This window comes from Antechinus flavipes, chromosome 2, assembly GCF_016432865.1.
Source record: "Antechinus flavipes isolate AdamAnt ecotype Samford, QLD, Australia chromosome 2, AdamAnt_v2, whole genome shotgun sequence".
In the NCBI taxonomy this organism is placed as follows: domain Eukaryota; kingdom Metazoa; phylum Chordata; class Mammalia; order Dasyuromorphia; family Dasyuridae; genus Antechinus; species Antechinus flavipes.
Window position 1 is genome coordinate 437,075,871 of NC_067399.1, and position 134,585 is coordinate 437,210,455.

At 39.1% G+C, this 134,585-nt stretch overlaps 2 protein-coding genes across 6 annotated transcripts; one reads left to right on the forward strand and one right to left on the reverse strand.

Moving 5' to 3' along the window:
• The first annotated feature begins 485 nt into the window (after positions 1-485).
• On the forward strand, positions 486-43,163 carry TBC1D9B (TBC1 domain family member 9B). Of its 3 annotated transcripts, XM_051979095.1 has the most exons (22): positions 486-911; positions 4,859-4,969; positions 11,350-11,468; positions 13,782-14,010; positions 14,230-14,488; positions 15,579-15,786; positions 17,421-17,633; positions 20,247-20,387; positions 20,934-21,084; positions 21,456-21,670; positions 22,168-22,285; positions 24,491-24,776; positions 28,166-28,295; positions 28,427-28,525; positions 29,429-29,497; positions 30,117-30,357; positions 30,869-30,934; positions 36,298-36,369; positions 36,806-36,856; positions 38,494-38,547; positions 38,869-38,975; positions 40,991-43,163. In XM_051979095.1, exons 1-22 carry the CDS (start codon positions 515-517, stop codon positions 41,687-41,689), a joined length of 4,035 nt encoding a protein of 1,344 aa, XP_051835055.1. In that variant the 5' UTR covers positions 486-514; the 3' UTR covers positions 41,690-43,163. The 3 variants fall into 3 exon arrangements, with proteins under 3 accessions (XP_051835055.1, XP_051835056.1, XP_051835057.1); XM_051979096.1 differs by lacking the exon at positions 36,806-36,856 and having other exon boundaries at positions 487-911; XM_051979097.1 differs by lacking the exons at positions 486-911; positions 4,859-4,969 and adding an exon at positions 5,039-7,128.
• Positions 43,164-62,658: 19,495 nt separating this feature from the next.
• SQSTM1 (sequestosome 1) lies at positions 62,659-80,387 on the reverse strand. Of its 3 annotated transcripts, none has more exons than XM_051979117.1 (8): positions 79,974-80,387; positions 73,167-73,262; positions 71,610-71,839; positions 71,003-71,159; positions 70,697-70,780; positions 64,066-64,292; positions 63,673-63,754; positions 62,659-63,332 (listed from the first exon to the last, which is right to left on the reverse strand). In XM_051979117.1, the coding sequence occupies exons 1-8, from the start codon at positions 80,146-80,148 to the stop codon at positions 63,172-63,174; spliced, it is 1,212 nt and encodes a 403-aa protein (XP_051835077.1). In that variant the 5' UTR covers positions 80,149-80,387; the 3' UTR covers positions 62,659-63,171. The 3 variants fall into 3 exon arrangements, with proteins under 3 accessions (XP_051835077.1, XP_051835075.1, XP_051835076.1); XM_051979115.1 differs by having other exon boundaries at positions 63,559-63,754; positions 79,974-80,373; XM_051979116.1 differs by lacking the exon at positions 70,697-70,780 and having other exon boundaries at positions 63,559-63,754; positions 79,974-80,373.
• Positions 80,388-134,585: the final 54,198 nt, after the last annotated feature.

Sequence of the window (134,585 nt, forward strand, 5' to 3'; positions counted from 1 at the left end):
CTACGACATCTATCTGAGAATAGGAGATGTCTGCGCTACTCCCTGACCTGGCAGAGAAAGGTGAGAAAAGAGAAGGAGGGAAACAGGCGAGAGAGAGAAGCTGGAAAGGGAGGAGCTGGGGACAGGTGCAATGCGAAAAGAAGAAGAGGAAGGAGAAGGCTGAGGAAGGAAAAAGGAGAGAGAAGAGGCGATCAAAAGGAGGGGAAAGTGCGGGAAGGAACTGGCCAAAAAGGGAAAATAAGGGAAAAAGAGACGGGAAGGTAAGGAAGGAGCTAGAAAGGGAGAGGAAAGGGAAGGAGAAGAGAAGGGATTGGGAAGGGGAAAGAAAAGGAAAGAGGGGGTAAAGGAAGAAGAGGAAAAAGAGAATGAAGGGGAGGGGGAAGATAAAGGAAGGAGAAAAGAAGCGGACGGGATTAGATAAGGAGAAGAGGGAAAGGGGAGGAGAAGGAGAGAAGGAAGAAGAGAGGAAAGAAGAGGGAGGAGGAGGAGACGGGGAAAGAGAACCAAAGGGCGGATGGGAGGGGGCGAGGCCGAGGCTGCGGAGCTCCGTCCAGCTGGGTCGCCTTTGGAGGCCGCCAGAGAGCGCTGTGCGCGCGCCGGGACCCAGGCTCCGGTGGCTCTTCCCTCCGGCTCCGCTCGGCTGCGCTCGCCCTCGCTCCTCTGTCGCGCTCGCTCCCGCGCTCTTTCCTGTGCTCCCGCCCGCTGCGCTTCCGCTTTCTCCGGGAGCTGGGCCCGGCCCGATCCCGAGCGCCCCTGTTGTTTGGGGGAGCCCGGGGGGCTCCGGGCCGGCAGGATGTGGCTGAACCCGGAGGAGGTGCTGGTGGCGAATGCACTGTGGGTGACAGAGCGCGCCAACCCCTTTTTCCTGCTGCAGCGGCGCCGCGGCCACGGCAAGGGCGGCGGCCTCACGGGTGAGGGCCGGGGCAGCGGGGCAGCTGGGCAACTGGACAGCGAAAGGGAAGCCCCTAGGTCTGAGACGCGCACCGGCGGAGGAGGGGTCCAGGCGTCCTCGGGGATGGGGGGAGGGACGAGAACCTGCGGCTTAAAGGGGTGACGGGAGGGGGCGGGGCTGACAACATCTGGAGACTCTCTGGGGCTGCGGGAGGGCTGGAGGGTGGTGCAGACTCCCTGGATCCTCGGGAAGGGGAAGCTGCCCTCGCTGGGGCCTCATTGCCTACACCCCCCCTCCGGTTAGAATCGAGAGCCGCAAGATTATTTAGAGATGGTGCTCACTGATGGGGAAACTGAGCTCCGAGCAGGGGAAGTCCCTTGCCCTTGATCGAAAGCAGTCCCGACAGCAGAGAACCCCAAACCCAGACCTCCGGACTCCACACCAGAGTTCTGTCTTTGATAGCACTGAGCCCAGGAATTCCTCTCTCCTCCCGGTCCTGACATATCACTGGAGCCCCCTCAGTTAACAGGCCTGTTTTGTATCCAGTTTCGTGGCTAAAATCCCCCAAAAGAAAAGGCTGGGTGCCTCTCGGAGATGCTGAGGGGGAACCTTCCCTGGGCTCTCTGACACCCAAGGTACATTTCCTGTGGGAATTTTTTGTAGTTTTCTGTCTTTCTCCCAGTCTGCTGACGCTTCTGTCTGATGTCAAGGGTATAACATCTGCCCCCTTGTGAACATCTCAGCCTGGACGTGACAATCAGGAAGGAACTTGAACTTTCTTTGTGAAAATTCGATGCTAATGCCTGGAAATATTGAAGTGTTAGCTCTAGAATCTAGGAAAATTTCAAACCTGCTAATTGCATTCTACTCCCCAAAATTCTTTCTGCGGATTTGGTTGACTTTCTCTCCCACTGAATTTTTGGAACATCATTTGGTTAAGGTGTTAGGCTGTGGTTCAAATCCGGCCTCAGACATTTAATACTTACTAGCTTAATACTCCCTGGGCAAGTCATTTAACCCCAATTGCCTCAGACGGAAAAAAAAAAAAAAAAAAAAAAAGTTAGGTCGTGAATTTCCAGCTCTAGGCTAAAAGGATTGAGTTGGGGGGTTTGCGTTGTTTTTTTTTTTTTGGGGGGGGGGGTAAAATATATTTCCAATGCTGTGTACTTTGGGGTATGTTGAAGATGAAGAGAAAGTGGGAAATTGCTCTGCTCATCTCTACCCTTTCTATTGTTGGTAATGACCTCGGACCTCACATAGCTATTTGCTCTAATCTCTCAAAAGTTTTTTTTTTTTAGTTATTTGTCTTTCTTATACAACTATGTATTATCTAAATTTTTCCTAAACACAGGTGCCTAAAAGATTATATTTTAAAGAATTAAATAATGAAGTGAATGCTGATAGATATCTCTTCTTGGTTTCCTTTAGAAATTAAGGTAATATATAGCTAGGTCCCAGTCTCTATAAATAATATCCCAGGAAGTAGTCACATTCAGATTTTCATTGTTTATTGTTTATTTTTGTATATATTTGTATGTTTCCATTGGGCCATTCCAATTACCATATTTTACATATAGTTATAATTAAACATTCAAATTCTAATAATAGTCATTATTCAACCTGGTTGTTTAACTACTTACATGTCAGTATTACAGGAAAAGAAGACTAACCAATTATAGATATAACAAGTGAACCCGAAAGAGAAGAGATTCTGACTATAATGTAGTTGTATAGTGAGAAACACAGTGTTTTTAACACTCCTACTTTTCCAGATGTCAAGCATCTAGATTTCTCAAACATATGAATTATACCCCCAATCAGAAATAAGCAAAGACCTTCAGATCAGCATGTACTTTGTGCCTCAGACAACCATCTGGGCCTTCCTCCTCCAGCATTATCCTGGATGCTCTCTCTGTTATCTGTTGTCACATTCCTGCATAACCTTTATTAAAAGTGCAATTAAAATGACACTTCCTCTTAGATGTCCTCTTTCTTCATCATAATGACCTTTTAACACCTTATGTTATTTTGTTTTTCAACTCTTCAATGAAATTAGATAATATTACATAGTACAGTTCTCTGTGCCTTTTCCCCCAATAGACCATGAGCTCTATGAAGACAGAGATCATATTTTATCTAAATTGTATCCCCTATCCATAAATGGCTCTCTATGCAATAGGCTCTTAAAAAACTTGAATGAATAATTAGATGATGTGGGATAGTAGCTAATGGGAGCGCAAAGATTATGATGAACAGTGAGAAAAGATAACTGATATCCAGGAAGAAATAGAAACAGACAGCTCAACACAGTCCAGAGCTATTTGGCATAGCAAAGAGCTCCATATACTTTAGTAGTCCTTAGAGGAATGATTTCATTATCGTTAGAGCATAGTCATTGATATTCATAATGATAAACCTTAGTTATTGAGAACAGGCTAATTTTTATGCAAAGCTTATATATAAAATATAAAAATTATTACATACTCTTCAAAGGTTGTGCTCAAAATAATGCTTAAAAGGGCAAGGATGTATTTCTTATGTCTTAGAACATTTCCATTCATAATGCACATTTCAGCAGTTAAAGGGATGAGATTTGATGATCTAGAAAATAAATTTCTATGGAAACCCAGCCTTAGGTCCTAAGTAAGTGTAGAATAATAAATTATCACTAAACTAATTTGTGTTGGAAGCATGGTCAGAAAAAAACAACTCCTACTTGTCTTGATGAAGTCACCAAATTTTAGACAGATAAGTACAGAAGTATTACAAAAAGAAAAATTGAGTTTTTGACAAGAAAATATCCTTTCTTTTTCTTAGCAGAGTAATATACTATAATTGGGAAATGACACATTTATCATCAAATATCACCAATATGTTGGCTTGTTTTGTTTGACCTATACAATCTTCATTACAAGAGAAAGGTCTATAGTGATAAGAGGAAGAAAGAGGATATAGAAAACAGAATAATTGGAAAGTGATTTTGATTTCAGAAAGGGAGAAAAAGCATCAATAAAAAAAATTTGGTTGGTTTGGGGTTTTGGGTTTTTTTTTTTTTTTTTTTTTTTTTGCTTTTTTTAACAAAGATATGGGTTGTTAGAAAAAAGATTAAAGGAATAGAAATCATTTAAAAAGAACTAAAATAAATGGGCTCAAATCAATGAGAGTTGTACAGAATGAAAGACAATGGATACCAGTCATTTGAGCTAGACCCAAATCAAGCATTTATTAAGCACTTACAATGTGCCAGGCACTGTGCTAAACAGTGAGGAAACAAAAAAAAGGCAAAACAGTCCCTTTCCTCAGGTAGTTTACATTCTGTTAGGGAGACAACATGCAAATAACTAGATATATACCAAATAGAGATTGTAAATGGAAGGGAATCTCAGAGGGAAAGAACCAGTAGCAGGCACAAATAGAAAAGGCCTTCTGCAGAAAGTGGGATTTGAGCTGAGTCTCAAGGGAATACAGGACAGGTGAGGAGAAAGGACATATCAGGCCTGGGGGACAGCCAGAGGAAAGGTAGGGTTAGGACATGTGGGGAAGCAAGGAAGCCAATGGAGCTGGATCCTTGAGGGTGAGGAGGGGAATAAAGTATAAAAAGTGTAAAAAGACTGAAAGGAAGGATCCAGAAGAACCTTATCATTTTCTATAAAAGGAAGATTTTCCTAATTCAGTTACACTGAAGTGAAACCTGAAAGAGGCTAAGTCTCCTCCTTTGAGATTTTTAAACAGAAAATGACAGCTATTTGTCCTGGTTACCTGGGCCAAGGAACAGATAGTGATTAATGTATATTTATACAGCAATCTGTAGTTTACAAAGTGTCTTAGTACACATTATCTCATTTGATCCTTCCTGTTCTTTCAGCTCATGAAATCAGGCCATCTGTAATAGCATTTGGTGTAGCTGGAGCAGGGACATAGACCAGTTAAATCCCCAATCACATTCCTTTCCACCTTATTTCCCAGGTCTTCTTGTGGGAACACTGGATGTTGTCTTGGATTCCAGTGCCAGAGTCGCCCCTTATCGAATCCTTCATCAGACTCAGGACTCTCAAATCTATTGGGCTGTTGCCTGTGGTAGGTACTTGTGTTTCTCCTTTTCTTGCCTTATCAAAACTTGTATCAAGGATAGCTTAGAGAGAGACTTGAACGTTTACATACCAAGTCTCTCAAGTCCAGTAGCTAAAAAAAATGGAGAGAGGATGGCATGCATGAGAGCAGAGCTGCTCTCAGTAAGAATTTTAGACACTTGGAGCTTCTGCTAACATATATATACTTCAGAACATGTGACTGTCTTCTTGCTTCAGCAAATAGAGGCACCAGAGCCATCAGGATCGGTAACCTTCTTGAATCTGTAAATGCCATCTCAGTAGACTTTGGTCATTTTAGAGTTTTTGTTCTAATCAGTTCCTTAATATTTTACTTTTGCTCATCCCTAGAGAATAACTCCAAGCCTTTGATAGAAAATGAAGTAGAAATTCTATAGTTTAGATGTAGCATGTCTGGGCTTACTTCTCTTAGAAATCATGTATATGAAGGATACAAATCATCATAAGTCATCAGCATTCTTATACATCACTAACAAAACCCAACAGTTACGAGTTACAAAGAGAAATTCCATTTAAAGTAACTACTGATTGTATAAAATATTTAGGAATCTATCTGCCAAGGGAAAATCAGAAACTTTATGAGCAAAACTACAAAACACTTTCCACACAAATTAAGTCTGATCTAACCAGTGGAAAAATATTAAATGCTCTTGGGCGAGCAAATATAATAAAGATGACCATACTACCTAAACTAATCTATTTATTTAGCGCTATACCAATCAGACTCCCAAAAAACTATTTTGATGACCTTGAAAAAATAACAACAAAGTTCATATGGAAAAACAAAAGGTCAAGAATTTCAAGGGAATTAATGGAAAAAAAAAATCAAATGAAGGTGGCCTAGCTGTACCAGACCTAAAATTATATTATAAAGCAGCAGTTACTAAAACCATCTGGTATTGGCTAAGAAATAGACTAGTTGATCAATGGAATAGGTTAGGTTCAAAGGACAAAACAGCCAATAACTTTAATAATCTAGTGTTTGACAAACCCAAAGACCCCAGTTTTTGGGATAAGAACACATTATTTGACAAAAATTGATGGGAAAATTGGAAATTAGTATGGCAGAAACTAGGCATTGACCCACACTTAACACCATACACCAAAATAAAGTCAAAGTGGGTTCATGACCTAGGCATAAAGAATGAGATTATAAATAAATTGGAAGAGCATAGGATAGTTTACCTCTCAGATTTGTGGAAGAGGGAGGAATTTATGACCAAAGAAGAACTAGAGATCACTATTGACCACAAAATAGAAAATTTGGTTATATCAAATTGAAAAGGTTTTGTACAAACAAAACAAATGCAGACAAGATTAGAAGGGAAACAATAAACTGGGAAGACATTTTTACTGTCAAAGGTTCTGATAAAGGCCTCATTTCTAAAATATATAGAGACCTGACTCTAATTTATAAGAAATCAAGCCATTCTCCAATTGATAAATGGTCAAAGGATATGAACAGACAATTCTCAGACGAAGAAATTGAAACTATTTATAGCCGTATGAAAATATGCTCCAAATCATTATTAATCAGAGAAATGCAAATTAAGACAACTCTGAGATACCACTACACACCTGTCAGATTGGCTAGAGTGACAGGGAAAGATAATGGGGAATGTTGGAGGGGATGTGGGAAAACAGGGACACTGTTGAATACATCCAGCCATTCTGGAGAGCAATTTGGAACTATGCTCAAAAAGTTATCAAACTCTGCATACCCTTTGATCCAGCAGTGTTTCTACTGGGCTTATACCCCAAAGAGATACTAAAGAAGGGAAAGGGTCCTGTATGTGCCAAAATGTTTGTGGCAGCCCTGTTTGTAGTGGCTAGAAGCTGGAAAATGAATGGGTGCCCATCAATTGGAGAATGGTTGAGTAAATTGTGATATATGAATGTTATGGAATATTATTGTTCTGTAAGGAATGACCAGCAGGATGAATACAGAGAGGACTGGCGAGACTTACATGAACTGATGCTAAGTGAAATGAGCAGAACCAGGAGATCATTATATACCTCAACAACGATACTGTAAAAAATTACCCTGGCATGAGTTCTGTCAATAAGAAGTTTAAAAAAAAAAAAAAAAAAAAAGACTGATTGACAACCAGAATGGAGAAAAATGAGGTCAGCATGATTTTCATTATACAGATATAGAAGTATTATATGGGAACAGTGGTGTACTGACAGATGTTTAACAACCAACTTTAAAAAATAAAATGCCATCTTTCTTGCTCGCAAAAAAAAAAAAAAAAAAAGAAGTAGTCATGTATAAGTGTGAAATATCATGGTTTCTTTCTCCAAAGGGAATAGTGTATTAGCTGAGTAACACTTAATAAGCTTCAGGTTTCAGGCTGGGTTATTTGAGGTGCAGGATCATGGCTCTGGCCCTTTTGACAGGGAGGGGTCCAATAAAAAGACTAAGAAAGGAATTCTACCAAAGTACAGAAAGTGGATCTTGGAACAATGTTCTTTAGAGTTTAGGTTAAAAACTGAGGAGTCAATATAGGAACTAAGTATCCTGAAAGCAGGATCAGCCAAGCTCATCTATAGTCATTTGGATCAGAACCTTCCATAATATCTCAGAAAACATCTATCAGTTGAGTGTATCTAACTCAAGAAGTTTTTTTCACCTGTAGAAACAAATGTAATGCAGCGGTTAGGTTTCCAGTTCTGTCCACAAAAGCCTCTTTACCCAGAAGGTTCACTGTGTTAATTGTCCTCTGGAATTTAACTATAATGTGTACAAGTTCCTTTAGGAAAAGATTTTCTGGGTTCTGATTTGTTATGCCAGGATACAGTGACAGAACCCACCCCCAAAAAAAACATACATTCCATCTCTGACCTCCCACACTGGCCCAAGTCTCTCTGGGACTTGTTTGGTGTGGCAGAGGATCAGAGACGGGGCAGAACTCTTGAGGCAAGGCAAGAGGGGAGGTGTTAAAATAAGGCTTGGTTTGTTAGTGCTCACAGTGTTTCTTTGAGCCTAGGTGAAAAATAGGGAGTGGAAATAGAAACTCAAGTATCCTGGAATTAGTGTCAGCCAAATTCATCTGCATTAAGATAGTTGGATCAAAACTCTGATCCAAAAGAAAGGTCAGATGGTAGGGGCCGGGCCCAACCAGGCCCAACCTGGTATTGATATTTGTATAAAGTGATGTAGACCAAAGTAAGAAGAATTATGAAAATATCAACAATCACAATAATGGAAAAGAAAATAATACACAAAAAGATATCTGAACATAGACAAGTGCAAAGAATAGACAACTGATGAAACTAGTCTTCCTCTTCTTTGTAAATACATCTAATATACCTCAATGGGTGCTGAGCTGGAAGTTCCAGGTGAAATATCTCCAAACCAAAAATTCAAGATAGCAGTTCTAGGAGAGTGTAACTAAAAAATAATCTAGATCATATTTCTGCAGAAGATCACCTTATTGTTAATCAAATTAATTAAATCAAATTTATCAAATAGATATGTGATCTCCTCAATTTGTATTCCCTCTCAACTACACAGCTCACAATTTATATATACCTACCCATCCTGTACAATTGATCCTGTTCTCCCATATCTTCTCCACTTACCATACTGGAGGCTTTCCATATTGTTTCCTGAGTAATCTCAGGACTTTGTGTACCTGTCATTCCTTGTGCCAGCCCAGCTTCTCTTCCTATCATACATGTATCTGTTAACATCTTTTACTCTATTTGATTAGTTTCTCCGTGATTTCTAAACATTTTAGCTTCTGTTTTCCTAAATTATCACTGATACTTTGATCTCACTTTCTTCTCTTTAAAGTCTTGATCTTAAAGTTGATTATGAGCCATCTTCTGTCTTTGAATCTCTTGTATAGTTTTCTCACCATCATTCATACCAGCTAATTGTCAACCCTGACCCCCTACCTTCTCTACTTCCACTCCCAAGCTGCTAAAGACTACTGCAAAACAAGATCGAATAGCCATTTGAATCTACTATAAATTTATATTATCTGGTCTCAACTGATTTCTCACAGTTGCAAGGCAAATCTTTTATTCTTCCCTGATTGATTTTCACTGTCCTTATAGCAGTGCCAAATCTTTTCCTCTTTTTTCGTGTTTTCTATGACACCTCTTTCCTCCAACTTGGACCGAGAAAATATAGGCCATTCTTTTATAATCCCCTTTCTTTCCTTTATTCCAATATATTAAAAGCTCTCTATATCTTCATCCTCTTTTCCTTTTGTCCCAGTCTCAATTTTCCAGGTTGACCCCTCTGTGCTCTTGATCCCATTCTCTTTCATCTCTTTTGGGACTTCTCCTCATTATTTGTTTCCCATCTCTTTTCTTCAGTCTGTCCCTTTCCGTTGAATTTTTCCTTATCATCTACAGATATACTAAGATCTCCTATATTATTTAAAAAGGTGGAGGGGAGTGGAACCTTTATTTCATCCTGATGTTTTCTCGAATTGTTGTATTCTCTTTCTTTCTTTTCACTGCTAAGCTCTTCTCTTCTTGCCTTTATTTCTTCACTACTCACTCATTCTTCCCTTTCTACCCCATAACCAGGTTTTTAAGCCCGCCACATGACTATCACTGTTTTTTCCAGGGTTTCCCTGACTTTTTAATTGTTAAATCCAGTGATTTTTTTCTGAGTTCTCATAATTCTCAATGTCTATAACTTTTGAAACTGTTGACCACCCTTTTCTAATTTCCTCCTTGACTTCTGTGAGTTTTCTCTCTCCTGATTTTCCTCCCACCTCCCACCTATTTGACCTTTAACAATTTGTTGTTCAGCTCCCATTCCTTAAATCTTGATTTCTCCAAGGCTCTGTTCTGGACTTCTTCTCTTTCTTTGTGTTTCTTCTAGGCTCAATTGTCATCTCCACTCAGATGACTCAAAAACTTGCCTTTTCTCTTTCATAATCTCTCTCAAGTTCATCTCTTTCTCTCTACACACATGGCTATATCTCTAGATCAAGTTGCCATGATCTCTAAACTATTTCATTAATTTCCTCATTGATCTCCCCTTTTCCATTCTCTCCCTTCTCCTATCCATCTAACATATAGCTGCCAAAAAAATTTTCTTAAATGTTCAGGTCTACAGAGAGGCTTGGAGAGATTTTACATGAACTGATGCTGAGTGAAATGAGCAGAACCAGGAGATACACTTTAACAACAATACTACATGATGATCAATTCTGATGGATATGGCTCTCTTCAACAATGAGAGGATCCAAATCAATTCCAATTGATCTGTAATGAACAGAACCAGCTATGCCCAGGGAAAGAGCACTGGGAAATGAGTATGGACCACAACATAACATTTTCACTCTTTTTGTTACTGTTGGCTTGCATTTTTGTTTTTTTCTTCTCAGGTTATTTTTACCTTCTTTCTAAATCCAATCTTTCCTGTACAACAAGATAACTGTATAAATATGTATACATATATTATATTTAACATATACTTTAAAATGGGGGAGGGTGTGGAGGGAAGAAAGGGAAAAGTTGGAACAGATGTTTTTGCAAGGGTCAATGTTGAAAAATCACCCATGCATATGTTTTATATATAAAAAGCTATAATAAAAAATAAAATTTAAAAAAAGTTCAGGCCTGACTGATTTCCCTGCTCAAAAACTCTTAGTAGCTGCACATGAGTCCAGTTGAAATAAAAACTCTAGTCTGACATTGAAGGCCCTTCACAAACTAGCCTGACATTGAAGGCCCTTCACAAACTAGCTCCTCCTTCTCAGTTTCATATATTAAAATGTCAACTATTATTTTTATCATGTTGTATTCTCCAACCAAACACAAACTCCTTGAAACAAGAACAATTTTGCTTTTGTCTGCAGGGTTTAGCATGGTACCTTTTACATAGGGAGTGCTTAATAAGTGTTCTTCTAATTAAGTAGAATTTTTTTTATATACCATAGTCCAGTCATTTCCCAATCATTAGACATATGGATTGTTTTTTGGTTTTGTTATTGTGATTAATACTTTTTTTGTATTTTTGTACAGAAATCTTTTTTTTTTCCTTTCAGTGACATCTTTATGATATAGCCCTCATAATGGAATCATTAGATAATAGAACTTAGCAGCTTTTATTGTATAATACCATTTTGTTTTCCAAAAAGATTGTATCATTTCTTAGCTCCACTAGCAGAGTAAGAGTGTTTTTATTTTTCACTACCCCAGGGAGCAAGTTAATCTTTTAACTAAAATAAGTTTAATGGGTATTTCGTAAGGCTTCTTACAGAGACTTCTGCCTAATCTTTATGATGGGAAATGATTCTTAATTTTTCTCCTCAAATGAGTTTGAGAGTGATGTGTTGATGTTTTTTTCCCTTTTTTTTACCTTCCCAAATCCCCTAGGTTCATCCCGTAAAGAGATCACAAAACATTGGGAATGGCTGGAAAATAACTTGCTACAGACATTGTCCATCTTTGAAAATGAAGAAGACATCACTACCTTTGTCAAGGGCAAGATACATGTAAGAAGCACTTGCTTAACATTATCATGTGTTTGGGGACCTTATTTGGTCCTTCCTCCCACCTACTCTACCACATCCATCACAGTCATATAAGTTCTATGGAAAACCCCAGTCGTGGGGAGCTTACTCTCTTTCAAGACAGTCTTTTCATTGTTGGACAGCTTGGTTATTAGAAAATTCTTCTTTTTAAACAATTGAAATCTGCCTCCATGTGACTTCCTTCTTAGTTCTGCTCTGTTTCTTTGCTGAATTTTTTTAAAATTTATTTTCCGCATTCTTAAGATACTAGATAGAATATGGATACTTTTGACTACTTTTTTCTGAGCAAAGGATGAACTTTTTGTTATTCCGGAAATTTAGTGAAATTTTATCAGCCTTCTTAGTTTTACTTTCCATTAAATTATTGCATGTTTTATTCACTTCAGCTATATCTAATTAGTAAAAAAAAAAAAAAATGATTGAAATCTGTAGAGTGCACCTATTATAACAAATTATTATTAATTTAAACACAATATTTTTTCAAACTGTGTTATACATTAAGTTTAAACAACAGCTGCACCAAAGGGGAAATCCTTGAGCTGGAGAAACTCAATGCAGCAGGTAGACCAGGTAGTAGCACTTATAACTCAAGACTAGGAGAGAAAGCCATCAGATTTCTATTTGTCCAGACTATTCTTCCTCTATTGTCTGACCTTTGAAGCTCAAAATATATACTGTCTTATGTTCTGTATCAAGTTGCTCAGAATTCTTCATTAGCTACCCTAGTATGGTGGTAGGCTTCCAATTTTCTTACTTTAAAGTAGCAAGTAACACCTTTGCTTTGCAGGATTTTTATTTTTTGTGGATTTTTATGATCCAACCTTGTTAGATCAATGTAAAATGAAAACTCAAACCCATAATTCTTAGTGAGACACAATATTTTCCTTGGCCTCCTTCTCCTAGAGGAGTCAAGTTATATTAAATTATCTTCCAGGATGATTGAATACTTGGAAAAGGCCTCGAGGCAGCAATGCATGCCTTAATTAGTTCACCTACAAAATCAGTATACATTTAAGCTCCTTCTGTCTACAGAGAATTAAGCAGATTGCTAGGTGGAAGTTCAGAGTTTAAATCTGAGATAATCCCTGATGTCATGGAACTTAAGCCTGGTAGAAGATGTGACATACTTAGATAATTGTAATGTATAATAATGCAGAAGCACATTAGAGAGGTACAGAAATGTTTTGTGATAGTCAGGGGGAAATTTTCATTGCTGACTGTTCAGGGAAGGTTTCCTGAGAGAATGTGGCATTTGATTTGGATTTTAAAGGATAGCCAGGAATTCAGTAGGTAACAAAAAGAAAAGGACATTTCGGGTATAGGAAACAGCATGAGCTTGAAGGTGGGTAAGTAGAGGGCTTGTCCAAAGGATGTAGAAAGTTTAATTTGGGTAGAAAATAGGGCATATAGTGGGGAATAAGAGAGATTAGACATTGCCAAACATAAAGGACCTTGAAAACAAAGGAACTTGAGCTTTATTTGATAGATGTTAGAGACACAGAAGATTTTTTTGAGCAGTAGAATACCAGGCAGGTAATAATGAAACAGTACTAACTTGATGACATTGGGAATAGAATAAAGTAGAGAAATGAAATCAGTAGGATTTGGTAACTAAGTGATTCTGATAAGTAACTACAAGGAAGAGTCAAAGATATTACTCCAAAGTTTTGAAAACAGTAGCTAAGGTGAAGGGTCAATTGCAAGGAAAAGCCAATGATTGCCAGTTTAGTTTTAAACTTGTCAATTTTGATCTACTAGTGGTTTATCCAGGTGTATAGGCCCTATAGACAGTCTGAGTCTGGGTCTAGAGCTCAGAATAGAGAGCTGGAGATAAAGATTTTGGAATCATGTACATAATTAATAGCCATAGAAATTAATGACATCACTTAGGTAGGGACTTTAGAAAGAGAAGTGAGCCAAACACTCTGTGAAATACTCATTCACAGGGATAGAAGAAGATTGAGAAACAGAGAAGATCCTTCTAATAGGTTATCCCTTTTGCCTTTTCTTCTTAAAAATGGAAGATAGGGAGCAATGGAGGAGACAGCAGGATGATCCTAATGTCATTAGTAACAATAAAAAGATGTGTGTTCTGGGCTTCCAAACAGCTTTCAAGACTGTTAACTCTGGATTGACTTTAACTTGAATCATTAGTGTTAATTTTCTTTTTTTAATGCCATTATTGTTTTGGGAATTTAAATGGTTCCTTTTGCACTCTTCCTTATTCATTTTACTTAGGAGTTCTCATCTCTACTCTTTTTTTCTTCACTCCAGGGTATCATTGCTGAAGAAAACAAGAACCTGCAGCCTCAGGGAGATGAGGATCCAGGAAAATTCAAAGAAGCAGAACTAAAGATGCGGAAACAGTTTGGAATGCCTGAAGTGGAAAAGCTGGTCAATTACTATTCCTGTAGTTACTGGAAAGGACGGGTACCCAGGCAGGGATGGTTGTACCTTACTGTCAACCACCTTTGTTTCTACTCCTTCCTTTTGGGCAAAGAAGGTAAGTTGTTGTGATCCTGGAGGCTGCTCTAGCCAAAAGAATCCACACACCCAAAAGTAAAGATTTTAAATTCTTCCCCTCTCAGGTCTTCAGTCACATTCAGTGACTCCTTAATGTGAGCTATTCTTAAGTCACATTGTCACTTATTTCTCTATTGAATTTTTTACTTTGTCTCTCAAAGCTGTTTGAATTGGTGTTTCTTTGTTTGGTGGTTCTCAGTAACCCTGGTGGTCCAGTGGGTGGATGTAACTGAATTGGAGAAGAATGCTACCCTGCTGTTCCCTGAGTGCATCAAAGTTAACACCAGGGATAAGGAGCTGTACTTCTCCATGTTCCTCAATATCAATGAGACCTTCAAGCTTATGGAGCAATTGGCCAATATTGCCATGCGACAGCTGCTGGACAATGAAGGCTTCCTGGAGGACAAATCCCTCCCCAAGCCTGTCAGGCCTCTTAAAAACATCTCAGCCTTAAAAAGGTATGTTTCTTTTCCCTTAAGAGAAAAAGATAAATGATGCAAGGTAATTGGAGAGTTGAAGGTCCGATATAATCATAATTCTAGTCCAGTTTATAATTGTGCGTGGTCGAATAAATGAATGAAAAAGCATTTATTGATTACCCATTGTGGGTTACATACTGTGTTAGGCACTGGGGACATAAATACAAATGTGAGACAGTCCTTGCCTTCAAGAACTTTGTATCCTACAGAGGAATATAACACATTAGGCAATGATGGTCAGAGAAGGGAACTTTAGTCTCAAGAATTACAGGGATAACAAGCAGAGCCATAAAGTGTCATGCTCTTTCTAGAAGCAATAATAGGATTGATTTAATTACTATTCACAGAACAAAAAGTGGAAAGGTGGAGAGAAAGAAGGAGCATTATGTGTGGCTTTCAGGCACATTAGACAAAATGGGTGGAATGTAGTGCATGGTTTGAGGCCAGAGAGATATGGTGGGTTAGATGAATTTGCCTTTACTAATTTACCAGTGAGGACCACTCAACCTTGAAGCACAGCTCCATATAAGCTCAGGTTTTGCCACCTTCTCATACTTCTCCTCATTGAGCTATAGATCTGAGGGAATAGGTGCTCCTATTGCACAGTTTGGAACATGATGACAATACAAGAACTTGTCAAAATTTGGGCCTTCTAAATTCTAGGAAAAAGCTAATCTTTGGCATACAGGATTGTTTATATTGATCTGCCAGCATAAATGTCTAAAATTCAGACACTATAAGGAAGACAAAAGAAATATGCTAATTATCTTAATTTGGATTGGGGAGAGGGGGTCCTCCTTCATTCTCAAGGAAAATGGGTATCCTAAAAAAAAGTTAATTTTTAAAGTTACTTTTTCAGCTTGAATAAGATTAAATTCCAGTCTTCTCATTTTTATGCCCATCTGTCATTTATGTGAACTGTGTTCAATTCAAACAGATGGCAGTTCATCTTGCCCCCTGGTACAGATGGATACAATATAGCTTTTACTAGATAATAGTACTTCAACTGAATGTAACATCATTGCTAATACTTGGCTCATATACTTTGGTTTCTCTCTTCTGCCTTCAGAGACCTAGATGCCAGAGCCAAAAATGAATGCTACCGGGCAACTTTCCGGTTGCCAAAGGATGAACGACTAGATGGACACACTGACTGTACCTTGTGGACCCCATTCAACAAGATGCATATCCCTGGCCAGATGTTCATCTCCAACAATTATATTTGCTTTGCCAGTAAAGAAGAAGAGGCATGTTATCTCATAATACCACTGAGAGAGGTGAAGTATTGTTTCAGTCTGAATTTTAATATTCAAGGTCAGCCGTCACATTATGGTGGCAGCCAAGATAATGGGAAGAACTAAGAGCTTCTGTTTTGGAATTGGAAGACTTGAGTTCTCTTTTTGACTAACTACTTGGGCCATTATTTAATTTCTTTATGTCTCATCTATTAAGTGCAGTTAGGTATAACTGTCCTTTATATTTCTAGGTAGCATTAGGAAATTTATGGAAGAAAATGAAAGAAAAAACATATTGGGGAGTGGGAAGACTCTAAAAGAGCTTTCTTTGGAAATGGCAGGAGATAGTCTTTTATTTCTATATAATGTTTGCTGTTAGCCATACTGTATGAGATATACCCCAGGGAGCAACACTTAAGTCATGAGTTTCAGCAGCTTCCAGCATACCAAAGACTTTCTTTTTCATTGGGTGATAATTCCATGACTTTCAGGAGGACCTATTGTGAAGGACAAGAACAACTATTCTGTGTCTCAGAAGGGATTAGACCATAAAAAAGAGACACACCAACTAATCCTGGGGTCCTGGGCTCTATTTTAGGACATCACAATGATTGAGAGTTTCAGATCAAGATTTGGGATGGTACCTCTCATTGTAGAGACTTGCCAACAAGACTTGCAAGTAGTTAATTGTATAGGAAACACTTGGAGAGTCTTGACTCCAAGTTACTATTTAAATGTAAAATATTGTAGTAACTATACATTTGTTGTTGTTTAGTCATTTCAGGTTTTCTAACTTTTGGGATCTATTTTGGGATTTTCTTGGCAAAGATACTAGAATGGTTTACCATTTCCTTCTCCAGCTCATCCTTTAAATGAGGAAACTGGGGCTAAGTTAAGTGACTTGGCTAGGGTCACACAGCTAGTGTCTGCAGCTGGATTTGAGCTCATGCCTTTCTCACTCCAGGCCTATCACTCCATCCATTGTGCTACCTACCTACTTCAAGCACTATTTGTAAATACCATCAAGAAGACTTAACTATTATTTGATTTTTATTTCAGTTTGTAGCAGAAGAAAAATAAATTCTGATTAAAACATGCACTAGTTAGACATGGGAATCCTTTGGTTCTTTTGCAAGCACTCTCTATATACTAGGCATTATGCTAAGTGTTAGGAATACAAAAGAAAAGGAAAAAAAAGTTCCTGCTTCAAGAAACTTGTGTTCTGGTGAGAGATACAATATTCATGTAGTGATATCAAAATAAATACTAAAAATATTAGAAAGTTAGCTTAAAGGGAAAGGAATTAGCAGCTGAGGGAACAGGACAAGGCCTCCTGTAAAAGGTAGTACTTGAGCTTAGTCTTAAAGGAATTCTAAGAGAGAGTAATAAGGATGGAAAACATTCCTAGCAAGGATAACAACTACATGGCATGAAGATCCATCTAGTTTCTTAAAGTGTGGGAACATCTTATTGTTGCCTCTGAAACAGTCTTCAACATGTACTTCTCAGGGAAAATTCCATGCCAGAAGATAGCTTTCAAATTCATTCTGTTTTGAGAAAAAGAGAGACTCTGGAACTGCTAATTATGTACATATGTCATCAACAGTTCTTGGGTGTGTTTGGCTTCTGTTGTAGCTCAAGGGGAAATCATGGGGCAAACACCTTCTCTTTTGCAGGTGACAGTGGTTGAAAAAGCTGACAGCTCCAGCGTGTTGCCGAGCCCATTATCTATTAGCACCAAAAGTAAAATGACCTTCTTGTTTGCCAATTTGAAAGACCGAGATTTTTTGGTCCAAAGAATCTCAGACTTCCTTCAGAAAACATCAGCTAAGAAGCCACATGCAGGCAGCAGAGAAAAGGCTGGAGTCACAGATTCAGCACGAGGGGAGGTGAGATGAAAGGAAAACTTGACATGTATTTAAAATTTTTTATAGTTACTGAATAAAGTTCTTATTTTCACTGTTCTTCATTTGAGAAGAAGGTAAGTTGAACTTTTCACTGTTTTCCCTCCTTAAAAATCATACCATCATTAAGTTGCTTTTAAAACTATATGTATATGTGTAGACATTGAGTCAAAGGTTAAAAAATGGATTTTCCACAAGGACTATGTAATATCTCAAAGAAATGAAATAAGAGATTTTTTAAAAGGACATAAAAAACTTGTGAAAAAAAGAATTGGAAGGACAATTATGCTGCCCAAGAAATCATGAAATTCCTGAAAACCAAAAAAGTAAAACAAATTAATTACTCCATGCAGGAACAAGAAATATTAGGACAAAATCAAAATATTGAAAAAATAAAAATGTTAAGATAGCTAACATCCAAAACAATGGTCCTGTAAACAGGTTAAATTAAATCTAATAATCTTTGGATTTCCTGAAAGCCATGATCAATGAAAAAAAAGAAAATCTTGTATACTATATTCCAAGAAATCAAAAATGAAAACTTAGAAATATTAAAACCCTGGTGACAATGTGATAATAGAAAGAATCCATCAGTCACTCCTAAAAAGGAAAAATTCCAGGAATATCATAGCCAAAATCCAGTGCTCCTACATCAAAGAAAAAAATACTTCAAGCATCCAGAAGCAAGCAGTTGAACTGCTAAAGAACCACAATCAAGATCACACAAGACCAGGAAGCTTCTATAGCAAGCAAAGGGAGACCTGGAAACAATATTGCACAAGGCAATTTACAACTAAGAACAATACACCCTGAAAAGTTAAATATAATTCTATACAGGAAAAAAAGGGCTCTTTAGTGGAATAGAAGGTTTTCAAGCATTTATGATGAAAAGATCAGAGCTACTAATAAATAAATAAATAACTGAAAAACCAGAACTGAGTCAGAACTTTGAGATACAGACATAAATCCATTTTAAAAAATTAAAAAGATAAGTGTATTTCAGTACTTGGACAGAATTGTAAGATGATATAATGCTAACATTCTAAGGGGACAGAAACAAGTATCCTTTCAGAATTTTAATGTCTTTATAGGATATTCAGGAGTTAAATAAGAAAAAAGGGGAGGGAGTTCCTGTTCTGAGAGTTTGGAGAACAGAAAGAGAAAGGGAGATGGAACATGTTGTTTTTCTTGAGAAAGAAGATGCTTAAGAAGAATATGCAAATATGGAGTAGACATCATATAAACCTTTCTGAAACTGGCTTAAAGAAGTTTGAGCAAGCAGCACCGACACAAAGAATTTGGTATAGAAATGTGAAAGTAAAGGAAATAATAGAGGACAAGAAGAAGATGTTAAGAGGTAGATTGATATCATGAAACAGATAGCTGAACATAGAACAAACTTTGTGATCTTAAAAGGGAGAATTCAAGGGGGGGAAGAAAAAAACTAGCATCTATGAGAGCACATTAGATTGCTTGTAAACATTAGACATTTGGAGAATGAACTAATTGATGGTACATGCATGGAATGGAATATCACTATATTATAAGAAGTGGTAGAAGAGACAATTTCAGAATATTGTGGCTATTATGAATTGATACATAGTGAAGTAAGAAGAAATAGAAGCATAATTTACACATAGATGACAACTTTGGGAAGAAAAACAACTTTCAAAGAAGGTCTCAGAGCAATGAAAAAGAAAACAGCTGTTATCTCCTAACAGATGATAGACATGTAGTTCAGAAAGAGATTTCTATTTTGAAATATAGCCCCTATAAACATGAATACCCTAATTTGTTATCATCTTTATTTCTTTCAGTAGGGGAGGGGAATTAAGAGGAATGGAATGTAAACAATTATGATGTTCCCTAAAAGAGAGGGCTATTAAAAATATTATTAAAGTTGGTTTCAGAGAAATATAGGCAGACTTGTATGGATGGACTCAGAGTGAAGTAAACAGAAGCAGGAGAACAAGTTATATGATAACAATATTGTAAAGACAGACAACCTGGAAATTTTTAGGTACTTAGATAAACTTAGATAAAACTTTTAGGTACAAAGATAAACTTAGTTTCCAACCAGGAAACTCAAGGTGAAACATGCTACTCACCTCCTGACAGAGAACTCCATAAACTGAGACAATTTGTAAGACTGAGATATTGAGGATAATCAAAAGAGGAATTTGCTTTGTTTGATTATATATTCTGTAACAAGTGTTTTTTTTCCTTGTTTTCTTAAATGGAGGGGAGAGAAGAAAATGAGGATCTAAAAATAAAATAAAATTTCATTTCAAAAATCAGTAAAGCTCAAAGAAAAGGATTTTTCATAAGAAAATAATATATATAATTAATTGTGTAATTTTTTAAATAGCAAACTGAAATAGATTAGTAGGTGCATAGAGAGACTTCTCTTTTGATTCTGTATATATAGAAATGCCCTTTTTCAAATGTTTGATTTCAGAATAAAAAAATAAGATTTGAAAAGTAAATAATAATCTGTTAATGTCTGGCCCTTGGATAATGAAGTTTTTGACTAGCCAATACAATCAGGCTAATAGATAATTTGAAATATCTTTTTAACCTGCTCTTTCTTTTCCTCAGGAAAGTGATCTGCCTGCCAGCCCATCCTCTACTCTCAGCAGTCAACTGACCTCCTTTTTGGAGGAGGCTCCAACTGCTTCTCATGGACTTCTCAAACTTTTTCAAAAAAACTCATCCACAGAGGTTCTTGGACCAAAGGGGGTAAGATTTTTTCTCTTTTGTGATTAAGAGATTTTAATTTGAAGGACTGTTTGGTTCTCGAGAGAAAGAGGCTCATAGTATCACTGGACACAGACACACATGTAGATGCCTTCTCTTCTGTGCTATCAGCATTTTTCTACCAAAACTTTCAGCACCCTGATGTACCTACCCCAAATCAGACTACAAATTAGACAGAATTGGCATGTCTTCTTATTGGAGAAATGAAGAAAGAATCTCTGGGAAACAAATGGAAACGAGTTTTTTTTCAATTGACATAATATGGCATTTGACTTAAATTATTCAAAAAGAGCCTTAAGGCTGTTATACTTCTCATTAATTCATTCTAAGTCATAAGGAGTCCATGTCTCTTTTCAGCTTGCTAAGTGCATATATTTTTGGCTGTAAGGATCTGGCTGTTTGAGAGAGGTGGTCAGTGTTTCATGATTTATTTAGCAATGAAAGAGACTTTCTCTGTATATTGCTTTGGCATGATCTGTTCACATAACTCTTCTGGAGGCCACAATTCCAAACAATCTTTTTTCTAAGGCAAAAGAGAAGATGAAAGAAGAATCTTGGAACATTCACTTCTTTGAGTATGGACGTGGCATGTGCATGTATCGGACAGCAAAGACCCGGGAGCTGGTCTTAAAGGGTATCCCTGAGAGCCTCCGTGGAGAACTCTGGCTCCTGTTCTCAGGTGAGCTCCTGCATCACACTTGTCACACAGCTGGAGTTTTCTTCTCTTTGGGGAGTTCTTAAAGTCAGAACTACTCTTCACTACAAGGTAACTCCACTGGAGTAGGGAATAGAGTGTGCTGGCAGAGACAAGATAGCTTCACCTACCAATTGCATATGGTGAACCTGCATAGCCCACTGCTCTTTATGACTTGAGTCTTAATAGCTCTTGGAATTCTGGAATCTAAGAAAGATGCTACAGACTGAAACAGAACTGCTTGGAATTGACCCCCAGGGTCTTATTTTCTGTAAACTCTAGGGATTTTATCAACCCCCCTAGTCTTGAAGCTCTTCTGAGAATGTCAGACAGTGTGATGTGTATTCCCACTGTAGGAGCCTGGAATGAAATGGTGACCCACCCTGGATACTATGCTGAGCTGGTGGAGAAATCCATGGGCAAACAAAGTCTTGCCGCCGAGGAAATTGAGAGAGATCTACATCGTTCCATGCCTGAACATCCAGCCTTCCAGAATGCAATGGGCATTGCTGCCCTTCGCCGGGTGCTCACAGCATATGCTTTCCGAAATCCAACAATTGGATACTGCCAGGTGAGCCACCACCAGTTTGACAGCCCTTAAGAAGGGATGGCTAGAGCTAGAAAGTCTCCTGCAGCCTCTCAAACTCCAAAGCAATAATGTAGTTAATGCCAAAGTCCAGGGAAGAGCCCCTATCCTTAGGAAGCAGGCAGCCCCTTGACAAGATTTAGATAGGATTGGGTATGTCTCAACACAAAGAAGGAATAGAAAAAGAAATTCCAGTGATTGCTTTTGTCCCTCATTAAAGTAATATCTTTCACCCATTTTTTAGGGCCTCCTTCCCAAAGTAAATTGTCTTTAGTCATAGAGAATAGAAGTTTCTCATTCACTTCCCCGACATAAAGTGCCCATTGTATTCAATCCTGAGCCAGGTCTCAAGGCAGAATGACCTTGATTTACATGCTGTGAATGGACTGATCCATCCAATGGCTTGAAATAGGAGTTCCCAGTTTCCAACGCTGCTTGTTCTCTGTGTCTTTTTGTGTCTGTCCTAATGGGATGGTTTATAGGCTATGAACATTGTGACATCGGTGCTGCTTTTGTACGGCAATGAGGAAGAGGCTTTTTGGCTGCTGGTGGCACTCTGCGAGCGGATGCTTCCCGACTACTACAACACTAGGGTGGTAGGTGAGTTGGCCCAAAGCTATCCCTGGAATTCTGGGTTATTGTTATTGAATGATAAGAAAAACCTAAGTATTTTTTAAAACACAAGTATTTTAAAATAAAAGATGCTGTCAGCACAAAAAAGATTACTTTGAGAGACATGTTATAAGTAGTTATAAAAAATCTGTTTCTAAGTCAAAGGACTTAGAAGACCTGAATTCTAGTCCTGCTTCTGAAACTTTCTGACTAATCACTAATAAATTATTTACCTTTTTTCACCTCAGTATTTTTATCTGTCAAATGGGGATAGAAATCTCTGCCCTGTTTTTCACGTGGGCTCATTGTGAGGGTTAGGTAAGATCCCAGAAGAGAAAGAATATTGAAAACCACAAAGCCTTATACAGATGTCAGAGGGGCTTATTATAGTCATTCCTCTAATGGGGTTTAGTGACAGTCAGAGAACTGTGAAAATCCCCTTTTGGTCGGCACAGGTTATTCGTGAAAGAATTCATGAACCTGAAATATTAATTGGCAAAAATGGAAATTTATTGTTGGATGAGAAGTTAGCTTTGCTAGAAAAACTGATTTCTTCAATAGCAAAGTCCTATTAGGGAAATAGAGTCTGGCACTGAGAAGAGAATATCTTCTCAGCAGACAGAAGTCCTGGCAGGCAGCTATGCCCTATTTCAGACTTCTGCAAAGATCAGGAGTTTAGAAATATCCTTTAATAGGAAAATCTGAGGCTCAGGTTTCAGGTTGAAAAGAAAGCCAAAGTCCCCAGACCTAGATCTCCAATTGAATGGAAATCACTTCTAAGACTTCCTGAATGAGAATCCAGCTACCAAAGGCGGGAGGGAGGAAGGAAGGGAGTGATTTGCCTTAGAAAAGGCCCAGTCTCCTGATGCCACTGAACTTGTCTGGGGAGATATGCTTCCCAGGAGGGGATGAGACTCAAATCTCCCTTCTTTACAGATCAAAGGGTACACTATTTCAGAATGTTAATTTTACAGATCAAAAGGGAACAGAGTTTCATACTCCCATCACCTCCATCCATATTGTAGTCATTTAAAGAGCTATGATTTTACCAACATGGGGGTTCTCCTCTAGGACTTAGCCTTGAGGAGTTTCTGTGGTAGAAAAACTTAACTCCTTTATAACCTGTCTTATGCCACAGAGATGAGCCTCTCTGTACTTAATTCAGCCAGTCCTTGTGATGGGTCAAAGTCCAGGGACTACTCAAAACTACATATCTAGCTAAGAAATGTAGAGCAATGAAATGTTTTGTTCCCTGTTTGTCTCCTGTAAAAATCCCATCTTGACTTCTTACCTGTCTCTTTCCCTAAATAACAATACCTTGCTAAAAGACATCCTGTCTCCTTAATCTGAATGAAAAGATATTCTAGCTTCTCCCTTATCTGTACCTTGTTTCCCACATGTAGGTTTGTTAGTTTGCTAACTGAAACCTCAGATTTTTCAATAAATAAAACTTTCCCAAACTTTCTCTAATTGCCACTCTCTCAGAATTTGATCCTTCAGCCATGGTATCAATAAAGTCTTGTGAAAATAAGAGAATCTCTTTGAATTCTTTCAAACTAACTGAACCATGACTCTCAAAGACTTCACTTGGATAATGGACAGAGTTTGTTATCAAACTTATCCTCATACCTTTTATCATATAATAAAACCTACCCAAGCTTAAAGCCACTAGCCTGACCCTTGAAAATCTATGAATTCCTTTATACCAGGGGTCCTCAAACTTTTTAAATAGGGGGTTAGTTCACTGTCCCTCAGACTGTTGGAGGGCCAGACTATAGTAAAAACAAAAACTTTGTTCTGTGGGCCTTAAAATAAAGAAACTTCATAGTCCTGGGTGAGGGGGATAATCGTCCTCAGCTGCTGCATCTGGCCCACAGGCCATAGTTTGAGGACTCCTGCTTTATACTATAATGAGTCACCAAAAAAAGACACTGATAGACTCCCTCTCCATAGTATTTAACAAAGTGCCGCCTTTACTCACAGTATCCATAGTTAGCATGTTGATGAAAATAGTTAGATGTAAATTCCATTTTTTAAAAATAGGAATTGTTAGATGCTTTTATTTCATTATCATGTTATAAATGATTTTGGTTATAAAAATCTGTTCCAGAATTAAAATATCCTTAACCCAGATTTACAGAGAAGCTGAAGGCTACCCTGGCTCACCATAAGCTTCCTTTTCTTTTCCTCCAGGTGCACTTGTGGACCAAGGCATCTTTGAGGAACTCACAAGGGAATTCTTGCCTCAGCTCTCTGAGAAGATGCAGGACCTAGGTGTTATTTCCACTATCTCCCTCTCCTGGTTTCTTACTCTCTTCCTCAGTGTCATGCCTTTTGAAAGTGCTGTGGTCATTGTTGACTGTTTCTTCTATGAGGGGATCAAGCTTATTTTGCAAGTCTCCTTGGCCATCCTGGATGCCAACATGGAACAGCTGTTGAATTGCAGCGATGAAGGTGAAGCCATGACAGTTCTGGGCAGGTGATTCATGGTTCTCCTGCCTTTTGCCCAGCCCCTCCTTCTTGGGCAGCCTGCTGGCCTTCTCATAGCTATGCTGAGCTGTGAGAGGGCACAGCTTCAGGCATGGCCATGTTTTGATATGTCTTATTCTCTGATCCTTCTAAATAATGATACCATGATAACTTCTTAATGACAAGACAAAACTAAGGAGGCTGAACTCGATGATCTCTAACCTCTCTTTCATCTGTAACATTTTGTGGTTCTTTAAGTTGTTTTCTGATACCTTAGGGTTGCTGTAACCATTCAGGCAAGAATAGGTCCTTTTAGGGAATAGGGCAGCTTTGCCCAGCCTCGTTATTCATTCAGCAAATGCTAATTAATTATCTGTTGGACTACTGCCCACAAACCAGGCAGTAGTAAGGATGTAGGACTTAGGAAATGCATAATCCCAGCTTTCATGATGCTGACAGTCTAGTGGAGGGGTCAAGACGCAAATATAAATAACAAATACATAAAGGAAGTGTAGATAAAATGCTATATAAGATCAAAAGGGGAAAGCATTACAGATGGGAGAAACCAAGGAAGTTTTCCTGGAGAACATAGAATTTAAGTTTAAAGGATGGATAGGGACTTAACAGTTGCACAGGGAGATGGAGGACATTCCAAGCATGAGGAATAGCAAGGACAATGAGAAGAAGATAAGCTTGTTGGGGAAATGAGGGCAGAGAATAATTACTAGTAGTAATTAGATGGCACTAGTAGTAATTAGATGTGTAGGGGGAAATAAGACACAAGAGTAGAAAAGTAGGATAGTATCAGTTTTTGGAGAACCTTGACAACCTGATGTATTAGATGATCAGTAGGAAACAGAGAGGAGAGTTACAGAGCACCAGCCACCCTTCTTTTCTAGGTACTATTCAAGTTTGACTGCCCATTTCCTAAGTGAAGCAGCTCTGGGGGCAGGGGAAAGAGGGGAGAAGATATATGGAGTAAGAAAGAATGAAGATAACAATGAGGTTGTTTCCCTGGGTGAATGGAAGGATGATAGTGGCCTTGATAGTAATGGGATAATTTGAAAAAGGGATGAATTTAGAGGAAAGATAACGTCATGTTTTAGACATAATGAATTTGGGATGACTCTGAGACATCCAGTTGAACATCTAATAGGCCTCAGGAATGAGATTAGGGTTGAATATATACATCCAGAATATATAGAAATGGTATTAAATCCATGAGAATTGGGGCAGCTAGGTGGCACAGTGGATAGAGCACCAGCCCTGAAGTCAGAAAGACCTGAGTTCAAATATGACCTCAGACACTTAACACTTCTTAACTGTGTGACTAGTTAACTTAATCCCAATTGCCTCAGCAGAAAAAAAAAAAATCCATGAGAACTGGTGGGGTGACAAAGAATATATGTAGAGAGAAGTCCCAAGGTACCAAGGTAGATTCTTAATCCGCAGCCACAGTTAGGGGGCAGGATGTGAATGGTAATTTCACTCAGCAAAGGAATCTGAAAATAAGCAGACAAGTCAATCAACAAGCATTTAGTAAGCATTTAATATGTGCCATTCACTACACTATATACTGGGGATACAAAAAAGGGCAAAAATATAATCTCTCCCTTCAAGAATCTCAAATGGAAGAGAAAACATGCAAAAAAAATTGTATGTGCAAGATCTATATATAAATGGAAGGTAAGCTCAGAAGAAGATGCTAGCAGTTAGAGAGATAGGAGGAAACTGCAAGTCTCCTGCAGAAGATGAGATTTGATTTGAGGCTTGAAGAAAGCCAGGAAATAGAGGTAAGGAAAGAGAACATTCTAGGTATGAGCAATGGCCAATGTTGAGTCAGGGGGGTGAAATGTTATATGTGAGGAACAGCAGGAAAACCTGTGCAGCAGGAGAGGAAAGCATATAGCGGCTAGAAATGCAAAAAGAAAGTAGATTATTAAGAACTTTAAAAGCCACAAGAGGATTATATATTTGATCCTGGAGTTTATATACAAGACAAAAGTGACCTGGTCAGACCTGTGCTTTAGGAACATCTCTGTGACAGCAAAGTGAAGAAAAGCCAAAAAAGCAGCATCATGATAACTCAGGAAAGGGATACTTTCCAGAAGAAGGAGGGGGCCAACAGTGTCAAATGCCACAAAGAGGTCAAGTGGGATGAGAATCGAGAAGATTTCCATCTGATTTTGCAATTAAGAAATCCTTGGTAATTTTGGAGATAGTGGGGTCGTTTGAAAGGTGATGTTGAAAACCAGATTGCAGTGACTTAAAAAGTGAATGGGAGTAACAGAAGTAGAAGCAAGGAATATTGATAATTTTTCCAGTTCATTGGCAATGAATAAAGCCTAAGAGGATGAAAGGGTCAAACGGATTTGGTTTTGTTTTTAAGAAGAGGCATATGGATATGCTTGTAAATAATAGAAAAGAAACTAGGAGATGGGGGAAGATTGAAAAATGGGACAAGATAGGGGCAATCTGCTGATGAAGGAAGGAAAAGAAGAAATTAAGAGTATGTATAAAGATAATGATCTTAGTAAAAAAAAAAAAGTGGGGGGGAGGGCCTCTTTATTAGAAATTGAAACAAGGGGAAGAAGAGAATAGAAGATTGTGGCAAGGAGGTGGAGTCAATGAAAGAAGAGGATACTGATGGCAAAAGACTTCTTTCTCGATGAAGTAGGAGGCCAGGCCCCAAGTATGAGATTTGAGGGGAGAAAAAAAGAGTATAGGACAGTTACTTTTTGAGAATAGAATAAACACTCAATTTGGGAGAAGTAAAAAATGGCTTTGCTGCAGTGAGGAGCTAATTAAGATTAAATAACATAAGTTTATAGTAGATTCAGTCAGCAGAGTTGTGTGACTAACTCCAACTGCATTCAGCAATATGTATCGCTGTCTGCCAGCAACCAATCTTGAGTTTTGCTATGGCCTTAAAGTGGCGATTCACTTCTGTATTGTTTTTTGCTTCCAATTTCAGTGGATATAGGTGGCCTCTATTCAAGTTTGTGTATCTTATCCTTACCTTTGTCATCATAGAGACAAAGCAGCCAGAGTTTCTTGAACCAAAGATTTTAAAAAGAAAATCAGGCTTACAGATTTCCTCATAGGGCAAATGTAGCTAAACTAGAGTTACAGACTATTTGTTGCAACTTAAATTTCTAAGAATGTCATGAAGCATTGGAATTCTCTGATTTAGAAGGTAGATATCTCCAAGCCAGAGAAGGGTTCCCAGTAGTCTACTTAAACATAAGACATTTACATTTATATAAGCATATATGAAAAATAAGTGAGTAGTCAAAGACAGGCCCCTCAAGGAGCTTCTTCCATTTGATTTTTGCCTATTTCTTATTCTTATTTATTGTTTTCTAAACTACAGAATTTTTTCTCCCTTTATAATCACAGATACCTGGATAATGTGGTGAATAAACAAAGTGTTTCTCCACCTATCCCACACCTACATGCCTTACTCACCAGTGGAGATGAGCCTCCTCCTGAGATTGATATTTTTGAACTCTTGAAAACATCCTATGAGGTCAGGAATCACACTAGATTTGATTTTCTTTAACAATTGTACATACATCCTGATTAACTGACTTAGATGTTGGTATATGCTGACATGCCTTTATCTGAGGCTATTTAACTGATCTTTTTTTACTTTTCTAGAAATTTAGCAGTTTAAGAGGAGAGGATATTGAACAAATGCGGTTTAAGCAAAGACTTAAAGTCATTCAGTCCTTGGAAGACACAGCAAAAAGGAGTGTGGTATGTAAAACCTCCAATTTGATCCAGAAGCTTTCATCAGGATATCAGCACACCCTTGCTGATGTTGTTTTTAGGACTTCTACCTTTCTAGGAGTTTCCTAGATCATTTTCTATTCAATAGAGAGAACTGCTGAGCACTGAAAGTACCACTTATGATTTAGCTCTGATTAATTCTCAGCATTATGATTTGGTCAATTATTGGAGTTTTCAAATGACTGTAGTTGCTGAACTAAGATCAGAAATGATTACTCCTCTTCACAAAGCAATAAATTTGAGTTTGCCATTCTGAGAATACCATTCTGTTGGGGTGGGCAAGTATATATGTTTCTCTTCCTTCTGAAAGAAATATTGTAGGTCTAGGATTTCCTATCTGTGACAAGTACTTGTAGTCTTCTGGTTATTCTTCTTTGTGCTTGAGGGCAGCAGAAGACACTACCTGTTCTCTATACATACTATGGTGAGGTTCTATGAGTAGTTAATGATTCATGTCTCTCCAGTTTATTTCATTACCTCACACTTTTTCACTCTTGGAGATAACATGGGAAGAATTAGGAAATTCCATTTTAAAAGTTGGGTATATTGCTTTGTTAGCTTTGGAGACCCAACCTCCCCTTCTTGAAATTCTAGTCATTTTTGTTGTATTTACCATACTTTGATGTGCAGATCCATTGCAGAGGTTTGTTTTATTTGATGCTGCCATATATTCAGATTTCCTAAGCAGAGATTAATCCACATTTGTCTTTTCTACACACACACACACACACATATTCTTCTTACATTATACTCACATTTGGGAATGAAAATGTTTTATGTTTTCTAAAACATTTTCATTTTTATCATCATAGAACCATATGATTCTGCCTACTTTAAGTTAAATAAATATGTTTTCTTCTTTATCCCAAGGTCCGAGCTATATCTAGTGATATTGGCTTTTCCATGGAAGAGTTAGAAGAGCTTTATATGGTGTTTAAGGTAGGATTCTAGAATGGACATTGCATATTTCATCTTTGTTGATTCTGACTCTGACTCTAAAAGTAATTTTGGTTTTCTTCATCAAATCTACTTTCCTAAAGTAGAACAGCCAAGAGGCCTCCTGCTAAAAGAGAGATTTTCATAAGGTATTCCTCTGGTCATCATATGCCCTGGATCCACTTATGTCACATCTTTCTACTTTCAGCTTTCATCAGTTATATATGAGCTATACATGATAAACTTTTATAATTCCTGAGCTGCTTTCCTACCTCCTTATTCCTGCTGCTTTCTTTTAATTCTCAACCTACAGCAAGACAAAAATAACTATAATAAGACAATAGCAGGGTAAAGAAGAATGGAAATTAGCTTTAATACCTTTTTCCCTAGATGGGGTCTATGAACTTGGGGGTTTTAGATAAATAGATAACTATATTTCCATATAATTGGTTTTCTTTGTAATTTTGTATATTTTAGTTTATATATTTAGAAATTTTTAAGAATGGGTTTGTAGATTTTACTAGACTACCAGAGGGGTTCATGATATAAAAAAGTTTAAGAATCTATGCTCTAGAAACAATATGAAGATTTCAGTTCAGCAAACCACTCCTTCCACTTGTAGGCCAAATACTTAATGAGCTGTTACTGGGGCAATAACCGCATGGTAGCCATTCACCGGGACCAGAGCCTCCCTTATCTGGAGCAGTACAGAATCGATGGAAACCAATTCAGGGAACTCTTTATCAGCTTGACTCCTTGGACCTGTGGCTCTCACACTTCAGTGCTAGCTGGACGGATGTTCAGACTTCTAGATGAAAACAAAGACTCTCTCATTAACTTCAAGGAATTTGTGACTGGGATGAGTAAGTGTCTTTAGGGCTTATTTGCTTTCCCAAATTTGTTAATATTGCATAATAAATCACAAAGCTGGTAAGAACCCTTATCTTATTCAGATTTCTCATATGGCTGAAAATAAAGCCCAGAAAAGGGAATTGGTGAGTTAGTAACAATTACTAGGAATAGAAACTGGGTTCTTCACTACACATTCCCCCAGGGTTCTTAATTCAAGACTGGTGAGAGTGTGGTAATAATGCTAATAAGACTTCCACCTTGTACTTAAGTAATTATTAATCTTTCAAAAAGCCCAAAGCTTTAGACATGGAAGCCAGTTAAATCTTAACAGGAGCTGGTAGGGGACAAAGCAATATTGTCCCATGTTATTTTCTGAATAATTCATAGGGTAGGGACAAAAAGTCCTGCCACTAGACACACTTCTTTGAAGTAATAGCTGCACCCTGTTGTGCTTTTCTGAATTCTGTGTGATGATATCTCTGTGAATGAATCCAGATAAAATTACTTTCCTTTTCTAAATAGGTGGAATGTATCATGGGGACCTAACAGAGAAGCTTAAAGTTCTTTACAAGCTACATCTTCCTCCAGGTAGGAGAACTCTGTATTCACTTCAGCCCCAGATGGAAGCCCCTAGGTGACTTGTAGTTAGCTGCCTGAAGCCCTACTGAATATTTTCAGATCTTGAAATGCAAGGTGTCCAGAGCATTCCTTAGTAAAGAAAAGGCCCTTCAGATCTCTGTGTCACATTGGTGCAAGAAGAGGAGGAACAGAGCAACTTTCTTCCTAGACAAGAATTCATTCAGCTCTATGCAGCAAGATCCCAGCTAGAAGTTTCGAAGCCCCTCAGGACCTGAAGGGCTCAGGGCATCCCCCTGACTTTGAGGCAGTGAAGATTGAAATGGCAGTGAGACAGACAGACTTTGAGGGAGAAGTGAATTTTGTGCTGTCATGTCCAAGAGGTGGGTCCTGTGAAATTGTGCGTATATACCACAGATTCCATCTGGAGGAAATTGCCTCTGTTCTGGAGAGTGAGCTCCCTGGGGGACCTGCTCTTCGACCTAGGAAAGCTTACAACTCCACAGATTTCTTTGGCTGGAGGTTCTTCTTAGGGGAGTTAATAGATGGGGCTCCCACAGATATTTACGAGTAAATCTAAAAGGGAAGTAACAATCCAGCTGTAGAATGTGGAGGCATCCCGGTCTTAAATCCCTTCCTGTCCATTTTAACAACTTTTTGACTTTAACAACCTGTTATAGCACAGTATAAGATGTCACAGGGTACTGAAAAAGCCTGGATTTGTAATAAAAGGCAAGTCACTTTTCCTTTAGTCTCAGATTCCTGAACTGTCAAACTGGGTGATAATATTGGCATTGCCCATCTTACAGAATTGTGTATCTCCATTTAACGATATAGCTCCGCAGACATTTACTTTGAGTCTAGGTAATTGGGTACGTGAGAAATCATACATCTATAGAGAAGGTAGTTTAGAGCTAGAAGATAAATGCTAAAAATGTGAATGTATATATAGTTTGAGTTTTATTCTAGTACCACTAAGGATTTGTTGGAGCTTCTTGGGAGGGCTATGGCATCTTTAGCCCTGTCCTTAACAAAGGGGAAAGATTGGAGGCAGGGAGTTCATTAAGAGCCTGTGGCAATAGTGCAGGCTTGATAGAATGAGAGCCTGAAGGAAAGCCTAGAAGTGGAAAAGAAGAGACTGAAACAAGAGATTTTATGGAGGGAGGGTCAGTAAGACTTGGCAGCTGATTGACTCTGTGAGGAAAGAGCATCAAGAAAGCCCCCAAAGTTGAGATCCTGGGCAAGTGGAAGAGTGGTGCTATCTGCCAAAGAAATAGAGGCTAAGAGGAGAGGTGGATTTAAAGGGAAAGATTATAGGCTGTTTTGGGATGTGTTGCATTTGAGATGTCCATAGGACATCCAGGTGGACAGTAGTTCGAGACTGGAGCTCAGGAGAAGTGCTAGGATTAGATAATGATTACTAGAGTATCATTATTATTAGATAATGATAATTAAACTCCTGGAACCTAATGATATCATCCAAAGAGCAAAGAATGGCATAGCTAAGGCAGAGCCTCGGGAAACATCCACTCTTAGGAAACCAAGAAGATGTGATCAGACCAGAGCATCCCAGGAGAGCTGTGTTGTGAAGGCAAAGGGGGTGGAGTCATAATTAGGCTATAGAAGTTGAGTGGTCAGGAGTTAGAAGCTACAGAGTAGTCTAGAAGGATGAGGACAGGAAAAAGGACTAGGTTTGGCAGTTATGAAATCATTGATGACCTCAGAGAGAAAATAAATGTAGTCACATGATAGGGTTAGAAACAGGTGGCAAACACTTGAGAAATAGAAAGTAAAGAATTGGAGGCAACAAATATACAGTTTTTTTCCCTAGGAATTTGGCTTCAAGAGGAAGGATATACACAGTCACCAGGGAAAGGAAGTAATGGACAAGGAAAAATTGAAGATTCTAGGAGGAAGTCAGAAGATGAATGGGACAAACTCCCAGAGGAGAAAAGAGAATATGAAATCAGAGGCACAAATGAGTAAAGGGCTTCCCTCTTAAGGAGAAAAGCTACTGCTTTGTGGCTTTGGAATCAGAACAGGGGAACAGAGTGGGAGATTATATAGAATTGACTGGGCAGAAGCCTATGACAATACCTCCCAGCAGAAGACAGGTGAGAAAAAGAACAGTGTTTTGTAAACCTTAAAATTCTTTATAGATTATGCATGTATTAGGGGTACTAGAGAAGTGGCAGTTTTTGTCATTACACACATTCCACAAAAGTATGTCAGCCAGGACTCCATCAAGGTCATATAATTTAATGTGATTGATCTCTGGTCATTGGCATATATAGGATTTCTATTTCTGAAGATGAGGCAGAATACAACTTGTGGCAATCTGGGAGATATTGTACTTATAGCATTAATCAAGGTAAAAATTTGGACAATTATGCTCTAAGAATAAGTCGGGTACTGATAAAATAACTCCATTTTCCCAACATAAATTTATACAGCAATTCCCCCATAATCATCCCATAAAACAGGAATATAAGAATCATCGTTCCCATTTTACAGCTGAAAAAACAGGCAGAAAAATTGTGATATTGCCAGGAACACAGTAAATATCAGAGCCAGGACTTAAACCATGTTTCCTGACTATACATCTCTTGCTCTTTCCATTACACCAGATTGCCATTCAAACATTAGTAAGAAATCTTCCTACGGTCTTTTTTAGTTTCAAATGATTGTTCATAGATATAGGTTGTATGAATTCAGTTCCCTGAAATGTAATAGTTCTTTTATAATAAGACAAGTAAGGGAACTTGCTCAATTATCGTGGAAATTGTACTTCTGATATTCTTCTTGCAAAAGCTGCCATGTGGATGATAATATATCCATTTCTGCCTTTATTATATCTAAAATTGAATCTAAAAGATCCAGATTTTTTTTAAAGGATTTTAGGTATGTGTAGGCATCTAAGTTAGACACATATATTAGTTATGTGATCCACTCATGAAACCTTAGATTTTTCATCTGTACAATGGGCCCAATAGCATCTTCATAGAATTATTAAGATTCAATGAGATTATATAAGTAAAGTGTTTTGTAAACTTTGAAACACTGTGACTATTAGTGATTATTAAAATAGCTTTAACCAGTTTCCATTTTTGGTATCCATTTGGATACCATACATATGGTATCCATAGTCTTCTGCCTTTCTGGCAGTCCACCCAGAATCAAGAAACAGTGTGGCAGTTTCTCTGTTTTCCAAAGCAGAGGATAACCAAGGCTATGTTTGTCCTATCTGCAATATGTTATAGGGTATAGTTAGAAGAAAAGCTGTCCTAAAAGACTCTAGAATTCAACTCAACAAATATTCATTATACACCTAGTATGTATGAGGTACTAGGAACTAATAAAGATGAAGAAAGACATGGTCCCAGTCCTCAGTGGAGAGATGTTCATTCCATGTTTAAGCTCCTTATCCCTGTAGTCTCACCATTCCATTTGGATGTGGGATCAGACTGATGAAGGTGACAATAAGTTCTAGAAGGGAATTGATGGCTTCAATGAAGGGGATAATCAAGAAAGAAATGATTGCTACACAGCACAATCAATAACACTGGTACCCATTGGCTAAAATTGTGAGTGAAATTCCTCCTAAATTTAGACCTTGGATGTTGCTGTCTAACATATGGTTATGATAATAAATCCCTTTGATCTTGATTTTTCCCTTTTGATTGATGTAGTTAACCCTGGAAAGTTAAGTCCCTAGGAACCAGTGTACCTGATCCACAGGCCTTCTAAAAGAAGTCATGATAGAATCGTTGTGATTGTCAAGATCTAGCTGGTGACTGCTTAGAGCAGGGGTCCTCAAACTACGGCCACGGGCCAGATGCAGCTTCTTAGTGTTCTTGATTGGTTTATTGTTTATCTACACCTGTTTTAGGGCCTTCCTGGTTAAAAAATGCTCTCTACTAATGCTGAGCACCTGCTCTTCTTCATTTTATAGTCTAAAGGAGTTGCCAGACTAAAGCACTTTTTAAAATATTTATGATAAACTTAATGTGAGCCAACAAAACCACCAGTCAAATTAATATACAATACAGAAGGAGGGATCTTAACCCAGGCCCAAAAGGATTCACCAAGAAAATGTTTTTGTTCTCATCCCTGTCTACTTTTGGCCCTCTTTTCCTTCCTACTTCCAGCAAAGCACTTTTAAAAAACCACAGCCATGAGTCTAGAAATCAAGGAAAAACTTTCAGCTTTATTATATTCAGCTAAATTCTCTTAAAAAAAACACAATAACAATGATGGAACCCACGCATTAAAATATATGGGCATATGCTCTGTGTACATGTGTGCCTTGCATGGTGCCTTCAGTCAGAGTGCTTCACATTGTCTGCTTCAGGTATCACTGTCCTGATTTGACAGATGAATAAGTGGCCTGGGAAACAAGGGCCAGCACTTCCCACCCACCAGCCTCACTGCCTGTGATAAAAGGTAGGAGTGGGGGCAGTGACCATGGTCACTGCAGAGCTCTAGTCATGTTGAGCGGTATGAGAAGGAAGGCTGAGGGTAATGGAGCAAAGGGAGGAAAGTCCACTTGCTGCTCTCCCTTCCATCCACCTTAGTCTTCTACCTCAGGTAATTTGCTCAGGAATAGATGAGCCTAGAATTTTAAACACTGGAAATTTATGTCCTCAAAACCAACTTTTGGTGCATATAATGATAAAGTCCATTATGAAGGACAGGCCCCACCTCTTTGCTTTTTTCTATCCTACCATATTCCAGAATAGGAGATTTGCTGTTGGCCAAACAGCACTGAAACCAGAGAAGATAAATCTGTTTGCTTTGGGAATTCATTGTTTATGGCTTCCCTCCTCAGGACTAACAAGTAGCAGAGCAGCCAGTTATAAAAGAATTTCTGGAAGGGGTGGAAATGTGAACCATGATTAGTACTTCAGGATTCGCCTGAGGAGGAGGATTGAGAAGCAGTTGGCCATGGGCTCACCCTGGTTCTCCTCTCCAGTCGGAGAGAGAGTGCCCAAAGGCGAGAGGCTGTAGGTAGGCAGAGATTGACACAAAGTCTGAGGACATGGGGGACGAGGCTCACAGTGTGTCAGGGTGCTGGGAACGGGCACAGTGAGGATGTCATCCCAGGACATTTGTGGAGAGAAGTGCAGTCCTTGGTTCTTCTGAGGTATCACATGACTAGTGACAGCGGCCTTCTCCTTCTTCTCTTGAGGAAGGAGCTCAGCTTTCCCTCTTCTCCTACAGTGCTAGAAGAGCTTGTAGGCCTGCCAAGAGGTGTTTTGTCAGCTCAGGTTCACAGCTGATGGTGTTGGAAATGACCAGGGTCACTTGGGGAACAGGAGTTCTGAGATGGCTGTGTCATTCTTCCTCACCCCTTTTGTCTTGCTCTTTTTGCCCAGCCCTGAGCACCGAGGAAGCAGAATCGGCTCTGGAGGCAGCACAGTACTTCCCAGAAGACCTCTCTGCAGAAGGTAAGGGAAGCAGAAAAGGGCTGACCCCAGCCGCCTTAGCTGGGCCCTGAGTGGCGTGAGATTTTTTAGGGTTGCCCTCCTCAGTAATTAAGGGCTTTCTGCCCCTCAGAAAGTAGCAAGACTCCCTATAAGTTATCAGAGCCTAGCACTGCTGCTAACTGCACTGCCCCTTTTCTGGGAGTTAGCAATGTCCCTGTAAAAGCCAGAGCTTCCCCACCAGGAGGAGCTGCTTGCCAGGACACAGGCCCACATGTTGTGGAGCTCCAGAAAGATGCTCTTGAGGCAAACCTGCCTTTCCTGCTTCTGCGGTTTACATAAGAAGCTCATTGGCATTTCTGTTCCTGTTTTCTTAACTTCGGATTCTTCAGTGTCTCTGTGTATTCCCTGAATTTTTCTTCTTCCTTTTATCCCCTCTCCTCCCTCCGGGATGCTTCAGTATCTCCTTTTGTCTCAGACCTGGATCTCTTCCTGCACTGTGAGACTCCAGGTCAGTCCCAAGCAGTATGCTGCCTTCTTGTACTAAGAATACAAATCCCTAAAGAAATATAATCTTTGTCAGTCTTTTCTGTAGATTCATCATTTCAGAGTTTGTCATGGCACATCTACCTAGGATGTAATGTTCTTGGTGCTTGAGCCTTTCTGATGCATGGTGAGAGAGGGGATGTGGCCTAGTGAGATGAAGCAGGATTCAGAAGTGAAGCACTGTAAACTCTAATATCCACTGTATTGTTAAAGGCAATAAAAAGTAACCTTTAGCACCCTAGTTCTCCCATCTACAAAGTGGACAAAATGATATTGTCATGTAGAGAAATGTGGTGGAATAATTGGAAATGGTAAAACACTCTTTACTTAAATGAAATTCAGGAAGCATTTGTGGACATCTGTTATTTTCTGCTGTGATAAATGTTAAGAATACTTAATGTTATTTATGGCAAGCAGCAGCCACACATGTTGGCTGGTAAAGTTACAAGACAACTTGCATGACATTGGGACACACCTGATTTGAATTATTTGCTTAAATGTAAATATTGAGTTTGAAAGATTTCAAGCATATCAAATTAGACAAACTAGAGCAGTCTTTTTTATATATCATATTCAACTAATAGAGGGAGAAGAGAAGCTTGCTCTCTCTTCCTTTACCATCATTTCAGCCAAGTCAAAAGGAGTAGCTAGCTGTAGGATATTTGGTTAACCTGCATTTACCCAGTTTAATACCAATTCTCAGAGATAGTTTGTGCTAGTTGTAATATGCTCCTGGTATAGACTCAGGAAAACAAATTGCCTTAAAAACCTGAAACTTAAATATCAAGACATGTGAACTAGATCATAGAATAAAAGAGGTTGAAGCTGGAAGGGACCTAAGAGATCATCTTATCCACCCTTATATTTTATAAAGAAGTTAAATGACTTGCTAGTGGTCAAATACTCAGTAAATGGCAGCTCTAAGATGGATGCCCAGGTGCTTGGACTGGAAGTATTTTTACTTTAGTGTCAGCCAGTCAACAAGCCTTTATTATCATACTGCTTAATGAGTCAAGATATTAATACAGATTAAATTGCAGATGAAATTCCCTTGAGTTTCAGTTTCTCCCAACGGAGCACTGATTTTCATAGGGAGTCCATTTACTCCTGAGACTATGTCATCTCATGGCCTTTTTGGTCCTTTATATATGAAAAGCAATTATAGCATGATTTTCATTCTTACGAGGATCACAGTAATATCTTTCTTTTGTTTCACCTTTTACAGAAGTAATGCTTTCCCTGAGCTTATGGGAGTTCTTTCTAAGGTTGAGCATAGGAACAAAAGATGAAAGAAGATGGAAAAGAGAGCTAGGGGTACAGCAGAAATTACAAAGTGGCAGCAGGGGGCAAAAGGGAGGGAAGAGAGAGGGAAGCTATAATGCGATGCGATTGGGAGATAGTTGCTATGGGGAAATAGAGAAAAAATGGGGTCCAGTTATACAATGAAAATACTGAACTAAGCTTTGAAATAATTTTCTAAAATAAGTTTTTCTGAAAATAAATTTTCCAGAAATAATTTCCTAAAATAAATTTCAAAATTTTCATTTGTATCTTATGACAAATATATTCTGTGGTTTTTTTTTTCTTTTTCTGGTTGCTTAGAAGCAGCATCTCCTGAAGAAGGAAATAAAAATGGAGACTTCAAAGATAAAAGAGGTAATGTGCTACTGCACATTGTCAGATAGAACTTAGTAATACTAATGTGATATGTGCATTTCACATCCACACCCACACCCCTTTCCTATATCCTATTGTCTTCCTAGTAATGATAATGAAAAAAGACACAATGAAAAGAAATGTGGAAAGTACTATCGACTTTTTGAATCTTGACATCTAGCCCTCTCTCTGTTAAATGGATCTTACTTGGCATTAGCAACTTTAGTCCTTGATCATTTTTAGATTTCCTTCAGTTCACTAAGGAAGTAATTTCTGTATCCTATGGAACCTCTGACTTTTCTGTTTTTTCTTTCTTTGCAGAAGAGAAGGGGGCCAGCTCCCCAGACTACAGATACTACCTTCAAATGTGGGCCAATGAGAAAGAGTCCAAGAAAGAAACTATTAAGGATCTTCCCAAAATGAGCCAGGTAGGAAAGTCAAAGAGAAAGTAGAAGATATAGAGTATGCACTTAAGTGCTTTTTATTTAAGAATGAGGACAGTTGTCTCTTATGGGAGGTCTGAGATTCCCATGGTCTTCATAGGCTCAGTTTCTTGCTTGGTGAAATAAAGAATTTGAACTAGATAGCCTGATTAGACTAAATAGCCTCATCTAACCCTAGCATTCTATGGTAAAAAGCCTCTGAAGTTCTGGGAAAAATGACAAATGAGATTAAAAGTCCTAGCATTCAGTAACTCACCATGCCCAGATCTATGTGTTTTTCCTCCCATACTGATTCCAAGCTGAAGTCTTCTCCCTTCCCTGCCACTAGATAATTGTTCCAGACACAATTCTGGCCTTATATGTCATATTCTTTTCTAATGCTAATTACTCCAGGTAAACTTTTCACTTACCCCTTAGGAATACATTTGTTATGGCATAGTTTTAAATGTAGAACACTCAGATACAATAACCTGTGTGCCCACTCTTCTCCTTCCTCCCCTTCCTAACCCCTCCATCTTCACCACTGGCCCCAGAACATTTTATTGTGTTTGCTAAGAGGGTACCTCTTGGGACGGCAAAAGGCAAGCTGTTCCTTTCTTCTGTTTGCAGCTTTTAGGGCTCTTCTGGTGCCAATTAAATAATGGTTCTGGTTGCCTGGGGTCTTCCCAGGGGGGTTATTGCATTCCTGTGACTTTATCATGACACTTACACCCTGGTATGGATTACTCTTGGCTTGAAGGTATTGGAAACAGAAGGAATGAAAGTGAAAGGTTTCTCCGAGGGCATGGGAATGTTTCTTTTTGTTCCCTTGCCTTTTAAGACCCTCCTGAGGTGCTATTCTATCCCCGTGCCAGCCCAGCCATTACAAGATGGTTTGTCTTGGCATAATACCAGGCTAGACAGCTTGAAATGCCTGCCAGGAGGGCATCATTTTCACCCTCCTGGCCCAAACCAACAAGAATCACATGTTTCTTAATGTGGACTCATTATGAATCTTAATGCTTAGATCAATCCTGAGACAAAAACAGCCAAAAATTAGACCTCCTCACTTAGAAAAGTTTTAAGGTTTCTTTCTTAAGTAACAGAGCTCCAGAATCTGAAATCCCAGTATTCCTATGATCTACTAATGATACCACAGCAGGCGTCTCTTTCTCCTAACCTCACTGATGCTCTGCTGAGCTCCAGGAGTGACATTAGCAACCAGGACCAACAATGTGGCTGCTTTGGTGCCTGCTTTGATAGACAGGGTACACACACTTTGGTTCCATATCTTTAAATAGCAATATTCTTTTTTAATGTTTGTTTGATGCCTTTTAATTCTTAGATAATTGTCACTTCTCAGGGACTTCATATTCCCCAGTCCCCTAGCCCTCATCATGGATAGTTCCCCCTTTTGGTCTCCCATGTAACAAACCACATCTGACAGTGACACTGAGCCTCATTCCACACCTGCAATGTACCTGTATCTCTAATGAAAGGCTTCATCATCCTTTTCGGTCCTCTGAAGTCATAATTAAACATGGCATTGATCAGAGTTCTGACGTCTTTCATTACTGTTTATATTATTGTGGTCATCCTCTAATTAAGAATAGCATTTTCCACAGAGAACTAGTATAGCATAAAAAACAGAAAGCTGGCTTCAGAATTAGGAAGTCACAGGTACCTTTAACTGAGCAATTCACTTATCCTCTCAGCGGTCCCAGAAAAAACTCATGAGATTATAATTTGCAAAGCAGATGATAATCTGCATTGGTATGAGGAATTTACTCACTGGGTATTCCCTATACCAATTAAATAACAGGTCCACTCCCCTAAAAATGTATTGTTATCCAAACTCAACCTTTACTGTTCCTTGTCCTTACTTACCTTAGTAAAGCTCTAATTCCAACAATGGCTTACTCCTTTCTAATGCTTTAAGACTTACCAGGGTGATATAATTGATCTGGCTACTATTTCATTCTCTAACCCTTGTTTTTTCTTTTATCTTCCCTACATAAAAGGAGCAATTTATTGAATTGTGCAAGACGCTTTATAATATGTTCAGCGAGGACCCAGTAGAACAGGAGCTGTATCATGCCATCGCCACTGTGGCCAGCCTCCTTCTCCGCATTGGAGAGGTTGGCAAGAAATTCTCTGGCCGGCCCCACAAAAAACCAGAGGGTAACTCGGCCACCAGCAATGACCAGGACTTGACAAGTGAGGAAGAGTCCCTCCCTTCAGAACACAAGCAGAGCTCAGCTGGGGAGCAGCATTCCCCTATGGACCCAGAACATAGAGCTGGGGGAGACATGCACTCTGGAAAGACGCTGCGGGAGAATCAGCTTGTAAGTGAGGAAGGGCGAGGAGAAGGGCAGGGATCTCCCTCTCAGCTGCTATCAGACGACGAAACCAAAGACGACATGTCTATGTCTTCCTACTCCATGGTGAGCACCAGCTCCCTGCAGTGTGAGGACATTGCCGATGACACAGTGCTAGTGGGCTGTGAAGCAGGCAGCCCTGCCTCCAGGTACGGCAGCACCATTGATACTGATTGGTCCATATCCTTCGAGCAGATCTTGGCTTCTATATTGACGGAGACTGCACTGGTGAACTTCTTTGAGAAAAAGGTGGATATTGGCCTGAAGATCAAGGATCAGAAGAAGATGGAAAGGCAGTTCAGTTCATCCAGTGACTATGAACTCTCCTCCATTTCAGGGTGACCCTCATATAAATGAAAAGCAAAATTTTAGAAGGTAAATGAGTGAGAATTGGACCACTGTGGCACAAGATTGGAGAATTTTTTTTTAATTTTAACAGACAAGCCCAGAATTCTCCATAGCATCAGTGATAAGCATAATTGAAGGGAGAGCCTTTCCCAGGTGGCTAAGGAATATAGATAGATACCTTGCTTCTCTAGCCAAAATTATTTGAGGCACAGAGGGGCAAAACTGTTGTAATCTTATTGCTATCAGAAACTCCTGGTGCCCACGGCTCTGAGAACCACACAGTAAATTATGCATGTCTGCCTCTGCTTGTATAGTTTTCAGGAGTTATTATTAAAGCAGTGTTTGTTTGGGGCGCAGCTGCCCTCTCTGTACCCTGCCTTCTCAGGCTCCTAGGTGACTGCACAGAGGAGACAGCCTCGCAGGAAACCGTCCCCTCCCTTGGCTGCCCGCCTCTGAGCTGCCACACTATGTAAACGCCACAGGGCCTGCTCTCTGAGGACAGACTCCCAGGACCACTGCTGTAATGCAGCAAGCCTGCTCTAGTTCACTTGTCCCTGTGCTGCAGGTTCCTGGTTTCCGTGACCCACAGGCACAGCTCTGGCTGTGCTGTCACTTGGCCTTTTGCCAGGAGATAGGTTTTGGGTTTAACCCTTCATATGTGAGTTAGGTGCTAAAATCGTCCATCCCTTCAGGGGGCTCTGTAGGGAGGGCAGAGTTCACCAGGGTGAAGCCTGGAAGGATTTCTTAGAGCAGGCCTCCAACCTGGGGGAACAAGCAGTCATAATTACTGTTACTTTCACTATTATCCTTTTCATTTCTTTTACTATTAACATTTAAAAGAGCACCAGATATTCTTGGCATATCTTATTTTAGTCATTTAAGTTTGCTTCAAAGTGAATCACTATTCAGTGCCTACCTTATAATATGCCCTGAAAGGAGAGTGCTCTTCCTCCCAGTATGTGATACAGAAGCCCAGGGCCAGTATGCTTCAGCAGCTTCCAGAGCAATGTTCAAAAAGGCGACTTCTCAGAAGCCGCTGGTAACAAAGCGCACTGCAAAAGGAGCCTCTGCCCTGTCAGCCCCTCTTGGGGAGTGAGAAGTTCTGCAGGTACCTGACATGGGCTCAAGAGGAGGGGCTTACATAGGCTTCTCCTAAGCCCTTCAGGCTAAGACTTGGTCTGTCTTACTTAGAAGAAAGGGACAGACCTTCCACAAAGCCAGGCATGGAGTGAGAGGAAAGAGTCTGTGCTCTGGTTAACCCAGTACAAAAGATACCCATGGGAGGAAGTTTTAAAAGGCAGGAAAAAAGTTTTCAGCGTAGGGCCTTCTGTAGCCTTTCACCTGAGAGGGATGCCACGTCCTTAGCTTCTTACTTCTGCCTCCTCAGCTGTGGCTAGAAACCCTCCTGCTTTTTACTAAATGTTGTAACTTATTGTAATTGATTTTAAAATAAAAATACTCTACATGATCTTACTTTCTCCAGCTTGATCTGTCATGTGATTAGTGAAAGAAGCAAAAACAGCAGATTGGTGCTGCATAAATCTGGAAATTGTCTCCAAATAATCCTTCCTTCTTCAGGTCCCAATCTTGGGTCCTGTCTTCTGCTTCCTACTTCCTCTTCTCCCACATCCTCTGTCCACATCATTCTTCATCACCTTCATCCCTAGCATCCTCTTTTTCTGTCTATCCATAAGGGCTCGGTCTTTTCCCTTGTTCAAACAGACAAGAACTTTTACATGAAGTCTGGATCTGTATCACCTCCAAGGACCAGCAGCTTGGCTGCCATAAATTGAAGCCTCCTTCTCTGAGCTCTTTCCTAGTTGGACAGAAGCCTTCTGCAATCAGCTGAGAGTCCCAACTACAAGACGGCATCAGCAACACCCCAACTGTGTAATCAGAACCGAGAGGCCAGTGGGGGGCTACAAAGTCTTACCTCCCGCTCTCTAATCTCTGTGATTCAAAGCTGTCAGTATCTGGTCAAAAACTGCTCTCTTGCCATCTCTCCCTTCTCATTCCTCCATATCCAGAGCAGCCTTGCATGTTACCATTTCCTTCTGCCCTCTCTTTCCCTGGACCCTCTGCAATCCTGCTCTCCTCTTGAAGAAACTTTCCTTTCAAAACCTCTTCTTCTCACTTTCTGGCAGGAAAAGAAACATGGCTCTCTACAGAAGACATCAACAGTTAATAATCGACATTTTCATTTCCACCCATCACATATTACTAAGAAAAGTCTGTTTTTCAGCACCTTGGTCCAAAGTACAATCCTCCATCACCACTTAGCACTCTCTTCTTTGTGATTATTTTCTTTTATCATTATCCTCTCCAGATCATTATCTCTATATTCTACCAATCTTTGAATCTCTTCTTCCTCCCTCAGTGGGGATAGTTCCTGATTCACAGTTTTCTTCTGTACTTCAACCACTGTCTTTAGAGTTGGTGATTCATGTTGGCAAACACTGAAAACACTGGCCCCTCAGCTCATCCCACAACCTCCATCTCTGCACTCAGCTACCTTAGACTTCACTACCCACAAGACTGTTCCACCTTTAAGATTCTGAATTCTGAAATGCCCTTTTCTAGTCATAGTTTCCTGTCCTTATACCTCTTCCACTGCCTCATTCATCCTAGGTCTACTCTTATAGGAGGAAGGATGCTAGATAAAAAGAAACTTTTTAATTCTTATTTCCAGGTCCAAATTCTTTCACTCCTTCCAAACCCTCACATTGAGAAGTGGAGATGATTTTTCATCTTTAGTCCTTTGGAATTGTTATGGATCACTGTATCAGAGAGGCTAAGCTTTTCACCATTGCTTAGTGTTACTGTATTTCTATTATTTTATACAGTATTCTCCTGACTCTATTTTACATAAGGCTTCCCAGGTTTTTCTGAAACCATCCTGCTTGTCATTTCTTATAACAGTGGTGTCCATCATAATCATATACTTGTTTCAGCAATTCCCAACTGATGGACATTTCCTCAATTTCCAGTTCTTTTGCCACCACACACATAAAAAAGCTGCTATAAATAATTTTGTATGTGTCCTTTTCCTTTTTATTTCTTTAATTTTGATAATTATTTCAAAACTATTTTCTTTTTTATGCATTTAGAAACATTATTCTAAGAGTTCATAAGCTTCATCAGACTGCCAGAGGTCCATCACACACATACATACTCAAAATTTTTTCTGTGTTCAGTCCCTATTAGTGAAGTCATACTTTCCCATGGGTTCAAGTTTCACTTCCCAACAAACTGATTCCCATATCTGTATGTTCCTCCTTAATCTCTCTTCTGAAAACTAGCCCTGCAATTCCATCTATATTTGTACCTTCTGCCATAGTGACATTTTGTCCCAAATTCACCATCTTTTCCTAAAAAAGCTACCCTCTCCAACTTATGTCCATTTATGGAACTACCATCCTCCCAGCTCCCATTCATCCAGATACAAAACTATTCCCAGATTCAAGGTACTATGAATCCACACTCTCTAAACTGTAGCTCACAAGCCTTAACCTTGGTAAGCTCAACTTTAACAGCCAATATGCCTAATTAGTTTAAAACAAAGGCATTTATACTGAGCTGGCACGGTGGTGGGATACTAAGAAAACATTCCTTTCTATAAACCCGGCGAGTACTGTCCCACAACTAAACACATTGTACAGAATGGTGAGAATACACTTAGAAGATGCTAGTAGAAAGGAATGTGTTTTGGAAATATGGCCAAGGCTACTCAGAGTTCTGGCATGGATAGACCCAATGTTCCTTTTTTATGGTATCTTCATGTTGTTCCTGGGTGCCTATCCAAGTTGATCATTCAGATAGAATTCCTGGTTCTGTTCCTCTCTTTGGCTCACCTCCTTACTTTGAGGGCTATTTCTCTTCTTGATTCATAAATCACATAAGTCCTCAAAGCTATCTATTGTGTCAACTACTTTCTAGAATCTGTGACTTACTTTTTAAAGGCTTATAAGTAGTTATGTAATGATTGACAAAAATTTTTGATGTGAGAACTTCACATAAGTGTAGCCTTATCTTTCTACGTCTTTATACTTTAACACTTCATTGTTACTTCTCCCTATTTCCTTTCATTTCATGAATTTCCTGGGGCAAGAAGTCAGTTAATCAGAGGCTTCCAATTAACTCTACCATCACCATCACTATATTGAAAAAGGAAAGAATGAGCCTAATCTATTTTTCCTTCACAGGATAATTTGTAATAGAAAAACAATCGTGCCTAAATTAAAAGACTTAATTTTATATCCTGGTTCAATCATAGATTTATCTCTGTGATCTGGGTGAGTCCATTTCATCTTATTTCATTTCACCTTAGTTTCAGTTTCCTCATCTTTAAAATGAGGTAATTGAACAATGTCTAACCTCCAGAAGACCAATGATAAAGGAAATGGAAGGAACTCAGACTGCAGAAAGAGACAATTTTTTTTACATAAATAATTAATGCAATAGTTTGCTTTTCACATTTATTTTTCTTTATTCCAAAGCGAGGGAGGGAGTGAAAAACAAAATAACTTTTTGACCACTGGGGAGAAAAAAAAAAAGAGATTGCACCACATGGCCTCCAGGGTTCGTTCCAGCTCTAAATCTGGTCCCCGGCTCCATGGACCGCTGGAAATTTAACATACGCTTCCAGCCCAGGTTAGGTGCTCTGAGAAAACAAGACTTACACTCCACAAAGCATCTAGAGCGGTGGAGGGGGGCGAAGAACCAGCCCGGCGCAGCCGCAGCTCCAACTTCGGGAGAGCTGACACCGCTGATCATAGAGACAGGCTCCAGAACCTCCCGATAGGACTAGAGAGGCTTTAGAGCTCTGCGCAGGCGCTATGGTGCTGTATCTCTATTTCTAGGGTTCTGGTTATTCTCGTCGACCCGGACGGATATGTGAGTGATACTAGCAGGCAAGCCTGGACTTAATCCCCTGACCTGTCACCCCTGACCTTCCCACTCCGCCTCTGCCCAAACCTAGGGAAAACCTTCTTCTTGCAGCCCCGCCCCTATTCCCGGCACTTTTGATGTAACACATTGAGTGGCAGGAGCGGCTCCTCTGGTGGTGTCTGTGACGATGACTGAAATTGCGGGTCCCCAGAGGGCGTTCACGTTTTCCGGAATGCTCCGTCGGCGATACCTAACTTGAGCCTCAGCTCGGCACGCAGCTGCCTCCCATCAGGGTCAAACCCCACTTTTCCTCCATCCCAACAAGAGTTCTGCTCATTCCTGGTTTTCCCTCCCTTGCCTACTTGCAAACGGTAGCGGAAAGACAGCGTGTACTGAGTGAGCTGGAGTTGGAGGCAGAATTCCGCCCAAGAAGCCAAAAGTTTTGTGAAGTAGCCCCAACAAAACCTGTGATGTTTTGTGATGTGATGTGTAATCCTTCAGACCAGAATCTGGCAGACCGCCATCCCTACCATGTTCCTACAGGGGTCTACCTTCCATAGCAACGTTCTTCCCCTTTAAAAAGCTCATCTGTTCCCTTAAACTCTCTAGTTCTTTCTGGGAACGTGACTTGGGGGCGGAATTAAGATAAACATGGTTGCGATATTAAGCTAGCTAGAGCAGAAAAAAAGTGTTCCAATACAGTCTGACCATAGGAATGCAGGGAATGAAAATGATGCTTATTTAGCACTTGGAAAAAAATATTTAAAACCACAAAGTCAGTGTTCTGAAGTTAGGGTTTGTTTATTTGGTTGGTTTGGTGTTTTTTTTTTTTTTTCATTATTGTAACTGGTGAGAGGGAAGTTTGATTTTTCCTATCCCCGTCAAGGAACTCAGCCAAAACTTCCTTTTCTCTCTTCCAAAAGGCTGGATTGTAGGGCAGTTCAGAGAAACCGGGACTCTCTGAGTTTTTGTTTGCTTGTTTTGTTTTGTTTTTGGAAGAAGCACTGGAAGGCGCCAGTCTCAGAATTAGGAGACCATCTCCATCTTGTAATTCCACAAAGATTTTTTATTGACTGGAGTTTCAACACACCTTGGCAAGAATAGTCCTTTGTCCAATGGAGCTATGCTCCATCCCATCTTTCCACCACCATTTCTGTCATCAGTGTTCCATGCGCATGTGCATCTCCCTCTTCTGAGCCTGACCCCAAGTCATCTCTTTCCCTTGTCTTGTCTGCCTAGTTGGTATAATTAAGTTACTTTTTTTTTTTTTTTTATGCTGAGGGGATTGGGGTTAAGTGACTTACCCAGGGTCACACGGCTAGGAAGTGTTCAGTGTCTGAGACCACATTTGAACTCAAGTCCTCCTGACTTCAGGGCTGGTGCTTTACCTACTGCTGCCCCCTGAATAAGTTACTTGTTAAAGTTAAGTTCCTCATGCAAAGCAGTCACCTGATTGAGCTAAGTGCCCATTTTTTGGAAGTGCTTTATATATTTAATTTTGAATTAAAATATCCCTAAATTTAATCAGTATTTCAAGATTCTGCAAATTCATCAGTGAAGCCTACATATTGCATATTACAACCCCTTTCTGATCAAGTAGACCCTCATTACTTGCTCTGGCCAAAATTTTCTTTATCTAATAGCAGAGCTGTGGTGACCTGCACTAAAATTATGCTGATTGTCAAAATAACAGATGTGCAATGCATTGCCAAGGCCATCCTTGAAAGTACCAAGAATGTTTCCCACTAGCATTTCATTTAAGAACCCAGAATCCTCATCACACTAAAAAAAGAAAAATCTGAATAGAACTTGAATAGAAAATTAATGTATGGATTAATTCTGGATGCTTAATAAATTCACTGGCCTTTCAAAGAAAGATCTGTGAGATTTGAGTTGTTGAATACAACTTGCCAAAAGGCATAACTACCAAAAATAAGAGATTCCAAGGTCAAAAAACTCTTGGAATAATTATAAAACATCATATGGAAGTGAAGAAAAAGGATTCCAGTGCGATAGTGAGAAATCAATTGAATTTAACTAACATGAATTTGTAGTAGATGCAACCATTCTGGTGCTGTATTAGGTTGCTTGTTAAATCATACTGAGCCCCATCCCCATCAATGTCACTGATCCCTCTATTTTTTCTCTACTCAACCCGTTACTTCTTTAGCTGTCGTTTGATTCCTCCTTGATCCTCCTGGATTTTTTCTTCATGTTCTCTCAGCTTCATAAGCATCACCCGCAAAGTTCCTATGCTTCTCCTAAGCCCTCTACTGCCTTCCAGAACTTTCCCTGAGCATTCCAGAAAGCCCAATGAAACTCTTTGAGTAAATAATCTCTCTTGAGCAGAGCCTGATCCATCAATTTTCGCTCAGTAAACCTCTTCTCCCTCCCTTCCCTCCCCCCCCCCCCCAGGTACTTCCTGATGTCCTTAACCCTTCCTGATTTCCCTCTGATAACTCCTGATGTTACGTGATCACTGCTGTACATAGTTCGGTATGCAGAAGACAGCAGACAGCTGCTGATAGAATTCACCTACAGGGGCATGAAAAGCAAGGATTATTGCACGAGGCTATGGCTGGAAGCCAGGATGTTGGTCCAGGCAGTAGGAGTGCATGGAAGGGAAAGTCCTTGTAATTGTTACAACTATCAGTGTTCAGATTAGGCTCAATAAACAAACAGATTTGTTGCCTACTGGAATAACTCCAAGTCAATGGCTCCGTACCCCCAGTAATCTAACTGGGTCAGCAGGGAGGGTCAGTCCTCGTGGTACTGTCTCTGTTACTTTGGGAATGGCCCACATAAAGTTAACTTTCTGATCAAGAATATTCCAAAACTTGAGGAAAAGAGAAGAAATTCTTTTTCACCCATCACAGTGGAAACTCAGCTGCCGTATCTTCATTATATCCTCCCATTAGATTTACAGAATAAAAAGGATTGGGGCAGCTAGATGACATAGTGGATAGAGCACCAGCCCTGAAGTCAGAAGGACCTGAGTTCAAATTCGATCTCAGACACTTAACATTTTCTAGCTGTGTAACCCTGGGCAAGTCACTTAACCCCAACTGCCTCAGCCAAAAAAAAAAAAAAAAAAAAAGATCATTGTCAAAAAACAGAAGCAGAATCATTCCCTTCCTCAATTGAAATTTATGAAAGCTGTAAATAAATTGAGTCCTCAAAAAGGAAACATTGGAGAAAGACAAAACTGATTTTATAAAAGAGAGATTAACAAAATTATATATATATATATATATTCTATACCAAATCCAAACCCTTTACTATTTCATCCTTCCATCACCCTGAATAAAAACTAATTGTCACTGCCCACCCATTTTAGGTTATATGTTAAAAGTACAGACATTTTTAAAATTACTTTTTAAGAGTTTGTTCCTACATATTGGATTACTTGCCATCTAGGGGAGGGGAGAGGGGGAAAAGGGAGAAAAAAATTGGAACACAAGGTTTTGCAAGGGTCAGTGTTGAAAAATTATCTATGCATATATTTTGAAAATAAAAAGCTTTAATAAAAAAATAATAAATTTCAGAGGGGAAAAAAAAGAGTTTGTTCCTGCTCTTGTGTTTTTGTAGACTGAATTCATGAGTTCAACACTAAATATATACATGATAACATTTTAAATTACTGTCATCTACATCACTGGGTAGTAACCTACTTGAGATTATAATATAAGAGACAATGTTCATAAAGAAACAAATTATTTAAAATTGTTAGAACTGCTCAGTCACATCCAACACTTTGTGATCCCATTTTTGTTTTTCTTAACAAATATACTGGAGTGGTTTGCCATTTCCTCCTTCAGAGAGAAGAGAAGGAGGGAGCCATTGCAAGATTACAGTGCAGCTGTGATAGGAGTCTGGGGGTACCTGCATAATATGATTTCTCACCAACTAAGAGTGCTGCAGGGTCACAAGAAGTGCTGGAGTGCCAAAGTCAGAGGTGAAGGGCAGAACACAGAAGCATGGCAGGGAGATGGCCAGAGTGGGGATTCTGAGGGCACTTAGATATGGTGAACTCTCACCACTATAAGGTTTCTGCATAGTAGTGATGCTTAACTAGGCTCAAAAGCTCTGCCACACCTGCAGTGATTTTAGATGGTTTTCCCCTCCTAGTCTCAATAGTAATTATATTCAGTTTGCAGAATGTTTGTCATTTCTGTGTCTGTACCATATTTATAGGGTGTTACTCATTGCTCCACATATGAGCTCCACATAGGATGCTTTCATTGGGAGAATGGCAATAGTCTAGTGACCCATGGACAGCAAATTGTTCAGCAATTTTTTTAAGCAAAAATTCATGGTTTTTTTAAGTTGTTAGACTTGAACCACTTTAAGACCTTGATAGTTTTCCCACCTCAGAAAGTCTCTGTCTTTACAGAATGTACTTTTCTCTCTATATCCCAAAGTCTGCAGGGAATAAACGTTTAGCTTTTGCATATTAAAAACACCCACATAGGGAAGTTATTCTCCATACTAAAGCCAACCAAAAACTAATTCTGAAATTTTCTTCAAAATAAAATACTTCCTTACCTCTAATCTTGGTGGTTATTTTTAACCCTTTTCTGCCCAACTCATACCAACAAGAAGTGAAAGATAGGATCCATCTCAGTTTTCCTGCCATTCCTGACCCTGGCTCAGTGCCCTTTGGTGCATTTTTCACTTGAATAATCGTCCTTGTCATTCTTACTATTTATTACTCCCCAATGACTTCTGGCTTAGAGGGCTGCCTGAACCAGAGGCAGACTATTAGGTCCTATATACTCTAACAAAAACCTGAAGTTCACACCACACCCAATAATAATCAAGAAATCCAATGAAATGTAGACTTCTTCCACTGCAGCAAAGTAGCCAAAAAACAGAGAATATTAGGAAGGTAGGCAGCACAGTCAGAGGAGCTTTTGAGTGTGACCAAAGACATTTATGAAGCACCTACTATGTGCCACTCACTGCTGCTGGATGTTAAGGAATATTAAGGAGTCTCCTGAATTTGTCTTTTTGAGTTGCTATTTTTTCCAAAAACACTAGATCCAGAGTATGCAAGAGGCTCTGAACGGTCAAGAACAAGGATGGCACTCAGGTTATGAGCCTGCGCAATTGGGCAGGTGGTAGAGCCCTCCACAGTAAGAGGGCATATAGCAGAATAGGTCCCCAGCTCCCAGATCTCCTGGGTTTCTGGTTTATGTTTGTTGGTGCAGAGCAGATTCACAGGAGCTTAGTGAAAGGGGATGATGGGTACAATCAACAATGAGTAGTCTAGATTGCAATGTGTCTATTATCAGCCACAAGGGCACTGTGATGAGTAAAGTTTACTAACCTTCCATGGAAATTTGCTAAATTGATAATTTGCTAACCTTGAATTCCTAATCAGAAATTTAGCTGACCAAGCCAGTTGTTGGGTACATAGGAACTTCCTGCTTCTCAATAGGCAGTTCACTAGTGGTCACACAAGGAGTCATTCTGTCAACAAGGGCCAGAAACTAGACAATAACTCAGGAGAAGAAAGGGGCAATTGCACAGTTCTGCCCCAGGAATGGAGAATCTAGTCCACAGCCCAGTCAGAAGCAGAACTAAGGCAAGAAAAGGAGGGAACAAAGGGGAGCCTCAACCTGGGGAGCAACTGGCTGACAGTGTCCAAATTTAGCAGCAATATAAGGAGTTCCTGCCAGGGGAAAGCCCACAGTTATTTTGCTCAAACCCAAACTCAGGTCAGGAATTTGCAGATCTCAGACTACAAGGACAACACTAAGACTTTCCCCAGGATCAGACTAATCTGAATTGAATGCACTAAAAGCTTACAGACATCTGAACTTTGATTTTTATAAAAAGGCCCAAACATCAAATTGTATACTAAGCTCTGCTCTCCTTTACAATGCTGGCTGCTAAGACATATGATCACTATTTTGGCTCTTTGAATTCATTCTTTCTGGCTCCTTGAAGCATTTCTGCTTTGACTTAAAAGTTTTGAATTTTGAATATTATGTAGGAAGCAAACTCACAAATTCATTTTGCCCTCAAGATCCTAGGAGATCTGAGGAATTTTATTTTGTGATCCTTTGAAATATAACGTTGGGCTAATTTTTTATTTTTAAATCATGGCTTTCAAGTAGCTCAACAATTCTTAAATAGTATCTCCTCCATCTGTTTTCCAACTCAGTTGCTTTGATATGAGATACTCCACAGTTTATTTTCTCAATCTTTTGGCCCCCAGATGTGACCAAACAACAAGAAAAACAAAATAAGGAATAAGTATTATTAGTGAAATTAAACTATCTCCATTTGCAGATGACTTGTTTATATGTCTATCTAGACAATCTCAGCTATAGACTAAAGTTGTTTAATTCATTAAAGTAATTAATAAAATGAATTAGCTTTAAATTAAATAACTTTAACAAAGTAGCAAGATACAAGATTAACTCCAAAAATCATCTGCATATATATATAAAACCAACAAAAAACAAAAGAAATCAAGAGAAAGAGATATAGCCTTTTCAATAATTTAACTCAGTGGTTGCACTCATCTTTTTTCTTTGCAGACACCCTAAAGAAATGGCCCAGGACTTATACCCCAAAGAGATACTAAAGAAAGGAAAGGGACCTATATGTGCCAAAATGTTTGTGGCAGCCCTGTTTGTAGTGGCTAGAAGCTGGAAAATGAATGGATGCCCATCAATTGGAGAATGAGTAAATTGTGGTATATGAACGTTATGGAATATTATTGTTCTGTAAGGAATGACCAGCAGGATGAATACAGAGAGGACTGGTGAGACTTACATGAACTGATGCTAAGTGAAATGAGCAGAACCAGGAGATCATTATATACCTTAACAACGATACTGTATGAGGATGTATTCTGATGGAAGTGGATTTCTTTGACAAAGAGAAGATCTAACTCAGTTTCAATTGATCAAGGATGGACAGAAGCAGCTACACCCAAAGAAAGAACACTGGGAAATGAATATAAACTGCTTGCATTTTTGTTTTTCTTCCCGGGTTATTTATACCTTCTGAATCCAATTCTCCCTGTGCAACAAGAGAACTGTTCGGTTCTGCAAACATATATTGTCTCTAGGATATACTGCAACATATCTAACATATATAGGACTGCTTGCCATCTAGGGGAGGGGATGGAGGGAGAGAGGGGAAAAATCGGAACAGAAGTGAGTGCAAGGGATAATGCTGTAAAAAATTACCCTGGCATGGGTTCTGTCAATAAAAAGTTATTAAAAAAAAAAAAAAAAAAAAAAAAGAAATGGCCCAGGAAATGATTTACAGAAAGAAATAGAGCAGAATAGAGCCTTTTCATGATTGCCTCTACTTTCTGCTTCAGGGAAAAGATAATGAAAGCAGGCCTACTTTTAAGTTCATCCTGGGGCACCGACTCACACAGTAGGATAAAAAGATGCCATTTGTACTTTGTACTCTCTCTCTTTTCTCCTTTACTGACCTTTTTAACTGAAATTTCTGGGGAGAAATAGATACAGTTGAGAGACAGTCAAGCAATAATGACTTAAGTTCAGGGACTCTGAAGCTGATATTGAAGCCAAAAAGGAATTACAAGAAGAAAGATTCAAAATTGCTGAGAATTGCTACCTATTTTGAATTATATTTGGCTGTTCAGTGTGGATGGAAGTCACATGACATTTTTTGCTTACTTCTGCCTCCCTTACGCATTCAGGTATATAACATGTCCCTGAATCAATTATCCAGCAAGGGGCTTAAATAAAAGCTATTTCTGAGTCAAATACTTTGTAGCAAAATGCCATATTAGGTATTGAGAAAAAACTAGACATTTCTAAATCTAAGTAGAGGCTAAAGCTTGTTAGATTGTAGTTATCCCTTGAATGTGTACCAGAGTGAGAGAAGGAGCCTCGGACAGTATCTCTAGAACAACTCAGAGGCTGAAACAACTGATTAAAATGCCTTGTATCATAATTAGCCTAGTGACATGCTTTTTCCCTTAAATGGATAAAGAAGGTAGCAGTGAGCTCTGAAAGGGTCACAATAGCAAATAGCAATAACAAAATGTATTTTTTTTGCAAGACACACAAGAGATCTTTATGAAGACAGTTCCAAAATTAGTTTTAACAAACCACACAAACACACACACACACACACACACACAAAAGGTACTTAACTGAATATATCTATCTCCTGCTCATGGAGCAGGATACATGAGATAAATTCATTTCTTCTTAAATTAACAGAGACTTAATGCAATGTTGATCAAAATAGCAATAGTTTATTTCCAAAAACTAAAGTAATAACTAAATTCATATGCAGGAGCATATGGGGAAGGATATTAAAAACAAACAAACATAAAACAGAGAACAGCTGAAAAGAGATTCACTCTACCTTTCATCCCCAATCCCGGGATTTCATATCCTAAATATATCCTTAAAATTAGAAAGACTCTAGCTGCAGAAAGAGATTCACAGCTGTTCTGTTTGCTTTGTCTGTTTGTTTTGTTCTGTTTTCTCTTGGCAAACAAAATGCATTTGGAACTTTACTACAGAAGAGTATCAATTTACATACATTATATCTAAAACCAACTATACAGTCTTTTTCTAAAACAACATTTTAAAAATTCTGAACTTAAGAAATACTCAATAAAATGAGTATTTCCACATAACAAAGGGAATGTTACCTAAAACTAACAGCTTGCTTAATAAAGTCAACATGTAACTTTCAAAGTTGCCAGACTTGTCTATCCTAATATCTTCCTTGAATTATTTTTTTAAATTATATATATATATTTTTTTTTTATTCAACTATTTCTTCCATTCCTGTCCCCATTTGAGAAGTGTTTTTAGGCTCTCCATTTATACAGGTATAGTCTGGCAAAACAAATTTCCCAGGAGCAGCGAGGTGGCGCAGTGGAGAGAGCAATAGCCCTGAAGTCAGGAGGACCTGAGTTCAAATTTGGCCTCAGACACTTAACACTTCCTGGCCGTGTGACCCTGGCCAAGTCACTTAATCCCAATTGCCTGGGGCGGGGGAGAGAATTTCCTATTAGACATGTCTAAAAATCTTTATCTCTGCATTTTAAGTTTTTTTTAATTACCAATGTTTAGTTTTAGTTGTTTATTTTAAAAGAATTCAGGCATTACTTTTTTGTTATGCATAAAACCCTATGCTAGCCCCTTGTTGATGCAAACAAATAACAAAAAAGAGAGACCATCATTCCTTCCCCCTAAGAGTTCATATTCTACCAAGTAGATATGGCATGTAGATAGACAAAAATACACAAACATGCAAGAGAATGAGGAAGCTAATAGCCAGGATGTAATAGCTAAACATAGCTATGCTTTACAGAAAGAGAAAATTTCTAATCAATGTTAAAGTTTTTTTAAATCCAATTTTATTTTTATTTTAGGTACCAAATTATCTCCTTCTCCTCACCCCTTCCCCATCCATTAAAAAGGCAATATATATATATATCCATGAAGCATACAATCTGCCTCCAGAGAAAGAACTGATATTGTCTAAATAAAAACCAAAGCATTCTATTTTAAATTAACTACTTCTCTGGCAAGAGTGAGCAGTATGGTTTATTTTGTGTTAAGAGTTCTAAAGTCTTTAAAATTGTTCTTTTCTATAACATTGATATTATTGTATAAATTGTGCTCACGAGACCATGTGGGATTTTATTGGCAGTGATACTGGAGTGGTTTGCCATTTCCTTCTCCAGCTCATTTTACAGATGAGAAAACTGAGGCAAGAAGAGTAAAGGGACTTGCCAGGGTCACACAGCTAGGAAAGGTCTGAGGCAGGATTTGAACTCAGGAAGAGGAATCTTTCTGAATCCAGGTCTGGCATTCTTTCCATTGTGCCTTCTAGTTGTCCTTGGTTTTCATGTCATTGCTATTAAGATTTCTTGGAAATATAATCCAGAAATGTCACCTGCATTCAGAGAGAGAACTATGGAGACTGACTACAGATTAAAACATACTATTTTCACCTTTTCAAAACTTTACTTTTTCTTTCTTATGGTTTTTCCCTTTTATTACAATCTTTTTTTTCATAACATGACTAATATGGAAATATGTTTGAAATGATTGTACAATATTTAATATTTATTGGACTACCTGCCATCTAGGGGAGGGGATGGGGGGAAGGAGGGAAAAATTTGGAACCAAGTTTATCAAGGGTCAATTTGAAAAATTATCCATGCATATGTTTTGTCAATAAAAAGCTTTAATAAAATTTTAAAAAATAAAATGATTGTACATGTATAACCTATATCAGATTGTTTGCTTTCTTGGGATGAGGGGAGGTAAGGAAAGAAGGAGAAAAAATTTAGAATTCAAAATCTTACAAAAATAAATGTTGAAAGCTATCATTGCATGAAATTGGAAAAATAGGATACTATTTAATAAAAAAGATAAAAAAAATTAAAAAGAAAAAGAAATATAATCCAGGTTTCTTCTGTTTTTGTGGAATTACTCTTTGTTTTCCATTGGCTACAATGCTAGCTTACAGTTTTAATAGTTTTATCATATTAATGAAAAGTTCTTCTCTTCCTAGAACAACAGGCACCATCTCCAGCTCCCTTACCCATTCCCTGTCAACTTTAGTTCAGGCAATTACGTGAAAACATTGGAGAGCCAACATGTGACTCACCATTGCAAAGTTTGCACTGAGATGATGATCCCCATTATTGGTTGTCAAACCAGAAAAGCTAACAGGAGTATCCAACAGAAGGGTCCATTTCCTCACCTCTTTCCTCTCTGCAAATAATCCAAGACTATTGGGAGCAGCATTCTGATTTGGAAGGGGGAAGCTGCTTCCATGCAGCAGTAAGCACGTGGAATTTATAGCCCATGTCAGCATCTCACCATTACCAGAAAACAGACAGACACGGTAGCCTAAAGGGCTCTTGTGTTCTGAAGCATCAAGAACCGAGAGCTCCCATAAAAAGACTCATGAAAAGAGTCCCAGGTGATTGTAGAAGTCCTGGAGGAGCAGCCAAGCAGTAATCAAACCAAAAGAGCTGAGGAGCACAGGATACCAAAGGTCCCCCAGACAGCTCTAAACCTCCAACATTCAAGGAGCGAATCTCGTGGAAATAAAGTTCAGATGTAACTCAGGGGACCCAAGAACAGATCAAGCAAAGTCAAGTCCTTCACCAGAAGCATAGCCTAGCACAAAACTCGAATTATGGAATTAAAGACGAAGAGATTAATCAACTAACTAAAATAGACCAAATAGAAGTTAATGATGACTCAATGAAACAGAAAGAAATATTAGAACAAAAGTGGTAAAAGAAAATGTAAGATATCTAATATCAAAGGCAATTGAACTGGGAAAATAGGGTAGGGAGAGAGAATTTAAGAATCACTGTACTCCCTTAAAACCATTATTTAAAAAAAAAACTGGATAGTATTTTTCAAGGATTTAAATGAAAACCACACAAATCTATTAGAACCAGAGGGCAAAATGAAGATAGAATCCATCAATGACTTCCAGTTGGAAAAGTCCAAGAAAGTTGTAGTCAAAATCCAGAGCTTCCATGTCAAAATATATATATATATATATATATATATATATATATATATATATATATATATAGGCATTATATTGGATTTATATATATTTTTACCATGTTTAACATATATTGGGTTACTTGCCACCTAAGAAAGAGGGTGGGAATAAAGGGGGGAAATTGAAACATAAGGTTTTGCAAGGGTCAATAGTGAAAAATTATCCTTGCATATTAGAAAATAAAAAGCTTCAATTAAAAAAAATTATAGGCATATACAAAGAAGCAATTCAAGTACCAAGATACCAGTCAACCTTACTTAAGATCTAGCAACTGATACTATCAACCAGGAGTTTTTGAAAAACAATATTCTAAAAAGTAAATGAGGTTTACTCCCCAAAATAACGTACTTTGCAAATCTGGGTATAATCCTACAGGGGGCAAAATAGACCTTTAATGAAAAAAGGATTTTCAAATACATCTGATAAAAAGACCAGAGTAGAATAAAAATTTTGAAATATAAACACAAGAAAGCAGAGAAACCTAGAAAGGCAAATTGATTTGAGGAACTGGAAGAAGTTATTTGATGATGTATTCTAAAAGAGAGAAGAGAACTCCAGAGTCTTAATACTTTTCAGTGATATTAAGGAATATAGACAATATGATCATTTGTTTTCTTGACTATGAATATTTGTTTTAAAAGGATTTTATTTTTCTTTTTTCCCTCGATAGGGAAAGGGTGAAAACAGAGAGTTGATATGAAGATGGGGGGAAGTAATCAAAATAAATAAAAAATGAATGATGAGTGTTGAAGACATTAAATAAGAAAAACAGTATTTGGACATAAATTGATTCCTTTCTAAGGGTTTGAATAAAGAAAAAGAGAAGGGAGATTAAAGGAGAAATACATTAGTGTAGAAATGAGGAAGAAGTGGATGGAACTTACTATTTTTCATAATAATGATATATTAAGAATATTTCAAAGTACAAACATCAAGAAAAGAGGGAGTGGACTTGAGATTAACCTTCACTCTTTTCTCATTTTCTGAAATGGACAAGGAAAGGTTGAAGCATATACATTCACACACAGAATTTGATGCAGAAATTCACCAAACCCAACAGAGAACTAAGCAGGAATAGGGAATAGGACTTAAGAGGAAGGATAATAGCAAGGAAGAAGCAGTCACAGACAAAACAAACTATCCGATTAGGAAAGTAGGGGAGTGGACACCTAAAGATTGTCTTAGATTTCTCAGATAATTGCATTCTGTACAATAAACATTCTGGGGCATATAAATATAATGGAACATTATTGAGCTATAAGAAATGATGAAAGAGATGGCTTCAGAGCATCTTGGTTAATATTAATTGATGCAAAATGAAAAGAACCAGATGAATAAAAAAGAAAAAGAATAAATAACTGAAAGACTAGAGAACTGTGATTAATATAATAGCTGACCATTTTTTCCAGAGAATCTCTGATAAAGCATTATCTACTTTCTGCCAGATAGGTCATGGACACAACATACAGAAAGAGACACACATTTGTGGACCAGGTCACTGTGGATTTATTTCGCTTGATCATGCTCATTTATTAAAAAAGCTTTTTTGTTTCTCTCCAACTATGCTTATTTGTTTAAAAAAAAAAAAAGATTGAATTTTTTTCCTCCTCTTTCTCTCAAAGGTTTTAATTAAAAGAGGGGGTTAAGCTTGTGACAGTGATTTAAAACAAAAGGGAGAGCCATTATATTTTTTTAAATATCCAAGAGGAAAAGATAAAATACTATTAAAATACTATAAAAACACACACACACACAAGAAAAATAGGAAACCCAAAGACAAGCCTGATGGTTTTGAAAGTAATGTGTTTGATAATACTTTTTAAAAATCAAGTGATGAAATGAAGAGTCAGTTTCACAAAAAAAATTCATTTTCTGTATTCAAAATGGAAATGCTTCTTAAGTTCAGGATTAAAAAAAAAAAAAGATCTAAAGGAAGGCCATCAAATATTGAGTCTATCTTTTGTAGGAAGTATAAGAGAAAATATAGTAGGTAAGAATGACAGGATAGGTGAAAGTAATCTTCATTTATTGAAGGAATACCAATTTTGAAGAGATAAAAGAACCACTGAAAAATTGCACTATTTATTGCATTTTGATTCATACATATGCAAAATTTCTACTTTTCTAATCCACAACAATTTTGTGAACTAGTCTGAGATCAATTTTTTCATATTAATGTGGATTTGAAAAACAATATATAGTGGGGGGGGGGGGGGGGAGAGGAGGGGGTTAATGGTGACTTGTCCTTTCTAAGTTTCATGGAAACATTTAGTAAATATGAATATTTTTTTTAATTGATATGTTCCAATTTTGAATTTTTTGTTATTGTTCAATCTTGTCTGACTTTTCATGACTCCATTTGGGGTTTTCTTGGCAAAGATACTGGAATGGTTTACCATTTCCTTCTTCAGCTCACTTTACAGGTAAGGAAATTGAGGCAAACAGGATTAAATTACATGCCCAGCTAAAATGTGCCTGAAGCCAGATTTAAATTCAGGAAAATTATAAACTTCCTCACTCATTGAACCTCTCTATCCACTGTATCACCTGGCTGCCCCTAATTTAGAATAGCATCATTTAAACATAATGTGGTTTCCTCACTTATTTTTCTTGTTATAGGGGAAAAAAATTTTAATCCTATATGCTATGTTTTTAGTCTGGAAAAGGCAAAGAGAAATATTTCTTAATATTTCTAGAATAGAAAAAAAATTTTAATATGCTTCTACATTCTCAATTGAATTTAACTTTGTTAATCTCATGAATGCCACTGCAAATAACATGATAAATTTTGGTTCAACTTTTCCATTCAAAATTGTGCAAGCCAAAAAAAAAAAAAAAAAATTGTGCAAGCCCTTTCTACATTGTTAATAAACACGGCGGGTATTTTAATCCATTCTTTAACCTTTTATTCTTCTTCTCTAAAGAGTTCAACTCATTTCCATTTGCCATTGTAGTTGTTACTTATCTGTCCTTAAACCATTCTTTATTATTGCTGATAAAAATTTTTTACTCTGTATTTGCCTTTTATCAAAAACAGCTTTGGGATCAGTTTGCCTTCCTCCTCTCAGGAAAGGGCAGCAAACTGAAAGTTCTAAGTTCAAATGTGGACTCAAAACACTTAATAGCTGGGGAACCCTGGGCAAGTCACTAAATCTGTTCAACTACATTTCCTCAATTGCAAAACAGGGATAATTAAAAACACCTATTTTATTGAGTTATAAGGAATAGATGAAACATTTGTAAGGCACTTAGCATATAGCAGGTGCTTATTTATTCCCTTCTCTCCACATTTCCCCACTTTTGGACATCTTGCTTTGGACTACTTTATCTCAGTTAAAAGTATGGATTGCTCTATGCATTTACTTTTAGGTAAAAGGTCCCCTTTCCAGAAGCTGCTCGGAAACATCTGCTTTTCCTGCTTATTATTTAAAGTCCTGTGGATTAGTAAATGCCCAGTTTTTGGCCTTAATACCGCATGCTTAGTATTGCTAGAAAGCCAATGTGAAGTTTATGACCAACGCTTCTCAATTTTCCTTTTCTTTTTGTCTTCCTTTTCTCTGGCTGTTCTATGTCAGCAGTTCTGAGTTTGGCCTTTCCTCCAAATCTGCCACAATGCAGCTGGCACAGTTTCTAATTCCCTTTTAATGTGTTTGTTGGAATTTTGTCAATTTCCCATTTCTTTTCATAAGCATGGAATATGAAAATACTTCATACGTCCACACCTATAACTCGGGGGACCATATTCTTTCTGGTCTCCTGGTGCTCCTGCCTGATTCATTTCAAATGAGATTTCAGGCTAGAAGCCATTCTACAATTCATGTAGTCCAACCCCTTTATCTTACAGATGAAGAAAATGCTCCCCAGATTCTAGCCCTATTCAGAATACTGTTGTTCCGCTATATCCCCAAGAACCTTCCTGGCTTGTTGGGCTGCAAAAACTAGGGTAGCACGCTCCCCGTTTCCTAGCCTCTTCCTTTTGCTGAAACCATCCCCTCCCATGATCCTGGCAACTTCTGTTCAAAGCCTCCTTTTCCAGAATCTTCCAAACGACAGACTTGGCCAGGAACAAATATTCCATGCTCTGATCTCTCAAATAGACTACCATTTTTCTGAAATCACCAAAATTAGCTGGCACCTTTTTTCTTCAAAGTTCCACAGACTTAGTGAAGCAAGGGGACCAACCCAGTTAAAATTAAGTTTGTCATTGAAGAGAGGGTAATCTTTTACTAGGAGGGACCAAAAGGGTAGTTTTTGAACAGCCTACTTAATTTAACATTGAGTTCCACAGTATCAAACAATTCCCCTTAATTTATAAGTTCTATCTTTCCAATTGTGGAAAACAATCTTAATCCAAGTGATGTGCTAGTATTTGTGCCTTATCTTTAGGTCCATTAGTCCCAGTCTCCTCCCAGTTTCAACACACAATTATGTGATTTTGTGCATGTTAAAAGAAAAGGCGATGTCCATGAAAACAGGAATTGTTTTACCTAAATTTACCTCCCCCATAGATAAGAACACAGTAAAGGCTGAATGAATGTTTATTGAATGAACGGTGTTGGATATGGCAATTTTTTCCACCAAAGAAAGCAACATCAGTTCTTCACAAGGTTAACTGCAGAATTGGTTACAGAGGTGAAAGGTTAACACCACTTAATTTTAAGACAACTGACACAAACCAGTTCTCTTACAGAGCTAAGGGAACACTGAAATAAAGCAAAGTTGGCCCTTCACTTCCCCTACCCAACTGTCCTCTCCTCCTCCTCCTTACAAAATTGTTCCTTCACAAAGCAGTGAAGAAGCAAGGCCCGAGGTGAGCCAGTCCCCCTCAATCTATTTCCTGCCTCCCCCTTGAAACAATGACACGACGGTCAGAGGTGGGTGCACTGATGCTCATGATGGCCTAAGCAAAAAGTGAACACAGAACTAAACTTCAAAGATAAGCTTAATTTCCAGAGAAACTGGGACTGACAACAGGTCAGTGTAGTATGGTTACAGGAAAGCAACTGAGAACTGAGGAGTTAATAGTAGGACTTTTAACAGGCATGATGCGGGTGCTTGGAGTACTGGATGGCATCGAGAGCAGCCCCGATGTCAAAGCACTTGGCCTGCAGGAGCCTGGTAAGCCAGCCGCCCTCATCGGAGAAGCCCATGGACAGCATCTGGGAGAGGGACTCGATCAGGCGTGGGTCTGCTTCTACAGAAAATAAGATGGTTACCCGAGGCCCAGCCTCGGAGGCCCAGACTCAGTCCCGGTCCCACCCTCTCCCAGGACCTTTGGCTATTGGGACTTCTGTATTACAAGTTGAAGGGGCCCTCCAGAGGGGAACCACCCTGCCCTGCCTCTGTAGTGCCCAGGCAGCTGCTCAGGGGAGGGGATGGAGCCCCAAAACAAATACTCTCAGTTACTTAAAACCACTTGCCTGGTGGAAGATGTGGGTATAAGGCAGCTTCCCTGAGCCCCGTGGGCCCTTCTCGGAAACGGCCCACGCAGTGGGGACCATCTGTTTTTGGCATGTGTAGGGACTGAAGTTCACCTGTGGAAGGATCCACTTCTTTGGAAGACAAATGAGTCCAGTCATCATCTCCTCCTGAACTGTTACCAGCCTCGGTCTGGTCCTACAGGAGGGAGACCATGCTTGACTACAGTGTGTAGCTGGGGAGGCCCACACACCAGAGGGATCCGAGCTGTCATGCTGGCAAGAGGTTAGCAGGAGAACCACTCAAGAGCCAATAATTCTGTCTCCAAAGTTTCATTCTGAGACATTCACTCTCACATCTAGAAGTTTTGGTCAGAGATTAAATCACCCTCAGGTGGCTCAGCAGGACAGAAGTGTCTGAATTCATAAAGATGTGTGGCATTCGTTAGCAAGGCGAGGGTAGGACAGCCTGGCTGTCCCAGACCTCGGGGGACCAGGCTCTCCACTCACCTGGGATGAGGATGGGCACTCATCCACTTGCACCGCACACTTCACAACGACCTTCTGCATCTGCTTGGAGAGGGACGCCATCTCCATTTCAGAGTTCTGGGCTTGGCTCTGGCTGGATGAGCAGTCACTTGGCTGAGGGCTATTCTTCTCACTGTAAGACTGAGAGCAGGATGGAGTCACCTTGCTCCTTTTCCCTCCATGCTCTACATCAATGTCAACGTCAATACCTTAAAAAGAGCAAGAAACATCAGGAAGCAGTTTAGGACTGCCATAATGTAAATGAAAACCACTTGGATTAACTGTAATAAGCTCTCTTAATTCATGAGAATAGATATTTTAGAGGCCCAAAGGAATTTACTACTCTTATTAAAGTTAATAAATTCATTAAAGAATCTCTTAGCTTATGTATCAACATCAGGTATTGAGCTGGGGGCGCACCGAGGTATCACAGTGGACAAAGCACTAGGCCTAGAGACAAGAAGAGTCATCTTTTCTGAATTTAATCTGGGTGGTCCTGGCCAAGTCACTTAACCCTGCCTGTTTGCCTCAGCTTTCTCAAGTGGAGAAGGAAACGACATTCCCAATATCTTTGCCAAGAAAACCTCAAATAAGGTCAAGGAGAAGCCAGACACAATCCAAATAACTCAACAACTGGGATAGGCCTGGGGGGGAAGAGGGGGTAGGAGTGGGGGGGTGAAAGGGAGGGATCATAATCTTTTTTCCTTGGAGCTACAAAGGAACATGAATATCGCTTCACTCAAGTGGAGAAAGAATAAGGGAGAAGAATGTTGCAAATACTACAAGGCTGGTCACTCTGTCTTAACTATTAACACAGGATGGCTCCAGAAAGACTTGGCTTTTCAACAATAGTGATCCAAGACAATGCAATGGACTTGGGATAGAAAATGACACTCCCAAGAGACAACTGTGAAGACTGAATTCAGATCGAAGCGTACTATGTTTTAGTTGGTTGCTTTTTTCATGTAGCTTTTCTCTTTTGCTGACTTTCTTCATACTTAAAATGATTATACATATGTAATATATACCAGACTATAAGGGAGGTAGAAAATTTCGTAACTCAATGCTGCAATCTTTATATATAATTGAGAAAAGAAAAAACAACCCAAAACGTTACTGAAATTAAAAAGCAACAACAAAAGAGGTTGATGTTGGTAGTTAGGGAGAGTGCATCAGGAAGACATTATTTAAAATTGCAAGAATAAAAACAGCAAGAATTATTAAAAGCACTACTAATATAAACCTGTGACTTACTACTTTCCATGTTTTAATAAAGAAAAACAAATTAGGAAATTTTCCAGGAAAAGGCAAAATAAAAGCCAGTGTGTAGGCTTTTACAAGGGGTCAAATTCCTCCTCCTGATCTATGGCAAGCACTCATACAAAAAGGTAATCTATGCCATCTTCTCATCTTTCAAATGGACTCCAAAATCTCAACAAGACTGATTACTTATGTTAAAACCACTTAAGGAATAATGAGGAATCTGCTGGAACATGTTCCTAAGCTCCACTTCCAGCGACAATGTCAAGAGACAAATCCAAGCTTTGAGAAATGGCCTCCAGAGCAAGAGGCAGCTTTCTCCTCCAGCGATGGCTGCAAAAGGGCTTTATGTTGCTATACCAATCAGACTTCCAAGAAAATATTTTAATGATCTAGAAAAAATAACAAAATTCATATGGAACAATAAAAAAAAAAAAAATCGAGAATCTCAAGGGAATTAATGAAAAAAAAAAATCATATGAAGGTGGCCTAGCTGTACCTGATCTAAAATTATATTATAAAGCAGCAGTCACCAAAACCATTTGGTATTGGCTAAGAAATAGATTAGATGATCAGTGGAAAAGGTTAGGTTCACAAGACAGAATAGTCAACTATAGCAATCTAGTGTTTGACAAACCCGAAGATCCTAACTTTTGGGATAAGAATTCATTATTTGATAAAACTGCAGAAATTAGGCATGGACCCACACTTAACACCGTATACCAAGATAAGATCAAAATGGGTCCATGACCTAGGCATAAAGAACGAGAACATAAATAAATTAGAGGAACATAGAATAGTTTATCTCTCAGACTTGTGGAGGAGAAAGAAATTTGTGACCAAAGATGAACTAGAGGCCATTACTGATCACAAAATAGAAAATTTTGATTATATCAAATTAAAAAGCCTTTGTACAAACAAAACTAAGGCAAACAAGATTAGAAGGGAAGCAACAAACTGGGAAAACATCTTCACAGTTTAAGGTTCTGATAAAGGCCTCATTTCCAAAATATATAGAGAATTGACTCTTAATTTATAAGAAATCAAGCCATTCTCCAATTGATAAATGTTCAAAGGATATGAACAGACAATTTTCAGAGGATGAAATTGAAACTATTACCACTCATATGAAAGTGTTCCAAATCACTATTGATCAGAGAAATGCAAATTAAGACAACTCTGAGATACCACTACACACTTGTCAGATTGGCTAAGATGACAGGAAAAAATAATGATGAATGTTGGAGGTGATTCGGGAAAACTGGGACACTGATGCATTGTTGGTGGAGTTGTGAATGAATCCAACCATTCTGGAGAGCAATCTGGGATTATGCCCAAAAAGTTAATAAACTGGGCATACCCTTTGATCCAGCAGTGTTTCTATTGGGCTTATATCCCAAAGAGATACTAAAGAAGGGAAAGGGACCTGTATGTGCCAAAATGTTTGTGGCAGCCCTGTCTGTAGTGGCTAGAAACTGGAAACTGAATGGATGCCCATCAATTGGAGAATGGCTGGGTAAATTGTGGTATATGAATGTTATGGAATATTATTGTTCTGTAAGGAATGACCAGCAGGATGAATACAGAGAGGACTGGCGAGACTTACATGAACTGATGCTAAGTGAAATGAGCAGAACCAGGAGATCATTATACACTTCGACAATGGTATTGTATGAGGATGTATTCTGATGGAAGTGGATTTCTTTTGACCTGAGTTTCAATTGATAAATGATGGACAGAAGCAGCTACACCCAGAGAAAGAACACTGGGGAATGAATGTGAACTATCTGCATTTTTGTTTTTCTTCCCGGGTTATTTTTACCTTCTGAATCCCATTCTCCCTGTGCAACAAGAGAACTGTTCGGTTCTGCACACATATATTGTATCTAGGATATACTGCAACATATCTAACATATACAGGACTGCTTGCCACCTAGGGGAGGGGGTGGAGGGAGGGAGGGGAAAAATCGGAACAGAAGCGAGTGCAAGGGATAATGTTGTAAAAAAAACTTACCCTGGCATGGATTCTGTCAATATAAAGTTATTATTAAATAAAATAAAATAAAATTTTTTTTTAAAAAAGGGCTTTATGTTCTGTTTAAATACATTCATTAAGCAGCTTCAACTATATCCTTGTTCACCCAAGAGCTTTCAATACTATTGAGAGATTGTAGCTCCAGTTGTTCTCTCTCCCTACTGTATGCTAGTGTGCTAGGACAACAAGGGGTGCAGTGGACAAAAGTCACCCAGAGTCAGGAAGACACCTGTGCTGCGTGATCCTGAGCACCTGACCTTGTTTACCTCAGTTTCCTTATCTGCTAAGAGCTGGAGAAGGATATGGCAAACCACTCGGCCAAGAAAAAGCCCAGATTGGGGCACAACTGAACAATTATGGCTGTGCTGGAGGATGGGGGCCATCGGCAGCCAGCTGCCAAGCCCCCTCTTCTCTAGAACTCTACACCCACCATACCACATCACGCTGCTTTTCCCACCTGGTAACTTCTGGTAATTTTCCAACACTGGCCCCATTTTTCAATCAAATCTTTAACTCTAAGAAGTCCTTTAAGTAGGAACTCCTTGTTAGGCTTTCTTAGTGGACTGTGGTCCTATAATCAGCCCCTTTGACTGTGACAAGTTCAAAACCATTTTCCCTCTGAAGAATTTCTCTTCACTTGGCCCTTCAGTTGACAATCTATATAAAATTTTTTTTAAAAGACAATAAACAATCTAATAGACACCCAACCAGGAGCCATAGTTTTAGATGTAGGGGCAGAAAAGCTATGTTTGAATGCTAGCTTTTAAACAATTCTCTGGTTTCTGATATCAAATGGAGGAGGTTTGGCCTACATGCTTTGAAAAGCCCCTTCCCTCTCCAAATCTACAATTTTATTCATCAGGCAACTATATAAACTATGCCCTGGTTCAGACGAGTAGGGAACAGATTATTAACACTATTTCAGCTGCCAAAAGAAATGCCATTATCACTAAGCTAGGGTTTAAAGTTTTGTCCCTGACTTTTTTTTTTAGCAAACAATCCAATATAGGTTACATGTGCAATTCTTCTAGCCATTTCCATATTTGTCATGTTGCACAAGAAAGATCATTTCAAGAGAGAAAAACCAAGCAAACAACAAAAAAAATTAGATGAAAATACTATGTTGTGATCCACACTCAATTCCCCCAGTCCTCTCTCTGGGTGCAAACAGTTCTCTCCATCACAAGTCTGTTGGAATTAGCCTGAATCTCCTCATTGTTGGAGAGAGCCAAGTCCATCAGAGTTTCACTCACTTCATTTAGCATCAGTTCATGTATGTTCAAAAGTCTGATTTCTGAAACTAGCCTGCTCATCATTTCTTAAAGAATTCATATATCATAACTTTTTCAGTCATTTTTCATCTGATGAGCATCCACTCATTTTCCAATTCCTTGCTATTACAAAAAAGGTTGCTGCTGCTTCAAACATTTTTTGAACATGTGGGTCCCTTTTCCCTTTTTTATGATTCTTTGGGATACAGGCCCAGCAGAGACATTGTTGGATATAGTTCTCCAGAATGGCTTGCAATCCGTTCACAGTTCACCATGCAGTAATACATTAGTTTTTCTACACCCTCGCCCTCCAGCATTTATTATCTTTTCCTATCACCTTAGTCAATCTGAAGTGTGAAATAGTATCTTGAGCTTTTTCATACAACTAGAAACAGCTCTAATTTTTCATCTGAAAATTGTTCATATTCTTTGATCATTTATCAATTGAGGAATGGCTCATTCTTTTAAATTTGAGTCAATTCTTCATATATTTTAGAAATGAGGTTTTTATCAAAAATACTGGCTATAAATTTCCCCTCAGCTTTCTGCTTCCCTTCTAATCTTTGCTGCTTTGGGTTTTGTTTGCACAAAAACTTAAATTTAATGTAATCAAAATGATCCATTTTGCATTTCATAAATGTTCTCTAGTTTTTTTGGCCATAAATCCCTTTCCTTTCCATAGAACTGAGACTTATCCCTTGTTCTCCTAAATTGCTTTTAGTTTCACATTTTATGTCTAAATCATGAACTCATTTTGACCTTATCTTGTATAAGGCGTTAGATGTCAGGCAATATCTTAGCTTCTGCTACACTTTTTTTTTTCAACTTCCCCAGCAATTTGTCAAATAGTGATTCTTATCTTAGAAGCTGGAATCTTCGGGTTTAACATTAGATTAACAGTCATTGATTATTGTATCTTGTGAATTTAGCCTATTCCACAAATTCACTATTCTTAGACAGTACCGTATAATTTTGATGACCGCTACTTATATCTAAATATAAGGGATCTGGTAAAACTAGCACAGTTTCCTTTGCTCACTCCCCCGACTTCACCCACATACCCACACACAATAATTCTCTTGAAATTCTTGGCCTTTTGTTATTTTTTTCTACCTCCATGAAGGTAATTTCTTGGCAGTCTGGTATGGCACTGTATAAGTAGATTAATTTAGGTGGAATTATCATTTTTATTATATTAGCTTGGCCTACCCATGAGAACTTAAAATTCTTCCAATTGTTTAGATATAACTTTATATATGTGAAAAATGTCTTGGCAGGTAAGATTCCCAAATATTTTATATTATATAGTTATTGGGATTTCTTTTTATCTCTTGCTGCTGGACTTTCGTTGGTAACATAAATATGCCAATGATGATTCATATGAATTTATTTTATATCCTGCAACTTCTTAATTGTGTCTAATAATTTAAAAACAATAGACATAAGGCTCCTACAAAAACAATTATTGCCCATGGCTATCCAACATTTTTTTCCACATGAATCTGCATCCTTTCATGACAGCCAAGTAACCAAACTGTGTTTCCTGTTAAGCAGGAAATTTAAATATTGTATGCAGTGCCTATCTATAGGAATTATTAACTCAGGGAACTGCTAGCTTTTACGCCCTTGTTCCTTTTAATTGATTTTGATTTAATTGGCATATTATCTCATTTGATTCTTACAGGTAGATATTCCTATTGTCTGTCTGACAATTAACATGAATTTTAAGTTTAAAACCACAATTACATTTATTTTTAATTTTGCAAGCTCAATTTGTCCTCAGTTTTTTTCTTTTGATCTGATTTTTCTTATGCAGCATGATAATTGTGGAAATTATGTGTAGAAGAATTTGCACATCTAACAATATGCATTACTTGCTATCTAAAGGAAGAAAATTTGGAACACAAGGCATTTTTGCAAGGGTTAATGTTGAAAATTATCTACTCATGTTTTGAAAATAAGTTTTAATAATTTTTTTTAAACAAACTGCCTTGACTCCTTTTTGGAAGTTAGATAAAAATCCCAAATAATTTAAAATAATACTTACCCAGAGGGCCAAGAACAGCAGCCACATTTTTACCTACATTATGCAGGAAGGTGACATGGGGATCCTGTTGTGAATTAGTACTAGCTGAAGCATTTAAAAACAAAAAAAAAGAAAAAGCCAATGAGGAAAAATGTGTGTGTTCAGTTCTAGTTCCAGAAGATCACGAACTGGCCAGCCAAATCCTTTCTCTTCCCCCGATATTTGACCCCTGACAATTCACCTCCTTTGCCAAAGGCTTGCAGATCCCAGGTACATCAAGGATTATGACAATTCCAATAGCAAAGCAAGAACCCAACCCCATCTGACCTTGTTCTGCTCTTGAGCTGCAGGGAGTCGGGCAAGATTGTGCCTGCGGAAGACTCAGGGACTGAGAAGAAACAAATCCCCAGCCTGGCATCCATCCAAAAGGGGGAATACTCCCTCCTTGTCTCACCTTCTGAAACCACCGTCGGCGGGAAAGCCACTGAAAAAAAATCAGTCACAGTCCCAGAGATTAGAGTTGTGTATGTACCAACCCAGCCCTCCTCCAACCCAATGCACCCTGCTGGTACCCGCCCCAATTCAAAATTAACTTTGCCTTACACATACTTATCTCTGTTATTTATCCATTGAGAATCTATAATCTCCTTTAAAGCAAGAACCCTCAGCTGGAGTATACTATACAGTGCATAGTATATATGCTTCACTAATGTTAATTGGATTTAATTTTATACATGCATATACCAATGATGGACATAGTGAAAGTGAATGTAATGGCAAGGCCATTACATTTAAGTGATTTGCCCAGGGTCACACAGAGAGGAAGTGTTAAGTATCTGAGGCCAGATTTGAACTCAGGTCCTCCTGACTTCAGTGCTGGTGCTCTATCCACCAAGCCACCTAGTTGCTTGTCTCCCACTTTGTCCCCCCTCACCTCAGGCTGGTAGGCGGTGATGGGATTTTGGAAGATCACCATGTTGTGCTCTTTGTGAAGCCCTTTGCTCTCACAGCTGCTGCAGAGGTCGTAGTCGGGGCAGATGGTGCACTTGAAGCGGTTCCCCACCACCGGCCCGTTGCAGCCGTCACAGATCACGTTGGGATGCACCACGTTACTGGGAGCCTCCTGGGCAGAGGGACGATGCTCCCGCTTACATTCTTTCTTCTCTACAAGGACAAGTGAGAAGATTTCAGCTTGCCCCCCGGCTCCAGCAACAGAGCATGGCTGCAAAGGCCAACTAAGTCACTTAATAGGATGCAAGAGATGAGGACAGAAGCAAAGCAAGGAAAGACCTACACGAACAGATGAAGAACGAAGCAAGCAGGAACAGCAATCAATCTGCCCAAGAAAGAACACACAGAAAGACCCAACCACTGAGCCAAATGCCATGTAACTTATAACACAGGCTGACCCCTCAGCAGAGTTCAGAAAATGGGGTTCTCTCCTCTCTTGGCCAAAGCTGGGGCAGGGGTCGTGGCGGTGGAATACTGCATATGCTGTCAGAACTGGCTGACGGAAAATGGGGTTCTCTCCCCTCTTGGCCAAAGCTGGGGCAGGGGTCGTGGCGGTGGAATACTGCATATGCTGTCAGAACTGGCTGACGGTGCTGAATGCTTTGGGAAACTTTTTTAAAATCTTTTTTCAAAAAAATCTCTTTGTGTGCAAGGGATACCCACCCAAAAAAAAAAAAAGATATTAAAAGATTTTTAAAAATCATTTTAAACTGTCAAAAAGTACTCACTATTCATGCTTCACTCAGAACCCTCTCTCAGTGTCTCATTCTTATCACACTAACACTAAAATTCAATTACAGGACTCAAGACAGAAGGACTATTTTCCCAATAGACCACCCCTTCTCCCCCTTTCCTTTTAACCCCTCAGGACTTGTTAGAACAGTGTTCTAGAAGTCCCAGGGGCAGAGATTGTGCCTTAGTGAACTTGAGCTTGGCAACTGGCTTTATTTAAAACCTAAGGGAGCCTCATTAACAGGATGGCCACAAACTAGATGTCTGAGTTTATTTTGTTTTTTTTAAAGAGAGACCCAGAATATGTAATCTCAGCCTTTAAGTCTCTGGGATCCACTTGTGCCAGTCCTGAAACCCTTAGTTCTGACAAAGGCCAAAAGAACCAGAAGGAAGGAAACTTTTCTATTAAAAATGAGTGCACAAGGAAGAAACACAGCAGCAACATTCCTCAAAGCATCGAGCAGAGTGGCAGCTGGCTTTGTAATCACAATTGGCACCTAACTCATATATATGTGATTCCAACTCCTCTGGGCCACTATCTTCAGAGGTCCTCTTCTAGAGAGCTTTAAAAAGGTTGCAAATAGCTTTTCTCACAAGTACCTTCAAGGCCATCCATTGCAAGTATTATTAGCCCCATTTTACAAATGAGCAAATTGAGGACAGGAAAAAAAAGATTCCAACCCAGGACTCTCCCCATTCTAAGCCCAGACTTTAAGAAATTAGAACCCTGCTTTAACCCCATTCTTACCTTTTATGTAAATCCGAAAGAGGCCTTCTTTAACGTAGCACATACCCATGCACAGCTCCTCATCGCTGGAGAAGGCAATAAGGTCCCTATCTTCATCTAGGTTTTAAAATAAAAATGAAATGTAATGTTCAAATCAATTGCGCTATTTGCATAATAAGGCTTCCCATTTTCTGCCTGACACAAAACTCTCTCCCTCTCCCCACCCCCCACTGTATGTACCCATTAATCCCAGCTACCCCCGTGACACTAATCCAGGTTGGATTTTTTGGTCATTTGTCTCTAATGGAAAAACTTCCTCACTCCTGCCCCAGAGGCTAACCACAGATCAACTTTAAACAGGGCTAGGACTAAAGAGGGTCACAGTGCTCACTTTTGTTTACAAAGATGGGTTTTTCCATCCATCATCTTGCTTGAGGCTTTTGTAGTGACTCCATGAGGCAAGCAGTGAAAGCATCACTGACCCCATGTTACCCATGGGGAGTCTGATGTTCTGCCAACTTAAAGCGACTTATGAAAAGGTCAGACCAATAAGGAGTGACTGAAGCAGTCAAGAATCAAATCCATGAATTTTGACACACCTCTCCTTTTTGTGGGTGTCCAGAGTTTTGTGGAAACTAGGCAAAAGGTCAACAGAAGTTGGGTTGGCTTGACTCAGTGTACTGCATATTGGGACAGGATTCCTAGTGGTGGTAGCTGCCAGTCATTAAATTACTAAGTTTATCAGTAAATTTACTTAAACCAAAAAATCTAGGTTTGAGGGGAAAATGGCTTCCAGGGGTGTGTGTGACTAGTCCAATTCAATAAGGAACATCCCCTTCCCCTCCATCCCTCCTATTCCCTCTTCGCAGGTTTTTCCATTTGTCTTGCAAAAGCTTAACTTTTCTTTCCAATTAGTGTGAGCAACTTGAAGCGCAGGATCTGCCTTGATTTTTAAATTTATATCCCCAGTAATTAGCATCTAAGAAAATGCTGTTTTCATTCATTTATTTCTTGCTCTTAAGGATATTATAGAGGGAATTCCTATTCAGGTATGAATTGAACCAGACAGGATTCTGAACTTCTCTTACAATTCTAGAACCTAAATTTCTGGGGAAAGGAATCACCAACCTCTGGTCAACTGAAAAGGCTGTCAACCCCTGGCTCTTAAAAAACAGAACTGGCCAAAGAAACACTTTCTTTAGCAGAAATACTGAAGTGATTTTCCATTTCCTTCTCTAGCTCATTTGACAGATGAAAAAACTGAGGCAAAAAGGCTCACCCAGAGTCACATAGCTAACATGTTGTCTTGGGGAGAGGGGAAAGAGGAAAAGAAGAAAAATCGGGAACACAAAGTTCTGCAAAGGGGACTGTTTAAAAGTAATTACATGTATTTGGGAAATAAATACTATTAAAATTAACTCCCTCATAGCTCTTTTCCTGTTTGCCATGGAGATACAAAGGACTACCTCAAAGCTCAGTGCCACCTGACCAGGATCAAAGTCTCCTCAAGGAAGGCAAGGGAAAAAGAACTTTGCCTGGTGCCAAGTCTAAGGCCTGGACATCAAATAAACAACTGCACCAACAAGGCAGAAAAACCTTCAGAGATGAAAGGTTTTTAAAATATCCCTTGGGGGAAAAGAAATTCAAGCACAGCTACGTAAAGACCTTCTGTGCCTTCGGGGAAAAAAAATAAGTCTTGATGGAAGGTGTAGTGTATAAGGTCTAAATGCTATATGTGAAACTGGCCCCATTTGTGTTTAAATTAGTGTCTTAATTAAAATGCTGCATCTAGGCCTCAGCACCATTCCTGGGGTTCCTGGGGACTGTACCCCAAGTGTTTGATACCCTTCCCTACTCCCCTTTATCTTTTTTCTATGTGGGAGAAAGGGGAAATAAGATAGGATGACACATACCCTGGCAGCTAAGAGTGCTGAGGTGTGGAAGAGCCGGCTTCAAATCTAGCCTCAGACCATTACTTGCTGTGTGACCCTGGACAAGAACCTGTTTGCCTTAGTTTTCTCATCTGTAAAATGGGGTTAACAACAGCAATTATCCTCCTAGGATTACTCTGAGGATCAAAGGAGATATTTGTGAAGTGGTTAGGCTTAGGCTTGGGGTTCAGTTCCTTTCCTTCCCTTGATCCTAGCCATCCAAAAGGCTCTCCAGGCTGACACCATTCCCTACCCAAGGGGAATCAGAGGAGGCTCTTTGGACAACAGCCCATCCCCAAGCAAGGCTTTTATTAAGTGCTAGAGAAACAAGAGGCCAAAGAGATTGTTTGCCCTCAGACAGCTTACTTCTAGATCTCCCTGCCCCTGGGCTCTCTCCCTTCTCCCAAAGTCCAACTTCCCAGATGTGGAATCAGATTTAAAGCTAGAAAGACACCTTCCCTAGTGATTAGGGGCAATGTGCTACAGTGGAAGTGGTACCAACTCTGGAGCTAGAAGCCGTGGGTTCAAATCCTTCTTTTTATAGTACCCAAATCAAAAATGAGGCTTAGATTAGATGGTACGTCATGGGTTCTTTTGGAGCTCATAAAAAATCATGAAACCCAACCCACTCCCCTACACAGTCCTACAAATAATTTCTAACTCCCGTAGAATCCAAGGCCTTAATATTGGGAATCTTCAAAAAGGTCATTCACATATATTAGATTACTTGCGAATAAGGGGAAGAGAGAAAAAGGGAAGAAAAACTTGGAACACAGAAAACTGCATATTTTGAAAATAATGGGGGAGGGAAGGAAGTCCAGTCAACCTTATATCTGGGCATTTATATAAAAAGGTCCAGCCCTCACGCAGTATACAAAGTAGAGGCAAGGTTCAAACCAAGAACAATTGAAAATAGAACTAACTTTGGAGTAAGGAACATAATAACTAGCACAAAATTTATGTAGAACTTTGAATTTTTTTTCTCATTTTACCGTTAAAAACAGTCCTTGGAAACAGGTGTTATTTTACAGGTGAAAAAACTGAGCCAATCAGGTTATTAGCATCACAAAGCCAATAGATAAGGCCAAATTTGAATTAGAATTTTAAAATCTATCCACTAATTGACTGAGGGAATCCCAGACTGGAAAAGTTAGTATTCATGGGCAAATTTCTTCCAAGAAAACTCTCTATGGGTGCCGCCTTTTTCTTTATTTCTTCTCTTCTCCACCCCTCATAATCTGAATTCCAACCTTATCCTTTCATTACTCTGCCCTCTACATCTAGATCCATGAAAATTACTTAGATCTTAGCTGCCAAATCCAATGGGCCTTTTTCTCTATCCTCATTTTTCTGAAACTGTCTCTTTTAAAATTTTCAATAGTATCTATTTTCCCAAACATTTTCTTAAAAACATTTTTTCTTCTTAATCATTTGCTTTTATTTTTTTATTAAAGCTTTTTATTTTCAAAACATGCCCAAATATTGACCCTTGCATAGTCTTTTATTTTCAAAAAGTATGCATGGATAAATATATAGAGAATTGACTCAAATTTATAAAAAATCAAGCCATTCTCCAATTGATAAATGGTCAAAGGATATGAACAGACAATTTTCAGATGAAAAAATTGAAACTATTACCACTCACATGAAAGAATGTTCCAAATCACTATTGATCAGAGAAATGCAAATTAAGACAACTCTGAGATATCACTACACACCTGTCAGATTGGCTAAGATGACAGGAAAAAATAATGATGAATGTTGGAGGGGATGCAGGAAAACGGGGACACTGATGCATTGTTGGTGGAATTGTGAACGAATCCAGCCATTCTGGAGAGCAATCTGGAATTATGCCCAAAAGTTATCAAACTGTGCATACCCTTTGATCCAGCAGTGTTTCTACTGGGCTTATACCCCAAAGAGATACTAAAAAAGGGAAAGGGACCTGTATGTGCCAAAATGTTTGTAGCAGCCCTGTTTGTAGTGGCTAGAAACTGGAAAATGAATGGATGCCCATCAATTGGAGAATGGCTGGGTAAATTGTGGTATATGAATGTTATGGAATATTATTGCTCTGTAAGGAATATCCAGCAGGATGAATATAGAGAGGCTTGGAGAGACCTACATGGACTGATGCTAAGTGAGATGAGCAGAACCAGGAGATCATTATACACTTCGACAACGATATTATATGAGGATGTATTCTGATGGAAGTGGATTTCTCTGACAAAGAGACTTAACTGAGTTTCATTGGATAAATGATGGACAGAAATAGCTACACCCAAAGAAGGAACACTGGGAAATGAATGTGAACTATTTGCATTTTTGATTTTCTTCCCGAGTTATTTTTACCTTCTGAATCCAATTCTCCCTGTGCAGCGGGAGAACTGTTCGGTTCTGCAAATATGTATTGTATCTAGGATATACTGCAACATATTTAACATATATAGGACTGCTTGCCATCTTGGGGGGAGGGGGAGGAGGGAGGGAGGGGAAAAAACGAAACATAAGTGACTGCAAGGGATAATGTTGTGTGAAAATTATCCTGGCATGGATTCTGTCAATACAAAGTTATTATTAAATAAAATTAAATTAAAAAAAAAAAAGGTATGCATGGATAATTTTCACCATTCACCCTTGTAAAACCTTGTGTTCCAATTTTTCTCCCTCCCTTTCCTTCACCTCCCCCCCCTTCTCCTAGAGGGCAAGTAATTCAATAGATGTTAAATATATGCAATTCTATACATATTTCCAGATATCAAGCTGCACAGGAAAAATCAGATCAAAAAGGAAAAAATGAGAAACAAAATTATGGAAATGATTCTTAAACCTACCACTTCTTCTCTCCAATTGCCATTTAATTAGATTGAACTAGACATTTTAAACTCAGTTAAGTCTAAAGCAGAATCTTATCCTTAAACCCTGCCCCTTCTATCTCCCCTTTTATTGTCCAGGGCAACATGACCTTCTAAATTATCCTGGATTTCTCACTATCTCTCACTCCCCTTCTTATCAAAATAGGGGGGATTTCACCTTTACAACATTTCTTCAAAATGTCCCCTTCTCTACTGACACTATATCAATTCACGTCTTCAGAAAAGGAGTCTTGCCAGCTTCTCTACTCATTTCAATCTATTCTCCATTCAGCTACTAAGTGATTCTCAGATTTCATCAACCCATTTCTCCCTAATCAATAAACTCCAGGGGCTCCCAGTTGCCTTCAGGACCAAACATTAAGTTTTGTTTGTTCACAATCTACCTACTTTTCCAGTCTTGTTCCATCTTCCTCCCTGGATAGTCTTTCTATCCAGTGAGGACTTCGGCCTCCACGGGGTTCCACTAATTCCTACACTTACCTCAGGGCAGATTTTCTCAGGTTTCTCCGAACCAAGCCTGCAAAGTTCTCCCTCTGGCTCTGGCTTCCTCAGAGTCCCAACTAAAATTCCATCTTCTACAGGAAGCCTTCCCCAAAGCTTCCATTAGCTATCCCCTAATTATTCTGGATATAGCATGCTTTATATATATAAACACACACATACATATTTATTAGCACGTCAGACTAAGCAGGAGATTGCCTTTCGATATACACAAAGCTTAGGTGCTTAATACAAATTTACCGACGGAGTTATGAAACTGCGGTCCTCCCAAACTCCAGGGAGAGCAGACTCACGCGTGATTCCTTCCTATCTATCTCCCAGTGGAGGACCTACGCTACCTTTCATTTACACAAAGAGCAGTCTGGCCCAATTCGTGGGAATCAAAAGTTGTTGTACAAGTTAGTTTGGAGTCAAGAGGTCACGGGCTCTGGAAACTTCTGCCTGGGCGGCACAACAGGCGAGGAATAAAGTTGAGGGTGGTAAGGGGGCAGGGCTTCCCCAAGCACGTGCAGGAGAGGGAAAGGAGGCACGTGGCCAGGCAGGCATTAACGGGTTCCCGCTCTAAGCCGAGGCAGTCCCAACAGAGGGCCACAAAGCAGCGGGGCTGGTTGCCCGGCCCGAGCCAAGGCTACAGCAGAACTACTAAAAGTAAGAGTTAACATTTATATTCCACTTCCTAGGTGCCAAGCACTTTATATTCTTTCATCTGATCCCTGCAACCATCCTGGGAGATTGGTCCTGAGAATTCCATTTTACAGATTAGCAAACTGAGGCACACATCGATGAAACGACCCGGCTTGAGTCACACTACTAAGCTTGAACTCCTTTCTCACTCCAGACTCCTCTCCCCTCTCCCACCCCCCGAGCTTTTCTAAGTCCGAAGGCAGACGAGGACTTGGAAGACAGGATCAGAGATTTGCCCCCGAATATGAAAATCCTATCCCCAGTTTTCCGCATCCCATAATTCTTCCTAAAAACACTTATCTTTGCTCATCTGTGCAGTTTTTATAAAAGTATATAATATGCTGTTATATGCATAATTGCGTTAATATAATAGGTAACAAGTATATAACCACACATGCATACACCCCCGCAAATTCCTGGAAGGTGAGGGCCGTTCAACCCCCCAAAGCCTTGCACAAAATAGGAGCTTAGTAAACGCAGATAGCTTTAAGTAGAAGATAGGCTACAGACACCAAGGCAAGAGGCCCCTGGGCAGAAGCCGCCGCAGCTAGGGGCCAGCACCCGGGGAAACTGAGGACTCGGCTGGCCTCGGGGCCCAGGCTCGGCAGTTCGGGCTGCGTCACTGCACACGGGTCCGGTTACGTAAGCCGGCTAAGTCTGGCCCGGCGCCAGGTAAACAAGCAGCAGGGTCGGATCCGGTCAAGTCCGGTCCGGGCTCCGGGGCCCTCCCCTAGCCCCAGGAGAAACTTAGCGTCCCCCCCCAACTCCCTTCCCCAGGCACAGCCCTCGGCCTCCGGGGCCCCGCCCTCCCGCGGCCTCGCCCCTGCCCGCCTCACCGCGGTAGTATGCCAGGAAGCCCCCAGGCCGCAGCGCCGGGAACACTTCGGCCACGCGTTGGAGCAGCAACTCGCAGCCACCCGGGCCATCGGGCAGCTCCAGGATGAAGCGGCGGATCTCCCGGGCCGCCTCCTCTTTGCCCATCAGGTAGGCTTTCACGGTCAGCCGCTCCATCGTCAGCGCCGGCGACGTGCTGCTCTAAATGGAGAGGCTGGGCAGATACTCGGACTCGAACTGGGGACCTGAATCCACGGGCGGGCCGCGGCAAGGAGCTAATGGACGCGACCGGCAACTCGGGGACGAAGGAATATCTGCCCTGGCGTTGGGCGTCCCCGCTCCAGGTCTTATAGTCGATGGCAAAGTCCCCGCCCAAGCTGGGGCGGAGCCGGGAGCGATGATTACTCGCGCCCCCCCTCCGCCCCCTCCACAGCCGCCCCAGGCCCGCCCCTCTGGTCCGCGTCCCCTAACCCCCTTCCCCAACCCCCTCCTCCCTGGCACGCACGTGTACCGATGAACGCACGGAAGTGAATCACGCATCCTCTAGAGAGATAAACCTAGGAGGTGGGGGGAGGGGAGGGAGTCCTGGACGCGCTGCCCAGTCCCTCGGGAAGTGCTACCCTAGGTGGGCAAAAGGACCTTTTGGGGAAATAAGGATTACACAGGGATCACCGTGTCCCTCGGGAGGTATTAGAATGGAGGCGGGGAGCAGTTTCACAGGTGTCACGAGAGACCGTGGGCTCTCTCGATGTCCCTGAGAAAATACTAGAGGATTTCTTGGATGTGTTTGGGAGAGGATGTCCCCCTGTCCTTGGGGAGAAATCAGGGAGGGTCATTTTGCTCCTGAAAAAGGAGCGGGAAGTTACAAGTGGTGAGGTTTTTTGAGAGGTTATATGTGCCAATGGGGACTAGGATTTTGAAGAAGTGGAAGGGGGAAGATCAGTGTCGTGTTCTAGGAGTTTCACGGAGTGGGGGAGGGGGACGAAGTGGATTCTGTACTAGGGGAATCGGGAAGAGAGATCTCTGTACCCGCAGAGAAAGTAACTTGGGAGTCACTCTTTAAACTTTCAGAATTGTTTGGGCCCTGGCACTTCTTGAAGAGCCTAAGATTTTTTTTTTGGGGGGGGGACATGAGAAATGAGGGTCTTCTTGCCCTCCCCATCCCGTCATGCAGCAAGATGAGGGTCAGAGCGTGAAAAGATCCCACCAGGTCTGTTGAGGCCTCAGCATCCCTGCTTCACAGCTCCAAAGGCCGAGGGATTTCCCCAGATTCATCACTAGCATGAGTCGGCATGACTCAGCAGCATGCTTGGCTAGGCAAGACTCACTTTTAGGCCTTTGGGCACCCAGGACTTCCCCACACCTTACACCTAGCTCCTGCCCTGGTCTATTCCTCAAAGTCATCCTGCTATCTGCAAAGGCAGACTGAGTCCACAACTTTCCTTGCTAGTCCTAACTGGTGGTTAGCCAAGAAGGAAAGATGAGCCTTATCTGATGGCCAGAGCTTAGGGAGTTAGGGGCTCCTAAGTTAGGAAGATGGAGCTGGGAGCTGTTGATTTGTCTCTGATTGTTAAGTTTAGAAATTCCATTTTCCTCCAACTCCAAAAGCCACTTGACCAATCATAATATAAATTAAGGTTATAATGGCAATGTATAAATGATAAGATTTATACATTGCATTATAATCTTAATTTATATTATACATAAATATGTATTTATGAAATATATATAAATTTACAAAATATTTTATATCAATGACTATCACATAGTAAATAGTTGATAAATGTTTATTTATTGATTTACTCTTCCCTACTCATCCCCTAGGATCTATCCCCTATGCCAAGCCATTGTCTCCTGGGGCCTACAGGACAGCCTGGGTTCTCCAGGAGGAGGCCCAGTATTAGAGTTGAACCTTTCCATTCTTTGTTGTTAGAATTTTTTTTAAGCAATTGAATTTTCTTAGCAAAGGATACTGGAGTAGTTTGTTATTTCCTTCTCCATCTTATTTTATAAATGAGGCAAACAGACAAACAAGATAAAGTGACTTGCTCAGGGTCCAATAGCTAGTATCTGAGGCTAGATTTGAACTTAGGTCTAACTTACTTCAGGCAGATTCTCTATGTACTGTGCCAATTAGTTGACCTCCACAATTCTTGGTCTCCTTCAAAACTTACCTCAAGAGATGACAATCTACATGAAACCTCTCCCAGCTCCCCCAGTTTCTTGTGCCCTCTCAAAATTTACATTGTATTAATTTTGTTTATATTTTTGTATGTACACACTACCACCTCCACCCCCACCTTCCCATAGATTGTAAACTCCTTGAGAGCAGGGACTTTTCCTTTTTGTCTTTGTATCCCCAATGTATAGCACAATCTCAGACTAATAATAAACCCTTACTAAATGCCTTTTGGTTGATTGGCTTGAAACTTCTAATGATTATGTTGACTAAAATTTGTTACTGTGTGGTTCAGATACTTATTTAATAAAAAAAAGCTGGAGAGATCTCTAGAAGCAAAGCAAAGTTTATTATACATTCTCGTGGAGAATGGGGGGTCCCACCGAAGAGCAGATAATCGAAGGGAGGAGGCACCGTAGGGGGCAGAGTCAACACTTAATCTCTAACGCAAATCCCCTCCCACCACTGACTCTCATGCTCATTGGCTGAGGATCTTACATTCTAAATGGGGGAACTACCTGAGAAATTGAACTTGACCAGTAAGTATGGAGTTGTCCATATTTGACTGAAATAGAGAGGATAACAAGAAGGAGACTTAAGTATGCCCTTAGGAGGGGCATCTCCTATCCTATCTTAGGAGGATAGCAGGGAGGGGACTTATGTATGCCCTTGACTTACTGCTCAAAGTCCTTCAGGCCTTCTCAAACTTTGAAATAGATGAAGCCTTACTCCATTTTCACAACTGTCTTGAAAGATCTCACCTCATCTAGTTCATTACTATCCGAATCAGTGAGCCAAGAAGGAAGACTTTGATTAGCATTGTCAATGAGACAGACTTGTTTCACTTCAGTCCAAAGGACAGTTGTATCATGGGCTCATTTCTATGATTCTTGGTCACTGGGAGTTCTCTTGTTAGGATTTTGTCAGGTGATAAAACAGGCAAAGCTCAAAGCCCCTAGTCAGGAACACTTCTTAGCTGTGTTACCCTGTACAAGTCATTTAAGCTCTGCCTCAATTTCCTCCACTTAAAAAACAGATTAATAATAGTCCCTACCTCTCCATATTATAGTGAGATATTTAGTTTTGTTTTTGTTTGCTTGCTTCATCTTTATGTCTTTAATTTACCATAATAGCTTTTTGTTTTTCAAAATACACACAAAAGAGTTTTCAACATTAATCCTTGCAAAACCTTGTGTTCCAAATTTTTCTTCCTCCCTCCTCATCTTTCCCTTCCTCTAGAGAGCAAGTAATCCAATGTGCAATTCTTCTAAACATATTTCTATATTCATCATGCTGCATACCAAAAAGAAATCACATCAAAAGGGAAAAAATGAGAAAGGAAAAAAATATGTATTACCAACAACAGCAAAAAAAGTGAAAATACAATGCTGTGATCCAGATTCAGTCTTCAGAGTTCTCTCTCCAAATGGCTCTTTATATCACAAATCCATTGGAACTGCCTTGAATCACCTTAGTATAGAGAAGAGCCAAAGCCATCACATAATATTGTTGTGGCTCACTTAGCATAGGTTCATATAAGTTTTTCCATTTATTTCTGAAATCAGACGTTTCTTATAGAATAATAGTATTCCATCACACAGAACAAAAAAAAAAAAAAATTGTAGCATTCTTAACTTTCAATCAATGAGGCTTAATGATAGTTCCCTTAGGACTAAACCAATGTTCATATACCATAATTTATTCAGCCATTCCCCAATTGGGGATCTATTCAATTTCCAACTCCTTGCCACCAACAAAAAAGAACTGCTACAACATTTTTGCACATGTGGGTCGTTTTCCCTCTTATGATCTTTTTGGAATACAGACCCAGTACAGACACTGCTGGATCTAAGGGTTTGTACAATTTGATAGCCCTTTGGGCATAGTTCCAAAATGCTCTCCAGAATGAGATAATATTTGTAAAGCAGAGTGCCTGGGACATGGTAGACCCTGTATAAATTCTTATTTCCTTCCCTGTGAGCTATCTTCTTCCTTTTTTCTAGTCCTCCCCTCAGGAAGCTTATCAAATCGTACATTTTAGATAAAATATAAAACTGCCATCTCTCCAACTCAGCGAACCCCAGTGGCTTTCTATTACTTCTGAATTGAAGTATAAACTCCTCTGCTTATATCTTAAAATCCTTCACACCCTGGCTGTATCTTTCCTGACTCTCAGCACATTAACTCCCCTTCCTACCTACTGTTATCCAACCAAATTGGCCTTTGCTGCATTTCGCATCTCCTCACTTTTCCCCAGGCTGTGTCCCATGGCCAGAGTGCCCTCCCTCCTCATTTCTGTCTCTTAGAGCTTCTGCTTTCCTTAGAAGCCCAGCTTGAATGCTGGCCAGCGCCTCTTGGAGAAGCCTTTCCTGATGTCTTCAGCCGCAAGTGCTTCCTCTGAAATGATTTCCCACATACTTTTGTCTGTGTTTGAACTCGACGTGTCTTCCTGAAGGCAGGCTTTTCAGTTTTGTCTTAGTCTCCTCCGCTCCTAGCACAGTGCCTGGCACTTAGTGGCGATTTAACACATAGATGTTCATTGATTACTAGAGAGTTTGCCCTACCTCATTACTTGATCCTCCTGATGACTCTGTCAGGTAGCACTACTTTTTCTTTATTTTATTGATGAGGAAACAGGCTCAGAAGAAAGGGAACAGGAAGGAGATGGTGACAAGAAGTCCACCATCCCCAAGGTGATCCAGATACTCAGAAGTAGGGCAGCAAGACACGAGAATCCTGGCACAGTGGAAGGAATTCTGCTTGGTGCTGGGGCAGAGAACGTTCTTGAAAGTACCAGAAACTTGGGGAGGAGGGGGATATCCCTACTTTCCATTACTTTGGCCACACCTCTCCTGCTTGCAGGCCTGGCCCAGCCCCATCCAGTGCTTTCCTAGGGAGGCAGGCAGGACTCAGATCCTGGGCCCTTGGACTGTGGCTGAGGGTGACTCAGTGAGTTTGCACCGGTCTTGTCAGACTTCTCCAGGGCCAGAAGCCAAGGCATTACCCTGCCAGACTCCCAAATGATGTGGGAATTTAGAACTGGACACGACCTTAGAGGTCAGTGGAGTCCAGCCCTCCAGGTGAAAGCTTGTGGCCTCCATCCTCCACCAAGAGCTAGCTGATATACACAGATACTAAGTTAGAGTCATGGAAATAGAATTGGAACACACCTCAAAGATCATTTAAACCAACCTAATTTTACAGACAAGGAAAGGAAAGTCTACAGGAGTTTAGCAACTTCCTATTGAGTGACATTATTTATTGCTATTACTACTGCTATTACCCGGGATCCAACAAGCAGTAAGAGCAGTGCCAGAAATGAAACAGAACCTCCAGATTTGATTCTCTCTTCCCAGTGAACCAAATGGTTTCTTTCACCATTGGGGCAAGAGCTGCTCTTTACCATAGGATCTGCTTTAGATATGGTAGGAGATGAGAGGGCTAAGTTAGGGGTGGGAAAATGGGTCAGAGTGAGATCTCCCATCCCAAGAAGTTCTAAGGATCAACCTGGAAAAGCTTGGATGAATGAAAAAGCCAGGAAGGCTTTGTCAGATCCAAGGGGCCTAGTCCAACTTATGTAAGAAGAAGACCCCTATCCGAAGATCTTTCCTGATGTGTTCTTGAAAACACACACATATAACACATATATGTACATATTAGCATTTATAAAGCACATTGATGTTTTCAAGGTGTATTACAAATTTTATTTAATTTGACCTTTACAGCACCCTGGGAGGTAAGTTCTATTATTATCCCCATTTGCTGAAGAAGAAAAGGAGGCAAGTCAGAGGTTAAATGATTTTCCTGGGATCACATAGCCAACAAGTTTTTCAGGCCTGATTGAGGCTGATTTAGACAGGCACTCTATCCACCATGTCAACCTCTCCTCATTTGTAAAAAAAATTTCCTTATATTGTACCTAACTCAGAGCAGAGATATTGTGAAACACAAATGAATATAAATGAAGCTCTTTGCAAACCTTAAAGTGCTTATGTAAATGCTAGCTATTATTTATAATAATATTGTTAATTATGAATAACTTATAGTGAGCTAGGTGGCTACTAGACTTGGAGTCAGGAAGGTGTGAGGTCAAATCAGCCCTCAGACACTTGCTGGCTCTGTGCCAAGTCTTTAACCTTCATCTTCCTCATTTTCTTAACTTGTAAAAGCACCTGTCTTTCACGGTGGTTGTGAGGATCATATGAGGTATTGTTAAGCATTTAACACACAAGTACCTGACACAGAATGGGTTCTTAATAAATGCTTGTTTTTCTCCTTTCCTTTCTTTCTCAGAGGGTTAGGGAGGATCAAATGAAAATGCTCTTCAGACTTTAAAGTACTGTATAAATATCACTGCCTCTAATTCCTTTAGTTCCAGAATAAGGTTGGTAAATATGGCAGGATGGAAATCCCCAGCAAGGGCCTTTGTCCTCCTCCCCTTCCCTGGTCAAGGTCAGGTGGCTGTGAGTCACCAAGTCTCATGAGCTGTGGGTAGTTCTCTGGGGCGGGCCTAGGAGGCTGATAACAACCTGGCAACATGGAGACGGGGGAGCTACTGCAGGAAATCTGTCCTACCCATGGTCCCTATACACAGTTGCTGATCCCCCTGAGCCGGGGACCTGAGCCTGCCCTGGCTTGGGCTTTCAGAAGCGGTCCCCAGAGGCCAGCTTCTGCCTGGACTTTGTAACCAACCTGGGGAGAGACTGCTGTGTCTCCCAACGTTTTCTCTCCCCTTTGGGAATTTAAACCAAGGCTGAAAATTGAGCAAGTTCACTAGCATTAACCAAGCACACAGTCCTCCCCAGAACTGAAGATTCCCGGTTAGGTGCATCAAATCTCACAAGGCAGTGAGCCTTTGGCTTTCATTTAGGAGGCTGGGCTTGGAGCCCTTGGCACAGGGATGGTTGCCTCCTCCTTAGTGGATACATGACCCAGGGGAGAATCCAGAGGCTCAGCCTGAGGACTGAGCAAAGTGGGGGTGGGGTGGGTCCGTGGAATTAGAATGGGAGAATCCGCAGACCCCCCAGGGCTCAGCCAGACTGGCCAAAACTGGGCAGAGACAGGCCGGGCCTTGTCCTCCTGGCTCCCAGGAGTTGTACCTGCAGAGGAAGGGTGAGCTGGGCTGGCCCCAGAGAGCCAGAGACACAGACTTCCTGGACTGAGCACCCCGGCTGTCTTAGAGTCCAAGGGGAGATATTTTGTGCCCATAAGGAACAGCTGAATAGTCTTCAAAGGACCAGCTGGCCAAGAGCAACAGAATGGAGGCCAAGGGGAACCCTCTGGGCAAAGAGGGCCAAAGTGAGTGGGGGCAGGGCTGGAACACTCCATAAAAATGAAGTTCTGACTCCCTTGGAAATGGAACCAAAATTGTTTCAGACTGAGCACAAGACCAGAACCAGACCAATTTAGCCAGCCCCTGCCCAGTGTCAGGGGAGGCCAAGGGGAAGGAAGAAGACTCTAATCTAAATATTTTCCCTCAGATAATGTTGTAAAAAATTATCCTGGCATGGATTCTGTCAATACAAAGTTATTATTAAATACAATAAAATTAAAATTAAAAAAAAAAAAAAAAGAAGCTTTCCCAGCACAAAGGGCACAGCTGATCTCAGACAGACCATGGTAGAGTAAGGGACTTAAGTCTCAATGCCAGTTCTTCTGGTCACACAATGACCTTGGCTAAAACCCTTGATGGTTTCCTCTAAGATCAGAATAAAAGGGTTGGACTGGATGATTCCTAAGCTATCCTTGAAATAAATAAATAAATAAATAGATAAATAAATAAATATTTTCCCTCAGAGGCTCAGATAATATTTTTGTAATCCCACAACCCATTAATTAATCCATAACATGAACTATGTGCCAGCCCAGGCTGGTTCTGGCCCTTGGATTTATTTTTTTTAATATTAATAGCTTTCATAATGATAAGTATTGGAGGGGATATGGCAAAACTGGGACACTAATGCATTGTTGGTGGAATTGTGAACTGATCCAACCATCTGGAGGGCAATGTGTAACTATGTGCAAAAAGTTATCAAATTGTGCATATGCTTTGATCCAGCAGTGTTACTACTGGGCTTATACCCCAAAGAGACCTTAAAAGAGGGAAAGGAACCTGTGTGTGCCAAAATGTTTGTGGCAGCCCTGTTTGTAGTGGCCAGAAACTGGAAAATGAATGTATGCTCATCAATTGGGGAATGACTGAATAAATTATAGTAGGTGCATGTTCTGGAATGTTATTGTTCTATAAGAACCAATCTTAAGTGAAGTGAGTAGAATCAGGAGATCATTGTACACAGCAACAAAAAGACTATACGATGATCAATTCTGACAGATGTGGCTCTTTTCAACATTGAGATGTTTCAGGCCAGTTCCAATGCTCTTGTGATGAAGAGAGCCATCTAATACCCAGAGAGAAGCATGTGGGAACTGAGGTTATGACATTCTCACTCTTTTTATTATTGTTTGCTTGCATTTTGTTTTTTCTCATTTTTTTCCTTTTTGATCTGATTTTTCTTATGCAACAAGATAATTGTATAAATAGTTATGCATATATTGGATTTAACATATATTTTTAACATTTAACATAGATTGGATTACTTGCCATCTAGGAGAGGGGCTGGGAGAAAGGGGGATGGAAATTTGGAACACAAAGTTTTGCAAGAGTCAATGTTGGAAATTATCCATGCATATGTTTTGAAAATAAAAAGTTTTAATTAAAAAAATGAAAAAATATGATAATAGCTTTTTAAAAAATATGTGCAAAGATAGTTTTCAACATTCACCCTTGAAAACCTTGTGTTCCAATTTTTTCTCCTTCCCTTCCCACCTTTCCTTTCCCTAGACAGCAAGTAATCCAATATATTAGATATGCAGTTCTTTTAAATACATTCTCACATTTATCATGCTATACAAGAAAAATCAGATCAAAAACTGAGAAAGAAAAGGAAAACAAACAATAACAAAGGTTAAAAATACTATGTATTTTTACATGCTCAGTCCTCACAGTCCTTTACAAGTCTATTGGAATTGCCTTCACCTCATTTTTGAAAAGAGCCAAGACAATCAGAGCTGATCATCACATAATGTTGTTATGTACAATGTTCTCTTGGTTCTACTCCCTTCACTTAATATCAGTTCGTGTAAGACTCTCCAAGATTTTCTGAAATCATTCTGCTGATCATTTCTTATAGAATAATAACGGATCCTTTTCAACAATGAGATGATTCAGGCCAATTCCAATAGATTTATGGAGAGAACTATCTGCACCCAGGGAGAGGACTGTGGGGATTGAATGTGGATCACAACATAATATTTTCACCTTTTTTGTTGTTCTTTGCTTTTTGGTTTTTTTCTCATTTTTTTCCTTTTTGAGCTGATTTTTCTTGTGCAGCATGACAAATATGGAAATATGTATAGAGGAATTGCACATGTTTAACATATGTCAGATTACTTGCCATCTAGGACAGAGTGGAGGAAAGAGAGGGGGAAATTTTGGAACACAAGGTTTTGCAAAGATAAATATTGAAAACTGCATATATTCTGAAAATACAAAGCTAAAATAAACAAAAAATAACTGGCCTTTGTATTTAAACAATACAAAAATGAAACAATTCTTGCCCTCAAGCAGCTTATATCCGATCTTGCCTCAGATACTTTCTGTGTGATCCTAGGCAAATCACTTAAATTCTGTCAAATTCACTTTCTCCATTTGTAAAATGGAAATAATAATAGCACCTGTCTGAAAGGGTTATAATGAGAACCAAATGAGATAATTTGTGAAAAGTGCTTTGCAAATTTTAAAATGCTATATAAATTTGAACTGTTATTGTCTTCTACTGGGGATTAATTTTTTTTTTTTAATTTTCCTTTTTATCAACATAAACAGCCATTTCACTATATAAAGAAGTTCAGAACAGGAGGAATGTATATAAAACCATGAATTTATATCATATGAAATTTTGAAATATATATTCAATTTAACAGGATCTTGATGTGACATTATGAAAAGGCCCTTCTGCTTCTCTTTGCTGAGGAGGGAGGGACTATATTGGCAGTGCTAATTAGTTTTGTTTAACTGGTTTGTTTTTCCTGTTTTTCTTGGCTTTAAGAAATGGTTCTCTGGAAAAGGAAAAGGTAGGCATACAGTAGGAAATGAACAGCTGGGAGCCGTAGATAAGAATGCCAGATTTGGGGACAGCAAGATTCATTGTCCTGAGTTCAAATCCAGCCTTCCTAGCTGTGTGACCCGTGGCAAGTCACTACGACCTGTTTGCCTCAGTTTCTTCATCTATAAAATGAGCTGGAGAAAGATATATCAAACCATACTAGTATCTCTGCCAGGAAAACCCTAAATGGAGTCCCACAGAGTCCAACTCTACTAAAAACAACAAGAAACATAGGGTGATTATAAGGCTTAGTAAGATAACCTCTAAAGTACTTGGTAAAATGATAGATAAATGTAATCTGTTGTATTTGTTCTTAGTTCTTGAAGATGACCCTGACAGTCCTGATATGCAGCCATGATATGCAAATTAATGAATTTAAGAGAAGGAGGGCAGTGTAAGATCACCTGCCTCACTTTCCCCTCCAGAGCCATCTGGGTCTAGTGGGCAGCTATGAATCCAGACTCCTGGAGATGGCCCTGGACGCTGGAGTGGGGGTAGAGGAGGAACCTTGGCCTTTTTAATTGAAGGTCTTTAACAGGTCTCAGTTTGACTGAAATTATACCCATTCAGGGATTAAGCCCAGATTATTATCTCAAATGCTACCTCCAACTTTATTATTTAAATATTAAATCAAATAATAATTTAATAAATTTATATTTATTTATTATGTATATAATATATATTTATATAATAAATTAATAAAAAATTTAATCAAATAAATTAATTAAATAAATAAATGAAATATTATTGAAATAAATCCTCACCTCTATTAATATTCAGCCTCATCACTAAGTAAGACTAAAAAGGGAAAAGGCTTAAAAAGAATCAACCTTATCAGTGTCCCTGGAGGGAGGGATGGTTAGTTGGACACATCTATGAATGTGGGAACCTGATAATTACCGAAAAAGGTGGGAGGAAATTGAAACTTGAAGCCCTGGAAGCTTCTGGGTACATTCTAACATTTTCTTCATTTTTCCTGTTGATGGGCATCAGCTCTTAGCAAGAAGACCTGCTCCCCTTGGAATGGAGATGACCAGAAGTGCCTGAAAAAAATCTTTGGCAGATTCTGTCGGGCTAGAAAGACTTCTGTGATCCAGACCTAGGCAGGCAGTCAGCTCACACACTCATCCTCAGTTGGTTGACCATTAGTCATGGTATAGGATCTCTCCTGTGATCCAGGTCTGCATCCCTAATTAACTACAGCCAGTCCACCTGGCTGTCCCACTGACTTTTCAAATTTAATATGTCCACCAAAAACTTATTGTCTTCCCCCCAGTTTGTTTTTGCCATCTACCTTTCCCAATGTTTCCCTTTCAGAGAACCATCCCTTCTAACAAGAAAAAGAAAACCAATATATCTAAAAAATCTTACATTTTATATAACATTTTTTCTTTTTTGGAAATAATTGGGTTTAAGTGACTTTCTCAGAGTCAGGCAGCTAATAAATATATGAGGTTGGATTTGAACTCATGGTCTCCTAACTCCAGGGCCAGGTGCTATATCCACTGCACCACCTAACTGCCCTTCCATGTCTAGGAAAAGTAGGAACAGCTACTTTCTTTTTTTCTCTTCTCTGGGGCTAATTTTAGTCATTATAATTTCACAGTATTATTATATCAATTTTAATGTATATTTTAGAAAAAATATGTAAGTTCTTAGTTTCTTATGTAATCTTCTTTTACTGTTCTGTAAAGTAACTGAAGTTCACAACCTAGGATTCATCTTCTACTCTTTTTAAATTTAATTTTCTTTTAAATTAAATATTTATTTTTTCTCCTTTCCCCTAAGGCAAAAACAAAAACAAAACCCTCATGGTAAAAATACATATAGTCAAGCAAACAAATTTCCACATTGAACATTTTCAGAAAACAAAATGGAAGCAAACAACAAAAACAAACAAACAAACAAAAATATTTTCATTCACACTCAGTCCCCACAATCCCCTCTCTCTGGATGCAGATGGCTCTCTCCATCTCAAAACCACTGGGACTGGACTGAGTCACCTCATTGTTGAGGAAATAGGCTATAATCTTTATAGAAGTCAGCCAATCAGGGATCTGGGGAAGACGGAACTACTCTAAATAAGGTGACAGCCAAGGGAGAAGTAATGTACCACTGGTTACATCATTATATCATGTACCACATAGGGGGGATTGTGTGGTTATCAGTATCGGGGGGCATCAGAGGAGGGGTTTTCATTTCTGGGATAAAGGCATTTATTGATCCCAAGTGTCCCTATTCTAAAGTCATTCATTTGTAAAATAGCATAATTAGAAGCTTTTAACTTCACCCCTCACAAGTCCAGTGGAGTTATTTCTCACGGGTTCACAGGCAGATACACACACACACACACACACACGCACACGCACACGCACACACACACACACACACACACACACACACACAGTGTGTAAATATTTTTGTATATATGGGTACTTTTTTCTTTGCTCTCTGGGAGTATTCATTCTCAATTCTTTTCTCTCCCTTACTTCTTCCTTCTGATCCAATAAGCTGCCAAGTCTTATTGATTTGACCTTTACAATATCTCATATATCTCATTTTCTCACCAATCCTATTAATTCAAATCCTAGTTCCTATATTTTTAAATAGGACTACTTGGTCTTCTGCATACAGGATATGTTTCCTTCCTCTGAGCCTTGATTCTCTAATAGGCTGACACTTCCCCCCTCCCCATGCCTGAAATTCTCTCTCTCCTTCATGATCATCTGTGCCTCCTAGAATATCTAGCTTACATTAAGGACCCGCTCAGTGGAAACCTCCTACAACAGGTATTACTTAATTTCCTCAATTGTTGGTGCTTTCTTTCTTCTGAAATTATATATTTGTGTTTCTGTCCTTTTCTTCCCCCAATCAAGGACCATGCTAATTTTGTCTTGTATTCCCTACCTAGGAGAATGTCTTGGGGCATAGTAAATGCTTAATAAATGTTTGTTGAATTAAACAGACTTGAATGAAACCCAAATAGCTATTGGTCAAGACAATTCCAAAGGACTCATAACAAAAAATGCTATCTGCCGTCAGAGAAAGAACTAAGGGCATGCTATTTTTAACTTTCTGTATTTTTTCATGTTTTGTTTTTCTTTGGGTCTGTGTCTATCTTCTTTTGCAATATGACTAATATGGCAGCATGTTTTGCATGACTGAATATGAATAACATCAGATTACCATCTCAGAAGAGGAAGGTGAGAAAAAGAGAAAATTTGGAGCTCAAAATTTTAAAGAAATAAATATTTAAAATTATATTTATATGCAAATGGGAAAAATAAAATACTATTAAAAATAGCCTTGGGGCAAGGGCCATTTTATGCTTTAAAATGAAAACAGTGTGTGAGAATCAGAAACCATTTAATAAAAAAAGATTGGAGAGATCTCTAGAAGCAAAGCAAAGTTTATTATACGTTCTCATGAGAATCGGGCGTCCCACACCCATCGAGCAGACAATCGAAGGGAGGAAGCACCGTAGTGGGTAGGGTCAACACTTTTAATCTCTAGCGCAAATTCCTCCTCCCACCACTGACCCTCATCCTTATTGATTGAGGATCTTACATTCTAAACGCGGGAACTACCCAAAAAATTGAACTTGACCAATAAGTACATAGTTGCCCATTTGACTGAAATGGGGAGGATAACAAGAAGTGGACTTAAGTATGCCCTTGACTTAATGTTTAAAGTCCTTCAGGCCTACTCAAACTTTGAAATAGATGAAGCCTTACTCGATTTTCACAACTGTCTTGAAAGATCTCACCTTATCTCTTTCAAGTGGAATGGGGGAAAAGGAGAATGCCAATTCATTTAACTTGGTAATGCAAGTGAGAACCTTATCTAACAGCCCAGTGAGTCACTTTATTGGAGGGAACTAAGCATATTGGGAGAAATGATTATTAATAACCAATGATCTGGGGAGATCCAGAGTTCCCCCTTTTTCTATAGTTTCAAAATCTGTTTCTGAACATTAAACTAACTTTTTCTATCTCAAAGCTTCTTAAATTGTGGATTAAGACCCTCTATAGGGTCATATAACTGAATGTGGAAGTCAATAAATGTTTGATTTGTATACCTTTTTATATGCTTATGTACCTGGATTTTCATAAAAATTTCTCAGGCAAAAAGGGGTTCCCAGAGGTTCAGAGTAGCCCTGCTATATCTGAATCTACCCAACCAGGAATCTCTAGTCTAAAATGAATTCCACTCAATCAGACTTTGGGGAGTTTGTCTAATTGACCAAGTCTAGGGATGATCTAGGTGTACAGGGAGTCTCTCTGTCCAAGGGTGACATCATATCACTCTCAACCCCTCTTTGAAGTTAATTCATTTCTCTTAAGTCAATCTCTCATTAATTGTTAACCAATCAAAGTTGATTGCAGTCTTCTGGAACATCTCTTGTCTGAGGGCATATAAACCTCAAGTGACCACATTTCCCCTTTGACTATCAATCACTTGCTAGCCATGGATTGATAAAATGGATTATAATTTACTCAAAAATTTTGTCTCTCAAAATTATTTTAAATGTACAGTATCAATTCTCCAGAGGACAGATAATAAAATCAGAAGACAAATTTACATCTAAACCAAAAGTACAGTGTACAGGTTATTCTTGGAAAAGCAAATGAAGTGGAATTGGTTTTATTCGATACCCAAGAAACATAGGATCAAAGATAGACCTTAAGCAAGAGGGAACCTCAAAGACCATCTAACCCCAGATTTTTAACCTTTTGTAGATGAGCAAACTATAAGCCAAGAAGATTACTTGACATGCTAGATCACTCAGGTAGTGTCTGTCATGCTAAGTGTGAGCAAAAGAATTATGAAGATAACTATAGCTTCTGTATCCATATTTGTGGCAGAAAATGAGAAGGGAGGGGAATCCACAAAGAACTTGATAAGATCTTTCAAATTATGTCAGCATGACTCAGTGATTTCAATACAAAGATTGTCACATGGGATAAAGGTGAAAAATGTGTTGGGATATATAATTTTAAAAATATATATATTTAAAATATATATATATATTTTAACATTGATTTAAAAAAAATTTGAGTTCCAAATTCTCATTTTCTCTTTCCTTCCCTACCCATTGAGAAGGCAAGCAATACATCAATTACACATGTGAAGACATACAAAACATATTTCCATATTAGAAATGTTACCAAAAATAAAAAATAAAAAACATAAAGTGAAAAAAGTATGTTTCTTTTTTTTTAAAGATATAACTTATAATACTTTTAATGACATGATACTTAATGTTTAGATTCTTACATATTCATTTTGAATTATTATTAGTTTGGGGTTTTTTTTTTCCTTGTTTTTTTCTTACAACTTTTTATTTACAAGATATATGCATGGGTAATTTTTCAGCATTGACAATTGCAAAATCTTTTGTTCCAACTTTTTACCTCCTTCCCCCACCCCTTCCCCAAGATGGTAGGTTAACCAATACATGTTAAATATATTAAAGTATAAGTTAAATACAACATATGTATACATGTCCATAGTTATTATGCTGCACAAGAAGAATCGGACTTTGAAATAGTGTACAATTAGCCTGTGAAGGAAATCAAAAATCCAGGTGGACAAAAATAGAGGGATTGGGAATTCTATGTAATGGTTCATAGTCATCTCCCAGAGTTCTTTCCCTGGGTGTAGCTGGTTCAGTTCATTGCTGCTCTGTTGGAACTGATTTGGTTCATCTCATTGTTGAATTCATCATCATATAGTATTGTTGTTGAAGTATATAATGATCTCCTGGTTCTGCTCATTTCACTTAGCATCAGTTCATGTAAGTCTCACCAGTCCTCTCTGTATTCATCCTGCTGGTCATTCCTTACAGAACAATAATATTCCATAACATTCATACACCACAATTTACTCAACCATTCTCCAATTGATGGGCATCCATTCATTTTCCAGCTTCTAGCCACTACATACAGGGCTGCCACAAACATTTTGGCACATACAGGTCCCTTCCCCTTCTTTAGTATCTCTTTGGGGTATAAGCCCAGTAGAAACACTGCTGGATCAAAGGGTATGCACAGTTTGATAACTTTTTGAGCACAGTTCCAAATTGCTCTCCAGAATGGCTGGATGTGTTCACAATTCCACCAACAATGTATCAGTGTCCCTGTTTTCCCACATCCCCTCCAACATTCTGCATTATCTTTCCCTGTCATTCTAGCCAATCTGACAGGTGTGTAGTGGTATCTCAGAGTTGTCTTATTTTGCATTTCTTTGATTAATAATGATTTGGTGCATCTTTTCTTATGGCTAGAAATATTTTCAATTTTTTCGTCTGAGAATTATTCATATCCTTTGACCATTTATCAATTGGAGAATGGCTTGAAAAAAAAATGTTTCAATCTACACTTAGATCTTTTTCTGGAATTGTCTTGAATCATCTTACCGATCAGAATAGCTAAGGCTTTTCCAGTTGGTTGTCATTATAATATTGCTGTTACTGTATATACGATTCTGCTCCTCCTAATTCTGCTCACTTCACTTTGCATCAGTTCAAATGTTCCAAGGTTGTTGGTTTTTTTTTTTAAACCATTCTGCTCACCATTTCTTATAGCACAATAGTACTCCATCACAATCATATACAATAACTTTTTCAGCCCTTCCCCAAGTTGATGGGTATCTATTCAATTTCCAATTATTTGCCACCATAAAAAGAGCTGAATATTCTCTTTTCTCTGTAGAACAGGGATTCTTTCTTACCTTTTTTGTGTGTGTCCTAGCTCTTTTGATACTCTGGTGAAGCCTAATGACCCCTTCTCAGAATAATATATTGAAATTAACAAAATACATATGATTAGAAAGGAAATCAATTACATTGTTGTATCAATCCACTTAAAAAGCCACTTTAAAAAAAAAAGTTCTCAGATCGCAGGTTAAAAATTCCTGATTCAGACAAAAGAACAAAAGATGTCAAAGTTTTGTAAATTACATGGAAAGTCTCACATCTACATATGCTAGGATGCCAGACATGACAAACACTTTCAATGAATATTAAAGTTGAATATATCTTAACAAATATTACATGACATAGTTTTCCAATTAGTTGTCTGAGTATAATCAGACCATTGACTCATTACAGCAAAGATCAAAATTAACCCTAAGTAAGAAGAAAGGATCAAGATGAGAAGATACAGTGTGTAATTTATTTCTTTTTACATTTTTTTTCCAATTCATGTAAACAAAAATTTTTACATTTGTTTTTAAAATTTTTGAGTTCCAAATTCTCTCCCTCTTTCCCCTACCCTTTCACTGAAAAGGCAAGCAATTTGATATAGATATAAGCAATGACACTTTTCACCATAATTTCTTTGGAATTGTTTTGGATCATTGTATTGCTGAAAATAGCAAAATCACTCATAGTTGATTATCCTTACAATATTGCTGTTACTGTGTACAAGGTTCTCCTGGTTCTGCTCATTGCACTTTACATCAATTCATATAAGTTTCTACAGGTTTTCTGAGAGCATCCTTTTAATTTTTTCTTATAGCATAATGAGTACATGTGTACTCATGCAGAACATATTTCTATATTTGTCACATTGTGAAAGAAAATGTAGACCTCCCCCCAAAAAAAGCCCTTCCAAGAAAAATAAAGATAAAAAAAATTTACTTCAATCTGCATTCAGATTTTATCAATTCTTTCACTGGAGTTGAATGACACTTTTCACCATAATTTCTTTGGAATTGTTTTGGATCATTGTATTACTGAAAATAGCAAAATCACTCATAGTTGATTATCCTTACAATATTGCTGTTACTGTGTACAAGGTTCTCCTGGTTCTGCTCATTGCACCTTACATCAATTCATATAAGTTTCTACAGGTTTTCTGAGAGCATCCTTTTAATTTTTTCTTATAGCATAATAGTATTCCATCATAATTTTATAGTTCCACTTCCCCCAATTTATGGATATTCCCTCAGTTTCCAAATATTTGCCATCACAAAAAGAACTGCCATAAATATTAGTGTACAAAAATTTATATTTGTTTACAAAAAAGTTTTTCTCCTTTTTCTTTGATTTTTTGGGGTACAGATCTGGTATTGCTGGATCAAAGGGGATGCACAGTTTTATAGCTCTTGGGACATAGTTCCAAACTGCTCTCTAGAATGATTGGATTGGCTCACAATTCTACTAGTAGTGTATTAGTGTTCCTATTTTTCCATATCCTCTGCAATACTTACCATTTTCCTTTTATATTATATTAGCCTATCTAATGGATAAGTACCTCAAGAGTTGTTTTGATGTGCATTTCTGTAACCAGCAGTGATTTGGAATATTTTTAGTACTACTATAGATAGGTTTGACTTTTTTTGAAAACTGTTTCATCCAATAAACTGGGAAAACATTTTTACAGTCAAAGGTTCTGATAAAGGCCTCATTTCCAAAATATATAGAGAATTGATTCTAATTTATAAGAAATCATGCCATTCTCCAATTGATAAATGGTCAAAGGATATGAACAGACAATTCTCGGACGAAGAAATTGAAACTATTTATAGCCATATGAAAATATGCTCCAAATCATTATTAATCAGAGAAATGCAAATTAAGATAACTCTGAGATACCACTACACACCTGTCAGATTGGCTAGAAAGACAGGGAAAGATAATGCAGAATGTTGGAGGGGATGTGGGAAAACAGGGACACTGATACGTTGTTGGTGGAATTGTGAACACATCCAGCCATTCTGGAGAGCAATCTGGAACTGTGCTCAAAAAGTTATCAAACTGTGCATACCCTTTGATCCAGCAGTGTTTCTACTGGGCTTATACCCCAAAGAGATACTAAAGAAGGGGAAGGGACCTGTATGTGCCAAAATGTTTGTGGCAGCCCTGTATGTAGTGGCTAGAAGCTGGAAAATGAATGGATGCCCATCAATTGGAGAATGGTTGAGTAAATTGTGGTGTATGAATGTTATGGAATATTATTGTTCTGTAAGGAATGACCAGCAGGATGAATACAGAGAGGACTGGTGAGACTTACATGAACTGATGCTAAGTGAAATGAGCAGAACCAGGAGATCATTATATACCTCAACAACGATACTGTATGAGGATGTATTCTGATGGAAGTGGATCTCTTCGATAAAGAGAGCTTTAATTGATCAAGGATGGATAGAAGCAGCTATACCCAAAGAAAGAACATTGGGAAATGAATACAAACTGCTTGCATTTTTGTTTTTCTTCCCGGGTTATTTATACCTTTTGAATCCAATTCTCCCTGTGCAACAAGAGAACTGTTCGGTTCTGCACACATATATTGCATCTAGGATATACTGTAACCTATTCAACATGTAAAGGACTGCTTGCCATCTGGGGGAGAAGGTGGAGGGAGGGAGGGGAAAAATCAGAACAGAAGTGAGTGCAAGGGATAATGTTGTAAAAAATTACCCTGGCATGGGTTCTGTCAATAAAGTTATTTAAAAACAAACAAACAAACAAAAAGAAAGAAAGAAAGAAAAGAAAACTGTTTCATCATATCCTTTGACCATTTATCAATTGTATTCTTATAAATTTGATTCATTTTTCTCTGTATTTGAGAAATAAGGCCTTTGTCAGAGAAAATTGTTGTAAAAATTTCCCTCCAGTTTCCCACTTTCCTTCTAATACTGGCTACATTGGTTTTGGGTAGGTAATTTTTTTTTTTTATTATGGCATGCAATTTCAATAGCTTCAAGTGGGAAACAGAAGAAAGAAAGCACATGGATAAAAGCTTATTACTATTTCCTTGGGTAATTTCAACATCCTAAAATAATCACTATGATAAAGAGACCAAAGGAGTCCCAAAAACTTTAGCCACATTATAGACTAGAGCAGCATAGGATAAGAAGACATAAGACATTAAGAGAAGGTCCTAAAGTCTGTACCATTCAGAGAAATAACCACATTGATGAAATCACATCCTTTGAGGAATTGAAGATGTTCTGAATACAATATTAAGACTATTACATCGTTTTGACACAATTTTATTTGAGACATTGTACTTTATTACCTATCCAAAGAGCCAGCCCTTGGTTTGAGGAACTTGATTGGAAAAGCGGATCTTGGCAATTTTGCTAAGTAAGCAAGTCCCAGTCAATAACACCTATCCCAGAAGTGGCTGGGAACTTACAATGTGAATGCACCTATTGGCGTGGTTCTTGGAGGAAGGGCTCAGGAAATGCTACTGATCTCTGTGATATGCAAATATCCCAGAACCCCATTACAAACCACCACTGAAAGCCTCCTCTCACTAGTTTACCCCTTAGCAACCTCTCTCTTTTCTGAATTCCTATAAGAATTCCTATTATCGGTTTCATACATTGGCTTTGAGTCCCATTCAACCTTTTTAGTCAAGCAGCGCAATTTAACTGACATTTTATGAAGCAAAATTTGTGTCCTGCACTGTGCTAGGCTCTGAGGATACAGAGAAGGATAATGGGTTTAGATTCTCCTAAGCACACAGATATTTCCTGCCTAATTACAATCCTAGAAACTACATGGAATCTTGTGGTGATTGAGGGCCTGCTGCTGCATGATGAAGTCTTCCAATGGGCTATAGACCCAAAGAGGGATGGCTGAGGTGGAACTAAGTAGGTGTACAGAAGAGCTAGACTGGCCTTTTTTTTCCAGCTATAAGGAGGCAGAGCTACCAAGAGCTGCCTCTGAGATTCCAAAGGGGAAAGGGGAGTCTGCCACTCTTGGCTCCCACCCTGATCAGGGTGCTTGTGAGCCAATACCTGCCTCTGTCTCTTCTTTCTTGAGCTTAGGCAAGCTAATATTCCAAGATACAAGCATCTAGGGGACCTTATAAGTGTGGAAACCCCCAAGGTTCTAGTGGAGATCAGAGACAATAGCAGCAGCCACCCCAAGCCATAGTGGCTGAATCTGTGGCAGAGAGAAAGCAGTATATCACAGGAGACTTTGGGTTGTGGATTTGGAAAAACACTGACTCTCACAGCCTGACAGTTAGTTATATCTCAGAGGAACTTTCTGCAAAGGAAAAAGAGATTTCCTTTTCAAAAGCTGTCAGTTACCCTTTTACTCCATGTGCACCCTATATATAAGTCTGTTCAGATACCACAGAACATTGTGTCCCTTCAGAGGCTTGAGTTCACTCCTTCCCTTCCAGATTTTTTTTGTGTCTTCCCTCATAAGATTCTAAGCTCCTTGAAGGCAGGAACTGTCTGTCTTTTTCATATTTGGAGTCAGGTTGATGACTTTACACAACCTTATCTTACTTAAATCCAGTTCACTTGCAAGTCAAGATAGCCTTCCTGATATCATTGGTCTTTTTCCAGAACAAAGGACAAATAGTCTGTGAGGAGGAGTAACTGCTCTTTCCTTTTCCCTCCCTCCCTTCTTTCTTTCTTTCTTTCTTTCTTTCTTTCTTTCTTTCTTTCTTTCTTTCTTTCTTTCTTTCTTTCTTTCTTTCTTTCTTTCTTTCTTTCTTTCTTTCTTTCTTTCTTTCTTTCTTTCTTTCTTTCTTTCTTTCTTTCTTTTTCTTTCTTTCTTTCTTTCTTTCTTTCTTTCTTTCTTTCTTTCTTTCCTTCTTTCTTTCTTTCCTTCCTTCCTTCCTTTCTTCTTTCCTTCCTTCCTTCCTTGCTCCCTTCCTTCCTCTCTCCCTTCCTTCCTTTCTCCCTTCCCTCCTTTCTTCTTTCCTCCTCTCTCCTCCTCCCTCCCTCCTTTCTTCCTTTCTCCTATCATCTATTATTTACCTTTTTGATCATTTATTTAATCTTATCATTTATTGAGCTACCATTTATCTTTCAGTCATGTATCTACCATCTATATATCATTTGTCTACTTATTTATCACTTTTTCATCTGTTCTATCTGATCTATCAGTCTATCTTCTATGTGTAACATATAGAATTGTATTTCCATATAGGGACAAAGACTGAGAGAAAGGCCACTTCCAACTGACCTACTTAGTTGTATTAGTTGTACAAAACAAGATATTGAGCCACTGAACAGATAAAACAAGCCAAAAAAACCAAGAAGTGGGTGAAAGGTAATTGCAAGCACTTACTGTGCATTTTTAATGAATCAATTTATGTTAAATTCTCCTCCCCAAAGGAGGCATTTTCTGCCATTTTTTGAATTTGGATTGTATAATAGGGAGAGGTAACATATCAAGGAGGAACATCCAATAAGCTGACTGGGTAATCTGTTAATTTTGTCATCCCTAGCCAATGGGATAAAGAGGGAGAGACCTTGTACTTTGGGATAAGAAATAAAAGGTTCATTTTCTTGTCTGTAAAGATAGGTCTGTCCAGATACTGCCCTTGGGTGGATTTCCCATTTCTTGCAAGAACTGTAAATAAGCTTATTTCATACACTTCTGATTCCATTTTATTCTTGTAGCACATTTTTAACATGGGTATGAGAAATGCTTGTGTGTGGATGTGGGAAATGAGTCATGTGGGGAATACAACATTCATACAGGGGAGCAGTATGAAGTGGATAGAAGAGCCAGACTGCTCTAGATTTAAAGCTGGAAGGGAATTTAGAGGACATTGAATCCAGCCCCTTGGATTCTCACATGAAGAAACTGAACAGGTTGTGACTTTCTCTGGCTTCCTTCAAAAATCAATTCAAATCCTGCCTTCTGCAAGAGGCCTTTCCTACTATTGCCGCCACTGTCCATGCTAGTCCCATTCCTCTGAGATCACCTACAATTCACCCAGCCTTATATCTTGTGTGTACATAGTGTTCTGCCTCCCTTCTTCTACAATAGACTGATTTCCTTGAGGACAGGGACTGTTCCTTTCTTTGTATCCTCAGCACTTATCATAACACCCAACAGATAAGAAGTGCTTGATAAATGTTTGTCGACTAGCCTTGGCTTGACTTGGCCTGACTCCCCCAGTCACTGAGTATCTAAAATGAGAACTTAACAGAAGTCTTGCTAGTTCACAGTATGAAATTGTCAGATTGAAGAGTCTATAAGCTTTCCTGTGAGCAGTACAGAATTATTGAAAGTTTCTGAGCAGAGGAATAAAACAGCTAGATCTGAGCCTTAGAATGTTGTGTAGCTTCATAGTGGAAGATGGATTGCAGATATGAAAGTGGCAGATAGGGCAGATATGGCAGACTGACTGGACTTCTGTCTCTCTAAGCAAAAATGCTTAAATTAGAATTATTTATTTTATTTTTATTTATTTTATTTTTTATATTTATTTTATTTTAATAAAATTATTTCTGGCAGGCTTATATCCTCAACAGAGACAGAATCTCCATTTTCTGCAGATCTCTCTATTTGCCTTGGCTGATCTGAGCTGGAAAAATAGATCACCCATCCATCTTAATGTTCAGCACAAACATATGGATCAGACTTATAAGTACTGAGCTATGTTCAAGTGCCAGCCAATTCCAGATGACTAACCACTGTAGGGTTGAAAAGAGGTCACTCTTGAGCCCCATTCCTGCTGTTGGGTCATACCCATATCTCAGGTCTGCCCTCACTCCAGAGTGACCCATCCAGCCAATATAACTTCAATTTAATTCAGTTCAATAAGCACTTATTAAGTATCTACCACATCTAAGACACCATGTTTCCCTTTTTTAAAAGTGTGGAGGAAAGGATCTCTAAAAAGTGTCATCAAAAAAAAATGTCACAAGAATTCAGGCTCCCTACTGGCTGCCTACTTTCATAAAATGTTTACCATTCTAGATCATTCCAGAAAGAATAAGCAGGACTGTATGATCTCTATCAGAGACAAATGATTGGGTCACATGCACCAACAAATAGGAAGGAGGGTGCTGATAAACACTGTGGGAAGGTCAGAGGATTAATCATAGCATAGGAGTTCGAGCTGGAAGGGACCTTGGAAATCACCTGACCCAATTCTCTTGTTTTATGAAAAAAGAAACTGAAATTCCAAGAGCTCAGGCCACACAGGAAGCAGCAGGTTAACAGCTGAAAACAGTTTGATGACAAATCCAGTGTTTCCTTATAAAAGCTAAAAAGTCATTTAAAATACCAAGGTCCCCTTGTCTATGGGACAAGGGCACTATAATATTTTCCCCTCATATTTCCTGATTAGAACTCAGTCTGGTGCCTTCTCTAGATCTTTGTCACTTTGTAATAGTTCCTCCTGCTTGCTAATCTGCCATTTTGGCTGGTCTTCCCCATTAGTTATTTGTTAAGAGGATGAAAGATAATTCTTGATTACTTCTCAGAGACTGAGCTGGGAGAGGCTGAGGCTACCCCTGAGATGATTTTTTTTCCCCCTCTAATCTGTACTTTTTCCCCCCTCCTTCCCCTCACCTCCTCTCCCAGATGGCAGGTTGACCAATACATGTTAAATATGTTAATGTATAAGTTAAATACAATATATGTATACATGTCCAAACAGTTAATTTGCTGTACAAAAAGAATACAACTTTGAAATAGTGTACAATTAACCTGTGAAGGAAATTAAAAATGCAGGTGGACAAAAATAGAGGGATTGGGAATTCTATGTAGTGGTTCATACTCATCTCCCAGAGTTCTTTCCCTGGGTGTAGCTGGTTCAGTTTATTACTGCTCTATTGGAACTGATTTGGTTCATCTCATTGTTGAAGATGGCCACTCCATCAGAATTGAGATGATTTTATTTTCTAAAACTATTTCTGAAGTTCTGGACTGGCTTATAAAAAATGAGTGAGGTGAGAGACAGCCCACATTCCTGTTCACCTTTTCCTTTTCAGAGGCAGATCAGAGAGGAGGCCGCTGGGATTTGGGAGGCAGGGAAGGAACCTGTCAGTGAACATGCTTTTTATAGGATAACAAGAACAATGATATAATGGGGGAGGTACCTGGGTGGGGATAACCTTGTGGGGGGGAGGTCCCTAGGATGACACAATGGAGGGAGGTTACTGATATGCTAATGTCAGCTAAAATGGATAAACCTTATCAAACATTAAGAAGGAATATCTATAACCTAAAGATATAAAATCTTTATCTTAACCATTTGAGAGGGAATGATCATAGCCTGGGGTTTGGGGGCAGAATAACTGAGGTAGACCTTTATCTCATCAAACATTAAGAGGGAAAGGTTATAACCTGAGGCAGAATAACTAAATAGGACAATTGGAGAAACTGGGTCATGACATTAAAAGGGAACTTTGGCACAACACTATCAAGAAGAAGGAAGGAATATGACCAGAGGAGATGAAAGAGGAGGGAGAATTTCATTTTATTTTATTTATTTATTGAAGCTTTTTTTTTTTCAAAATATATGCAAAGATAATTTTTCACCACTGACCCTTGCAAAACCTTGTGTTCCAATTTCCCCTTCTTCCCCCTCACCTCTTCTCCTAGTGTCAAATAATTCAATATATGTTAAACATGGTAAAAATATATATAAATCCAATAATGGCAATATATATTTATACAATTATCTTGCTGCACAAGAAGAATCAGATAAAAAAAATGAGAAAGAAAATAATAAGTAAACAACAACAAAAAAGTGAAAATACTATGTTGTGATCCACACTGAGTTCCCACAGTCCTTTCTCTGGTGTAGCTAGTTCTCATTGTCACAAGACCATTGTGGGTCTGAATCATCTCATTGTTGAGAAGAGCCACTTCAGTCAGAATTGATTATCATATAATCTTGCAGCTGTGTAGGTGTTTTCTTGGTTCTAATCACTTTGCTCAGCATCAGTTCATGTAAATCTCTCCAGGTCTCTCTGAAATCATCCTGCTGATAGTTTCTTTTAGAACAATAGTATTCCATAACATTCATATACCTTAACTTATTCAGCCATTCTCCAGCTGATGATGGACATCCATTCAGATTCCAGTTTCTTGCCACTACAAAAAGGGTTTTTGCATATGTAGGTCCTTTTCTCTCGGAAGGAGGATTTCATAAGAAATACCTGAAGGTTCTGGTTGTAGAAAGGGAAGGCAGAGAGGAACTGAGTTGGATGGAGAGAAGACTATGGGGAGATGTAGTACTGGAAAGAGCTTTGGCTCTGAGAAATCACTGGGATTAAGCAGAAGGTATGTGCCAGCTCACCATAGGTACCAGTTGGTTGGCCTTTTATATTCCAAGATCTTGTCCTGACAGAGAAGGGTGTTGGTACAGTGTATCTTCTGTACATATCAGAGATCCGGAGAAGGGATTGATGGCAAAGGGTCCCAGAGACTGAACCAAATTCATACATAGCACTCACCAGACACTTAAAAGTTTGTGGAGGGGTGATAATGAACAAGATGAAGTGAGATCTTTCAAGACAGTGGTGAAAATCAAGTAAGGCTTCGTCTGTTTCAAAGTTTGAGTAGGCCTGAAGGACTTTAAGCATTAAGTCAAGGGCATACTTAAAAGTCCCCTTCTTGTTATCCTCCTATGACATCAGTGTTTTTGTTTCGGTCAAATATGGGCAAATATGTACTCTTATTGGTCAAGTTCAATTTCTTGGGTAGTTCCCGTGTTTAGAATGTAAGATCCTCAGTCAATAAGGATGAGGGTCAGTGGTGGGAGGGGGTATATGCGTTAAGGATTTAAAGTGTTGACCCTGCCCCTTGCGGTGCCTCCTCCCTTCGATTCTTTGCTCAATGGGTGGGACTCCCAATTCTCCCCTAGAATGTATAATAAACTTTGCTTTGCTTCTAGAGATCTCTCCAGCCTTTTTATTAAATGGTGTCTGAACCACACAATAATAACTGGCATTTATATGGAATTTACTATGTGCCAGGCCCTGTGCTAAATGCTTTACAATGATTTAATCCTTACAACAACTCTGGGAAGTATTATCTTCATTTTTGCAGATGAGGGAACTGAGATAAACACAGGTTAAATGACTTGCTAAGGATCAAATAGCTAGTAAGAGCTTGAGTCTGGGGAAAAGATAATGATAAATGTTGGAGGGGATGTGGCAAAACTAAGATATTAATACATTATTGGTGGAGTTGTGAATGGATTCAACCATTCTGGAAAGCAATCTGGAACTATGCTCAAAAAGTTATCAAACTGTGCATACCCTTTGACCCAGCAATGTTATTACTGGCCTTATATCCCAAAGAGATACTAAAGAAGGGGAAGGGACCTGCATGTGCCAAAATATTTGTGGCAGCTCTGTTTGTAGTGGCTAGAAACTGGAAACTGAATGGATGCCCATCAATTGGAAAATGGCTGAATAAGTTATGGTATATGAATGTTATGGAATATTATTGTTCTGTAAGAAATGACCAGCAGGATGATTTCAGAAAGGCCTGGAGAGACTTATGTGAACTGATGCTAAGTGAGTGAGCAGAACCAGGAGATCATTGTACACAGCAACAAGACTATAAGATGATCAATTCTATTGGATGTGTCTCCCTTCAACAACGAGATGATTCAAACCAGTTCCACTTGCTCTGTAATGAAGAGAATCAGCTACACCCAGAGAGGACTGTGGGAACTGAGTGTGGATCACAACATTCTTGTTGTTTGCTTGCATTTTTTTTTCCTTTCTCATTTTTTTCCTGTTTGATTAGATTTTTCGTGTGAATATATTTAAAAAATAAAATCTATTATTTAAAGAAAGAGAGAAAGCTTGAATTTGAATTTTGAATAGCTCTTTCTGACTGTGGGCCTTTGTCTTTATTCACTGCACTATTTAGCTTTCTGATGCAATCTTTTCCCATGGGCTGTAAATGCCTAGTATCTCCATTGTTCAGTCAAGCTAGAGCTCTTTAATTCTCCTACCTCTAGCATAACCCCCCAGAAGAAGTGATCAGTTTAGAGGAGGCCTTCAGAAAATGTTTGCATTAGCTCAAAATGATAATAGCAAGAAAAACAACTCATCTGTAAGTGATAATCTCTGCTATGTCCCTTGGACAAAATTTTGGGAAATTTGCCCTTAAAAAAAAAAAAGTAGAAGAAATGTGTCCTTTTCCCACAGGCAAGAAGAACCTTGGTATTTTAAATGACTTTTTAGCTTTTATAAGGAAACACTGGATTTGTCATCAAACTGTTTTCAGCTGTTAACCTGCTGCTTCCTGTGTGGCTTGAGCTCTTGGAATTTCAGTTTCTTTTTTCATAAAACAAGAGAATTGGGTCAAGTGATTTCCAAGGTCCCTTCCAGCTCGAACTCCTATGCTATGATTAATCCTCTGACCTTCCCACAGTGTTTATCAGCACCCTCCTTCCTATTTGTTGGTGCATGTGACCCAATCATTTGTCTCTGATAGAGATCATACAGTTCTGCTTATTCTTTCTGGAATGATCTAGAATGGTAAACATTTTATGAAAGTAGGCAGCCAGTAGGGAGCCTGAATTCTTGTGACATTTTTTTTTTTTTTTGATGACACTTTTTAGAGATCCTTTCCTCCACACTTTTAAAAAAGGGAAACATGGTGTCTTAGTTGTGGTAGATACTTAATAAGTGCTTATTGAACTGAATTAAATTGTTATATTGGCTGGATGGGTCACTCTGGAGTGAGGGCAGACCTGAGATATGGGTATGACCCAACAGCAGGAATGGGGCTCAAGAGTGACCTCTTTTCAACCCTACATTGGTTAGTCATCTGGAATTGGCTGGCACTTGAACATAGCTCAGTACCTATAACTCTGATCCATATGTTTGTGCTGAACAATAGGATGGGTTTCTTTGCCACAGAAAACCTAGGGTCTCTGCAGGAGTATATACAGAATGACCTAGAAAAAATAACAACAAAGTTCATATGGAAAAACAAAAGGTCAAAAATTTCAAGGGAATTAATGAAAAAAATCAAATGAAGGTGGCCTAGCTGTACCAGATCTAAAATTATATTATAAAGCAGCAGTTACTAAAACCATCTGGTATTGGCTAAGAAATAGGCTAGTTGATCAGTGGAATAGGTTAGGTTCAAAGGACAAAACAGCCAATAACTTTAACAATCTAGTGTTTAACAAACCCAAAGACCCCAGTTTTTGGGATAAGAACACATTATTTGACAAAAATTGCTGGGAAAATTGGAAATTAGTATGGCAGAAACTAGGCATTGACCCACACTTAACACCGTACACCAAGATAAGGTCAAAATGGGTTCATGACCTAGGTATAAAGAATGAGATAATAAAAAATTAGAAGAACATAGGATAGTTTACCTCTCAGACCTGTGGAAGAGGGAGGAATTTATGACCAAAGAAGAACTAGAGATCACTATTGACCACAAAATAGAAAATTTTGATTATATCAAATTGAAAAGTTTTTGTACAAACAAAACAAATGCAGACAAGATTAGAAGGGAAACAATAAACTGGGAAAACATTTTTACAGTCAAAGGTTCTGATAAAGGCCTCATTTCTAAAATATATAGAGAACTGACTCTAATTTATAAGAAATCAAGCCATTCTCCAATTGATAAATGGTCAAAGGATATGAACAGACAATTCTCAGACGAAGAAATTGAAACTATTTATAGACATATGAAAATATGCTCCAAATCATTATTAATCAGAGAAATGCAAATTAAAGCAACTCTGAGATACCACTATACACCTGTCAGATTGGCTAGAATGACAGGGAAAGATAATGCGGAATGTTGGAGGGAATGTGGGAAAACAGGGACACTAATACATTGTTGGTGGAATTGTGAACACATCCAGCCATTCTGGAGAGCAGTTTGGAACTATGCTCAAAAAGTTATCAAACTGTGCATACCCTTTGATCCAGCAGTGTTTCTACTGGGCTTATACCCCAAAGAGATACTAAAGAAGGGGAAGGGATCTGTATGTGCCAAAATGTTTGTGGCAGCCCTGTATGTAGTGGCTAGAAGCTGGAAAATGAATGGATGCCCATCAATTGGAGAATGGTTGAGTAAATTGTGGTGTATGAATGTTATGGAATATCATTGTTCTGTAAGGAATGACCAGCAGGATGAATACAGAGAGGACTGGAGAGACTTAAATGAACTGATGCTAAGTGAAATGAGCAGAACCAGGAGATCATTATATACCTCAACAACGATACTGTATGAGGATGTATTCTGATGGAAGTGGATCTCTTCGATAAAGAGAGCTTTAATTGATCGAGGATGGATAGAAGCAGCTACACCCAAAGAAAGAACACTGGGAAATGAATATAAACTGCTTGCATTTTTGTTTTTCTTCCCAGGTTATTTATACCTTCTGAATCCAATTCTCCCTGTGCAACAAGAAAACTGTTCAGTTCTGCACACATATATTGTATCTACGATATACTGTAACCTATTTAATATGTAAAGGACTGTTTGCCATCTGGGGGAGAGGGTGGAGGGAGGGAGGGGAAAAATCGGAACAGAAGTGAGTGCAAGGGATAATGTTGTAAAATATTACCCTGGCATAGGTTCCATCAATAAAAAGTTATTTTTTAAAAATTACCCTGGCATGGATTCTGTTAATAAAAAGTTATTTAAAAAAAAAAGTAGTATGTATAGAGCCATTTACCTGCTGATATAGGTGTGACAAAAAAAAAAAAAAAAACATCCAAAGCAGCATACCACACTTTTTTCTTAAATGCATAATGACAATTATATTTCTATAATGCTTTAAAATGTAAAGTTTTTTATATCCATCATTTCATGTGAACCTCAACAAAATCCAGTGAAATAGATCTTATCTGGTTTTTAAACATGACTGAATTCAAATTCCCACTGAAGGAAAGAATACCCAATATAATTTCCCTAATAGGGGAGTCATAAAATTCTACCCCTATACCTAAATATTTTATTGTCAAGGAGCTCATTGAATCAGCAATTTTAAATGTTTGAAAGTTGTTTCTCATATTGAGTTGGAATTTGTCTTCCCTGACCTTTGGGGTGGCACAGAACTGCTCCCATGACAGTTTTTTTAAAATAGTAATTTAATTTTCCAAATACATGCAAAGATAGTTTTCAGCACTCACCTTTGCAAAACCCAGGGTTCCAAATTTTTCTCCCTCTTCCCCCATCCTCTCCCCAATACAATAAGCAATCCAATATAGGTTAAACTTGTGCAGTTTTTCTAAATTTTCATATTCATCATGCTTCACACACACAAAAAAATCAGATCAAAAGGGGAAAAACACAAGGAAAAATAAACAACGGGACCATGAAAACATTATGCTTCAGTCTCCATAGTTCTCTCTCTGAATACATATGGAACTTTACATCACAAGCGTGACAATTTTAGATGGAAATTTACCTTTCTATAATACCTTCAGGTTGAAAGTATGAGTATTATACCCATATTACAAATGAGAAAACTCAGGCCCAGAGAGTTGGTCTAAGTAAGTATCAGAGGCAGAATTTGAACTTAAGGCTCTCAGGCTCCAAGCCCAGCATTCTAACCAGCAGATTAGGGTCCTTTCTTATAGAACTATGGGTTTCCTCTACACCTTGCCCTCAACCAGACAAAAGAGGAAAAGTAGGGGAAGAGAAGATGGAGGAAAGGGAGTGGGAGGTGGGAAGGGGGAGAAGAAGAAGGACCTGAGGAGAAGAGGGAGGAAGAGGAGAGCAAGAGGGAGGAAGAAGAGGAAGAGGAAAGTAGAAGAAAGGGAAGGGGAGGGTAAGTAGGGAAGGGAGGAAGAGAGGGAAAGGGGAGAAGAGGAAGAGGAGGAGGGGGAAAAAAGGTAAAGGAGGGAAAGGGGAAGGGAAGGAGGAAAAAAGTACCAATAAGGCTAATCTCCTTCATCTTCCTTTTCTTTATCCACAAAATGAATGGTTTGTTCTCATAGTCTTTAAGGTCCCTTCTGGCTGGAGGTCTGTGATCTAATAATCTTATGACTTGGCTCAGACCTCAAGATGAAAACTCTGGTTCAGAAGATAAAGCCAGACTCATAGACATGTGCCCACACCCAGAACACATGGCACTTGCCCTGCTCAGTACTATAATAGAAGACATGGCAAAAGATTTTTTCCCTAAAGACTAAGTTTTAATGCTGCTTTTTGTTTTTCACATTAATCATTTCTGGAAATAGTTTTTTCTTCCCACTTCTAGCCTAAACCTTCCCCTTGTAACAGAGAAAATGGGTGAAAACACCAGGTGACTGGGCCTGCCAGTGTTTACCAGGTTCTGCCGGGGGAGTCAGTGCCCATCTCTGGGTCCGAGGGAGGGTCTAGCCCACGGACAAGCGCTGAAGAGGCAGGGCACACAGCGGGGAAATAAAGCCCGAGGGAGTGGGGACAAGAGAGGGATGGCTCCGGCTCCGGGGAGCATCTCTGGCCGCTGGTCCCAGAGGCGGACTGGGCTGGGCCCTGACAGATCAATGAGTCCCACCACTAGTAAGTGTCTGGGGTGAACTTGAATCCAGGTTTTCCTGACTTCCAAGACTGGCTCTGGAATCGAGAGGGTCTGAGTTCCAATGTGGCCTTGGGTGTTCACCAGCTGTGGGACCCTGAGCAAGTTTGCCTCAGTTCCCCATCTGTAAAAATGAGCCGGAGAGGGAAAGGCCAGTCACTCCAGGGCCAGCAGAGCCCCAGAGCGGGCCAGGAAGAGTAGGACCGACTGTAGTGATGAGCAACGACTTCCTGACTCCAGGCCAGGCGCTCTACCCCTGCGCCATCTCCCCTCTCCCCGCCCCCCCCCCCCCCCACATGCACATTCAGACCCGCGGACACACACATCCAGCTCTCTCCTCGGCCCAGGTCAGAGCTCTTTCCCTTACACTTGAGCCCGTTCTTCTCTTCCTCCGCACCATTCCTTTCTGTCGGGTTCCCACACAGGAGTCACAGGCAGTGGGGACCACCGGGAAGGAGAAGCCGGCAGGCTCCGTCCAGTGCCCACCTGTCCGGAGGGAGAACCGAGCCAGAAACCCCTAAAGCTCTTCCCTTCCTCGCTTTCTGGGCTAGGCCTGGTCTGGGGACCCCCAAGCCTTCTGCTGGCTCATCGCCAAGCCAGACTTCACCTCAGGGTCCTGCCGCGCAGGAAAGCGCTTCGCTAAGGGCCCCGCCTGGGGCTGGGCTCACGGACAGAGCAGGCCCAGTTGTGAGCAGAACTTAGGGAAGCCCTCCTTTCCCCGGCAGCTTCCCCCCACGGAGCCGTGTCAGGAAAGAAGCGCGGGGAAAGGCTTTCGCTTGTGAGAGCTGGTACACACACACACAGACGGCCCCTCTGGCCGCCACCAAGCTGCGATGCGGGGCCAGGGCCGGCAGGGGGCGCGGGGCCCTGGCCCCGGACCCTCATCTGCGCCTCCCGCCCACACGCCCTCCCCTCTCCCGTGCTGGCTGGTTACTTCTGGCTGGCTTCAGTTGTGTCCCGTCCCGTCCCCTGGGAGACAGCCAGGGTTTGCCCTTCCTGCCCAGTCTAGGCAGGTTTGACTTCCCAGAAGCCTCCTCCACGTGGCCAAAGGTCTGGCTGGCTGTTACAAAATGCTGGCTCTTTCCTAGATTTCAGGGGCCCCTAGGAGTCTCCTCCTCCTCTGGGAAGGTCACTGCTAGTGGGAGGCAGGAGGGAGTGCGTGGGCAGCGGCAGCTGAAAAGCAGTCTTTGTATGGCTGTGTGGGGGAGAGTTCCAAGGTGAATGTGTCCCCCAGACTGGGGGAACCTCCTTTGCTCTGGTTCCCCAACGCTGGAATTGCATTCCCGTGGGGCTCACCGAGGGGGAGACAGTTTGGACCCAGAGAATCCAAGTCCTGATCGCCAGCTTCTCGTTCTGCACTTCACCTTCCCCTAGCACCTGCAGAAGTCCCCAAGGATTCTCCCCATCAAAGACACTTATTGCCAAAAAAGTTAATAATCAACAAGCATTTTTAGGTATCTACCATAAATATTTGGGATAGAGAAACAAAAATTAAGCAGTCCCCTCTCTAAAGGAGTTCATATTCTATTGGGGTAGACAACAAGTACGTGTATACATTCAAGTTTATGTACATATGTACTCCACAACCCTACTAGTTGAAAAATGAAAAATAATTCCTTATAACAAATATAGTCAAGCTAACCCCCCCCCCCCCATTGGCTGGATCCAAAAACACAACTTATTCTGTACCCTGTTAAGGAGTTTTGGGATAAAGGGAACTCATGTTGAAAGGCCTCAATTTTCTCAGTAAAGAAATATTAAGGAATGGATGTTTTTGAACAATAAATACAAGGTAGTTAAGAGAGGAGGACATTAGCTGTGGGAAGATCAGGAAAGGCTTCTAGCAAATGCTCTAAGAAAGTCAAGGATTCTGAGAAAAAAAAGGTGATAAGCAATTGCCTCTGCTCCTGCTGGGATTGCATTCCCTGAAGGATGATGATGATGGAGAGAAGCCTGTATCCTTTGCATTGGGAGAAACTGAGCAGGATTGTCACCTTCCTGTTCTATACCTCACCTTCCCCTCCCCCCCCCAGCACCTATAGAAGGCCCTAAGGGTAGAGTATAGCAAGAAAGAGAATTTTGACCTAGATCTGCATGAAAGTAGAAAATGGATGATAAAGTTAGATAAGTTGGGATCAGTTTGTAAAGGGCAAACAAAAGTTTATATTTAATGCCAGAGGAAACTGGAATTTATCAAATAGGGGAGTGACATAGATCTGTGCTTAAGGATAACTACTTTGGCAGCTGTGAGAGAATGGATTGGAGCTGGGGAGAGGCTTGAGGCTGGGAAACAAAGCAGAAGTGGAGACTTTTGCAGTAGATCAGGCAGGACAAATGATGCTTTGAATTAAGGTGTTAGCTATGTGAGCAGTGAGAAGACAGAATAAGTGGAAAGAGGAACAGTAAAATCTGACAACTGATGCTATATATAGGGTGAGAGAAAATGAGGAGTAAAATAACCCTGAGGTTACAAATCTGAGAGACAGGAAGAGGGTAGTGCTCTCTACAGAAATTGGGAAGTTTGGAAGAAGAGCTAATTTGGGGAAAGATAGTGTATTCTGTTTTAGACATGTTGAGTTGTTGATGTCTATGGAACACATAGTTTCAAATGTCCAGTAAGCAGTTTGTGATGCAAGACCAGTGCTCAAGAGAGAGACTAGGGCTAGATCTATAGGAGTTCTGGGAATTATCTACAGGGAGATGATAAATGAACCAATAGGAACAAATGAGATCAGCAAATGCAGGAAGAAAAGAGATCCCAGGGTAGAACCTTGGGGTCTGCTCACAATTAGTGGTTTTGATATGGATGAAAATCCAATAAAGAAGACAAAGGAGGGTCAATCAGAGATACAGGAAAACGAAAGACTCACAGAGACACAGGAAAACGAAAGACTCACAGAGACAGACAGACACAGAGACAGCAAAGCCAAGGGATGGAGGAGAAAAGAGAGAGAAAAAAGGAAAGAGACAGAAACATACGGAGAGACAGAGTTGTGAAAACCCAGAGAAGAGAAAGTATCCAGGAAAAGATGATGAACAATGTCAAATGTAGCAGAGAAGAAGGATGAGGACTGAGGAAAAAAAAAAAATCACATCTGACAAGTAAAAGATTGGTGACCACTTTAGAGAGAGGAGTTTGGAGTGCTGACTGTTAAGATCAGAAGTCAGATTGCAAAGGATGGAAGAGCAAGAGAATAGGAGGAAGGGAAGGCAGAGTAGATAGGTGATTGGCTGAGAAAAGAGGAAAGATTGGGCAATAGTTTGAGGCGATGATGTTTGGTCTAATGAAGGGTTTTTGTTTGTTTGTTTTTAAGGATGGGAGAGGTTCCCAAAATGAGCAGATAAAGAGAGATTGAAAACTGGAAGTCAGGGGATGGTTGAGGGAGCAATTTGCAGAAGATGGGAAGGAAGGGGATCAAGGGCCCATGGAAAGGGATTGGCCTTGGCAATTTTCAGATTTTAGTAAAAAAGTTGTCAAGAGTTTCATTTTCATTGTTTTTCTCTGACTCTTGTAAACACTAAATAAAATAAGCATTTCCATATAAAAAGTAAAATAGAAACAAAAAGATCCTACATGAATCTGTGATATTATGTATAACTTGCTTTTCTTTTTAAGGATTATACATTCAACTTATAATTTTAAAGGCTCTTCTACATCTCTGTTTCCTTCTGATCTTCCTTCTGTCTCTTCTAAAAAGATATTTCAATGATCCTTTTTTCTTTCTTTCTTTTTTTTATGATAAACCTATCAGAAGTTTCTTCTGCTTCTAACTGCCCCTCCCCTCAGATTTTTTTTTAAGTGAAAAAAGAATTAAATCCTTTTAACAAATATAAACAGTCAAGCAATGGGTTTCCCCCTACCAGAGATGTATATATGTCTCATTCTGTCAAGGAATTTTAAGATGAAGAAAAGGGGAGAATAGTGAACTCCCATCAATGATCTTAATTTCCTCACTAAAGAGGTGAAGTCTTTAGCTCTATGAGTGAGGAAAGAGCAACTTGTGGGAGTTTGAAGAGAGAAGAAAAGGTTTAGAACAATCTCAGTGGGGAATGAGATAGGAAATCAATTTTGGAAGGACTACTATCTTCCTGTGGGGAAGGCTCAGTTGAGGTTAGATAATACAAATTTGTAGTGAATCCAGTCAGCTCAATTGTTTGATTTCCTTCAGTTCTATCCATCAACACCTGAGTAGGTGGCAGTGATCCAAGATTGAGGTTTTGGCTAGGAATGGATATCCGTAGGGCAGGGGAGTAAGAAATTTGAGAGACAGGGTGCAGTTGAGCTAGTTAACTATAGGGTCCAGATGGGGAAGGGAGGAAAATGAATTCAGAGTTGAGATAATGACTTGGGAAAGTATTAAAGGGCAGAAGGATTGGAGATGAGGAATAATTTTAGGAGGAGATCATCTACTATTTAATGACTCTTTCCCCCAAAACCTTTCTTCCCTTTTGTTTTTTTTTTCTTTTCCCAGACCATTCCTTTTTTCTTTTAATAGTATTTTGTTTTTCCAAATACATGAAAAGACAGTTTTCAACATTCACCATTGCAAAACTTTGTTAAATTATTTCTTTGATACTATTCCTTTATCATTTCTTACTCCCCACCCCCAAGTCTTTCCAGCACTAAACAGGATTCTTCCACTTTCCTTAAGACTATATAATACTCTAATCTATACTTTAATATATTTAACATCTACTGGTTATCCTGCCATCTAGGGGAGGGGGTGGGGGGAAGAAGGGGAAAAATTGGAACAAAAGTTTGGCAATTGTCAATGCTATAAAATTACTCATACATATAACTTGTAAATAAAAAGCTATTTTAAAAAAAGACTATATAATACTGGTACCCCCTTCTTTTTTTAAAGTAGTATTTTATTTTTTCTAATTATATGCAAAGAAAAATTTTAGCATTAATTTTTACCAAATTTTAAATTTAAAATTGTTCTCTTTTCCCTCTTCTCCCCACTTCGTAAAATGGTAAGCAACTTTATATAGATTATATATGTTCAATCATGTAAAACATATTTCCACTTTAGTTTCAGTTGTGAAAAAAGAAAGGAAAAATCGCCAAAAGAAAGTGAAAATAGTATGCTTTGATTTGCATTCTGAGTCTATTAGTTTTTTCTCTGGATGTGGTTAACATTTTCCTTCATAAATTCTTTATGATTATCTTGGATCATTATATTGCTGAGCAGAGCTAAGCATCATACAATGTTGTGTACAATGTTCTCCTGGTTCTGCTCACTTTATTTAGCATTAGTTATGTCTTTCTAGGTTTTTCTGAAATCTGCCTGCTTCATCATTTCTTATTGTACAATAGAATTTCAATTCTACCACATATATAGCTTCATATACCACATACTTGCTTGGTCATTACCCAATTGATAGGCTTTCCACACAAAGAACGGTTATATTGTTGTATATATAGGTCTTTTTTCCTTTTTTATTATCTCTTTGGGATCCAGACCTGCTTCCTTACTTTTTGAGCACTGTTTACTTCTATCTACTTCCACCTTGAACCTTTACATCATTCCTCTTGAAATCTAAACCTGCCCTTTTTCCGAGTCCTTAACCTCTTCCTTTTTTCTTATTTTATGACTCATTGACCTGTGAGCCCCTGGGCATAATGGATATCATTTTTATCATTTAAGACATAGGAGGCTTCTAATAGCCACTAATCTTTTAATTGCTCTTTGGCTAGAGTTACACTTCTTTTGAAATTAAATTCTGTGGTTTATAATTTTGAAGCATCATAGGAAGAATATTGGTATTAAAGAGATGAGCCCAGTGTATCATCCATGTCCAGTGTGTGACCCTGGGCAAGTGACTTAATCCTACTTGTCCTTAGTTTCTTTATCTGTAAAATGAGCTGGAGAAGGAACTGACAAACCCAAGAATACCTCAAGTAGGGTCATGAAAAATCAGACACAATGCTAGCACAACAACTGGTCCCTTTCTTCTGTTTTCATCAATGATATCCTCAATGGGAGTACAGACGATTCTCATATAGATTTTATAGAGATGAGAAAATAGGAAAATGGAATAGTATATTTTCTTTTTTTTAATAAAACTACTCTGATTTTTCTTCTCTTAGAATTTTCTAGGTTTTAATATATCTAGAAATTGATTGACCATTTTTAAAATTGTGTAATCAGTGAAGTAAGTGGAACCAAGAGAACACTGTACACACTAACAGCAAAATTATGTGATGATCAACTGTTAGACTTGATTCTTCTCAATAATGCAGTGATTCAAGCCAATTGCCATAGACTTGGGATGGAAAATGCCAGTCACATCCAGAAAAAGAACTATGGAGGCTGAATATGGATCAAAGAATAATATTTTCATTTTGTTTGTTTCTTTGCTTTTATTTTCTCATAGATTTTCTCTTTTGGTCTAATTTCTCTTATGCAACATGACAAATATAGAAATATGTTTAAAAGAATTGTACAGATTCAACCTATATCAAATTGCTTGCTGTCTTGAGGAGGGTGGAGGTAAGAAGAAAGGAAGAAAAATTTGGAACACAAAGTTTTACAAAAATGAATGCTAAAAACTATCTTCACATGTATTTGGAAAAATAAGGTACTATTAAAAAATATTTTTTGTCAGAAGCATAGGTTTTTTTCCTGAATGTAGTAGGTCAGGTCTAGCCAAGATTCCTGACTTTGTTGCTCCTTTCTCACATAATCCATTGGGTACAAAAGATCTAATATGGTAGTTTTCCTGTCCACTGGGACGAGAAAGGATCTCTATGCAAATACCAGAAGAACTGTCCCATGTCATGTCTATTCAGTTTCCTCCTTCTCTTTGGAATGCCTGCTTTAATAAACTTGCTTCCATTTTAAATCTTGTCCTTTCCCATTCCTTCCATCTTCTAGCTCTCAGTGAGAACTGGCTCCTTCCAGATGACAGCTTCCCTGGCCTCCCTTTCAAGTACTGGCTGTACTTTCACTCATTCCTCTGGCATCACTGATTGGGGTGGGGGAGTTGGAATATTCCTGGTTCTTCTTTGCCACATCCGACTTTTCTCTCTACCACCATCACTCAGTAATGTCTCCTCTGAAGTTCAGTCTACCACCAATCAAAATTCTAATAGTTGCTGCCTACTGACCTCCTTGACTTCCCCTTCTTTCCTTAATAAGCTCAGTTTTTCCTCATACTTCTCATAGTCCTGCCCTTATGGCACTTCAGCATGCAGTCACTCCCTCAAATATCCTAACCTCATGGTTACTTGTTTCACATGACCTACCCTTTTACCCTACCTCAGTCTCACACAAAAATGGACTTTCCCTTGACCTCCACTTCTATGTTCATGAACTCTGAAATTCCTTTTATCTAATCAGTCTCACCTGTACCTCTGCCTTCCATCCTCAGAACCTGTTCTTCATCTACACTGTGACCTCCAATCCTTCCATTCTGTAGTTCTCTCCCAAGCCCTAGTCATATTCTCTTTTTCCCATTTTGATCCCTTGTTCAGTTCAGTTCTATTGCTTTCTTCTTCTCTTCACTCTTATCAGTGATAAGGGTTGCCCAGCCAAGGCTCAGCCTGAAATCACTCTCATGATCCAAGCCTTTCCTCTTATATGTGTGCTGGGAACAAAACTGGAGAAAACATGAAACCATTTATGTTACATAACCCCGACCTGGGTTACACTTCCCTTATTAACTCCCTCTCCCATTTTGCACAGCGGTAATTCTAAGCTTTTGTGTCCTTCAAACTTTCTATGACTACCCTTGTTCTACTCTTAGCTGAGAACCTTGCCTAATATTTTACTGAGAAAATTAAGACGGAGAGCTTTCTCTTCTCCTCTCTATTTCATATCCTCCAGATGCTTTCTGCTATTAGTATCGTTCTTCAATTTTATCTCATATGAAGAATGACTCTTCTGCTTGCTAAGGCAAATACCTCTACATGTACAAAATGAATCCACTCTATCCCATTTTTTCCAGCAAGATTGCCTCCTGTATCACCCCCACTTTCTCAGTTTTCTTCAATCTCTGTCTTCTGGCTGATTCTTTACTGCCTACAACATGCCTGTGTTTCCCAGTCCTCAAAAACCTTTCATTTGATCCATCCATTCCCATAAGCTATCATCTTATCTCTCTTGCTTTTTGTGGTTAAATTTGAGAAGGCACCTACAATAGGTGTTTCTACAACCCTTCCTCTCACTTTCTTCTTAACTCTGCAGTCTGGCTTCCAATCTTATCAGTCAAATTTCTCTCCCCAAAATACTCTCTCTTACTTGCCAAATCTTACTTGCCTTTTCTTAATCTTCACCCTTCTTGACCTTTCTGCAGCTCCCCTTCTCTCTAGGTTTTTGTGACTATTCTCTCCAAATCTTACTTGCTTTTTCTTAATCTTCACCCTTCTTGACCTTTCTGCAGCCCCCTTCTCTTTCTCTAGGTTTTTGTGACTATTCTCTCCTAATTCTTGTCTCATTTATCTGATTGCTCCGCAGTCTTTGCTGGATCTTCATCTGGGTAATGTATACAAACAGTAGAAGTGCTTTGGTATTCTGTCTTAAACCCTCTTCCCTTCTCCCTGTTATTTCACTTGATGATATCATCAACTCCATTGATTTCAGTTGTTATTTCCATGTAAATAACTCAAGTCTTCTCATCCAGACCTTCTCTGCCCTAACTTCTAATTTCATATTTTTGACTGCCTGTTGGATGGAAATCTTGAACTACATATCCCATGGAGATCTCAAATTCAACATGTTCCAAATTTGAAACGATCTTTCCCCTCAAACCCTCCTCTCTTCCTAACTTCCTTATTACTGTAGAGGAGACTATCATTCTCCCACGGACTTGGGCTTATAACCTAGGAGTCATCTTTAACATTATCTACTTTCACTTTCCTGTTGTCTCCCCATTAAATTGTGAGATATTTAAAGGAGGAATTGTCTTTTATCTTTCTTTGAATCCCCAGTGCTTAGCACAGTGCCTGCTACATAGTAGACACATAACAAATATGATTGATTTACTGACTTTCCATTTCATTGACAAATATTCTCAGAATCGGATAGCTTAGCTGGGTATCCTGCCAAACTCTCTTTCAGATTTGTCTTCCCCTCCATCACTTCTTACTGATTTGTGAATCGATTCTGCTCCTATTCTTCTGTCATTGCCCTCCATAATATTTTACAAATAAACTTGTATTGAATATTAACAAAATCTTGAATTAAAATTTCATTGATAAACGTTAAAACATATAACAAAATAATTATCATCAAGACTACTTTGTATTATATTAAAAATATGAAAACTAATGGAAGAAGAAAAAAAGATTCCATTAATAGGAGGTATATAAAAGTGGTGCTCTCTTCTCCTAAAGGCTACTAAACATTGGTGAAAGGAAACATCATTTAACAAAAAAGGAAGAAAGAAAGAAAAAGGAAAAAAAAGGTAAAATTAGTTAGCATTGTTGTGAAAAACAAACAACTCCATGTCTTACACAATATACTTTAGCAAGGTACAATTGCATCAGAATGTAAAATAGCACAAAAATCTTGAAGAAAAATGAAAACTCACCTATAAAAGGAAACCAAATCTTATGTATTAAATAAATGAAAGCAGTTATTATGGACAAAGTTTACTAAATATAAATATTATTGAATAAAATAATAATCATAATTTTAAGTGACATATGTTGAGCTTTTTTGGTATATACATTAAATAAAAACCTGAGATAAAGAATACTTGAGAAAAATTTAAAAACAACAAATATATGTGCTCTTTTGTGCATTTATGCATTTAGAAATGATTTGGTGCTCCCTTTGGCTGCCACATCCCTCCATTCAGTAAAATATTCAAGCATTTCCTGGTTGGGATGATTTTGGGGCTCTTTTGGCCTCCTTGTTGTGAATGTTTTATGCCTATTCAACTTGTCATCTTCATTTTTATTGCCATTACTTTTGTCTACTTCCCATTTTTTGCAGTCGATAGCTTGTTTGCACAGGTCCTCTTGGAGCAGCTGTAATAGCATGCAATCATTCTCTCATTTTTATCCCTTCTAAATTGTTATTGATTTTGACCTTTGCTCTAAACATTCGATGAGCTAACTGCACACAGAGACAGCTGATTTGGAAATGACTCCATATCAGTAAACAGTCATTTCCTGTCTCTTAAGATAGAGTCAATTTATTTTTTATGAAGCCATTTGATGGCTATCATTTCTATTCATTCTTTTCTTTTTCTAATCTTTTTAATATCTTTTATTTTTATGTCACTTTAATTTTATTTTTTAAAAATTTAATTATTAAGCATTTAAAAAACTAATCTGTTATCCTACTTCCTTCCTCTCACATGGAGAACATTTAACACCCTCCCTCCTTTCCTCCTACCCATCCGCCCAAAAAGAAATAAAGCTTTCAATACATAGTTGCATGGGTGGGTGCAACAAATTCCCACATAAGTCATGCTTGAAAATGTAAACTGTCTCTGAACTGTGGGTTCATCACCTCATTGTCAGGAGGTAAATTTAAAGGATATAACACCTTCATTTCTTAATACATTGTTTTTTCCCACTGCTTCCCAGCTAGTCATCCCTTATATCAAAGATTAAGAGAGAAAAAAGGAGCTGTAGCAGACCCAACTAACACATCTACCATTCCTGACAGTATATGAAACATCTTCACCCATAATCTCCCACTGTACCTCAGAAGGGTGGGAACTGATTTTTATTTTTAAAGAAACATTTCCTGATATAAAAGGGAAGTGACCTAGTTGGGCTCCTTTGTTTCTTAAGCCAGTATTTATTTTCCAATATATTTCTCATTATTCTTTCCTGTGCCCAGCTCTGTAACCCTGAGTCATTTTGATGGTCTGATTTCTCAGCTGGGCAATCCAGCTGGGCTAGGGAAAAAAGTTAGAAAACCCACTAGCTGCTTAACTCCACTACAAATCCATTCCCTCTAAACCCATCTGAGCCCTGCACACAATTGCTTCAAATCCTTTTATTCATCTTTCTCATTTCCCACAGTTCTTGCACTCAAGTATTATGGCTAGCTAGCCAGTATTTTACTTGTTTAGTGAGGTTTTCATCACAGAAAAAATTGGTTGCTCCTTACTAATGTCTCATGGTATGACCAGGCTGTTTTTGCTATATTGTTGTTTAATTTTGATTTTGCTAATTCTAATTCTAAACCTTTTTCTCTCTCCTTTTCGTGATTTGTCCATTCATTCTTTCAATAAGGATTTATTAAATACCCATTATGTGCCAGACACTAAATATGCAAAGATTAAAAAAAGGAATAGTCTTTGTCATCGAAGAATTAGGTATAACATGAAGAGCGCCCAACTTGTAATCAGGAAGACCTGAGTTTAAATCCTGACTCAGACACTAGTTATTTCATCCTAGAAAAATCACTTAAATTCTTTTGCCTCAATTTCCTCATTTGTAAAATGGAAAATGATAATCATAGCTTCTATCTCATAGAGTATGAGGACCAAATACAATAGCATATGTAAACTTTAAAGTGCTTTGCAAATTTTAAAGTGCTATGTAAATGCTGGATGTTTCTATAAATATTATATTATGTCATCATGTAACCTGATATATTATGAGCTTTTCATCCACAAGTGTCCAGTTCCACCTAGTTCCCTTCAGATACATCAGGTGACCCTCTTCCTTTGGACACTTGGAAAGATGGATGACTTTATCTCCATAAATCATTGTCTCTTTAAAGCAGTCCCTCCCCTTACTTACAGCCTTTTCAGTCTGACCTGTTGGAGAGGCCCCTCTCAGCTACCATTGATTGACCTTTCAGCTCTCAGCTCATCTTTAAGCTGTTGGAGGAATCAGGGAAAGACTTAAGTGGATAAAACAAAAATAAGCTTACATAAGAGATCCAAACCAGGATAAGTAAGGAGATGAGATCACTGATTTGTCTGGAGGCCTTCTAATTCAAACCCTTCATTTTACAGATGAGGAAACTAAGTGACACTCAGGGGGAATAAAGGATTTGTCCAAGGTCAGAGGCAGGAACTGAACACAGTTCCTCTAAATCCAAAGCCATTATTCTTTCCTCTTTTCCACACTCTTCCCTCTATCAAATGAATACTTGTTTTGGTTCTCTGGGGATGAGTTCAAGTCACTAGGCCTGGATGAATTGCCTCCCATGATACAGCCTGGAAGCAGCTGTGATTGCTGAGCCAGAGTTAATGATGTTTGAAAGACTGGAAAATGGGACAGACATCACAGGAGAGAAGGGCAAATGTCTCAATTTTCTTTGCTGTTTTTAAAATTTTTACAGAAAATTTGTATTTAGGTGTATCCCACAAATTTAATATATTCAAAATTGAGTTCCCTACAATGTATAATCCCCCCCCACACACACACACTTAAGTAAAGCTAAAAGCACAGATCACAACTGAGAATACACATGACCTTGTACTTCAGCTGTTTGCTTGTCAAAAGCTAGGACAACATGCTTTATATAGTTAATACCAATCTTGTCCACGTTTTCATCTGAATATTGTTGCCATTTAATTTTCTATATAGTGTAATAATCATGTAGTTTTGAAGGATGCAATTTTTGTTTTTCTTTTTTGGGGTTAAGGGACTTGCCCAGGGTCTGAGACCACGTTTGAACTCAGGTGCTCCTGATTCTACATCGGGTGCTTTATCCACCGTACCAGCCAGCTACCCTGGAGGAGCCAGTGTTTCACAAAAAGGAAAGCAGGTAAGCAGAACCTGCAAACTACAGGCTAGCAATGCTGCCTCTGATCCCTGCCATAGATCTAGAATCTCTATGCATGGGAGAGGGTTGGTGAGGGGTGGGGTGGTGGTCACCAAGAGCCTGCATGGTTTCATGAAGAACCGATCATGACAGACTAGTTGCATTTCCCTCTTCCACAGGGTTCACTGGGTGGCAAGTCAGAGGAGGGCTCTAAATAGCATTTGCTTAGATTTCAGAAGATTGTGGTTTGTTTGTTGCTTGGTTTTCCTTTTTGAAGACCAATGACATCAAGAGGGTGATGTCTTGACTTGTAAGTAAACTGATTTTAAATAAGGGAGGACTGTGCAAAGTCTCTAGCTTCACTTTTTCCTCCAGAGCCATCTAAATGCAGTGGGCAAGATTTTACTGGAAATGGGCCAGGATGCAGTGGGCCTTTTAAAGCTAAGGTCTTTCCCAGGTCTCCATTTGTCTGAGGAAGACCAATTCAATGGTTAAGGCTAGGAAAGAAATGAGGCAAAAAAGGCCTCTTTTTACCTACTTGAAAAAACTAGCCTGGGAGGGGACAAGTTATTTGGCAATCTCTTATGTTGCATTGGTGATGATGGGGCATTATGGGCTGATAATAGAGTCATTTGGAATTGGGTGAATGACTAGACCCAAAGAGCAGTCATTAATGGTCTGATGTAAACATGTAGGGAGATAACTAATGCAATTCTCTAGATTTCTGTTCTTAGGCCTGTATTGTTCAGCTTTTTTATTAGTGATCTGCATGAAGACAGGTGAAATTTATCCATATCAAAAGAAACTGGGAAGTATAGCTAATACTTTTCTAGGATAAAATATGAACTACTGTATTAAGCTTATAAAATACTCTATGATCTGACCCCAACATATCTTTCTAGTTTAATTACTAGAATTTATTGCTTTCCTTCCTGCAATTCCAACAAAATTGGTCTTCTCTCTTTTCCTCACATGGAACCCTTGAACTCCTCTGTCCATTCATTTTTACCCACCATCCACTATTCCTGCTTATCTCAGTTTCATAGACTCCCCTCTCTCCTTAAAGAGAGCTCAAGCACCACCTTCTGCTTGAAGCCTTTCTAGATCCCTCCAAGGGGTTGGCACTCTATCTCCTAAAACTGCCTTGTATTCAATGACTTTGTACATAGTTGTATTTGTTCACTTTACACTTATTATTTTTTAACTTTTTTGTTATATAGGAGGCTTTCTGGGTGGTGAAGGAGAAGGTATGCATTAGGAAATGAGGTTAACAACAAATAATATCAATAAATACTAAAAACAATATTTAAAAACATTTTAAAAGGACAATTTAGGGGGAAAACTATAACACTGGGCAAAATCTGAGAAGATAGGAGTATAATATGAATAAATAGCCTGCAGTTCTATTAAAAAAATAACTTTCACAAGTACAGGATGGGGAAGGTGTAGTTAGACATCATTTTGGGTGAATAAAATCTAGAGGTCTTAGTGGGTTATAAGCTTGATCTGGACTGAGAATGTTAATAACAACCATGAATGAATATGACCGGACAGTGTTCCAACTATGAGAAGTGATAGGCATACTTTGTCAAAGCAGACTTCATCTGGAAGATCATGCTCAGGTTTGGAACCACATTTTAGGAAGTACAGTGACATGCTGGAGAATGTAGAATGCTCCATACTATCATAGAAGGATCAATAAAAAGGAATGGGGATATCTAACATGGAGAAAATGTTTTGTTGTTTGTTTTATTTTTGCTGAGGACATATATCCATCATACAGCTATTTGAAGTGCTGTCTTATGGTTTTATTCCTTGGATTCAGGGGGCAGCACTAACAATCATGGGTAAAAATTACAGAAAAGCAGATGGAAAAACTTCCTTACAATCACAGCTATTTAAAAAGTGTAATGGACTGCATGGGAGGCAAGGGGTTCCCCTCTACTAGAAGCATTCAAGGGACAGTTGAATGACCTCTTGGACATGGTTTAAAGAATTCTTGACTTCCCTTCCTACTTTGCAGATAAGCGCCACTGGGAGGGAGATCAATGGCCCTTATTAGAGTGCTTCAAGAAGGAATGATAGAGGCTAGTTGGTGTAGTGATAGAGCACCAGCCCTGAAGTCAGGAGGACCTGACTTCAAATCTGCCCCAGACACTTAACTTCCTGGCTGTGTGACCCTGGGCAAGTCATTTAATCCCAATTGCCTCAGGGAAAAAAAAGAATGGATGACTAACTTTTGTAGGTAGGATTCCTTTTGGCTAGGTAACTGCTGAGGTCTCTCCCAATTCAAAACAAATCTGGGATTCTGAGATGGCAGGACCTCAGAGAAGGATTTTCCCTTTACTTTACTGAAGGAAAAGCCATAAGATAAGAGCTCCTGCTATTCATTCTGAACTTAGGGCTTCTCTCTCTACTGGTTTATTTATAGTTTCTCTTCTTTCCTGCATCTTCAGCCTCCTCTTTTTGCTAGTTCCATCCCCTGTCTACAAACATGCTGAGATTTCCCCTTGTTTAAAAAAATCTTTCCTTGATCCTGCCACCCCCTTAAAGCTCTAAGAGTTGATAATTATATAGCATCTTAAGGACCTTCTAAGACCTTAAAATCTCTGCTTTCACTACTCAGCTCCCACTTCCTCAGCCTCTGTGCACTCCTCCACCCAGGATTCTCTCCCTACTAGGCTGTTCTTGGATTCACACCTAATTGGTGCTTGCTAGCTTTGTAACCGCTGGCAAGTCACTCAATGACCCCTGGCCTCAATATGTTCAGTTATAAAATGAATGGGACTTTTTGAATCAGAGATCCAACTACTAGGCTTATTCGGCCAAAAGATCAAAATAAAAGAAAATAATGTGTGTGTGTATCCACATACACAAAAAAGGGATACTGATTAGCAGAACCAGGAAAACAGTACAATAGTGTAAAGAGAAACAACTTTGAAGCACTTGGGAACACTAATTAATACAACAGCCAATCAAGACTCCAGAAGACCAGTAATCAAATAAATTACCAGCTTCCTGATCAAGAGTTGCTGGATATGAGTTGCAGAATGAGATAAATATTTCTGCCAATGTGTGGATTTATTTTGCTTAAATATACAAAAGAGGGTTTTTGGTTTTTTAATGGGGGGAAAAATGAGGCTAGCAGTAAGAACAGAATAGTTAAAATTATTTTAAACAAATTAAATCAGGTTTGAGTTTTTTTTTTTTGCTTCTAAATATCCAACACACTCTTCTCTTGCCAAGGTCAGTCAGTCAGTCAACAACATTCTTATTTTGTGTCAGGCATTATACTAGACACTGGAGATAAAAAGAAGAAAATTGCCACCGTCCTCAAGGAGCTTATGTTCTAATGGGGGAAGGACATGTAAATAATATGGTATTCAAAGTATATGCAGAATAGCAGCAAGGCAATTGGAGGGGAAGATTCTAGAGGTGGGAATATGTGTAGGGATAAGGAATTGGGAAAGGCTTCCTATAGAAAGTGGAATTGAATTTTAACATATTTAATATGTATGGGACTATCTGCTATCTAGGGGAGGGGATGGAGAGAAGGAAGGGAAAAGTTGGATTAGAAGTGTTTGCAAGGGTCAATGTTGAAAAATTACCCATGCATATGTTCTGTCAATAAAAACTATAATAAAAAATTTTTAAAAAAGAAGAAGAAAGTGGAACTGAGTAGCATCCAGAAAGAATCCAGAGGAACAGGGAAGATTCTGGGCAGATGGCAAAGTAGATTGTTAAATTTCAAGCTCCCCTGATTTTCCCCACAAATAAAACAAATTTTCGCCCAAGATAAACATAGGCTAGTGAAAAACCAAGAAGACCAGGAGCAGAACAGGGGTCCTCCTGATACAACTGGACAAGATCTGAAAAAAAACCTGGGCTGAGATTAGCCTGTCTAAAGTGCAAACACCTCCCCTAGCTCTGCAGAAACACCAAGAGGGGATCCCTCTGGCTATCCGGTTGTGGCTGGAGCCTCAAGGAACCACAGAGACTTTCACCTTTCAGATTGTTTTTTTCCAGAGGAGTTGAGTTCAGGAAGACAGGGTGAATTTCCCTGTGCTGCTGAGACAGGTGGGAGGTAGGGAAGGGACAAGAAGGAACCAATACCCGGTGAGAGCAGAAATAGGGGCACTGCTGGTTGTGGGATTTGCAGGAGGGTGAAGCTCTTGGTTTGGGGTTCCTGGTCAAAGTGGAGAGCTGAAGGGAAGGCATCATCCCCTTGCCTCACATTACATTAATATCTCTTACTTAAAAAAAAAAAAAAGAATTGGCAAAGAAGAAAGGATGTGGAGAACAGATCAAGAAGAGGAAATATAAGAATAATTGAGCTGCCAGAAAGTTGTGACCCAAAAAAGAACCTTGACTTAATAATGCAGAAAATAATCCTAGAAAATTATCTTGGAGTGAGAGAACATGAGGGGAAAGTAGAAATAGAAAAAAATCCACTGATCACCACCTCAAAGAGATCCTCTGTGAAAAACCACATAGGAATATTATCGCCAAATTTTGAAATCAAAGAGAAAATTTTGTAAGAAACAAGAAAAAAACAATTCAGATATGCTAGAGCTACAATTAAAATTGTACAAGACTTATCAGCAGCTACAATTAAAGATTGCAAGTCTTGGAACAAGATCCACAGACAAGCAAAAGAATGAGGCCTGTGGCCAAAAATATCCAGCAAAATTATAATTTTCTATGAGAAAAAATGGATTTTCAGCAAACTTGGAGATTTTCAGGACTTTCTATCAAACAAACCCAAACTTAACAGAAAATTTAACATATAACAGCCAATATCAAAGAGCAATTTTAAGAAACTCAACACTGACAAACTGTTTAAACATTGCCTTTTTTTTAACATGGGAAATATATACTTTATGTTTAAGATTTATATCAACAATAGGGTAAGCTCAAAAGAAAGACTGGCAGAGTAAAGGTAAAAATAGTAATCATGTTATATAAATGAGGTATAAATACAGAGGCATGGGGGGGAGGGAGGAGGGCTCGTAGTTCTTAAAATCTTACACTGGGAATGGATTCAATAGACAACAGTACATATATACCATGAAGGGAATATCACCTTCCAAAATCTATAAAGAAATAAGGGGAAAGGAATGAGGGAAGAAGACAAGGAAGGGACCCTTGGGTGGGGGGAGATTAAATAATAGAAAGCCAAGTTATGGAGCAGAATTTAATGAGAGAGTCAGTGGGGATAGGAAAGATGCATGTATGTGAGAGTGTGTATGTATGTATATATATATATATATGTATACATAAAAATATCTTTTCTTAACTGTAGCTTGCTTGGGGGTAGTAGTAGGGGATGAAAAAGAGATACATGTGTGTCTAAGTGGGTGTATGTGTATGAATATATCTACAAATGTATATATAAATAAATCCTTTCTTAACTATAGCCTGTTACGGGGTGGGGGAGTATGAAAGGGGGAAAAAAGAATAAAGTAAACAAAATCTGAAGCAGAGAACAAAAGAACAATTTACAAGGAAGTAAAGATGAACACTCATAAATATAATTTGTTCTATTAATATGTATACACACATACACACACACATAGATATACACATATATAGTTAAATTGTTATTTGTTGTCATATATTTTGAATACTTCTTGATGTTCTGCTGGGCAAGTGATAATATTCTCTTTTGTTTTGTATTGTTTTTCTGTTTTTCTTTTTGCTTATTCTGTTTCTTCAAATAAAATAACACACACACACACACACAAGAATCCAGAGGAATAAAGAAAGAAGTAAAGAAATAATGAAGTAAAGAAAGAAAGAAAGAAGAGCATTCTAGGCATGGGCACCAGATAGTGCAAAGGGAAGGAATCAAAAGATAAAATGTCTTAGTCAAGGAATACCAAGTAGGCTCTGTAACCAAATTGTCCATCTGTGGAGAGGAATAAATCATAAGACTGTTAAAGTAGGAAAGGCCTAGGTTAAGAAGAATTTCAAAGGCCAAACAGTCCTTTATATTTGGCATCTTTAGAAAATTTTCTAAAAATAATTTTTTTGTTTTTAACATTGATTTCTTAAAAAAGATTTTGCTTTACAAGAGAGCTGTATGGATGTGTACCCATATATTGTATTTATATTTTAACCTGTTTAACATGTATGAAACTGCCTGCCATCCAGGGGAGGGGATGGAGGAAGGAAAGGGAAAAGGTGGAATAGAAGTGAGTGCAAGGGACAATGTTGAAAAATTACCCATGCATATGTTCTGTCAATAAAAAGCTATAATAAAAAAAATTTGCATTCCAAATTCTTTTCTCCACTCCTCCAGGAATATTCCTCATCAAGAAGGCAAGCAATATGTCAGTTATACATCTGAAATAATGAAAAACATTTTCATATTAGTCATGTTGTAAGAAATAAAACAAAATAAATTATGCTTCAATCTACACTCAGACTTCATCAGTTTTCTCTTTGGAGGTGAATAATATTTTTCATCATAAGTCCTTTGGAATCCTCATGGGTTATTGTTTTACTCTAAAACAATAGTACCAAAGTGTCTTTCACACTTGACCATTGTTATAATATTGCTATTACTTGGTACAATGACCTGGTTTTGCTCACCTTACTTTTGTCATTAATTTGACTCTTGTTTCTTCTAAATACTTTAGAAAATTGAACTTGGTGATTGAATATAGGATGGATTGGAATGGGAAGAGATGAGAAAGGGAGACTAATTCGGAGTCTATTGCAAGATGAAACATGATGAGAAATTGAACTAATATCGTGGCTACATGAATGGAGAGAAGGAATCATATAGGAGAGCTGTTGTGAAGTTAGAAATGATGTGGAATGGATAACAGTGAAGAATCCAGAATAGGTTGTGGGAGTGAGTAATACTGAGTGAGTGGGAGGATGGTGGTAGTCTTAGCAATATCAGGGAAGTAAGAAAAAGGGGAGAGGGTTTGGGGAAGAGGCAGGAGAAAGATAATGAGTTCTGTTTTGGACAGGTGAATTTGGACATATACTTTAAAATATACAAAACTTGTACTTAGAAGCAGGACTTGAGATGGATGGATAAAGAAATCTGAGAATTCTCTGTATAATGAACATAATTGGGATTGATAGGAATTGCTGAAAGAGTATGGAGGGAAAAGAGAATTGAGTTCAACAAAGAGAGCTTTGGGTGATACCCAAAGTTAGGCGGTCTGATATGGATGAAGAATTAGCAAAAGAGACTGAGATATAGCTTTTAGGATGGAGAAGATAAAGAGGTAGCAGTGTCAAGACAATCTAGATATAAACCTGAGTACAGGAATATTCCTGATTATTCAGGAGGAGACTAACTGCATCAGATGTTTCAGAGGATGAGGATTCAGAAAAGGCCATTATAACATTTGTCAAATAAGAGATTAGTAACTTTGAAGAGAGCAGTAGATGATTCGGTTGGAAGACAAATTCCAGGAGATTTATCTGCAGCATATTTATAACAATTTTGATGAAAACAAGGGTAAGAAGAGGAGGGAGCACATTCCAGATTTGGGGCATAAGAGATGTAAAGACAGGAAACTGAAACAAATCAGCATATCCTCAATCACTTACAATATTAGAGTTGCCCAGGGAATTATGATATTAAGCAACAAATCCAGGATCTCTAAGCTAATAATTTTCAGAGGCAAGATTTAATCCCAGGTTTCTCTGGATTCCAAGAGTAGCCCTCTTTCAAGTACTGTGCTGCCTTCTGGCGTCCCTTCCAGATTTGAAATTCTGTAACTCGACTATGTGACAGAGAAAGTCTATATGGCAGGAATTCTCTTTATTACCAAACCCCAAAAGGGAGAGAAGAGGAAGTGGCAGAGTCAGATCTTAATAATGGAGGCTTTCTCAAGGAGTCTCAAGATTGATAAAGACCCTGAAATTACTTAATCCAATTTGTCTTTTAAAATAAGTCTTGACATTTGATTTTATTACTATAAGGAACATTACCTGCTAATGATAATATAATATAATTTGGCAATTACTCTGCAATTTAAAATGTTAAAATGTTACCTGGGGAACTGAGAGACTAAGTGACTTGAGCAGGGTCATACAGAAAATCCAAACCCAGGTCTTCCTGGCTCACTCTCTTTCTCTCTACCATATTACATGTTGCCTCTCTCCAATGACTTTTTTCCCCCTCAGATGTCCTCCTTGTCATTCTGATGGTATGTAATCATCTCGAACTCCTTCATCTCTTTCCCTTTGCTTTCATTAAACCCTCTTGTCTTCATTCTTCTAACTTGAATGATAAGATCAAGTCAGTCAGCCTCTTGATGAGGATGAAAAAGGAGAGTGTAAAAGCTGGCTTGCAGCTTAACATTAAAAAAAAAATCAAGATTTTGGCAACTGGTTCCATCACTTCCTGGCAAACGGAGGGAGAAGAAATGAAAGTGTCAGATTTTATATTCTTGGGTCCAAAGACCACTATGGATAGTGATTGTAGACATGAAATTAAAAGACACTCCTTGGAAGGTTAAGCTATGGCAAATCTGGATGGCATAGTGAAAAGCAGAGACATCACCTTGCTGACAAAGGTATGTTATGGTCAAAGCTATGGTTTTTCCAGGAGTAATGTATGGCTGTGAGAACTGGATTGTAAGGAAAGTTCTGTAAAACTGATGTTTTGGAATTGTGGTGCTAAAGAAGACTTTTGAGAGTTCCTTAGACAGCAAGGTAATGAAATGAGTCACTACTTAAAGAAATTAATTCCCATTATTCTCCAGAAGGTCAAATCATGAAAGTGAAACTTGAATTTTTGGCCACATAAGGAGAAGATGGGACTCATCGGTACTGGTACTGGGAAAAACCGAAGGCAAAAGGAGCAGGGAATGAGACAGATAGATGGTATCACAGAAGGAAGGAACATGAGCTCAGATATACTTAGAGAGATGGTGGAGGATAGAAGAGCTGGTATGCTATGGTCAGACATGACTGAACAAATACCTACTTTGTGCTGGGCACTGTGGGGATAAAAGGAGGTAAAATACAAGGAGCTCACAATCCATTACTCAGGAGCTAGAGCAGGGGTCCTCAAACTACGGCCTGCAGGCCAGATGCAGCAGCTGAGGATGATTATCCCCCTCGCCCAGGGCTATGAAGTGTCTTTATTTAAAGGCCCACAAAACAAAGTTTTGTTTTTACTATAGTCCGGCCCTCCAACAGTCTGAGGGACGGAGAACGCCCTATTTAACAAGTTTGAGGACCCCTGCTCTAGAGCTAAGACGAGCCTTAGTAATTCAGCCCAGCCCTCTCTTTCTATAGATGAGGGAACTAAGGCCCAAAGAAGATGGTGAATTTGTGTCCAAGCTTACCCAGCGGCAGAGCCGAGATTCAAACTGAGGTCTCTGATTCC

Bases quoted from the DNA above. Each gene is read 5' to 3' on its own strand.
- TBC1D9B (XM_051979095.1), top strand. From the start codon at position 515: ATGGGAGGGGGCGAGGCCGAGGCTGCGGAGCTCCGTCCAGCTGGGTCG. The intron at 4,970-11,349 runs GTAGGTACTTGT...CAAATCCCCTAG, and splicing joins CTATTGGGCTGTTGCCTGTG to GTTCATCCCGTAAAGAGATC. The intron at 36,857-38,493 runs GTCAGTCCCAAG...CTGGTTGCTTAG, and splicing joins CCTGCACTGTGAGACTCCAG to AAGCAGCATCTCCTGAAGAA.
- SQSTM1 (XM_051979115.1), bottom strand. From the start codon at position 80,148: ATGGAGCGGCTGACCGTGAAAGCCTACCTGATGGGCAAAGAGGAGGCG. The intron at 71,840-73,166 runs GTAAGAATGGGG...TTGTCCTTGTAG, and splicing joins CTTTCGGATTTACATAAAAG to AGAAGAAAGAATGTAAGCGG. The intron at 64,293-70,696 runs GTAAGTATTATT...GCTCTTTTTAAG, and splicing joins TGCTGTTCTTGGCCCTCTGG to GTATTGACGTTGACATTGAT.